This window comes from Bos grunniens, chromosome 8, assembly GCF_055505025.1.
Source record: "Bos grunniens cultivar Pamir isolate PY7600 chromosome 8, Bosgru_T2T1.0, whole genome shotgun sequence".
Lineage (NCBI taxonomy): Eukaryota > Metazoa > Chordata > Mammalia > Artiodactyla > Bovidae > Bos > Bos grunniens.
In genome coordinates, this window is record NC_141172.1 from 84022465 (window position 1) to 84164657 (window position 142193).

The 142193-nt window shown below is 48.4% G+C and overlaps 3 protein-coding genes and 1 long non-coding RNA gene across 28 annotated transcripts in view; 3 read left to right on the forward strand and 1 right to left on the reverse strand.

Moving 5' to 3' along the window:
- Positions 1–10804: 10804 nt before the first annotated feature.
- On the forward strand, positions 10805–76257 carry FGD3 (FYVE, RhoGEF and PH domain containing 3). 19 transcript variants are annotated; one of them, XR_015169238.1, is made up of 19 exons: positions 34672–34713; positions 43275–43455; positions 43595–43685; positions 44274–44787; positions 51120–51209; positions 51891–52027; positions 54236–54392; positions 55614–55752; positions 56304–56362; positions 59323–59469; positions 59755–59905; positions 61100–61179; positions 62414–62444; positions 63365–63472; positions 64838–64900; positions 72527–72649; positions 72964–73104; positions 74889–75035; positions 75307–76257. XR_015169238.1 is itself a non-coding variant. In XM_086414437.1 (19 exons), the coding sequence occupies exons 4-19, from the start codon at positions 44323–44325 to the stop codon at positions 75550–75552; spliced, it is 2223 nt and encodes a 740-aa protein (XP_086270563.1). In that variant the 5' UTR covers positions 34672–34713; positions 43275–43455; positions 43595–43950; positions 44274–44322; the 3' UTR covers positions 75553–76257. The 19 variants fall into 19 exon arrangements, 13 of the variants coding, with proteins under 13 accessions (XP_086270564.1, XP_086270559.1, XP_086270563.1 ...); XR_015169239.1 differs by having other exon boundaries at positions 75310–76257; XR_015169240.1 differs by having other exon boundaries at positions 43595–43663; positions 75310–76257.
- An 8485-nt stretch (positions 76258–84742) lies between these two features.
- LOC147367588 (uncharacterized) lies at positions 84743–101518 on the reverse strand. 2 transcript variants are annotated; one of them, XR_015169243.1, is made up of 3 exons: positions 100913–101518; positions 85953–86079; positions 84743–85649 (listed from the first exon to the last, which is right to left on the reverse strand). It is a non-coding gene; the product is annotated as an uncharacterized LOC147367588 (long non-coding RNA). The 2 variants fall into 2 exon arrangements; XR_015169242.1 differs by lacking the exon at positions 100913–101518 and adding an exon at positions 100266–100438.
- On the forward strand, positions 100467–120167 carry SUSD3 (sushi domain containing 3). Of its 3 annotated transcripts, none has more exons than XM_086414441.1 (5): positions 100467–100585; positions 113070–113258; positions 115003–115150; positions 115821–115973; positions 119508–120167. In XM_086414441.1, exons 1-5 carry the CDS (start codon positions 100498–100500, stop codon positions 119698–119700), a joined length of 771 nt encoding a protein of 256 aa, XP_086270567.1. In that variant the 5' UTR covers positions 100467–100497; the 3' UTR covers positions 119701–120167. The 3 variants fall into 3 exon arrangements, with proteins under 3 accessions (XP_086270567.1, XP_086270569.1, XP_086270568.1); XM_086414442.1 differs by lacking the exon at positions 100467–100585 and adding an exon at positions 101378–101644; XM_086414443.1 differs by lacking the exon at positions 113070–113258.
- A 17521-nt stretch (positions 120168–137688) lies between these two features.
- Positions 137689–142193, forward strand: part of CARD19 (caspase recruitment domain family member 19) — a 15338-nt gene continuing 10833 nt past the window's right edge. For all 4 annotated transcript variants that reach the window (XR_015169244.1, XM_086414450.1, XM_086414448.1 and 1 more), the window contains exon 1: positions 137689–137819. Coding sequence is in view for 3 of the 4 variants with exons in the window: in XM_086414450.1 (XP_086270576.1) it covers positions 137813–137819 (7 nt within the window). In the remaining variant the exon portion in view is untranslated. The remainder of the gene's footprint in view (positions 137820–142193) is intronic.

Below are 142193 nucleotides of genomic sequence, written 5' to 3' on the forward strand. Positions count from 1 at the left end.
GAGGAAGAAACGTTTGATAGATGAAAATTTGGAGGACAATTGGAATGTTTGAGTAGATTTTATGTGAAGTGGATGCATCTCTTTTACCTAAATGCATTAATCAATGGATATTATGTCTGACTAGAAGTCATTTCTCCTACCTAGTATTGTAAAGCAGAAGGCATAAAATTGTGTTAATGGGAAATACAGAAGGCTCAATTCTATCTGAGCCCATCAGTTCAGTCATTCAGTCGTGTCCGATTCTTTGCAACCCCATGAACTGCAGCACGCCAGGCCTCCCTGTCCATCACTAACTCCCGGAGTCCACCCAAACCACGTCCATCGAGTTGGTGATGCCATCCAACCATCTCATCCTCTGTCGTCCCCTTCTCCTCCTGCCCTCAATCTTTCCCAGCATCAGGGTCTTTTCCAATGAGTCAGCTCTTCGCATCAGGTGGCCAAAGTATTGGAGTTTCAGCTTCAACATCAGTCCTTCCAATGAACACCCAGGATTGATCTCCTTTAGGACGTACTGGTTGGATCTCCTTGCAGTCCAAGGGACTCTCAAGAGTCTTCTCTAACACCACAATTCAAAAGCATCAATTCTTCGGGGCTCAGCTTTCTTTATAGTCCAGCTTTCTTTATAGTCAAACTCTCACATCCATACATGACCACAGGAAAATCCATAGCCTTGACTAGACAGACCTTTGTCTCAGCAAAGTAATGTCTCTGCTTTTTAATATGCTGTCTAGGTTGGTCATAACTTTCCTTCCAAGGAGTAAGCGTCTTTTAATTTCATGGCTGCAATCACCATCTGCAGTGATTTTGGAGGCCAGAAAAATAAAGTCAGCCACTGTTTCCACTATTTCCCCATCTATCTGCCGTGAAGTGATGGGACCGGATGCCATGATCTTAGTTTTTTGAATCTGAGCCCATACAGGTTGTTAATTTGAGACAGTATTGGATATCTGGTAGTCAAAGAGATGACCAGACTCTTTTATGACATATTAGGAGTTAGAGTTCTGGCACCTACAAATTCTCTGTACAATAGCTCTATGTGGCCCATGGAAAAGGAGAATGGCTTGCATGCCCATGAATATTTGCACAGACTGGAGTTCATGGCAAAAGCCCATGAGTGCCACCCAGTGGTGACCGCTGGGATTTTGGACTGGAAATTTTCTAGCCATGGTAGTACCGTGTATCCTGTGTGAGACACAATTACTAGCTTTTGATTGAGTATTGATCGAAACTGACCCTATGAGTGAAGGTATAAAATGATTTTGAAACCTGAAATACCCATAATATGTTGGGTTAAATCAGAGACACATTCTGATATAAGGAAGTCAGTGCCAAGAAGATTTCCATAGTAATACGGAAATAGTTTTTCCAGGAACATGCTATTGGGGAATGGAAGGAAGTACTCATCATATTCATGTGTAGATGGCCTTCTTTCCTGTAAGGCAGCTTTGAGGATCTGCTGAATCCACAACTCTTTATTGACTAAATGACTCTTTCCTGCTCAAAGATACTACAATTCTCTTGCACTGAGATTATCTCAAGGCACCAGTATAAAGTTGACTTTCCCTCATTGCATGATCTGTTTATTCATTCCTAGGAAAGAGTCATTTCATTTACAAATGGCAGTGCCTAGGTAGACAGACAACATCTTGGCTGGAAGGTCAGTGCACTATGATTGACTGATGGAAAATCTCTAGTTGAAGAACAAGTCAGCTCAGTGGGCTGGGTTGCATACTGTTCTCTCGCTGTAATGAAATAATTAAAAAACAAATGATACGAGGCCTTCTATGTCGATTTTTACTGACTCATGGACAGTGGCAATAACTTACCATACAGTCAGGCAGAAGGGCCATGGAAAACCAGACTATTAAGGGGATGTTCATGTAGGGCATGCATATGTGTGTGCTCAGTCACTCAACCAGGTCCAACTCCTTGAGACCCCATGGACTGTAACCCACCAGGCTCCTCTGTCCATGGAATTTTCCAGGCAAGAATACTGGAATGGATTGCCATTTCCTTCTCCAGGGGATCTTCCTGACTCAGGGATCAAACCCAGGTCTCCTGCCTTGCAGTCAGATTATTTAACATCTGATCCACCAGGGAGAGCTGAAAGGAATGAATAAACAGATCATGCAATGAGGGAAAGTCCACTTTACACTGGTGCCTTGAGATAATCTCAGTACAAGAGAATTGTAGTATCTTTGAGCACAATTACACCAGACATCCAGAAGGGTAAACTCATATGTTTGCTCTAGGAACATGAAAAGATCACACGGCAGTCTGCAAACGTAGTTGACGTCACTATGGGAGACACTTTAGTCATAGGAATAGCACTGATTCTTGACAGCCCAGTGAAATTCTAGTGATGTGCCAGTATCGTAACTCCTATTTCTCAGATTATATCTACTACAGAAGATATCACTGAGGAAGGAATTTTTGGAGTCTACTACCTACCAGGCCTTCAGACTGTGTGACGTACAGCTCCCAGTAGACTGATTACTGTATAACTACAAACCTTAGTAGCTAAATCTTAGAAAGGTCCCTGGTTATCATGGACAAATTATAGCAGTGACACACTGCTGCCTGTAACCCAGCCCTGCAAAATAGCAGCCAGCAGCCTCTGCACAAGGCAAGGCCTAGCAACCAACTAGACCAAGGGCCAATCAAGCCTACCAAACTGCCCATAGTAGTCAGCCCGCAACAAAAGGACCCACGCAGTCCACATAAAGGACACCTCTAGAGCATATGGCTCTGGTGATGAGGTGAGCATACTGCTGGGATACATAGGATGTCCCCTACAAGAGGCTACTTCTGCAAAGTTGGGAAACATAACCAACCTTCCAGATATATAGAATTAAAAATAAGCTGACAAGGATATATGTTCCAAACAAAGCAGCAAGATAAAAATCTCAGAAGAAGAACTAAGTGAATTGGATATAGGCAGTCTACCCAAGAAAGAGTTCAGGGTAATGATCACAAAGATGGTCAAAGAACTCAGGAGAATGGATACACAGAGCAAGAAGTTAGAAGTTTTAAACAACTAGTCAGAAAATATGAAGAACAACCAAATGGAAATAAAGAGTACAATAACAGAAGTGAAAAATACAATGGATAGAGTTAACAGTAGATTAAATGATATAGAGGAACAAAGAGGTGAGCTGGAAGACAGAGTAGTGAAAACCATTGCTGCTGAACAGAAAAAAAAAGAAATGAGAACAGTTTATATGACCAAAAATCTCCCCCAAAACAAAAGCCCAGAGCCAGATGGCTTCACAGGGGAATTCAATCAAACATTTAGAGAAGAGCTAATGCCTATCCTTCTGAAACTCTTCCCAAAGATTGCAGAGGAAGGAACACTTCCAAACTCATTCTATGCGGGTACAATCACCCTGATACCAAAATTAGACAAAGATATCGCAAAAAAAGAAAATTACAGACCAATATTACTGATGAACATATATGCAAAAATCCTTAACAAAATTCTAGCAAACAGAATTCAACACCACACCATGATCAAGTCGTGTTTATCCCAGGGATGCAAGGATTCTTCAGTATACACAAATCAATCAATGTGATGCACCAAATTAACAAATTGAAAGAGTAAAACCAAATGATAATCTCAATAGATGCAGAAAAAGCTTTTAACAAAATTTAGAACCCATTTGTGATAAAAAAAAAAATTCTTCAAAAAATGGGCATAAATCCCTATCAAGCTACCCACAGTATTTTTCAGAGAACTAGAACAAATAATTTCACAATTTGTATGGAAATACAAAAAAAACCTCGAATAGCCAAGGCAATCTTGAGAAAGAAGAATGGAACTGGAGGAATCAACCTGTCTGACTTCAGACTATACTACAAAGCAACAGTCATCAAGACAGTATGGTACTGGCACAAAGACAGAAATATAGATCAATGGAACAAAATAGAAAGCCCAGAGATAGATCCATGTACCTATGGATACCTTATCTTTGACAAAGGAGGCAAGAATATGCAATGGAGAAAAGACAATCTCTTCAACAAGTAGTGCTGGGAAAACTGATCAACCACTTGCAAAAGAATGAAAGTCAAAAACTTTATAACCCCTACACAAAAATAAATTCAAAATGGATTAAAGATCTAAACGTAAGACCAGAAACTATAAAACTCCTAGAGGAAAACAGGCATAACGCTCTCTGACATAAATCACAGCAGGATCCTCTATGATCCACCTTCCAAAATAATGGAAATAAAAGCAAAAATAAACAAATGGGACCTAATTAAAATTAAAAGCTTTTTCACAATGAAGAAAACTATCAGATCAGATCAGTTGCTCAGTCGTGTCTGACTCTTTGTGACCCCATGAATCGCAGCACGCCAGGCCTCCCTGTCCATCACCAACTCCCGGAGTTCACTCAGACTCACATCCATTGAGTCAGTGATGCCATCCAGCCATCTCATCCTCTGTCGTCCCCTTCTCCTCTTGCCCCCAATCCCTCCCAGCATCAGAGTCTTTTCCAATGAGTCAACTCTTCGCATCAGGTGGCCAAAGTACTGGAGTTTCAGCTTTAGCACCATTCCTTCCAAAGAAATCCCAGGGCTGATCTCCTTTAGAATAGACTGGTTGGATCTCCTTGCAGTCCAAGGGACTCTCAAGAGTCTTCTCCAACACCACAGTTCAAAAGCATCAATTCTTCAGCGCTCAGCCTTCTTCACAGTCCAACTCTCACATCCATACATGACCACAGGAAAAACCATAGCCTTGACTAAACGGACCTTTGTTGGCAAAGTAATGTCTCTGCTTTTGAATATGCTGTCTAGGTTGGTCATAGCTTTCCTTCCAAGGAGTAAGCGTCTTTTAATTTCATGGCTGCAGTCACCATCTGTAGTGATTTTGGAGCTCAGAAAAATAAAGTCTGACACTGTTTCCACTGTTTCCCCATCTATTTCCCATGAAGTGGTGGGACCAGATGCCATGATCTTCGTTTTCTGAATGTTGAGCTTTAAGCCAACTTTTTCACTCTCCACTTTCACTTTCATCAAGAGGCTTTTGAGTTCCTCTTCACTTTCTGCCATAAGGGTGGTGTCATCTACATATCTGAGGTTATTGATATTCCTCCTGGAAATCTTGATTCCAGCTTGTGCTTCTTCCAGCCCAGCGTTTCTCATGATGTACTCTGCATATAAGTTAAATAAGCAGGGCGACAATATATAGCCTTGACGAACTCCTTTTCCTATTTGGAACCAGTCTGTTGTTCCATGTCCAGTTCTGACTGTTGCTTCCTGACCTGCATACAAATTTCTCAAGAGGCAGATCAGGTGGCCTGGTATTCCCATCTCTTTCAGAATTTCCCACAGTTTATTGTGATCCACACAAGTCAAAGGCTTTGGCATAGTCATTAAAGTGGAAATAGATGTTTTTCTGGAACTCTCTTCCTTTTTCCATGATCCAGCAGATGTTGGCAATTTGATCTCTGGTTCCTCTGCCTTTTCTAAAACCAGCTTGAACATCAGGAAGTTCACGGTTCACATATTGCTGAAGCCTGGCTTGGAGAATTTTAAGCATTACTTTACTAGAGTGTGAGATGAGTGCAATTGTGTGGTAGTTTGAGCATTCTTTGGCATTGCCTTTCTTTGGGATTGGAATGAAAACTGACCTTTTCCAGTCCTGTGTCCACTGCTGAGTTTTCCAAATTTGCTGTCATATTGAGTGCAGCACTTTCACAGCATCATCTTTCAGGATTTGGAATAGCTCAACTGGAATTCTATCACCTCCACTAGCTTTGTTCGTAGTGATGCTTTCTAAGGCCCACTTGACTTCACATTCCAGGATGTCTGGCTCTAGGTCAGTGATCACACCATCGTGATTATCTGGGAAAATATAAGCAAGGTGAAAAGACAGCCTTCAGAATGGGAGAAAATAATAGCAAATGAAGCAACTGACAAAGAATTAATCTCAAAAATATACAACCAGCTCCTGCAGCTCAATTCCAGAAAAATAAATGACCCAATCAAAAAATGGGCCAAAGAACTAAACAGACGTTTCTCCAAAGAAGACATACAGATGGCTAACAAACACATGAAAAGATGCTCAACATCACTCATTATCAGAGAAAGGCAGATCTAAACCATAATAACCATCTCATGCTGGTCAGAATGGCTGCTATCAAAAAGTCTACAAACAATAAATGCTGGAGAGGGTGTGGAGAAAAGGGAATCCTCCTACACTGTTGGTGGGAATGCAAACTAGTACAGCCACTATGGAGAACAGTGTGGAGATTCCTTAAAAAACTGGAAATAGAACTGCCATATGACCCAGCAATCCCACTGCTGGGCATACACACCAAGGAAACCAGAATTGAAAGAGACATGTGTACCCCAATGTTCATTGCAGCACTGTCTACAATAGCCAGGACATGGAAGCAACCTAGATGTCCATCGGCAGATGAATGGATAAGAAAGCTATGGTACATATACACAATGGAATATTACTCAGCCATTAAAAATAATATATTTGAATCAGTTCTAATGAGGTGGATGAAACTAGAGCCTATTATACAGAGTGAAGTAAGCCAGAAAGAAAAACACCAATACAGTATACTAACGCATATATGTGGAATTTAGAAAGATGGTAATGATGACCTTATGTGTGAGACAGCAAAAGAGACACAGATGTAAATAACAGTCTTTTGGACTCTGTGGGAAAAGGCAAGGGTGGGATGATTTGAGAGAATAGCATTGAAACATGTACATTATCTTATGTGAAACAGATCGCCAGTTAAGGTTTGATGCGTGAGACAGGGTGCTCAGAGCTGGTGCAATGGGATGACCCTAAGGGATGGGATGGGGAGGGAGGTGGGAGAGGGGTTCAGGATGGGGAACACGTGTACACCCATGGCCGATTCATGTCAATGTATGGCAAAAACTACTACAATATTGTAAAGTAATTAGCCTCCAAGTAAAATAAATTAATTAATTTAAAAGAAAAAAATGGGCATAGAAGGAACCTATCTTAACATAATAAAGGCCATATGCAACAAACCCACAGCAAACATTATTCTCAATGGTGAGAAACTGAAAACATTCCCTCTAACATCAGGAACAAGACAAGGATGTCCACTCTTGCCATTTGTATTCAACATAGTTCTGGAAGTCCTAGCTATGGTAATCAGAGAAGAGAAAGAAATAAAAGGAATCTAGATTGGAAAGGAAGAAGTAAAACTCTCACTATTTGTAGATGACATGATACTGTACATAGAAAACCCTAAAGATACCATCAGAAAATCACTAGAACTAATCGGTGAATTTAGTATAGGCACAGGATACAAAATCAATACACAGAAATCACTTGCATTCCTATATACTGACAACGAGAAATCAGAGAAATAAAGAAATCAATTCTATTTACCATTGCAACTAAAAGAATAAAATACCTAGGAATAAACCTGCCTAAGGAGACAAGTCCATTCTAAAGATCAGCCCTGAGTGTTCTTTGGAAGGAATGATGCTAAAGCTGAAACTCCAGTACTTTGGCCACCTGATGTGAAGAGTTGACTCATTGGAAAAGACTCTGATGCTGGGAGGGATTGAGGGCAGGAGGAAAAGGGGATGACAGAGGATGAGATGGCTGGATGGCATCACCGACTCGATGGACATGAGTTTGAGTGAACTCCAGGAGTTGGTGATGGACAGGGAGGCCTGGCGTGCTGCAATTCATGGGGTTGCAAAGAGTCGGACACGACTGAGTGACTGGACTGAACTGAACTGAAGGAGACAAAAGAGCTATATGCAGAAAACTATAAGACACTAATGAAAGAAATCAAAGATGACATAAACAGATTGAGGGATATTCCATGCTCCTGGGTTGGAAGAATCAATATTGTGAAAATGACTATACTACCAAAAGCAATATACAGATTCAATGCAATCCCTATCAAATTACCAATGGCATTTTTCACAGAATTGAAGCAAAAAAATTCACAATTCAAATGGAAACACAAAAGCAATCTTGGGAAAGAAGGATGGAGCTGGAGGAATCAACTCACCTGATTTCAATACTACAAAGCTACAGTCATCAAGACAGTATGGTACTGTCACAAAAATAGAGGTATAGACCAATAGAACAGGATAGAGTCTGGAGATAAACCCACACACATATGGGTGCCTTATCTTTGACAAAGGAGGCAAGAATACACAACGGGAAAAAAAATTGTCTCTTCAATAAGTTGTGCTGGAAGAACTGGACAACTAAGTGCAAAAGAATGAAATTAGAGCAGCTCCTAACACTATCCAGAAAGATAAAATTAAGATGGATTAAAGATCTAAATGTCATTTATTTTGTTGCTCAAATTATTCCGGCTGTGGCAAGTAGGAGCTCCTTCACGTCAAGTCCTGATTTCTGTTGACAATCTATTTTGTTCGTTTGAGCATTTCCTTTCTTTCTGGTGCCATAACTTCAGGCACATTTTGTATTTTCAGGACAAGGAAGGTATGCTCAGGGGTCTGTGCTGGGTTGAGCTGCCCTGGGCTGCAGGGGTAAAAGGCTGGCAGCTGGAAATCAGGTGGAATTGGCAGCCCTCAGGTTCAAGTCCCCAGGCCCTCTGCAGGTACAGATGAAATCTGGAGCTTGGGGACATCAGGGCAGGGTCTAAGTTGGATTCTTTGTCCATAGATGCTCTTCTTGGCTAAGTGAAGGAAGTGTTCAAAATTGAAATTTGTAATCTGTTTTTTCCAAGAAAGAGTTGTTCTAGGTTTTAAACATCATATTCTCAGAGGATTGAATTTCAGTAGCTGAAGCTGAAATCGCACTTGTCATCATTTAAGTTCATAATGAAAACATGTCACCAGAACTCTTCCAAATTTTGCCAAACTTCTCACTAATGCTTTTTCCCTTTTTGGGATCCCGCACTTCTTTTGTTATTTCTCCTGAATCTCCCCTGGATTGTCATGATGTCTGGGTCTTTCCTTGACTTTCTGATCTAGATTAAAGTATATCTCTCTGGATAAGATAAAGCAGTACACTGAGTCCCTTGGACTTCAAGGAGAACAAACAAGTCAATCATAATATATATTCATTGGAAGGACTGATGCTGAAGCTGAAGTTCCAATACTTTGGTCACCTAATACAAAGAGCCAGCTCATTAGAAAAGACCCTGGTGCTTGGAAAGATTGAAGGCAGGAGAAGAAAGGGATGACAGAGGACAAGACTGTTGGATGGCATCACTGACTCAATGGACAAGAGTTTGAGCAAGCTCAGGAGATGGTGAAGGATAGGGAAACCTGGTGTGCTGCAGTCCATGGGGTTGCAAAGAGTTGGATGTGACTGAGCGACTGAACAACATACCAAATCACTGTAGTAAGTATACTCTATGAATTACCTTATTAAAGTGATGTAACATTTTAATTTTAAAATTCTAATATTTACAACATACTAAAAAATTATTCTTTGCCTCTCCTTGAACTTCCAATGAGGAATTATGAATCAACCTAAAAACTTTCATTATCAATAACTAAACCTTTTCTTTTTTTTTTCTCAGTATCATTCTATTGGTGATGACAATTGAACAATACACATAAAACATAACTGTTCTTGAGTAACTAATAATTGTCAAAGATTATAATTGTACAATATTGAGAACTTTAGCACAAAATATAATTATTGGAGGACAATTCCTCTACGATATTTGTGGCCTCTGCCACACATTATCATGAGTCTGCCACAGGTATACATATGTCCCCTCCTTCCTGAACACCCTAAGGAACATATTAGCACATTCTCTTTGCAAGTTGTTTTGATGCTACCACAAGTGTACATGTATAGATAAATTCATAGAGTGAAAAGTGAAGACTTTGAGGTTTCAAACCCACTGTGTCCTCCCAGGCCCCTCACCAAGGGGACTTCAGTGGGCATTTGTAGGCCTGCAGACATTGAATTATGAAGATGTTAATGAGATCCTGGGCAGGGGAGTGAAGGACACTCAGGTCCGGTGGGAAGCTGAGACACCACTTCTCAAGGTGTTGGCGAACTGGGCCAGGAAAGATGGCTGGCCTCGCAGTTTTCTGCTTCACACCCGTGCCCTAGGTCTGCTCAGTGCTGGCCAGTTGTGGTTTTGGCACTTTCAAAAGTATATGACACACCATTCAGTCCAGGCTTATCACTTACAGAGGAAATGACCTCAGCAAGGCATGTATCTCCTTGGTGATCTTGGCAGAAAACTCCATGATGACTGTATTCACCTTACTCACCTTACAGGTGCACAGCTGGAAACAAACAAGTAAGTCTGTGTCACATTCACGGACAGGGCTCAGGGGAGCTGACACACCCTGAGGATCCAGGCTTCAGTTAGCATTCTCCAAATGAGGGGTGCAGGCAGGTATGAGCGTAAAATGTGAGTGTGGAGGCAAGCCTGAATGTGAGAGGCACACACACCCCCTACACCCATAGTCTCCAAACAAAGGACTCTTTAAGCAGATGAGTATTCCTTGTAGGCATGTGTTAAATGTCCGCACACTACATCATTGTGGTGATGAAGCATTTTAAATGCCCTGTTGCCACAGAATCTTCTAAAAAAGTCTGCAAGAGAGAAGGTGGGTGGCAGAGGTGTTCAGAACAAGAAACAAGGCCCCTCACAGCCTGCCAGGGCCTCCTCCTTTGCCCATGGTTGTAGAGACTCCCTGGCCCTACAGGTCCCACCAGCTCCTCGCCCACCCTCCCCCACCCTTCCTGTTACCATGGTGACAGTCGGCATCCCAGGCTGCGGGCTGCGGGCTGCACTCCCCTCACCCCTCCTGCTGGCTCTGGAGGAGCAGGCGGGCTTTGTCAGGGCTCAGCGTCTCCCTGCAGCTGTGAGATTAGACAGAGAAGAAAAGAGGCTGCCGTGGGTGCCACTGGGGCCCCTTGAGGCCTGGAACAGGGAGGCAGGGCCACTCCAGACCACCAGCCCCGAGCTCGTGGGGTTCCTGCCAGCCTCACCCTGGACTAACTGCCCACAGCACAGCGTGCCCAGAAGGAGGAGGCCCGCGGCACCCCAGCGTGGGAGACTGGGGTGACATCCTGCTCCTTGGTGACCTGCTTGGGGTCTCAGGCAGCAAGCTGTCCCAGGCAGGAGTGGCCAATGGGGCTGCCCAGGCCTGTGGGTACCCCCTGGCTCTGCTTGTTTGTGAGTTTCATGGGTTTGCTCGCCAAGGGAAGGCGGTGAGTAGACCAATGTCTGAAAAGGGGAGAGTTTTTCTCGTTTCGGGTGGTGTTGAAGTCCTGGGTGTCACTTCCCTGGGCTCCTTGGGTGCTGTATTCTCCGGGGTTGTCGGGCTGGGTTGGAGCGCTCCTGCTGTGTGACTTGAGGAGGGGTCTGCCTCCATTTGACCGCACCAGGGTCTAGGCTGACAGCCTGGGCTGGCTTTGCTGAGGGGTCCCTGGCTCTTGAACAAAATTGTCCAGAGTATTTTTTGAACAAATGCAGAATGTTGGGTTCTGTGATGGGACCTGGTTTAATTCTGAATTTCCCTCACCCTCACCCCACTCTTTCTTTTTTCCCCCTTTTTAAATGGATGGGAAGGGAATAGACTGGGTGCTTTAGAAATACCCCTGCATGAGGTTGCCATGATAACAGGGATTTCATATGTCAGGATTGTCTTTTTTTTTTTAAGTAGACTTGTTATTTTAGTTTTAGGTTCACAGCAAAACTGAGGGGCAGGTACAGAGATTTCTCATATAACTCCCAGCTGCTTCTCCCTACCTCCCCCATTATCAGCCTCCCTCACCAGGATGGTGCGTCTGTTACAACTGATGAACCTACTTCAACACATCATGATCACCCAGAGTCCACGTTTTACATTAGGGTTCACTCTAGGTGTGAACGTTCGGTGGGCTTGGACAAATAGCAGGTATCCACCTTTATAGTATTGCACAGTGTAGTTTCACTGCCCTAAAAATCCTTTGTACTCCACCTAGTCATCCCTCCTCCCTTAAACCCCGGCAAGTCCTAACTCCAGTAATTTTTCCAGAATGTCACACTGTTGGACTCATACAGTATGTTACCTTTTCAGATTGGCTTCTGTCACTTAGTAACCTTCATTTTAGGTTCCAGAGTTGTCTTATTATTTCTTTCTCTTTCTCACTTACTTTCTTCTAGATTAGGAAAACCAGCCCTTCAGATAAATGTGGATAAGGGGATTTTTTTCTTTAAAGAGAGTGTAAAGTGCTTATTCCCAGGTTCTTGGTGACCCCAGGCTGTCCCTGGCTCTTTGATGGTGTGTTCCCTGTCTACATCTATGAATCAGGACAGTGAGAAGGTCTAAGCTGTCATTGTGGGTTTCTAGGGTGACTGGGGGATGCAGCATCACAGCTTGAATTAGCTTGAAGTAAAAAGAGTGAGTCGGTGAGGGGGGTCTGTGCGCACATGTGCTCAGACTCAATTCAAATGACAGCAGCTCACCTCAACCCCAGATAGGCTGTTCACGAGAGGTGATATTGTGCAGGCTTATTTTGTGGCTTTTCCTTCCGTGTCTAGCCAGTTGGTCAGCTGAAGGCCAGCTGTCTTTGGATGCAGGGCCTGCTCTGTGTAGACAAGAGGGTGACGGGCAAGCCAGGTTGGGCTGGATCCCACTGGCACAGAGAACCCATCAGGCAGAGCTTGGGTTGGGCGTGTTTCCTCATCTGCACTTTGGGGGATCTTGACAGCTCATCCTCCGGCCCTTAGTGGCTCGCTCGGTGACCTCAGTTAGGGCTGTGGGGGGCCTGGCCCTGCCCTAGGCACCAGGAACAGACCAGCTCACACAGGTCTGGGGGGCTCAGAGCAGGACACATCTGCCTGCCGTGTGGGCGGGGGGAGCACACACCACCAGTGCTTCAGTTCTCCCAGGTGTCCAGTGGTGCTTAGTATGTATGAAAGGAGCTGAGGGGTGCACTCTGCGGCAGATGCAGCCTGTCTGACTGAAGCATCTGCCCGGACTGAGGGGACACCCTACCCAAGCTCTTGGGCACCAGTTCTGCCTCACTCCTATAGCTTCAGGCTAGCTTTGGGGGCATCCACCTTCTCCGGGACATCCGGACATCCGGGACACCCACAGCTCAGCATTCCCAGCCCACCCGAGGCCACCAGGTGTCTATGTGGTCCAACTGTGTCCAGTGAGAGGTGAGGCACCTGTGTTTGCAGCAGTCTGTCTGGGAAGAACCGAGAAGCCATGCCTTCTGGGCCAGAACCCGCCCCCTGTGTACACTGCTGCACCCGTGCCCTCCACATGCTGCCAAGGAACGTGGTCCTCCTGTCCTCACTCCATGCTCACTGAGAGGCTGTCAGCCATCTGCTGCCCCGGGGCCACAGGCAAGATCCCTGTTAGAGCTCGACTAACTGACTAGCCAGTCACTGTGTGCATGTGTGTATGCTCAGTCGCTCAGTCGTGTCTGACTCTGTGTGACCCTGTGGACTGCAGCCCGCCAGGCTCCTCTGTCCATGGGATTCTCCAGGCAAGAATACTGGAGTGGGTTGCCATGCCCTCCTCCAGGGGATCGTCCCAACCCAGGGATCGAACCCAGATCTCTTATGTCTCCTGCATTGGTGGGCAGGTTCTATACCACTAGCAGCACCTGGGAAGCCCCCAGTCAGTCACTACCCAACTACGAACCAACTAGTTGACTTCCCTCCTTCTCTGTTCTCTCCCTTTCCCTCCTTTTCCTCCTTCCTCCTTTCCCTCTCTCCTTCTCTCCCACCTTTCATAAGAGCTGGATGTATTTGCAGACAGAACTCGTGAGTGTGTCGAAGGGTGGAGTGTGAAGCCGCATGATCGAGTTGTATAGGAGTTCTGGACTTGGGCCCACCCTTGCAAGAACCTGGGTGTTGAAAGAAGGTAGGGGAGAGCGGAGGGCTCTGCACCAGTGAGCTCAATTTGGCCAGTTTAGTCCAAGTCCTCGCCCTACTTCCAGGTCAGATTCTTATGACTTATTAGAACCTGTGAGCATTCTTTAGTCTAAAGAGTGGAACCCAGAAACACACCCAAGGAGCCCACTCAGAGGGGGTCTGAGGAGTGGGAGCCCTTAAATGACCACCCACCCTCCTGGCTGCCCCTCCCAGCTTTCTGCCCCCTGCAGGAACAAGGGAGAGGGGACAGCATGGGAGCAGATGGCTCACTCCACCTTGGCCTGGCTCTGGGGTGAGAGCTCTGTCGAGTGTGTTTTGAGAGAATTCCAATGGACTTGCTAGAGATCCAATTGGGGATTTTAAAAATGAGAAGTTACTAGTGATATATGCTTGAATAGATGAACAGGGAAGGCCTGTGTTCTCCTGGTACATTATTTTATATCTCAGAATATTCCAGGAGGACTGTGCTGGATGAGGCCAGAATTTTTTGTTGAATGCATCTTATGCTGAATTTAGAGTCTCCTAAAATAAACTGGCATCCCATGCAGATGTGGGGTTATAGCTGTCTACTCCCATGTTCTTAACATCATGTCTAAAGGACCCCTCATAGCTGCTGCTCTGACTGCAAATTGGATAAAACTGCAGGCCTCTAAATATAAGCTTGGGGCCTCCTGATCAGCAGGCTGTGACTTTTCAGCAGCCTGTGCTGCTTCTCCAAAAATGGGTGCAGGAGAGCATGGCTGTTACTGTTTTGTCCTAGATGATTGGTCAAGGAACCCTGGTGTGGATGGGGTCTAGCCAGTGTCCTCCTGTGGGGATACATCACGTGCAGGGAGTATCCTCGGGAACAGCTGAAATGGTAGCCTTTCTTCCTAAAGTCAGGACCTGCTGCTGAGAAGCTCCTCCCTCGCTTCCCCACTCCCTACATATATGAGGAGCCTAAGAGCTTCTGTGGCAAAGTGGGCAACTGCTGTCTCTTCTCCCCATCATCCTCTGTCTTAAACCAAGCTTCAAAAAATTTTGTCTGCAAAATAAACTATGCTGCCTAAAAAATAATCAATTGCAGGAGTAGGCAGATGCTCCCAGCCCGATATTGCCTCCTGAGACTGTCCCTCAGCTTCGTGCTGTGCTTAGTCACTCAGTGGTGTCCAACCCCATGAACTGTAGCCCACCAGGCTCCTCTGTCAATGGGGATCTCCAGGCAAGAATACTGGAGTGGGTTTCCATGCCCTCCTCCAGAGAATCTTCCCAACCCAGAAACGGAACCCAGATCTCTCGCATTGCAGGCAGATTCTTCACCATCTGAGCCATCAGGGAAGGCCTGTCCCTCCGCTTCAGAGCCCTGCTAAGGGACACTTAGGTCCTCTCCCCTTTCCCTCCCCTCATTCTTCCCTCCCTTCACTCGTTTTTTTTTTTTTTTTTTTACTAGGACAGTGGTGCTGTGAGTAGATTCCAGTTCTCTCTAGCTATCTTCTCCCAGAGCTGCCAGCATATCAGTGCCCTGAAAGGAAGCCCTCTAAATAAGCAGAGCTGTTGCGTTCTGAACTGCCTTTGGTTGATCAGGAGCAAAGATGAAGGAACTGAACAGGAAAGAAAGAGTCCAAGTGACTGTGCAAATGCCACCAGGCCAACTCTGATGTGGGTGGAGCCTGAGCATGCAGAGGAGACCCTAATCTCCCTGGGCTCAGCCATGTTCTGCTTGAGGCTGTGCAGTTGCCAGAACAATGTTGGAATCACTCTGTATCCAGACACCTGGACCTGAAGAGTGGGGCAAGGCCACTCTTATTTCCTTACTCCTTCATGTAGCTCTTTATTTACACAATGACATTTTTTTTTCTTACAGGGTTAAAAAAAAAAAAAGCGTCCCAGACACAGCACTTTCCTTTCAGTGTCGATCATCAGAGCTCTTTGTTAAAGATAAGAGGTTGCTTCCACTTCAGGCTTGAATGTCACTGCAGCCTATGCCAGGGCCTCTCTGTAATTATCCTGTCCTGTCTGGAAAGCTCTTAAATGCCACTTCATCTAAGGGCTTGAGGCCGAGATTGCTTCTCCAGTGCGATGCCAAAGGCTCCTCTTGGCTGAGATGACTAAACTGTCAAATATTTTTAGAGCAAGTCTTCTTTTAAAAAATAAATAAGAAAAGTAAAGTGAGTGATGATTAATCAGCTCCTCACTGCCTCCACCTTGGCATCTGACATACAATTTTCCCAGGGAGTCCCTGTAGCCTCGCGTTGGGGTGAAGGGGCTCCCCCACTGTCATCTGGCCAGGATGTGGCCTCTCAGGACCTGTGTTCACCCTCCTAGCTGCCTGATTGATGGTGCAAATGGGTGAAGTTCCTCAAGTTTAGGAAAAATTTTCTGCCTTTGAACAAAACATACTTTCAGTTTAGAGCAATCTAGAAAGCTTTTTGCAAAAACATGTTCTCGGAAAGCAGAATTACATTCAGAGTCCTTTCTTTTGGAATTGCTTGACCACATTTTTCCTCAGAGAGATTTAGGACAGCTAAGTAGAAATTAAAATTTCCATACGTAAACAGACATGGAGACAGCTGGCTCTGACTCTGTAATGACTGGAAGTTTTGAATCTTGAAAGAGCATGGAGATTTTATTAGCTTATTTTTAAATAGGTTGGCTTTTCTCCCAATTGCAAATATAATACATGTTCTTCATAGAAATTTAGATATTACTGAGAAGCGTTGAGAAGAGGAAACCCAGAAGCTCACCACCTGAAAGTGGCAAGATTTATGTGGGCCTGGAAAGATTTCCCTCTTCCTTTCCTGGGTCTTGTCTACTGATAAGTGGAATATTCATCAGAATTTGTCATTGGGGCCTGAAAGCTGACAAAGTTGCCCCCCCTATCCAAAGCTTCTTGGATTCTCATCCCAGCCTCCCGTCCAGCTGTTTTGGTGATGTTGCCCAGCTTGTTGAAGGAAGTACAGTGTTGGACACTGTGTCCCATCCTTGGGGCCTGGCAGTGCCCCCAGTGCCTGCTGCTGTGTGTCCCATGGGACCGGTGAGTGGAAGAGGCACAGGCACAGGACCCACTTGTGCCAGTGTTTCTCTCCTTCCAAATGATTTCACTTAGCATAATACTCTGAAAGTCTAAACGTGTTATTGGAAATGGTAAGGTTTCATCTTTTTTATGGCTGAGTAACATTTCATTCATGGTGACTGGAGCCATGAAATTAAAAGATGTTTGCTCCTTGGAGGAATAGCTATGACAAACCTAGACAGCGTATCAAAAAGCAGAGACATCACTCTGCCAACAAAGGTCAGTATAGTCAAAGCTATGGTTTTTCCAGTAGTCGTGTATGGATGTGAGAGTTGGACCATAAAAGAACGCTGAACACTGAAGAACTGATGCTTTTGAATTGTGGTGCTGGAGAAGATGTTTGAGAGTTCCTTGGACAGCAAGGAGTTCACACCAGTCAATTCTAAAAGAAATCAACCCTGGATATTCATTGGAAAGACTGATGCTATAGCTGAAGCTCCAATGCTTTGGCCACCTGATGTAAAGGGCCAACTAATTGAAAAAGACCCTGATGATGGTAAAGATCGAAGGCAAAAGGAGAATAGGGTGGCGATGGTTAGATAACATCACCAACTCAAAGACATGAATTTGAACAGACTCTAGGAGATAGTAAAGGACAGGGAAGCCTGGTGAGATGCAGTCCACGGAGCAGACATGACTTAGTGATTGAAAAAAGTTTTCATTTTGTGTGTGTATATGTATATATATATATATATATATTCCATTGTGTATATATCTCTATCTGATTGAAAAAATTTTTCATTTTGTATGTGTGTGTGTGTATATATATATATTCCATTGTGTATATATCTCTATCTGTGTATATATCTCTATCTGTCTGTCTCTATCATATCTTCTTTATCCATTCATCTATCATGGAATATTTAGTTTGCTTCCATATCTTGGCCATTATAAATAATGCTGCAGTTTATATGCAGCAATGCTCCTATGTTTATAGGAGTGTCCAAATTAGTGTTTTTGTTTTTCTCAGAAAAATGCCCAGGAGTAGAATTGCTGGATGATATGGTAGTTCTGTATTTAATTTTTTGAGTTCTATATTTAATTCTTTTACTGTTTTTCATAGTGGCTGCACAAGTTTACTTTCTCACCAACAGAGCATGAGGGTTCCCTTTTCTCCACATCCTTCCTAAAACACTTGTTATTTGTTATCTTTTTGATAACAGCCATTCTGACAGATGTGAGGTAATATCTCTTTATGGTTTTTACTTGCATTTCCCTGATGATTAGTAATGTTGACCATCTTTTCATGTGTCTGTTGACCATCTGTATGTCTTTGGAGAAAAAAATTCTATTCAAGTCTTCTTCCCATTTTTTTAATCAGGGTGATGTTGAGTTTTGAGTTTTTTTGTATCTTTTGGATATTAACCCCTTATCAGATATATGGTTTGTAAATATCTCCTCCCATTCAGTAGGCAAGATTTTCATTTTGTGGATAGCTTCCTTCACTGTGCAAAAGCTTTTTAATTTGATGCAACTTCCTGTGCTTATTTTTGCTTTTGTTTCTCTTGCTTGAGGAGACATATCCAATAAATATTTCTAAGACTGATGTCAAAGAGGATACTGTCTATGTTTTCTTCTAAGAATTTTATGGTTTCAGGTCTTACATTTAAACCTTTAGACCGTTTTGCATTTATTTTACTATATGGTGTAACATAGTTCACTTTGGTTCTTTTGCACTTAGCTGTCCAGTTTTCCTAACGTCATTTATTGGGCTATCTTTTACCTATTGTATATTCTTGCTTCCTTTGCCATAGAGTAATTGATCATTTAAGTGTGGGTTCATTTCTGGGCTCTCTATTCTGTTCTATTGATCTTTGTGGCTGTTTTTGTGCCTGTACCATACAGCTTTGATTACTGTAGCTTTGTAGTATAGTCTGAAGTCAGGGAACCTGATAATTTCAACTATGTTCTCTCTCAAGATTGTTTTTGCTATTCAGGGTCTTTTGTGTTTCCGTACAAACTTTAGAATTATTTGTTCTTTTTCTGTGAAAAATAACAATGATATTTTCATAGAGATTGCAGTGAATGTGTAGATTGCCCTGGGTAGAATGATTATTTTAACAATATTAATTCTTCTAGTCCAGGAGCACAGTATATCTTTCCATTTGTGTTGCCTTAAATTTCTTTCATCATGTTTAGAGTTTTTTGAGTATGGATCTTTTACCTCCTTATTTAGATTTATTCTTGGGTGCTTTTGTTCTTTTTAATGAAATTATAAATGGGTTTGTTTTCTTAAGTTCTCTTTCTGATAGTTCATTGTGACCATATAGGAATCCAACCAATTCCTGTATATTAATTCCATATCCAGCAACGTTACTGAATTCATTTACTAGTTCCCATAGCTTTTTGGTGGTATCTTTAGGATTTTTTATAAAGTAAGTTTCCTACATACAAACAAACTCCATTCTGAGAGTATGTTCATAAGTCCAATTTGTTCATAAGTCCAACAAAGTTAGCCTCAGTGCAGTTCAGACGTTCACTCGTGTCCAACTCTTTGTGACCTCATGAACTGCAGCACGCCAGGCTTCCCTGTCCATCACCAACTCCCGGAGCTTGCTCAAACTCATGTCTGTTGAGTCAGTGATGTCATCCAACCATCTCATCCTCTGTCGTCCCCTTCTCCTCCTACCTTCAATCTTTCCCAGCATCAGGGTCTTTTCCAATGAGTCAGTTCTTCCCATCACATGGCCAAAATACTGAAGTTTCAGCTTCAACATCAGTCCTTCCAATGAATATTCAGGACTGATTTCCTTTAGGATGGACTGGTTGGATCTCCTTGCAGTCCAAAGGACTCTCAAGAGTCTTCTCCAACACCATAGTTCAAAAGCATCAATTCTTTGGCACTCAGTTTTCTTTATAGTCCAACTCTCACATCCATACATGACTACTGGAAAACCCATAGCCTTGACTAGACAGACCTTTGTTGGCAAAGTAATGTCTCTGCTTTTTAATATGCTGTCTAAGTTGGTCATAACTTTTCTTCCAAGGAGTAAGCGTCTTTTAATTTCATGGCTGCAGTCACCAGCTACAGTGATTTTGGACCTCCCCAAAATAAAGTCTGTCACTGTTTCCATTGTTTCCCCATCTATTTGCTGTGAAGTGATGGGACCAGATGCAATGATCTTAGTTTTCTACATCATACTCAATGGTGAAAAGCTGAAAGCATTTACTCTAAGATCAGGAACAAGACAAGAATGCCCATTCTCACTACTTTTGGGCAACACAGTATTGGAAGTCCTAGCCACAGCAATTAGACAAGAAAGAGAAACAAAATGAATCCAAACTGGAAAGAAAGAAGTAAAGCTGTCACTGTTTAAAGATGACATGATACTATATATAGTAAATCCCCTACATACAAATAGTCAAGCTGCAAACTTTCAAAGATATGAATGTGCATTCCCTCAACATCAGGGGCGAATTAAAGTGAAACTTGCCCTCCATCTCCTATTGCTGGTGATCCTTCAGCCCTACCATCTCTCACCTCCTCTACCTCCTCCAGTTAATGATTCTTCTTGTCTGTTCACTCGATGCCAGACCCAGTATGCTAGCTGTTGTATGTACTTTTCAGTTACTGTGAAGTTAAAAATGTTTTCTTTATTTTGTGTGTTTATTTTAGTTGAGTACCCAACTAACACAATGGGCCATATAGTTCAGTTCAGTCGCTCAGTCGTGTCCGACTCTTTGCGGCCCCATGAATCGCAGCACGCCAGGCCTCCTTGTCCATCACCAACACCCGGAGTTCACTCAGACTCACGTCCATTGAGTCGGTGATGCCATACAGTCATCTCATCCTCTGTCATCCACTTCTCCTCCTGCCCCCAATCCCTCCCAGCATCAGAGTCTTTTCCAATGAGTCAACTCTTTGCATGAGGTGGCCAAAGTACTGGAGTTTCAGCTTTAGCATCAGTCCTTCCAAAGAAATCCCAGGGCTGATTTCCTTCAGAATGGACTGGTTGGATCTCCTTGCAGTCCAAGGGACTCTCAAGAGTCTTCTCCAACACCACAGTTCAAAAGCATCAATTCTTTGGCACTCAGCCTTCTTCACAGTCCAACTCTCACATCCATACATGACCACAGGAAAAACCATAGCCTTGACTAGATGGACCTTTGTTGGCAAAGTAATGTCTCTGCTTTTCAATATGCTATCTAGGTTGGTCATAACTTTCCTTCCAAGGAGTAAGTGTCTTTTAATTTCCTTGCTGCAGTCACCATCTGCAGTGATTTTGGAGCCCAAAAAAATAAAGTCTGACACTGTTTCCACTGTTTCCCCATTTATTTCCCATGAAGTGATGGGACCGGATGCCATGATCTTCGTTTTCTGAATGTTGAGCTTTAAGCCAACTTTTTCACTCTCCACTTTCACTTTCATCAAGAGGCTTTTTAGTTCTTCTTCACTTTCTGCCATAAGGGTGGTGTCATATGCATATCTGAGGTTATTGATATTTCTCCCGGCAATCTTGATTCCAGCTTGTGTTTCTTCCAGCCTAGCATTTCTCATGATGTTCTCTGCATATAAGTTAAATAAGGAGGGTGACAATATACAGCCTTGACATACTCCTTTTCCTATTTGGAACCAGTCTGTTGTTCCATGTCCAGTTCTAACTGTTGCTTCCTGACCTGCATAGATTTCTCAAGAGGCAGGTCAGGTGGTCTGGTATTCTCATCTCTTTCAGAATTTCCCACAGTTTATTGTGATCCACACAGTCAAAGGCTTTGGCATAGTCAATAAAGCAGAAATAGATGTTTTTCTGGAACTCTCTTGCTTTTTCCATGATCCAGCGGATGTTGGCAATTTGATCTCTGGTTCCTCTGCCTTTTCTAAAACCAGCTTGAGCATCAGGAAGTTCATGGTTCACGTATTGCTGAAGCCTGGCTTGGAGAATTTTGAGCATTACTTTACTAGCATGTGAGATGAGTGCAATTGTGTGGCTATATAGTACTGTACTGTAATAAGTTTATAATACTTTTCACATAAATGATACATGAAAATAAACACACAAAATAAAACATTTTTAAATCTTACAGTAACTGAAAAGTACAGTACAACAGCTAGCATACTGGGTCTGGCATCGAGTGAACAGACAAGAAGAATCATTAACTGGAGGAGGTAGAGGAGGTGAGAGATGGTAGGGCTGAAGGATCACCAGCAATAGGAGATGGAGGGCAAGTTTCACTTTAATTCGCCCCTGATGTTGAGGGAATGCACATTCATATCTTTGAAAGTTTGCAGCTTGACTATTTGTATGTAGGGGATTTACTATATATAGTATCATGTCATCTTTAAACAGTGACAGCTTTACTTCTTTCTTTCCAGTTTGGATTCATTTTGTTTCTCTTTCTTGTCTAATTGCTGTGGCTAGGACTTCCAATACTGTGTTGCCCAAAAGTAGTGAGAATGGGCATTCTTGTCTTGTTCCTGATCTTAGAGTAAATGCTTTCAGCTTTTCACCATTGAGTATGATGTAGATTCTTGAAATTTTCTTTGTAGACAATCATGTCATCTGTAAATATGGACATTTTTATTTCTCCCATTCTGTTATGGATACATTTTAGTTCCTTGCCTTTATTGAGCTAGCTAAGGAATCTACCACTCTGATGAATAAGAATGCAGATATCCTTGCCTCATTCTCATTCTTAAGGAGAACTATGGGCTGTATTGTGTCCCACAAAATTTACATGTTAAAATCCTAATCTTCAGTACCTCAGAATGTTACTGTATTTGGCGATTGAGCCTTTATAGAGGTATAATTAAATTAAAATGAGGTCTTGCAAGTGGTAACCCTAATCCAATATGACTGGTGTCTTTATAAGAAGAAGAGATTAGGATATAGACACACACAAATAGATGAAACGCCATGTAAGGATGCAGAGAGAAGACTGTCATCTCCAAGCCATGGAAAAGGCCTCAGGAGAAACCAGCCCTACTGACACATGAATCTCAGACTTTAACCTCCGAAACTATGAGATAATAAATTTTTGTTATTGTTTCTATGGTATTTCGTCATGGCAGCTCAAGCAAACTAATACCCACCCTCTCAACCCAGAGCCCCAGAGATTATCACTACTTCAACTTCATAGACTAGTACTGCCTGTTCTTGAACTTCATCAAAACCAGCCTTTTCTGCTTGGCTTATTTTGAGATACATCCATATCATCGGTTATGTCAGTAATTCATTCCTTTTTGCTTCATATTATGGCTATACCACCCTTCATTTATTCATTCTCCTGTGGCCACTTGGGTCTTTTTCCAGTTTTGAACTATTATGAACAGGGCTTCTATAGACTTTTGTGACAAAAATGGAGGTCTTTGTGTGGACAAATGTTTTCTCTTGGGTAGACCCCCTAGGAGTGCCATTGTTGGGTCTTAGGGCAAATGTATGTTTAACTTCATAAGAAAATTCCAAGCAGTTTTCCAAAGCAGTTGTAAAATTTTATGCTTCCACCAACACTATATGAGATTTGTTTGCTCAGCATTCTTGTCAACACTTAGTATTCTCAGTCTTTTACATTGTAGCCCTTCTGGTGGGGCATGGTGATATCTCATTGTGAAATTAATTTGCATTTCCCTGATGGCAGGTGATGTTGAGCACTTTCCTGTGTGCTTTTTGTCTATTTAAATAACTTAGTTGAGTACTTACTTTAGTCTTTCCTCAAAAAATTGTTTTCATTAGATCACTTGCCTTTTTTTCTTATTTGATTTGTAGGAATCTTTTTTTTTCTTTTAACTTACCGTTAGCTGAAGGAAAATTGCTTCACAATATTGTGTTGACCTCTGCCATACATTAACACGAGTCAGTCATAGATATACATGTGACCCCTCCCTCTTTAACCTCCTTCCCACCTCCACCCCCCATCCCACTCCTCTAGGTTGTTACAGAGCTCCAGTTTGAGTTCCCTGAGTCATACAGTAAATTCCCATTAGTTATCTGTTTTACACATGGTAGTATATATGCTTCCATGTTACTCTCTCCATTTGTCCCAACCTGTCCTTCCTCCCCCACTGCCGACCTGTGTCCATAAGTCTGTTCTCTATGTCTGTCTCTATTGTTGTCCTATAAATAGGTTCATCTGTACCATCTTTCTAGATTCCATATATGTGTGTTACTTCATGGGAAATAGATGGGGAAACAGTGGAAACAGTGTCAGACTTTATTTTTGGGGGCTCCAAAATCACTGCAGATGGTGATTGCAGCCATGAAATTAAAAGACATTTACTCCTTGAAGGGAAAGTTATGACCAACCTAGATAGCATATTGAAAAGCAGAGACATTTCTTTGCCAATAAAGGTCTGTCTAGTCAAGGCTATGGTTTTTCCAGTGGTCACATATGGTTATGAGACTGTGAAGAAAGCTGAGTGCCAAAGAATTGATGCTTTTTTTTTTTTTTTTTTTTTTCTCTTTTTACTTGCAATGCTAGTGATAGAACCAAAGGCTGCTATCTATATCAAACAAGAGAAATGTAAAGAATTGATGCTTTTGAACTGTGGTGTTGGAGAAGACTCTTGAGAGTCCCTTGGACTGCAAGGAGGTCTAACCAGTCCATTCTAAAGGAGATCAGTCCTGGGTGTTCTTTGGAAGGAATGATGCTAAAGTTGAAACTCCAATACTTTGGCCACCTCATGCGAAGAGTTGACTCATTGGAAAAGACTCTGATGCTGGGAGGGATTGGGAGCAGGAGGAAAAGGGGACGACAGAGGATGAGACGGCTGGATGGCATCACTGACTCGATGGACATGAGTTTGAGTAGACTCTGGGAGTTGGTGACGGACAGGGAGCCCTGGCGTGCTGTGATTCATGGGGTTGCAAAGAGTCGGACACAACTGAGTGATTGAACTAAACTAATACAATATTTGTTTTTCTCTTTCTGACTTACTTCACTCTGTATAATAGGCTCTAGGTTCATCCACCTTATCAGAACTGACTCAAATGCATTCCTTTTTATGGCTGAGTAATATTCCATTGTATATATGTACCACAGCTTCTTTATCCATTCATCTGATGATGGACATCTAGGTTGCTTCCATATCCTAGCTATTGTAAATGGTGCTGCAGCGAACATTGGGGTACATGTGCCTTTTTCAATTTTGGTTTCCTCAGGATATATGCTAAGTAGTGGGATTGCTGGGTCATATGGTAGTTCTACTCTCAGTTTTTTGAGGAATCTCCATACTGTCTTTGTAGGAATTCTTTAAATAGTCTGGATACAAGTCATTTGTCAGGTAGATATATTACAAATGTTTTCTTTGTGTTTATGACTTGCCTTTTCATTTTCTTTTTTTTTTAATTTTCAATATCATCCATATTACTTTTTTATTTTTTTATTTTTAATTTTATTTTATTTTTAAACTTTACATAATTGTATTAGTTTTGCCAAATATCAAAATGAATCCACCACAGGTATACATGTGTTCCCCATCCTGAACCCTCCTCCCTCCTCCCTCCCCATACCATCCCTCTGGGTCGTCCCAGTGCACTAGCCCCAAGCATCCAGTATCGTGTATCGAACCTGGACTGGCAACTCGTTTCTTACATGATATTTTACATGTTTCAATGTCATTCTCCCAAATCTTCCCACCCTCTCCCTCTCCCACAGAGTCCATAAGACTGTTCTATACATCAGTGTCTCTTTTGCTGTCTCGTACACCAGGTTATTGTTACCATCTTCCTAAATTCCATATATATGTGTTAGTATACTGTATTTATGTTTTTCCTTCTGGCTTACTTCACTCTGTATAATAGGCTCCAGTTTTATCCACCTCATTAGAACTGATTCAAATGTATTCTTTTTAATGGCTGAGTAATACTCCATTGTGTATATGTACCACAGCTTTCTTATCCATTCATCTGCTGATGGACATCTAGGTTGCTTCCATGTCCTGGCTATTATAAACAGTGCTGTGATGAACATTGGGGTACACGTGTCTCTTTCCCTTCTGGTTAGGGAGCCTTTTGATGAGCACAGGTTGTTCATGTTGATGAAGTTCATTTGTCAAGTTTTTATTGTATGGCTAGTGTCTTTTCTAGCCTAAGACATTGTTGCTTATTTCGAATGCATGTATGTTTTCTCCTATTCAGTTTTAGTTTTGGTGTTTGCAGTTAAGACTGTGATTCACTTCTAGTTATTTTCACATGTGTGGTGTGAGTGGTGAGTTAAGGTTCATTTTTCCATATAGATAACCAATTAGTCCAGCTTGTTGAGAAGGTTTTCCTTTCTCATTGACAGCTGTTGGCACTTTCACTGAAAATCAGCTGACCAAGTGAATGTGAGTCCATTTCTGGACTCTATTCTGTTCCATTGACCTACTTCTCTATCTGTATGCCAATATGCTGGGAGAGAGTGAAGGACAGAGAAGCCCAGCGTGCTGTAGTCCATGGGGTCGCAAAGAGTCAAACAACTCTTTTGTTGTTGACTGAATGACAACAATGCCAATATCATCACAGTGTCTTGATTTTGAATTTAATATTATTATAGTGATCATTTTACTTAATAAATTAAATCATTTTATATTTTATAGTAAGACCTGTGCTGTGGTAATCTATTGAACTAGTTCTCTGTTGGTGGACATCCAGAACACCTCCAATTTTCACCTATTACAATTATGACTGTACTGCATGTCCTTTCTCATCTGTGTGAGCATGAAGGATTGACACCTGGAGTGGGCACGGCTGGGTGGGAGGAGGTATAAGCTGTGTGTTGCCATCCTTGTTTTGGTCGAGGCTCCAGACTGCTTTCCCCAAGATGGTGCGGAGCAGGGGAATGGTGCACCCCAGGCCCTATACTGCCCCTTTCCAAGTCGACCTCCAGTGTTTGGTGCCTCTGGAGTGCTATCTCATGTCTTGCTTCTGTGCTTTGTCATGGAGACGAACCATATGAGGAAGTAGAATTCGTTTGTTTGTTTTAATTATCTTATTCTAAGAAAGTGATTAAATGAAAAAATGGCTACAATGATTATATGGCTAGAAAAATAAAATGATACAAGAGAAATCTCACTCCTACCCCATCTTCATCCATCCCTTTCCTCTTGTTCTGTATAGACAGCCCATTTTAAACTGCTTTTAGACATTTTCAAATTTACAGAAAAATTATAAGAATTGATTCAGCAAGTGTCAACATTTTCCCATATTTAATCCCTCTTTCTCTCTGTATATATAGGCAGACTTTTTTCGGTCAGAACCATCTTCAAAAAAAAAAAAAAAACAACTTTCAGAGCTCACAGATGGAACATTTTGTGGCTAGAGACTTCCTCTTGTGTCACTCAGGCTCTGGTCATTCCATTTTAGTGACTAGCTGCATCGTCCTTTAAGGCAGTTTTGCCAGATCCCCCTCATTGTGCAAATTCCCCTCTGCAGTTGGCAGGTGGCCACGTGGTTTACCAGCAGGTCCCTCCTAGGTGGGTCTTGGTTGTTTCCAGCCTTCCTCTTAGCAGCCTGACGCAGGCTGCTGTACTTGTGCAGGTGTGTCTGCAGAACTGTGCTGCAGAATGCCCGCATTCATCAGAGAGGTGAATGCCAGGTCAAAGGGCAGATGTGCCGTTTCACTCTCCCACCAGCCAGGTGGAAAGAGCCTCCTCCCAGGCCTCACTTCCCTCCTCCCTCAGTCTTTGCCCGTCTAACTGGGAAGAAAGTTATCACAGTTGTAGCTGTAATCTGTAGTTCCCTCATTACATGTGAGGTGGAGCCACTTCTCCTTTTCTGTGATTATCTGTTCCTAACCTTTGCCCAGAGCTATTGGGTTCTGAATCATTTCACAGCATCCTCATCTGGCCCAAATGATAGTGGCTCATCTGATGGCAGATCAGATCAGCCATCTGAATCTTAAAAAAATTAAAAAATTGAACCATCTTGCAATAAACCAAATTTAGGTTGAGTCAAATTAACAGTAAATACATTTTTTTACATTTGGTAGCTGTTTTTTTTATCATCCTTTTGTCTTTCCTGCTGCCTCACTGACACATGAACCAGATAGTTATTTAGAATGCGAAATGTCATAAGAGACAAGATTTTGAGAGAAAGCTAACTTTCTCATGGCCTTACAACAGGATTGTTCCATCTCATTAAAATATTCAGTACTGAATTTATAATCCCTAGATTATGGAATAGTTTTAGATGTACAGACAAGCTGAAAAGATAATATAAATTCCTATACCCTTCACCCAGCTTGCCACAACATGGGCATCTACAAAACCAGGTTCCATTTGTCAAGAAATTGGCATTGGTAGAATACTACAAACTACAGTTTGTAGTCAGATTTCACCAGCATTCAATCTGGGGTATCATATTTTATTTACTATATTGGATTTTTAAATTTAAAAAAATTTTAGACTGGTTTTACTTTCACAGCACTGTTAAGAGGGAAAAGGGATATTCCAATATATTCCCCACCCCTGAACATACATAGCTTTCTCATCAACAAGGTAGTGGTGCATAGCTTTCCATTAACAACCTCTCCCACCAGAGTGGTACATTTGTTACAACAGAGCAATTGTAACAGATTGAGCAATTGAAGAGAGAATTAGTTTCTCTTTTTATAAGTTTTTTTTTTAACAATGTAACTTTTTATATGAAGAAATAAAGCACCTTAATTCTTAATGTTTTTAATGGCATGGGATTGTGAAGAGTCAGACTCCACTGAGGGACTTCCCTTTCACTTTTCACTTTCATGCATTGGAGAAGGAAATGGCAACCCACTCCAGTGTTCTTGCCTGGAGAATCCCAGAGACGGGGGAGCCTAGTGGGCTGCCATCTATGGGGTCGCACAGAGTCGGACACGACTGAAGTGACTTAGCAGCAGCAGCACAACATAATGAATAAATGTTGGTTTTACTATTTTTCATCTTTCTATATTTATAGCAACAGTGAGAGATTTTCAGTGTTCTGACAAAATTTCTAAATGTGCTGGAACAATGGTACTTTCCCCTGTTGGTCAGACTTTGCAGGCCCTTTTCTTGGTTTTGCACTGCTGTGCAGTAGGAGCTGCCTGCTGCCTGGCTCGTTAGAAGGGATTTGCTGATGCCCGCTCTGGGTCACTGTGATGGCAGAGGATACCTCATCAGGGACGCTGAAGTGGTATTGACTGTGTGGTTCTGATCCCCAAGGACACAGGGGGACTGTGGGGAGGAGGTGAGGGGGCACATACAGGGGGCCAGTAGCAATGCTGAGAGTAGGGTCTCTGATGGGAGAACAGTGGAGCTGACAGCTCTTGGACCATCCAGAAGAGTGGCTGCCCCGGGTGTATTCCAAGTTTCCCGGTACCAAAGCAGTGATTGTTCAATGCCCATGGTCCAGAATGGACATCTGATAGCTCACAAGAGTGTCCCAGGAGAGGCTGCTTACACCTACAGTACTGCAGGACAGCAAGAGCTAGTTCAGCTCTGATCAGTACAGGCGAGAGGATGGAGCTACTCCCAGCCCTGCCGCTTCCTGGTGACAAGGAAACTGGAGCCTCTGTTCTCTACCCTGCTATGGTCAGAGGATTTGAGATCTTTGAGTGCCCACTCAGAATGTATGTGGGTGGGCTAGGCCTCCCCTTTTCTAGCAGGCGCTTTTCCATTGCTGGTAACCGTGAGTAAAATCTGAATTTGTTCCCACGGAAAAGCGTCTTAAACATCTTCAGAATCTCATATGGGCTCAGTTATGATCTCAAAGCTCAGTGCCACATACAGTACAGGTGAGAGGTGATTTTTGCCTGGAGCTAGTGCTTTTGTTGTCCCCTGTCTGCAGGAAAACCTCAGTGAAGCTTGACCACATGTTTGATTCTGCATGTGCTGGGGCCATCAGATGTCCACAGCCAGTGAAACTTCTGCATGATCAGAGGACCCTGGCAGTTGATCTGATTCTGAGCAGCATTTGGGGTGGGCCAATGGGTGCCAAGTTTCTCACAAATCCAGTCCAGGCGGAATCTGGCTCAGGTATGTGCTTAGTAAATACCAGCTAGGAGAGAAGGGTCTGCTGGCAGGGGTACCAGCAGACAAGAACCATGAAGGGGCACTGGTGATTATTTGGGAGATGTAGAGCTGGACAGAGAGCAGAGAGGACTGGGATGAACTGGAATCTTCTAGGGCTCTTGTTTGGGTCTCTCTCATCTAATCACAGTGACCTTCAGAAAGGGAGGCATTGCTTCACTTTCATCTCCCAGATATTGTGCAAATTTCCCCTGTGACCATCCCTAACTCACGTCCCCACAGAGAAGGAGTTATGGGAGACACAGTCCAGCTTAGCTCGTCGACAGTCTGGAGTCCAGTCCCCTTCATCTGATGGCTACTGGCCCAACTTCTGTGCATTTGCCTGGCATACGGGGAAGAGCAAACTGGAAGATTTTGAGAACAGTTTTTGAGAGGCCAAGCCTGAAGGGAGCATGTCATTCCCATTGCCCAGGGCTGGCAACACAGCCCACCATCCACAGGGGAGGTTGGGAGTAATAAGATGTGGTCACTTCACTCTCAGTACTGCTCCATATTCCTCACGCTCAAATAAGTGCGGATAAGACACAACTATATGTGGCTGTTTTATGTTTAATATCCTATACTATAAAAATACCCGTTTTGGATGACCTCTGTGTCCCTTGAGCTGGGACACAACAGGTGTATACACTCCTGGAGTAAACAGTGAATCATGGAGTTCAGGTTTGAGCAGGAAACTAATATACAGAGAGATAAACAAATATATGGAGAGACTCCATAAACCCTAAATTTTACCACCCAAGATCTCTTTCTTCACTCTTTCCACTGTTCTTTGTGCAGACCTGTTTGTTGAGGGCACAGCAGTAAGGCCAGGTAACAATCACAGGATTGGAGGCACACAAAATGCAACCAACACTCACCTCACAAGTCACTCAGCTTATTGCACACCATCAGGTTACAAAACAGTTTAGTCAAAGTAGGGAGAAAATAGGAAAGGGGGTAACAAATAACTCCAGGAGAAAGTCCCGGAAGGAGGTATCTCAGCATGAGCATCAGTCTCTGGGCCAGCAGTGGGTCCCTTGACCAAGCGTGAGTGGGAAGTGGCTTTCCTCCTGCAGAGCCTCTGGCAGGGCCATCTGGAACAGCACTCAGCAGTGTGGACTTGGGTCCTCCAGCAAAGAGGCATTAAGTCATTTGGCTTAGTGGTCTGAGCTTTTAAGAAGTCAGTCAGTAGGTGTAACAGTTACTCCGGGGGTCTTGTCTCTATCAAACAAATATATGGAGTCAAAGTATATGGAGTCAAATATATGGAGTCAAAGTCACCCCTTCTGTTCCCAGTCTTTCCTAGGATGCTACCAAACAAGTGCCTTATCTCTGTTGACACTCTCAATGTATTACACTTAGACACTCAGAGTCCTATGTTGTACATTCAAAACAACTAATACGGAAATTCACATTTGCCACTGTGACTGCATCTTGAGTTATTTAATGTAGCTTAAATTCTATGAGTTTCACACAAGATGAGTAGGAATCATAACACAGAAGAAGTCAAATCATGAGATCTTCCAGGGTTCCTCTCTGACCAGTCCCTTATTCCAAGAGACTGTCATATCCTCCTCTGTGTGGGCTTGGGCGCTAACCAGCAGCCCCACATCAGGATATGGGCTGGGCCCCATTCACCGTCCCCCAGACCAGTTTCTCTTGGCTGGCTTGGGGCTCTCTCCCTTTGGATCACCTCTTGAGTGAAATGAATGGATACTTCCCTGGTAGAAAGGTCTCTGCTCACCTACTCTCCCCAGGCTTTGATTACACAAGTTCCCTTTTAGTGACAGCTTTCAGGGTTCCTCTGCCTTCCTTGGATGGGCTGTCCCTCAGTCTTTGCCAGCTGTTGTGCTAGGTGGGGCTGGGAGTTTCTGGGGTAAAGCAGGGACCATGTGGGAGAGCCCTCATGATCAGCGCTGCTTCCTGTGTGGCAAGCAGCTTGGGGGAGGATGGATGGGCAGAGGGATGCTGTTTGGGGAACCTGGCCTTCCGCTGAAGAGCCTCTGACTCATGAAGCTATTCAGGGTCATGGAGAGTGAATGGCAGAGCCTTCACCATTGTTACCAGGGAACCCTTCAGGGATGAGGACACAGTTTGAACCACCAGGTCATTAATGGAATAATTGGATAGAGAAATAGGACAGTGTGCCGTTAATACCCTGCAGTCATCTCTCCACTTTGGGCTGATGCCCCCTGACCATAAGTCACCCTTCGTGCATTTCCTGATGACCATTTCATATCATTGCATAACGGATCTATCTATTGCCTAATGAAATGTCCAAAACTGAGTGACATAAGACAACACTTACCAACTCAGTTTTGGTGAGTCAGGAATTTTGGTACAGTTTGTCTCTGGCTTGGAGACTTTAGTGAGGTCGTAGTCTTACCCAAAGACTTGACTGGGGCCAGAGGTGCCCTTCCAGGTGATTCACGACCTCATGGCAAGTTGGTGCTGGCTGCTGGCTGAGGGCCCAGCTCCTCCCCACATGGGGCTCTCCGCAGAGCAGCTTGAGCATCATCATGATATGGTGGCTGGCTCCCCCAGAGTAAGTACCCCAAGAGAGAAAGGCAGAAGCTGCAGTGTGATGACTGACCTGGCCTCAGAAGTTACCCTTGATATTTCTGCAGTGTCCTATTGACTGCATTACTGCATCAACCCTATTCAAAGTGGGCACAGCTGCAGCAGAGCGGGGTCACCAAGATCCCTCTTGGGGCATGGCTGCCACAAACATGCTTCTTGTTGGAGGGGGTCACCCACATCCCAGTGGAGAATCTCCTCCCCCACCCAGGATGAGAGGGCACTTTACCCCCGTTCTTCTTTTCAGCATATTCCACCACCACATGACCCATGGATCATTACACTTGGTCTGCTGCTGTGCTGCCAGGCTTCATCTCTGCCTTCTTGGGCCATTTCTGTACAGCAGAGATCTGGGCTTGGGTCTCCAGGTCCTGATGAGGTCCCCTTGCCAGTCTTCTGCCTTAGGGATGTCAACAAGGGGAAGGGCTGTGCTGGGCGATGGTGGCAGGCACTGTCCTTGCCAGCCTGGACTGGAAGCACTTGGATAATTGATCTACCCCAGGCCAGGCTCTCTTTCCTCACAAAACTCCAACCATGCATCCTGTATTATCTCCATTTTATGAGAAGAATTGGGGCTCCAAGGGGCTTAGTGATGTATGGAGGTGACACACCCCATCAGCCAGGATATGAAACCAGGTACCTCTGAGACATAGGCTGCCCTCTTTTCCATCACCTGCTGACTGAGCTGCTCTGAGTCCACAGTAATGGCTGGGGGCCAGGTGGAACTTATCTTAACGTTGGTCTTCAGATTCCTGGAGAAGATGCACTCATGTATTCTGGAGCTGGACCTGGGTCCAAGGTGGTCCTATCCGTAGGGCCTGGCACATGGTGGATTTCACTGCAATGAGTCATGGAGGTGAGCAAGAGCTTATCAGTGTCTTAGTCGTAGAATTCTTCAAGTCTTTGGTTGAAAGGAAGACTATCTGGAGGTGAAAGTGGGTAGCATCTCTCAGACTACCCCCTTCCAAACAACTGGTAAATATTTAGAAGAACAGAGGGTGGAAGCAAATCCCCTCTCCAGCTGGTGTGGGCATCCCTTGGAAACCCATGGAGAAACATGGCTGTGTGATCTGCCAAGGGGGGTCAGTGTGGACTGGAGAAATTATCTCATTAACTGGCCCCTTCAATGGTCTCATTCGTTATACTCACATGATCCCTGTGTGTGAGGTACTGCCTCTGAGGGGGCTCTATTGTGACCCCCATACAACATGGAAACCAAGGTCCAGAGAAATCTCTTTGCTTTTTAAAAAACATATAAGGCTGGATGAAGAATCCGTCATTTAAACTGGACCAGAATTTGTGGTCTAAGCCTTGTAGCAATCTTGTATCTTCATATATTTACTTTTCACTCTAAAAGTCATGGAGCCCTCTCTGTAGGTGCTAGGAAGGGCTGGATCTGGCTGGAGCAGCCAGATCATCAAATATGGAACAGGTCTCCTCAGGAAATTGGGGTGGAGGTGGCGACTGGCTTCACCCCTGGGAGCACCTTGAAACAATCCACTTTCAATTTTCCAACAGTTTATGGCCATTTTCATTGTTCCCATCCAAGAAAATTCAAGAAAGCCTCTGGTGGCCCATTGGGCCTTTTCTTTGATCTAGGAGCCACAGCCTGTATGGTCTGGAGCCAACCCCACTACTCAGGCACTGCTGCTGCTGCTGCTGCTGCTAAGGCACTTCAATTGTGTCCAACTCTGTGCGACCCCATAGACGGCAGCCCACCTGGCTCCCTCATCCCTGGGATTCTCCAGGCAAGAACACTGGAGTGGGTTGCCATTTCCTCCACCAATGCATGAAAGTGAAAAGTGAAAGTGAAGTCGCTCAGTCGTGTCCGACCCTTAGCGACCCCATGGACTGCAGCCTACCATGCTCCTCCATCCATGGGACTTTCCAGGCAAGAGTACTGGAGTGGGGTGCCATTGCCTTCTCCAACTCAGGCACTGAACCCACTAGATACCCACTGAGTGCCCCCTCTCTGAAGGTTTGAGAGACGGGCACCTGGAAGTCTGCTTAGAAAAACAGATAGAGGCAGAGGCAGGACGGCTGTAGCCTCCACACCCGGAACCACTTGGGGCACGCAGAGCAGTCTGTTAAACTTTAAACCACCTTGCGGCCAGCATCGCCTGGTCCTCGGACAGCATTCCAGCCGGTTGGGGCTGTATCTTTTTGTATGTGAGGCAAGGGAAGAACCAGTGCGGAAATGCAAATGCACTATCGTTTAGTGACCCATATTGCGAAAACCAGCAAAAGGAAGTTGTGTTTTGCTGCTGCCTGAAGTCAGTCCTGGAGAGAAGTACGTGCGCCACAGAAGACAGGTGAGTGGTGCTGGCTCTGGGGTCTTTGCCAGCCCAGAGAGCCTCTGCTGGTCCCGTAAGGGGCACTTCTGGGGTCAGGGAAAGTTGAGAGCAGTAGTCATTTGGGGTCGGATGTCTGTAAGGCAGGAAGCTGCCGTGGTGGCGCCGAGCGGTGTCTTGTGTCCCTTTTGTCTTCCTGTGGTGCCTCTGGCATGATTTGTAGCAAGTCGTTGAGCAGTGAGTGAGCACACTGCTGAGTGTCCTGTGGCAGTTTAGACTCTAGCAAAGATGAACTTGAGGGCCGGGGTCCCCGAATAGACTGGACCTATGGAGGAAGGATAAGTGGTCCCAAACACAGTCCCTAGAGACTGTGGGGCTTCAGAAGATTCCGCTGCAATCTGCATTTTAGGTCCTGACAGGGCCTGTCTATGATGGGCTGCTAGGAGGGAAGACTGAGCCTGTCAGGGCCTCTTCCGAACCTCATACTGTGCCCAGAGAGTGCAGGGTGGTGGCCAGGCCACCTTGACCTCCGGGAGGTGGCCAGGCCACCTTGACATCGGGGAGGGTGATGGGGAGCCATGGGGTACCAGAGGCAGCTGTGTTTGTGCTGGTTGTACTGAGGGGGCATGTTCTAGGGCACGACTGTACCCAGAGCACTAGGCTCCCAGGACCCTGTGGCGTTTGCAGTGTGGGAGTCCCTCTGATTGCAGACCATCAGCCCGTTTACAGTTTCTCGGGGTCAGTGAGGTGCTGTGGATTCCCCTTGGGAGGTGGAAAGATGGGTCTGGGGTTTTCACTGGAGGAGGGAACCGAGGAGTATGTGGCAGCAGGTAGCTGGTATCCTGGTGATGTTCATGGCCCACGGGGACATTTGGCTTGCAGTCCCTCCCCCAGCTCTGTGACTATGGGCCACTGATTCTACCACCCAACTTTCCCATATGTGAAGTGGGATCTGAGTGGTACCAGGCTCCAGAGGTGAGCACAGCCCTGGGAGGCTGGGTGTGCTCAGGGAAGCTCTGCTGTTACTCACACTAGTCCTCAGACAAATCCCACGGTGACTTTGCTCCACCACTCTTTTAGGAGAGGAAGCTGAGGGCCACAGAGAAACTGAGGCCCATCACTTGCCCCAGACCATGGACTGTAAGCTGACAACCTGGGCCCAAACTCAAACCTTTGGAGCCTGAAAATTTGATTGGCAAGTGGCCCTGGGGCTGGGTGGGGCTGGGTGCTGAGGGGAGGAAGTGGTTTGTCTTCGGCTGGGTAGTTGCAGGAGGCCAAGGCCCTGGTTCCGCAACTTGCGCTGACGTCTGTTTCCACACAAAACCAGCACCTCTGAATATGCAGTGGCCCCCAAAGCTGGACAGGACTCTATGCTCTGCACACACAGAAGCCTAGACTGCAGTAGGTCTGTTGAGGTTAGAGCTGAGATGAGGTGTTGAGCAAGGCCCCAGAGGAAAGGTGAGGCCTTTCTGCCCTGAGCCCCTTGAGAGCCTAGGGTGGGGGTTGTTGCTGGACTCAGAACAATGATCACAGAAGAGTCTCCAGGAGCACACCAGGATCACGGTCAAGTGCCAGGAGCACTTGTCTTGCTGCATCTTTGCCATCTGCTCCAGGTGGGCTCTGATGACCCCACTGACAGATGAGGAAACAGGTCCATGGAAAAGGGGATGAGCCTGGGAGTAAAAATGTAACCTTCAAGCAGTATTGACCATAGCACAGATGTGAAACCCAAACCTGAATGGGGTGTCACTCACCTGCATGACCCCTGGCTGCCTACAGCTATGAGATCCATCCTGGCTCCAACCCCCAAATCCTGTCCCCTCCCCTCTGGGCTCACACACCTAGGCACACTGCCACCTCTTCAGATGGCATGACTCACTCTTGTTTGCTTTGTGCCCTTCCCTCTGTCTGGGACACTGGTCCCTCTGCCTGTGATACTGCTCTCTCTGTCTGAGATATTGTTCCCTCTACTTAGGATGCTGTTTCCTCTGTCTGGGTTCCTGTCCCCTGTCTGAGCCCCTGTGTGTGGTGGTGATGACTGGTTGCCTAGGTTCCCAGTGAAGTGGATGGTAACCTACCTTGTACATCAGTTCTACGGGGTTTTGTGGGGGCTACTTGGAGCCCCTTGGTGCCCAGGACACAGAGCTCTTGCTGGTACAGCCATGCGGCTTTGGGGAGGTGAATCCACCATCTAGGCCTCCGTTTCACTGTAATTACCTGACAGGGTCACTGTGCAGTTAGATGAGATGATGTGGGGCTGTCAAGTGACGGACGGTAGGAGATGGAGTTTAACCTTCTGTAATCTTGATTTGCATTTTGTATTTTCAAAAATTTGGACTTGACTAAAGCATATTTTTGTAGGGCTATGTAAAAGTACATATTAGAAGGAAATAAAACTGACGTGCTGATTCAAATTCATCTATTCACTTACTCACTGAACATGCTTACTGAGCCCTGCTATTTGCCAGGTGGCAGACCACACGAAGGAGGTAAGATTTCCACCTGTGTGGTCTGCAGCCGGCGGGGAGTGGAGTGGGGAGGTGTGGGTGAGCCTGGCAGGTGGGAGCTATGGAGGAGGGGGTTCTCTTCTGAGGAAGGCCTATCACAGAGCAGGGAATGAGCGCGGGGAGCTGGGCTAGGCTGTTCCTCCAGAGGGAGGGCCTTGAAAGCCCCCCAAAGTGGCTCAGTGTGGAGGGAGAGGCAGAGTCATGTCTGTGTTAGGGTTTTCAGTATCAACTGGAAGCTGTTGGAAAGTTCTTATCCATTTTGATTCATTGCTTTTTTAAATAAAAATTTTAAACACAATCAAAAGTAGAGTGGAATATTTGTGAGCCCAGGGTGCCCCATGGGAGAGGTCAGAATGGAACAAGGAGCCCCTGTTGCCTCATCCTGAGTGTGGGCCTAGGGATCTTGGATGCTGTGGGGATAAACTCTTTTCCCAAAAAACTTTATTATAAAACATTTTAAAAATACAGCAAAGCTCCAATAATTTTGCAGTGCTCACTCCTGGGATTCTACTTGCTTTATCATACATCTAGCTGCCTATGCAAGAAAGGATTTTACTTTTTATTTCCAAGGTTGTGATTTTATTTCTGTAGTTGCTTTTGATGTATGGCAATGCATAGTGTCTGTAGTATTTATATTTGTTCTCCTTCTAGATAAAAGTAAAAACAGAAACAAAATATGAATCAGAAATAAACATAAAAATTTAAAAATAGAAAAAAAAAGGAAATAAAGAAGAATAGGAAATATACACATAAGCAAAAAGATTAAGTTGAAGCAGTACAGGGACTTCCCTGGCAGTCCAGTGGTTAAGACTCCACGCTTTCACTGCAGGGGGCATGGTTTGGAGCCTGGGTTGGTGAACTGAAATCCCTCATGCCATGCAGCACGGCCAAAGAAGAGAGAAAGAAACATCACAGTGATCTGTTTCCCAGACACACCTGCCTGCATACAGCGCAGCTCTGCACGTGGGCCTTCTAGTCACAGCTCCTTACACTGTACCCAGTGCGTTCTCGGGCTTGCTTTCGCTGAACTTCTGTTAACTCAGCTCTGGGCACATGTTATCACTACTGGGCTCATTGTGTGATTTTGCCAACTCCTACTGTAGCTGAATAGGCCCTGTGATGGGGAACTAGGAGCTTCAGGTGATGCTAATGGCTGGAGGTCATCAGCCTGGTGAGGTGTCCTGCCCATCTTTGTCTGTTAGGATCACTAAAAAGCGATGATATAGCCAGTTGGAGGTAGAGTGTTGTGTGCTGCCTCGGGCTTTAAGAACCTTTGTGGGACTGTTGTTGGGTCCAGTGCTGTTGACCAGTCTCCTTTCCTCCTCGCTCTGCTAGCCCCATCCTGCCTTGAAGTCCCATTGACCCCCACTGAATTTTGAAGCATATGGCACCCCAGTGTCTGTGTCCATGTCTGGGTTCTCAGCACACAGGATGGAGACCACAGACTGTACCAGCCAGAGCATTTCCTAGGCTGAGGCCCCAAGACAAGTATTGTGCTTCTGGATCCTAACTCTGGAGTGCAGGCACCTCTGGGTCATGGAGCAGCTTTGCAGACATGCCATCGATTGTTGCATCTGGCAGGGCCTGCACAACCAGACCTTTGTCACTGCTGATAGAGCCTTGTAGGTTTCTGCAGCCTTATCCCCCAGCCTGCAACCTGCATGTAGGTGTGTGCAGCATAGCAGTTTCTTGTATTGCCCCATGGTGCTCTCAGTACTATTTGGATTACCTCCTTCACGTAACCAACCACCCCACTGAGCACTATCATCTCTCACGATTCTGGGACTGGTGGGATGCATTCCAGTGGCCCTCATTCAGGGTTTCTCTGGGACTGTAGCCAGTCAGGGCTAGAACTGTTTCAAAGGCTTCCTCTCAGGCTCATACGTCTGATGGCTGCTGATAGCTGTCATCTGGGGCCCCATGTTCCGGGGCTACTAAGCCATGTCAGTGACAAAGCTGTGGAGATGCCTGCCCACCTGGGGCCTCCAAGGTACCAGGTGACAGGCAGCAAGTGAGATGGGCATAGTGTTGATTTTAGTGGGAGCTCCTGCACTGTATCCGTAGTGGGGACGTCCAGCGTCAGGTGGAGCGGAATTGTGGCCCATATGCAGGACTATCCCTGCCTGTCTCAGGCAGCTGCCAAGCAGTTTGGGGACTCCAGGGCAGGGACCACACCCCTCCTGCCACCCTATCCATTGGCTGCACAATGCACTCGGTAGTGGGGCACATTTAATTTCTCTGTACTTCTCCAGTCCCCACACCTCTCCTGGTCCCAGGTTTGGGGCCTTTGATACTGGCTGGTGGCAGCCTTGGGTGTCAGGGGCACTGGGCCCTGGGCTGAGTTCAGTAGCTGGGCTCTCTCAGCTCAGAGAGCTCGGGGCTTCGAAGAGAGAGGTGAGTGGCTGGGAAGACAGAAATGACAAATGCTCCTTGGCTCCTGCATGGTTTTACATCTTTGGCCTTGGGCATGTCAGAATGAGCCTGGAACCCAGTCCAGGGGGTTCAGAGCAGCATGTCTGGTAGACTCAGCTCCTGGGTGCTGATTCCCCTAGGCCACATGGTCAGGATCAGCTTTGGCATCCTTGTCTGAGACATGGAATGTCACCCACCTTGGTGACTACAACTGAGCAAGCATACAAAAGCGCTCAGCATGTCCCCAGGCACATGGAGTATGTGTGTGTGTGTAATTGGATGTATGTTTATGTGTGTCTGTGTGTGCATGTGCATGTGTGTAAGTGTGTGTGTTTACATGTGTGTGTGTGGTGGGCACCCTTGCACGTGTGTGTCCTCGACCCTAACCCTCCCTCAGCCCTCCGCTCCTCTGAGCTGTGAGGAGGGGAGGCTATAACTGGACTGGCCTGTCCTGCGCTCACCTTGGCCTTAGAAAGGGAGACCAGCTGAGGCTGCGGGCTGTACCCTGCAGCTTCCTAGTCAGATTAGAGGGTGGTCTCAGCTCTTCTGCAACCAGAACCGCCCTCCACCAGGTACTCTGCTCCCTGGAGGGCATCTTTATGCCGAGCCCTGGGTTTCCCAGTCTGGCCAAGCCTTGATCAGCTGCCCTTGCACAAAAACCCTTGGAAGGTAAGATGGCCACACCTGAAGGACCTCCAGAGAAAGGGTACAATTCCTCTCCTTGACGGGGATCCAGGGAAGCCAGGCTGCTGCAGCCTCCCCAGGCTCTGGGCCTGCCACACTCCTTACCACTGTTCTTTGCATAGTTCATTGTCCCTTCTGTAACAAGGAAAATGACACTGGTGAATGTTAGCAACTCACCAAGTCTGTGTAACTCAGAGGTATCACCTTCCCTGAAGTATAGTCAGCATACAATTAACTGCATATTTAAGACGTATGATTGGATGTTCCAACATATACACACGTACACACACACATGTGATGAGCACATCTGTCAACTCTGCAAGGCTTCCTTGTGTTCCATTGTAACCCCCACACCGCACCTACCCCTCCATCCAGGCAACATCCTGGTCTGCTTTCTGGCATCACATGTTAGGGTACATTTCCTAGAATTCTATGTAAATGGAAAAAAAAGTAGGCACCTTTTTCTTTGTCTTTTTTTCACTTGAAATAATTTTTTCTAGATTCATCCTTATTATTGAGAAGTATTCCCTTTTCCCCTCAGTGATCCAAGGGCTTGTGTAGAATTGATATCAACTTTGGTCATTTTTTTTTCTCAAGTATTTTTCAAGCTCACTCCTTTTTTAACACTCCACATATGTATTCTGGTTACACACATATTATGCTGTTCATAGTTTTTCTGCATCTCACAATTCATTCTCTCTCTTTCATTTTAGAAAGCTTCTATAGTCTCTCCAAACTCACTAATTTTTCTTCTTTAATATCTAATCTGCCATCAGTCCCTTCCAGGGGGTTTTGATCTCACATCTTGTGGTTTCCATCTTTAGAAATTGGATATGCATCTTTTTTTATTTTCCATGTCTCTGCTGACCTTTTGAATATACAGCAGGTACTGCTGCTGTCTTAAAGACCTTGTCTGCTAATTCTAGCATCTGTATCAGATATGGGTCAATTTCAATTCATTGACTTTTCCTCCTCACTGTGGGTTGTGTATATCTGCCCTCTATGTCTGGTAATTTTTGGTTGGATTCCAGACACTGTAGATTTCACCTTATTAGATTCTGAATATGTCTGTGCTTCCATAATTGCTCTGGAGCATTGTTTAGCGATGCTATTAAGTTGCTTGTTAACAGAGGGACTTGCCTGTTAAAATTCGTCAGTGTTTGTTAGGTGGGACCTGAGTAGAGCTCACTGTGGGGCTAATTATGCACCCACACTGAGGCAAGACCCTTCCAAGTTAGCTAAGTCCCTGTGGGTACTGGGGTTTTCAATCTGGCTGGTGGAAACAGGTTTACTCCCTGCCTTGTGTGAGCCTGAGTTGGCGTTCCCTCTGATCCTCTCTGGTAGTTCTCTCTCAAGTCTTGTAGTTCCCTTGCACACGCACTGAGCTATCCCGAGGGCCCCCGTCAGTCTCCGTGTTCCCTCACTGCAGATCTCTCTCTAGCCCTCTACCCTGTGACGTCCAGCTGCTTTGGTGTTCCTGGATGCCCAGGTCTGTCTCCTCACTCAGGGGTCGACCTGGGATCCCCTTCTCCAGGCAGAAAGTTGGGGTGACGGAGGGCTCACTGCACATGTTTCCACCTTCAGAAGCACTGCCCTTTGCTGCCTGCTGTAAGGTGTCTCTCAAACTGCTGTTTTGTGTGCTTTATCCATGATTTAGTTGTTTCAGGTGAGAGAGTAGCTCCAGTTTATTCAATCTTGACCAGAACCAGGAGGCCCTGAGGTGTGATTGCAGCAGGCTCAACCTGGCACCGGATGGCGGCATTAGACATGCCAAAGCTGAGTGTGTGGCCTGAATTCCATCTGGCATATTTTTACTGCTGTGTCATGTCTGATTTCTGGAAACTGGAGATTATCTTCTGTGCTATGAGAAGAATGCAGCAAAGCATGCATTTTCTGTTTAGAAATATTGATATTCCTCCCCATTAAGTTCTTGAGGAATGTGGCAGTAGCAATACTAAATGTGCACCCTGCACTGATTTTGGAGTCACTTGACTCAGAAGAAATCTGATTACACTGGGAGACAAGAGGGCAGGAGACCCACAGGGGCTGGATCTTTGCTTGGCTTCTGGGGCCTCACCAGCCCTCAAGGCCATGTGCGTGCAGAGGTGGGTCACACTTCTCTTCTGAGCACACTCTGCCAGGAGGCCCTTCTGTTGCATGGGTGACCAAGGGTCAGGCTTCAGGACACCTTTTTGATTGTGTGTCTGGAGGGGAGGGGGACCTGTGCCTCCACTGATGGTTCTTTATTTTGTTTAGTGAGGGAGGAAGACCATGTGTGAAGAAGCCACTGACAGCAGTTGATTGCTTGTGACTGTGAGCACAAGGAGTGCATGTGTCTGGGAGGGCCTGCTGGGTCCCCTGAGTCATGATGGCACTGCACACTTGAAGGGACCCTTTCTCCCTGAGTCATGGCATGGCTGGGGACAAGCTCAATTCTGGCCCCAGTTTTAAGCCAGCCCTAGAGGCAATGGCAAGCCACTCCAGTACTCTTGCCTGGAAAATCTCATGGATGGAGGATCCTGGTAGGCTGCAGTCCATGGGGTCGCTACTAGTCGGACACAACTGAGCGACCTCACTTTCACTTTTCACTTTCATGCATTGGAGAAGGAAATGGCAACCCACTCCAGTGTTCTTGCCTGGAGAATCCCAGGGATGGGGGAGCCTGGTGGGCTGCCGTCTATGGGGTCGCACAGAGTCGGACACGACTGAAGCGACTTAGCAGTCGTAGCAGCAGCAGTAGAAGCTGCTACATGCCACGGCCGTTGTCGTACATGTTTCCCTGGGCTGGGGGCCAGGGAATCAGCCGTGCTCCATCTACCCATAGGCCTCTACGACCTGCTCAGGGGTCCCCTGCACTGAGCGGTGGCCTGAAGCTGCCCTTTCATCTTCTCCCTGGAGAACTAGGTCTGTCACCCAGGTTGCTCTAAGTGCCAGTGGAGGACGTGGTTAACGTTCTCTTTTCACCTTTTTTTTTTTTAGAACCTCGTGAACTGCTCCACTTCAAAACTGCTGGGCAAGAAAAAGATTTTCAGCAAATCCTGCCCCCCCTCAGTCTCGTGCAAGGCCTCGGCTGGCCAACCCAAAGGACCCAGAAAGCAGCTGGCAGGGAGCCTGGCACCTGCCCTTCACCTCAGTGCCCTGTGGAGTCTGCCAGCCTCAGGTAACCCACCTGTTGCCCAGGAATAAGTGGCTGCTGTTCCTGGTCCCTGACTCCTCTGCAGCTCCACTCTTCAAGTAGAAGATTTGGGGGGATCTCAGTCTCCTGCAGTCTAGTCTCACCTTTGACCCTCTCTGTGCAGGTCTGACACTTGACTGACTGACACTCGAAGGGGCGTTTCCTCCACAAGGTTTTCCAGAAGAGGCACCATGTGAGAGCATGAAACAGCCCCAGTGCGTAAACGCAGCAGCAGGAGGAATTTGGGAGCAAGATCCAGGCTCCTCAGCCCCTGGGTCTCTGGAAAGTGTCAGGTCACCTGTCAGACAGAATATCTACAGTGATATTGAGGGAGGGTCCTGATGGGGATCCTGCCTCACCTCAGAGCTACCTTGAGGATAGTGTCACGGATGCCAGAGCAGGGTGCAGACCAGATCCACTGTGCCCAAGATGGCTACTGCTATTATTTTATGCGTTTATTTCTAATTCATCGAGGAGCAGGTAGCTTCATGATACAGGATTCATTCCTCCCTCTCCTGTCTTTTTCTTTCACCCTCTTTTTTCTTTCCTTTCTTCCTCCTTCCTTCCTTCGTCTCTTTCTTTCTCCCTCTCTCCCTCCCTCCATCCCTCTCTCTCTTCCTTCTTTCTTTATAAAGAAATTAACTTTTAAAACAAAATGCTTTGTGTTTGCCATTGCCCGAAAACCAGCTGAGGCTGACAGGGGTGCTCAAGTGCAGCTGCATGTTGACTTTCTCCAGAGGGCCCTCCCTGGGGGCTGGTCCACAGCCCAGCTGGCATTGACTGCACTCATTTCTCCCTGACAGGAAGCCCCCAGCCAGCTCCTCACAGAGATCAGAGAACTCAGCTTTGAGGATGGAGCCAGGAAGGGGGTCCTCAACACCCCCGGCCCCCAGTGCCACCATGGAGGAGCCAGATGCTGGGCCTAATAACTCCTCCCTGGAGCAACCAAGCACAGACCCAGGGAAGCTCCCAGCGCTCCCTGTCGGGCCTGGAACTCACCACGGGGAGCTTGCCTCTGGGAGCCCTGGCAGCCAGGCCTCTGCTGGGGACATGAGCTCAGTGGGTGAGGCCAGCAGCTCTAAGATCCCTAACCGGGACAGCGGGATAGACAGCCCATCCTGCAGCGTGGTCAGCGAGCACTTCTGTGAGGACAGCGGCGAGGCGGGCCCAGGTACCATCATCAAAGGGCCACACCCGGGAACAGCCCTGGGCAGCAAGTCTCCACAGGAGGAGGCTGATAGCGATGCAGGCGAGGGGAGCAGTGAGGAGCCAGACCCTGAGAACAACCCTTCTAAGGTTGACATGGATCCAGCCAAGGTAGGTCACCTTCCTGTACCAGGTGTCAGGGGCTGCAGGGCCCTCCTCTGAGGGTATTGGAGGTCCATAGGGCCATCACTTACTTACATCACTTACTGGTGCCAGTAGCAGGGTGCACACTCAAACACCACTCTCAAAGAAGCCCCCACAATGGGTTGGTGGGCAGGCCCGAGGGCAGGACCATGCAAGCAGGGGTCTCCCCAACACATCAGGCAATGATGTCTCTCCTAAGCCTCAGTTCCATGGCCACACAGTGTCCCAGTCTTAATGCAAACAGCGCTGCCACCAGCTCTGTTCACCAATGCTTGCTGCCTGCCTTGCAGAGCCCCCATGAAGAAGGCAGCATGGTTATCATGTTGTTTTATGAATGGGAAAACACTAGTGTTGCACATGGGGTGTACAGAGGCAGGAAGGGAGCCCAGGCATGGGAGTAGAGCCCCATGCAGATGGCCCAGGGAAGCAGGTATGCTCATGCATGTGGCTCAGTGTTAGAGAAAGCTCATCTGTGTCCCTTTAGCATTTGGGGCTCTGGGCTCTGCACTGGGACTCATGGGGACATGGGAGTAAAGCTGATAGCCCTGGCTTAGAGGGACTGCATGTGCATGGGAGGAGAACAGCATAGGTAAGCTGCAAGTGACTAGGTCTCAAGAGAAGCACAGGCGGCCTTTGGTTGGAGATGGTATTGACAAACATGGCTGCATCAAGAGGCAGGTTTGTGGGCAAACGGCAGCCACAGGCCTATGCTGTTGTAAGCCAAAGTCTCAGCAAGTGGGCTGGGGGCATATTTTAATCTAGGTTTTATTATTATTCAGAAATGACAAAGCCAACAAATCAGGAAATGACTTATGTGTAAAGACAGTTTATTACTCATAGCTCATGAAAAGAGGGGGTACATGATACCAAGGAGAACCAGAGAGAAACTCACCAGGGTGGGTCAGGAGACAGAGGGGTTGGAAATTGTGAGCAAGAATCTTTTTTAATCACTTAATGATTTTTTTTTAATTGAAGTATAGTTGATGTACAAGTACTATTTAAGTTACAGTAGAGTCTTGATTGTGATTTCTGATGAGATGGATGGGTGAGACAGAGTAAGCAGGCTTAAGATTGGCCAGTCTGAATAATTTCAGTGGGCTCTGTGTACAGGGGCTGTCCCTGGATACCTCACACCTGGTCCTGTGTGATTCAGAAAAGATGGTTGGATGTGGGCTCTGGATGGGTTGGTTTGCACTTGAAAGACACTTTTTGTCTTGCTGGTGAATTCTTTATATCTCTAGGAATTAGTGTATCCTGGGAGGGACAGTATCTCCAGGGTCAGCAAGGCCCCAAAACTTTGGTATTAAGATAATATTGGTCTTGTAGAATGAGTTAGGCAGTGTTCCTCATTCTTTGAATTTTTTGGAAAAATTTGAGAACAATTGGTGTTAATTTCCCAGTGAAACCATCTGGTCCTGGGCTTTTCTTTGTTGGGAAGTTTCTTTATTGTTTATTTAACCTCCTTATTTGTTATTGGTCTGTGCATATTTTCTATTTCTTCATGATTCAGTCTTGGTAGATTGTGTTTCTAGGAATTTATCTATGTCTTCTTCTAGTTTATTCAACTGTTGGCATTTAATTGTCCGTCTCTATGATTGTATTCTGTGGTATCGGTTGTAATGTTTCCTCTTTCATTTTATTTATTTGATTTCTATCTCATTTTTTTGGTTTGTCAATTTTGTTCATCTTTTCAAAAAACAATTCTTAGTTTTTTTTTTTTTTTTTTTTAGTGTATTTCTACTCTCTGTTCCGTTTATCTCTGCTCTAATCTTTTAGTTACTTCCTTCTGACTCCCTTGAGTTTAGTGTGTTATTTTTCTAATCTTGAGGTACAAAGTTAGGTTGTTGATTTGAGATCTTTCCTCCTTATACATGCATGCATTTACAGCTATAAATGCCCCTCTTAGCGCTGCTTTTCCCACATTCCATAAGCTTTGATATGTTGTGTTTTCATTTTCATTTGTCTCAAGCTATTTTCTAATTTCCTTTGCAACTTCTTTGACTGTTGTTTAAGAGTGTACTATCTAATTTCCAGAAATCTGTGGATTTTCCAGGTTTTCCTGTGCTATTGGTTTCTAGTTTCATTCTGGTGTGATTGGAAAAGATAAATCATATGATTTCAATCTTCTTCAATTTGTTAATATTTGTTTTGTGGCCTAACACATGGTCTGATCTTGAGGGTTTCCATGTGCACTTGAGAAGAATGTATGTTCTGCCATTATTAGATGGAGCGCTCTACATATGTCTGTTAGGTTCATTCGGACACTGTTGTTCAAATCCTTTGCTTCTTTATTGATATTTTGCATGTCCTATCCAGTATTGAAAGTACTGAAGTCTCCTCCTACTGCTATTTTGTTGTAATCAGCTTCTTTCTTCTAATCTGTCGAAGTTTGCTTCATATATTTAGGTGTTATGAGGTAAAGAACCTGCCTACAATGCAGGAGACCCAGGTTGGATTCCTGGTTTGGGAAGATCCCCTGGAGGAGGAAATGGCAACCCACTCCAGTATTCTTGCCTGGAGAATCCCATGGACAGAGGAGCCTGGTAGCCTACAGTCTACGGGGTTACAAGAGTCGGACATGACTCAGCAAGTAAACCACCCCCACCATGAGGTTTAATGCATATTTATAATTTTTCTATCTTCTTGGTGAATTGATCCTTTTATCGTTATATAATGTCTTTGTATTGTGTAAGGTTTTTTATTTAAAGTCCATTTTGTCTGATGTAAGTAGGCCACTCCTGATCTATTTGTTGACCATTTCCATGAAATATCTTTTTACATCTTTCAGCCTATGTATATCCTTAAGTCTAAAGTGAGTTTCTTCTGTGTGTTTAGTCACTCAGTTATGTTTGATTCTTTGTGACTCCATGGACTGTAGCCTGCCAGGTTCCTCTGTCCATGGAATTTTCCAGGCAAGAATATTGGAGTGGGTTGCCATTTCCTCCTCCAGATCTTCCCAACCCAGGGATCAAGCTCTCCTCTCCTGCATCTGCTGCTTTGGCAGGTTGATTCTTTACTACTGAGCCACCTTGGAAGCCCGAGTTTCTTGTGGGTAGCATATAACTGAATGCTATTTTTTTTTAAATCTGTTCAACCAATCCATATGTCTCGATTGGGGAGTTTAAATTATTTTACATTTAAAGAAATTACTGATATGGAAGAACTCACTATTGCCTTTTTCATTGTTTTCTATATGGTTTGTAACTTTTTTGTCCGTCTCTTACTGCTTTCCTCTTTTAAGTTTAACTGACTTTTTTGTAATAATATGCCTTGATTCCTTTCTCATTGCCCCTTGTGTATATTCTATATATTTTTTCTATTGCAATTACATAAAATATTTAAAGTTATAGCATTGTATTTTAAGCTGGTAAAAACTTACTTCAATGGTAAACAAAAACTCTGCTTTACAGCTGTCCTTACCAGATGATCTATGTGTTATCACAAATGACATGTTTATATGTCCAGTATGCCCTTTCACATAGATTTAGAGTTTTTAAAAGTTTTTGTCCTTTTTGTGTTATTTTGTACGAAAAATTATGATAGTGTAGGTTATTATATCATATTTGTTCATGCATTTATTTTTATTGAAGAACTTTATATTCTTGTATAACTTCATGTTGCTATCTACCATCTTTTCACAACTTAAAGGACTTCCTTCAGCATTTCTTGTATAGCAAGTCTAGTGATAATGAACTCTTTATCTTTTGCTTATTTGGGAAAGTCTTTATTCTTCACTTTTGAAGAACCACTTTGTTGAATAAGGTATTCTTGCTTCACAGTTTTGTGTTTTTTTTTCATCTTTAGCACTTTAAATATGATATCCCACTGCCCCCCTCCCCCACCTTTTTTGATAATAGGTCCCACTGTGGTTCTTTGGGTTTGTCCTAGTTGGAGTTCCATGAGATTCTTGAATTTGTATCCATTTCATTTGGGAGACATTTTCAGCCAAAAATTCATCAAGTAAACTCTCTGCTCTTTTTACTCTCTTCTTCTGGGACTCCCATAATGCATATATGGTCAATTTGATAGTATTCCATAAACTTCTTAGGCTCTCTTTGCTTTTCTTCATTGTTTTTCTTTTTGTTTCTCTGACTTTCAAATGACCTAGATTGAATTTTTTAGTCTAGTTATTGAAATGTTCAGCTCTAGAATTTCTGTTTGCGTCTTTTTTATAGTTTCTATCTCTTTAATGATATTTTCATTTAGTTCATGCATCACTTTCCCAATTTCACTTAGTTGTCTATTTGTGTTCCTTTTTTTTTTTTTAGCTCATTGAGCATCTATATGACAGGTATTTAATATTTTTTTATAGGCAGCTCATAGATCTATGCTTCTTTAGGGTTGGTTTCTGGGATTTTATTTTGTTCCTTTAATCACACCACGTTTCCCTATTTCTTTGTAATATTTTGCTGGAATTTGGGCATCTGAAAAACAACCACCTCTCCAGTCTTCACATGCTGGCTTTGTGCAGAGAAAAATCTTAGCCAGTCAGGCTAGAAGTTCTAAAACTTAGTAAACTTTGTCTGATCTCTTGCTCCTCTGGCATCTGCCTGCAGACCATCAGCTCTAACATGCTTCTTGCCTCAGTTTTCAGTGTCTTTGAAACTCTGGCACTGGTCATGATAGCATTCCAAGTCTGGCAAGACAAAAACCATCCCTCAGGAAACTTCCAGAAGAGACAGAACACTGGGTGTACAGCTCACTCCTTTGTTTTCATCCTGAGGGAGGAGCATCATGGGGAGGGGGAGTTCCTCCCAGTTGTGCCATCCTATTTTGCTTGGGGGAGGAACGTAAAAGGGTGTTCCAAACACCAGTTTTCATTCGCTGCTTGATAGAATCTCTTCTTAGTTTTAAAATGGCTTGGAAGCCATAGTTTCTCAGCTGTCCTGAGATTTCACAGAGGTATTCTTGTTTGCATGTTGTTAACTCCATGTCTATGTAGGAGAAGGAGGGCGTGGAGCTTTCTTTTTTGTAAATTTATTTTCTTGAAGCATAGCTGATTTTCAATGTTATGTTAATTTTTACTGTATAGTAAAGTCATTCAGTTATGCATTTATATATAAGTATATATATACACACACACATTCTTTTTAATATGTTTTCCATTATGGTTTATCACAGGCTATTGGATATAGTTCCCTACACACCAGAACCTTGTTGTTTATCCATTCTATATATAGTAGTTTGCATTTGCTAATCCCAAACTCCCAGTTCATCGCTCCTACACCTCACTCTTCTCCTTGGCAATCACAAGGCTGTTCACTAATTCTGTGAGTCTGTTTTGTTTCATAGATAAGTTCATTTGTGTCGTATTTTATATTCCACATATAAGCGATATCCCTGGAGGAGGGCATGGCAACCCACTCCGGTGTTCTTGCCTGGAGAATCCTCATGGACAGTGGCCCTGGTGGGCCATAAGGCTGCAAAGACTGAGCAACTAAGCACATAAGTGATATCGCATAGCCTTTCTCTGTCCGACTTACTTCACTTAGTATGATAATATCTAGCCCATGTTGCTGCAAATGGCATTATGTCACTCTTTTTAATGGCTGAGCAGTATTCCCTTGTATATATGCGCCACATCTTCTTTATTCATTTATCTGTTGATGAACATTTAGGTTGTTTCTGTGTCTTGGCTATTTCAAACAGTGCTGCAATAAACACTGGGGTACATGTACCTTTTTTAATTATAGTTTTCTCTGGGCATATGCCCAGGAGTGGGATTATAAGATCATATGGCAACTCTATTTTAGTTTTTTGAGAAATCTCCATATTGGCTACATCAATTTATATCCCCACCAATAGTATAGGAGAGTTCCCTTTTCTCCACACCCTCTCTAATATTCTTATTTGTAGACTTTTTAATGACTGATGACCACTCTGACCAGTGTGAGGTGATACCCTCATTATAGTTTTGATTTGTTTTTCTGTAACAATTAATGATGTTGAGCATCTTTTCATGTGTCTATTGGGTGGGCTTGTAGCTTTGATTTGCCATCTTGATGATGTCATTCCACAGTATATTTTGATGTGGCTATTGTAGCTGTTCTGCAGTCAAAGCCCTGGGAGGATAGAGTTTTCTCTTGGCTGCAGAAGATTTGAGGGGATTGGTAAAAATTATTCTGTCTCCCCCAGAAACCTCCCTGGAAATTCCATCTGTGAGAACTGAGCCTCACATCCCAGTTCCAGCAGCTTCCTCTGATCTTTGGGGGCCTGTGGTCATCCCTGGTATGCAGTGTCAGATGCTGCCTCCCCCAAACTCACCGTCCCTAGGTGAGTTATAGCTCTTCTCTTCACAGTGCTCTGAGCCTCAGAAGTTGCTCCACATCGCCCAGGAGCTCCTGCACACGGAGGAGACCTATGTGAAGCGGCTGTACCTGCTAGACCAGGTAACCCTCCTGGCTTGGAGCCTGCCTTTGTCTACTTCCAGAGTTTCAGTGGGCAGTTTCAGAGGCAAGCTTTCTATCTTAGCATTGGCTAGGCCTTGCAGTTGGAATATGACTGACACGAATACTAAAACTTGGATATATTTAAGTCTCCTCCAGAAATTTTTAGTTTTTGCTTTCACAACTTGTGGCTCTGGGGCAAAGGTCTTGTCTAGTCACCTTGGGGGTTTTTCTTCATGGCAGTTAAATTATCTGAGCATGTAAAGCCCTATGACAGTGAGTGGCACTCTCCCTCTTTACCTGGCAACATGGGGTTTATGAGCATAGGAAGTAAAACTCCAATAGAAACCAGGTTTTGACAGGTGCTGCTTCTGTTTGTAGCTCACAAAGCAGAGAAAGGAAATCAGGATCATCCATTTCCCATGAAAGGCAGATGGGAGAAAGATGGTCTGTCTCAGTCTAGAGGGGACTGTCGCTGCCTCACTCCTAATTCTTGGCCATCAGTAAGCTTCCTTTAAGACCATAAGGTTCTTTAAGGCAGTTTGATGAAGCAGAAGTTTTATTAAGAAAACATAAGGCAATGGCAGCCTCTCCTGAGCTCCCATGTTTGTAGCAGAAGCATGATTGTAACCATTTGCAGTGACCCACATTTAGTGACCACTGCAAGGGTTTCTCCATGCCTAGGTTTTCTGCACCGGGCTGACAGAAGCAGGGATCCCTTCAGAAGTCACCACAGGCATCTTCTCTAACATCTCCTCCATCTATTGCTTCCACGGGCAGTTCCTCCTGCCTGAGCTGCAGGCGCGGATCACAAATGAGTGGTAAGTGCAACTCAGGGTGCCTGGGAAAGTGGAGGGGCCGACATTTCCCTGGGAGTTTGATTCCTATGCCTTTGGAGATTGAAGGTCATGGTGATCCTGTTGCAGTGTTTTGTTGTATATTCCCTGCCAAGCAGCCTTTAAATCTGGGGTTTGCATGTCCCCAAACCAGGGGCTACCTGGGAAACCTGTCTCCTAGGGTCCTAGGCTCTCTTTTGCAAGGTCCTGGGCCAACCCTGACCCCATGGCCTCTCAGTGTCTTAGCTTCTTCATCTGCAAATTGGTGGTGGTGGTTTAGTCGCTGAGTCATGTCCAACTTGCGACCCCATGGACTGTAGCCCACCAGGCTCCTCTGTCCAGGGATTTTTCAGGCAAGAATACTGGAGTGGATTGCCATTTCCTTCTCCAGGGGATCTTCCCAACCCAGGAATCGAACCCAGGTCTCCTGCATTGCAGGCAGATTTTTTAACCAACTGAGCTATGAAAGAGACTTTAATACCTGCTCAGGGCTTTGTTAGTTGCTCAGTTGTGTCCAGCTGTTTGCAAACCCATGGACTGTAGCCCACCAGGCTTCTCTGTCCATGGAATTCCCCAGGCAAGAATACTGGAGTGGGTTGCCATTTCCTTCAGGACTTCCCTGATTGCTCAACTGTAAAGAATTTGCCTGCAATGCAGGCGGCCTGGGTTCAATCCCTGGGTCGGGAAGATCCCCTGGAGAAGGGGTTGGCTACCCACTCCAGTATACTTGCCTTGAGAATTCCATGGACAGGGGAGCGTGGCAGGCTAGAGTCCACAGGGTCGCAAAAGAGTCAGATGTGACCGAGCACCTTGAGCAGGTGCTACTGTAAATAGAATTGTTTGGGCTTCCCTGGTGGCTCAGTCAGTGAAAAATCTGCCTGCAATTCAGGAGACTGCAGTGCATGAGATGTGGATTTGACTGATAGTTCAGAAAGAGCCCCTGGAGAAGGAACTGGCAAAACACTCCAGGATTCTTGTCTGGGAAATCCCATGGACAGAGAAGCCTGGTGGGCTACAGTCCATGGGGTCGCAAGAGTCAGACATGACTTAACAACTAAAACCACCAAACCAGAGCTTTGCAGAATTTAAATGAGGTTTGACGTCTGCAAACACCAGTGAATAGACCATGCTTATGGGTTTATTTTCCTTCCTAGTATATACTGCACCTCTACTTTAAAAACTGAGATGTTTTTCTCTCTCGTGAGTGTCCCCAGAGGGCTGTCCCTCTGTCCCTCTGCTGCTTCCATTTATTTGTAGGAGAGGGACAGCTCAGCTGCAAGGCCTGTGGTGTCCCCAAGAGTCCACTCTCTAAGCTAGAGCCAGGCCAGAGAGAACACAGAGGCCAAGGGCCAGGGGCTTGATTGGGGGGTGTCCCTGCACCTGCAAGGCTCAGCAAGCATCCAGGTCAATTTGTAAATATTTAGAAGGACACGCTCCACTTGCAGAGCAGGTTATACTGTGTGCAAGGCCATGAGGTTAAAGCTCAGGGCTGGATTGCCTTTCTGGCTAATGCAGCGCACACCTGCTAGAAATGACTTTGCCCCTCAAGGCCCTGAAAAGACTGTCAGTACACAGACACTCCTTGTGTAATAATGGTGCAGGAGTCCAGGGGCTTCCCCTCTGCCTTTGAAAGCCCATTCCTAGTAATGCTGCAGAGGATGACTTTTTGCCTGTGCCTTTTTTTCTTCTTTTGGATTATTTCTTTAGGATAAATCCCCCACAGTTCTAAAGTCTAATATATTCATGTATTTTTGGTTCCTTTAAATTTATTTCTAAATCCCTGTCCAAACCACTCATTATTACACAGTGCTGCTTTCCCATGATATTGCCAGAATTAGATCATCCTATTGTTCCTAATTGTTGCTCATATAGAAGTATAATGGACTTTTCTTGGTTCTCTTCGATAACTGTGGCTCATCAGGTGGTTCCATTATTACTAACAGCTCCTGGTTTTGAGCAATGGTTCTGTGACTGCACTGTTGAAGTACTTCACATGATCCTCTAGGCAATACACTATTTTCCATCCCATGTGATACAGGAGAGGAAAATAAGGCTTAGAGAGGGTGACCAGTTTGCCCACCATCACACAGACTTGGGAGTCAGGCCATTGTCCCATGGCTCCCTGTGAAGTCCCTGTCCCACCCTGGCCCTTCACTGGAACTATGTGTGTGATGATCTCATTTCCTGGTGAAGGGATGTGAACCCTCGACTTGGAGACATCCTGCAGAAGTTGGCCCCGTTCCTCAAGATGTATGGTGAATATGTCAAGAACTTTGACCGGGCTATGGAGCTGGTGAGCACCTGGACCCAGCGCTCACCTGTATTTAAAGACACTGTCCAAAGCATCCAGGTAGGTGGCCCCACCTCTGCTTCATGGGCACAGTGATGGGTTTGTGTTTCAACATGGAGGAAATCAGTAAAATTGTGGGATGTGTCCAGACGCTCTATTAATGCTTTGATCTTTAAAATAACTCCAAGAGACAAATCATCATTTTCATTTCATGGAAGAGGAAACTGTGGCTCAAAAAGTTTGTGCGATCGTGTCATCACAAACTATTATTCAATAGGACCAGGATCCAAATGCCAGTCTCCCTCCAGAGCATCCTTCTGTGGCTGGTGCAAACACTTAGGAAAATGTTGCATCCATTTTTTTTTCTCTTTTTTTGCAAACAGACTGTTTACAACTCTGGTTACTGTTGTCTACTGCCCTGTTGGTCTTTTTCTTACTAATTCATGCAGATTTTACATGTTAAGAGTGTCAGCTGTTAACTCTCAAATGTGTTGCAAATTATTTTTCCCCATTGATGTTTTATTTTTTAACTTTATTTAAGATTTTGTTTTCCATACAAAATTTGAGGGTTTTAATTGGCCACATTCACCAATTTAAATAAAGTAATTCTTTTAAAAATATTTTAAGTATGAGCCACCTGCACCCACATGCATATATGTACATATGTAACACATGTGCACATGTGTACACACACATGTTCACACATGCATACGTGCACCTACATTCCTCACTGTACCCTGGAGAGTTAATGGGCACTGAGCCCTCTGTGCCAAGGCTTTGAAGGACAGGTTCAGATTTGGGGTGGCCCCTTGATAACTTTCTGGGTTGTCCTCAGATCCCACTGTAATCACATCACTCATGATTTCTTAGTATAGAGTCCTGGATCTGCCTGCATCTCTCAGCATCCCCATCTCTCCCCAGAGAGGATATCTCTGATTCTGAGTGCTTCTTTCTCCCCTTTTACCTGCCACCCCTACACCCTCACCCGCTCACTTGCAGCTGGGCCCTCCCAGCTGTCCGCACAGAACAGTCTCCAACGAAGATGTATATAAAAGTGCCAGCACTGGGTCTAGAGCAGGCCTGCCTGGGGTGCAGCTCCTCACTCCATTGTTCAATCTCTCCAAGCCTCAGTTTCCTCTGTGTAAGATGTGGCCTGCAGTCAGTCAATTGTGGGTTCTCCAGGCAGCCTTCTGGGGGCTGCAGAAGCTGAAAGTGTGGAGTGTGCCTGGGAGCCGCATGCCTGCCCATGGGTGCCCCACACCTCCTCTGTCTACCCCACAGAAGCAGGAGCTGTGCGGAAACCTGACCCTGCAGCACCACATGCTGGAGCCCGTGCAGAGGGTCCCCCGCTATGAGCTGCTGCTCAAGGACTATCTGAAGAGGCTCCCAGAGGATGCCCCAGACTGGAAGGATGCAGAGAGTGAGCTGGCCTGGGTGGTGGGAGTTGGGGCTCCTGCTGAAAACCCACATCGAGAGAGACAAACAGACAGAAAGATAGAGACAAAGAGGCAGAGATAGAGAGACAGAGACAGAGACAGAAGGAAAGAGTTCCAACTGACCCCTAAGCAGGAAGCGACTGAGTGAGTGCAAGGGAAAACCTCCCCTGCCCCACTGCAGTGTGAGGAGAGGATGATGTTCCTGTGGAGGGAACTGCTAAGTGCTGGCAGAGCTTAGGGCTCATGGAGGACCTTGTGGGGCTGGCAAGGCTGTACCTGGTGCACAGGCAGCAGCTGATCGGCAGCATGGGGCAGGATCTGCACAGGGGAATGGGACGCCAGCCTTGGCAGACCCCCAGCAAATGGGACACGTCTGCCAGCTTGCACTGCCCCACCCTGGGCCAGTTCTAATGAGCACCTGGTACAGCCATGGGAAAGGACAGGCACAGGGCAGAGCCTGGCACTCAGCCTCATGGGGGAAAGACCTGCGGCGCCATCAGGTGCCCTGTAGCTAGATTCTGTCATCTTTCTGCAGGGTCCTTGGAGCTCATCTCCACAGCTGCCAACCACTCCAACGCTGCCATTCGGAAAATGGTGAGTGTGGGCATTCCCAGAAGATGCCTGAGGAACCAGCAGTTTAGGGCAGGGCAAGCACAGGGTGGGCCAAGCATCATCAGTATGCACACTTACCCACCTGCCCCCAGGAAGACAGAGGCTCTGCTGAGAGCTATACAGGCCTGCCCCTTACTAGCTTGATGATTGCTAGTAAGCTATACAGGACCCTGTGCCTCAGTTTCCCCATCTGCAAAATGAGATCACTGACAATACTTGTCTCCTTGGGGATCATGGGGATCAAATCACTCTACATAAAGTGCTCAAAACAAGACCTGGTACAGTTCAGTGTTAGCTCTCAGTGTCAGCATCGCTCATTTGATTGTTCATTCATTCATTCAAGCTCTGTCAGCTGGGGCTGCTATAACAAAGTATTGTAGACTAGACATCTTAAACAGCAGACATTTACTCTAACCATCTGGAGGCTCGAAGTCCAAGATCAAGGTGTTGATAGATTTGATTCCTGGCTTGTAGACAGCCACCTTCTCGCTGTCCTCACTTGGCAAAAAGAAAGAGCAAGTTCTCTGATGTCTCTCTTATTAGGGCTGTAATCTCATCATGATCCCCTCTCCCACCCCATGACCATGACCTCATCTAAACTTAATCATCTACCAAAGGCCCCATCTCCAAATACAGCCTGAAGGTGTCCTCTTGTTGATCTAACACCTCTGAGCAATGGGGTCTGCAGATGGGGAGGCCTCCTAGCTCCTACCAACACCTTTTGACCCAGCTGGCATTGTTTCATCACAGCCCTTGTTTGTCCTGCACACTGCCTGGACATAGTGTAAGAATTTCTAATTCCTTACCCGGAATTTTAGATCAGGGCATTTCACAGGAGAATCCAAATTCTTGGCTTTACTGGAAAACCCTGAAAACCCTGAAAACCCCAGGGCCACACTTCAACCTAGGATGAGAGGAGGTTATCTTCTGAGTGAGCTGGCTCTCCAGGCTGCCACAGTCTCTATCCAGCCCTGGTTCCCTCAGTCCTGGGACCTATTTACTTTCACATGGGCACTGCTGTTTTTTGAGAGGAGAAAGAAAGGGAAATATTTCTTTGACCCCCACATCTCTCAACAGTGAGAAATGAGAGATGGGCAGCCTGTTTTGGGGAAGCTCTTGTTATGTGTGATCCATGTCCTATGTCCTCCTACCTGACTTTCCCCAGGATTGGGTCTGCTTTGGGGGTACCCACAGCAACCAAAACAGGCAACATTTCACTCTAGATCCTTTTTAATCTAATTTCCCATCTTTTTGTCCTTAATACTAAATCTAATGGAGGAGAAAGAGCTGCTTCATGGAACTCCATGGTCATGAGGTCACATAGAGGCCATGGACCTTTGGAGGAGCTGCTGTGGGCCTACATCTCGGAGGGGCATGGGATGGACTCCCATCACACTATACCATATTCACCATGTGGCAGTTCTCACTCCAAGTCTGGTGAGGCCTCTGTGACAGTCTGGGGGCTCTTATCAGGTGCAGGGGACGGTTTATCAGTGTGTGCTCACAGGAGCCTCTTCACGCTTCCACCTATCTATCTGTAATCTCCTCATCTTGGACCACCGCTGCAGCCTCCCCACCTCCAGTCTCCCCAGACTCTGATCCACCTTTCTCTGCTCAGAGCCTTCTATGGGTTGCTTATTTTGTCACTCCCTGTTCAGAGCCCTCCTGACCTGCCATCGCCTCCCAGGTACACACACAAGCTCTCCAACGTGCTGTCTGCATGCCTAGCCTCCAGGACACACAGGCCCTTTGGCCCTGCCTTGTCTGCTCCTCCTTAATCTCTATGCTGGGGTCCCCTTTCTGCTCCCACGCCCATTTCTACCACTTGTTTCCATACCAGAGACAGAAGGGCCAACTAAACCAGCCTGTTTCCAGGGCGTGCTGATTTAGACTGGTCAGATCCAAGGGCAGTGGCTGCTGTAGCATAGTGGATCTACTCTTTTTGTTGCTGGGTTAAGGTTCCTTAGGCTCAGCTCTGCCTTTTGCTGTGTTCATTCCTTCATTCCTGGCTTAGGTGCCTCTCAGCCCAGAGCTGTAACAATGAATTGCCTATCCTCTCCCCTCATACCCCAGGGGAGCTGGTTGACCATATGACCACAACCAGTCTTGAGGCCGGAGGGAGATGACCTGAGGCTCGGCAGAGGTCTGGTCTTATCATGGCCCTGGGCCATCTGAGGGTGGAGCAGGAAACCGGTAAGGCTAAAACACAAGAGGGGCCCAGCGTATCTCCTCTGACCCAAGGCCTTCACTGCCTCCCCATAGAAGGCACTGGCATGCAGTGTGGAGGCCAAGAGAGCCAGTCCCGGTTCTCTAGCTGAAGCACCTCCAGCAAGTTACTCAATTTCTCTGTGTCTCAGTTTCTCTGTCTATGAAGTGTGTAGTTGCTCAGTCGTGTCTGACTCTTTGCGACCCCACAGACTGTAGCCTACCAGACTTCTCTGTCCATGGGATTTTCCAGGCAATAATACTGAAGTGGATTGCCATTTCCTTCTCCAGGGGATCTTCCCAACCCAGGGCTCAAACCTGGGTCTCCCGCATTGTAGACAGACGCTTTACCGTCTGAGCCACCAGGGAAGTCTTTCTCTGTCTATAGGTTGAGGATAATCATGGGATCTGCCTCATAGAACCTGTGCTAGAATTAGGTTAAATACACTATGTGTATTAAGTATACTATGTGTAGAACAGGGCAGGGCACATGGTGCTAGCTGCTGTTACAACTGAATAGTTATTATTAACATGCGAGGTGAACTTCTGTTCTTCAGTGCCCAACTTGAGTGTCACCCATGTTTCCCCTCACATCTGGTTGTACACAGGCTCATGGTCCCATCTTGGTTCTGGTCCACACTTGGAGGGCAGGGTTCCATTCATCTCTGGGTCCCCAGCCCTGGCAGGCCTCCAGTCCCTGTGGTTGTGGAGCTGCCTGAGCCCCGTGTCTCTCTTAGGAGAAAATGCATAAGCTTTTGGAGGTGTACGAGAGACTGGGTGGGGAGGAGGACATCGTCAACCCTGCGAACGAGCTGATCAAGGAGGGCCACATCCAGAAGCTGTCGGCCAAGAATGGCACCACCCAGGACCGCCACCTCTTCCTGGTGAGCCCCCATCCAATCACACCAGCCCTGCCCACTCCTGCCCAACCCAGCTGCAGAGCCACAACCCTGCCGGGCCTCACCCAGCCCAGACGCAGAGTCCTGGCCCACCGGGTCACTCAGCCACACCCTCACCCAGCCCAGACCCAACCAGCGGCAAAGCCACGCCCAGCGGCTAAGCCACACCCTCAGCCCACCCCCTAGCATGCCCTCGCCACGCCCACATTCAGCCCAGCCCCACCTAGCCCTGTCCACCACCGCCAGGGGCACGCCCCACCTCCTCCCTAGGGTGCTCCTCTCTGGGGTCAGACACCCCTCATCGCGTGCCTGCCCGTCCCTATCGCAGTTCAACAGCATGATCCTTTACTGTGTGCCCAAACTGCGGCTTATGGGCCAGAAGTTCAGTGTCCGGGAGAAGATGGACATTTCCGGCCTCCAGGTGGGTGAGCCCCTCCCACGCAATCTGTTCCCCTGGGAAAGCACAGAGCAGGTGGAGGGACACAGGGCACTCACTGCTGTGCGACTGGTCATCTGCCTGCTTCTCTGAGCCTTGCTTCTGTCCTGATCCAGGCGTGCAGGAACATCTCTGAGTCCTGGCATCCTGGACTGAGTGGGCAGGATCCCTGCCCCTCAGCTTGGCCTACCTTCCAGCACGTGTAGGCTTCATGTTGGCAGGCTGCCATGGCAGGGCCATGGCAGGACCAAGCTGTCTCCTGTACCCAGCACTCAGGGTTCCCTTTACAGACTCTAAGGGAAGCTTGAGGTGAATACAGATGGGGTGCCCATGCTTGGGCACTTTGCTCTTTGGGCGTCCTTGTTCTTTGGTCCTTGGTCCTATGCTCCCTCCACTCCTGCACCAATCTGGAACCCGGATGAGGTTCTGCTGACATCTGTACCCCAAATCCAGACGGCTTGTTGTTCTTGCCGTCCCTCTTCCTTGAGTCCATCGATGTCTTATGCTGTGCGGCTACTGGAGCTGGAATCAGTGCCCCTTCTCCTGTGGGGGAGTACTTTGAATTAACAGGCACTCCAAAAATGCTGGCTAAATCAAAGTACTTAGTTATTCTGAAAAGTAGAGATTTGCTAGTGATACAAAAAAAAAAATCCCTTCTGATAGTGGCCTGCCTGTGGGCCACGTCCAGCTGAGGGAATGAGGAGTGTAGGGGATGAAGGATGGCTCCTTGTTGCAGATGCCCCTGATCCAAGGCACCAGCCCATGGGGCCTCAGAAACTCCTGCAGAGAAGTGGGGATCCTCCTGGCTTTTCTCAGATTTTCATCCTGTGTGTCAGGAGTGTCTGGGGGGTACCTTGTGGGGAAAGGCACTGGCACTGACTTCCTGGGAAACTCCAAGAACAGACACATTTGGCTGGCACAGTTCTAAGAACAGTGGATGAGTGGTCTTAGCCTTGCGTGGGCAGGTCAGTGGTCCACCCTCCCCCCATGGACTGACTCATACAGTCGCCCGCAGCAACCATGACCCTAAGCTGGACACCTTCCCTGCAGACCCTCTGGGCCCCCTCTGCCCCATTCTCAGGGAAAACCCTCCAAGTCTGAGTGACAGTGTGAGTCCAGAGTCCAGGCCCTGCTGAGTGACACACTGTTTTCATTTTGTCCTTGGCTGTGTGCCTTTAGGTGCAGGATATCGTCAAGTCAGGGGCAGCCCACACATTCATCATAACTGGAAAGAAAAGATCCCTGGAGCTACAAACTCGGTAGGGTCAGCTGCCTCAGTGTCTGCTGCTGTGTGAGTGTGTTTGACCTGAAATTTTAGCAGATGGCTTCCTTTTCTAAACTGGATAACCTTTTGATGTATTTTTTATTTATTCATTTAACTGGCTTATTTGTGGTTTAAAATGTTAACAGTACTAAGGGGAAGTCAGTGAAAATTAGGCCTCTACCCACTTCCTGTTTCTCACCCCCAGCAGACATTTTTAACCATCTCTGAAGCATCCTTCTGGAATTTTTGTCCCCATACATACATGTATCTATTTTTTTTAATCACAGATGACCATTTTCTGTCTAGTTTGTTCTGCATCTTGCTTTTTTCACTTAATTTATTAGAAATCATCCCATATATGATTTCTAAAGTACGATAATTTTCCACTATGGTCATTGGCTGGTTCCCACTGATGGGCATCTAGGCTCCTCTGGGGTCTTGTTGTTGCAAATGGTGCTGCAAGCAGTGTCCATGAACCAAGCTTTGTACAGATGTGTTGTTATGTACATCTGACAGATTCTTGAAGAGGAATTGCTGGCCAAAGAGTAGCACGTCCACTTTAAATTTTGGTGGCTATTATCACACTACCTTGTAAGGTGGTGCCAGGCTCTCTCTGACTTGCAGCAGTACGTGGGAGAGCCCATCTATGACCCACTGTGGCCCAGGGTGGTGTTGATTTACATCCACTGCAGAGGGCTCTGCATACCAAGCTTAACCACATACAGTCACACCTGACTTCGTCTGGGCACACCTGAACCGTCCTGAACCCACATGGCCATATCTAACTCCACTTGGTCACACTCAACCCGGCTGCACTTGGTGATACTGGCCTCATTGTCCCACAGCCTGTGGGGCCACTCTTCCAAGCCTTGAATTGTACTTCCAGGCAGTGAGCAGCTCAGGCGTTTGCTGCAGAGCTGAGAGGAGTCAATGGTTTATAGTATCTAAGACAAAATTAGGTATCTAAGACAAAATTAGGGCTTCCCTGGTGGCTCAGCTGGTAAAGCGTCTGCCTACAATGTGGGAGACCTGGGTTCGATCCCTGGATCAGGAAGCTCCCCTGGAGAAGGAAATGGCAACCCACTCCAGTATTCTTGCCTGGAAAATCCCATGGATGGAGGAGCCTGGTAGGCTACAGCCTATGGGGTTGCAAAGAGTTCGACAAGACTGAGTGACTTCACTTTCACTTTCAAGACAAAATTAATAAAATACTGTTTTGGCTTTTATAGGACGGAAGAGGAGAAGAAAGAATGGATTCAGGTAAAGCTCCTAAAGTTTTAAAGTCACCAAATGACCAAAGTCTTGAGCAGCATAGTCATTTCATTCTGGAGCAAGGGATGGGATGGCCCTGTGGCCCTTCAGGTGTTGCCCATCCATCTATCCACCTTGAAGTGGTGGATTGACCAAGCTTCTAAGTACCTTCAGAATCCAAAGTTTGAATCCATTCTCTTATTTGGGGCTCCTCTTCAGTAAACAAATAAATGTAAAGGCCTGGAAGTGGGAATACAGGGAGGTGCCTTCACCCTGGGGAGAATCCCTACTGGCTGGAAGTTTGAAGGCGGGTCCTTGTCACCTTTCTCTCCATGGCTGGCAGGAGCGATGCATTGTGTGGAAAGAGCAGTTTGACTTCCAGGATGGAGTCTGCACTTCCAGTGACAGGCCAGGCAGCATCATGGGGCAGCCAGAACAGGCTCAGCTCAGAGCTGGCCATGGCGGGGATATCGGTCAGGAGGGCCAAGGCAGTGTGAAGACCAAGGCAGTGAGCAGGGTGGGCAGACCACCACCAGGCCAAATGCTAACCATTAGTGAAGTGTGGTTCACAAAATCCATAGAAGAGAAATCTGAGTGAGAGGAGAAAAAGGAAATTCAAACAGATACTAGATGGTAATGCAGTTGCAGGAAATGAAAACACGGCCTCAAATCCATATAAAAGGTTCCCAGAGAGTGTCTGCTTTGGGCTTGGAGCACTGCATGTGGGGTGGCATTGGGATCCATGGGAACTGGAGTGGGGACCTTGTCAGTCACTGGTCACATCCCTGAGCCTTGTTTCCTCACCTTATGGGGGGGCTATTGCCGAAATGTGAAGCTGTTGGTCAGGGGGAAAGGCAATGACCATAGGACCCTGTCCTGACCTTCCTGAAATGCTTTCTGAGGGCCCTTGTTCTCTGTGGTTGTTTCAGGTCATTCAAGCCACCATTGAGAAGCACAAGCAGAACAGCCAGACTTTCAAGGCCTTCAGTGGCTCCTTCAGCCAGGATGAGAATTCCCCCCTCACCCCAGAACCCCCTGTGAGAGCCAGTACCTGTTGGGTGACCTAGGCCCTTTCCGCAAGGACTGGTATCTGGGAGGGAAGTTGGTCCCCACACTCTCCTTGTGCCCACCTTTACTGAGCATCCATGTGGGGACCCCTGCTCCCTGCAGGTGTGGTCGGCGCTCAGAATGGAGGGAGGGAAAGACAGGGCTGGATGAAGCTGCTACGTGATCTGCTGTCCTCTCACGTGCACTAGGGGCTGTGATCATATCAGCAGGGGTGGCTTCCTCCCAATGGGGAGTCGCCCCCAGGCCTGGGGAGAGCAGGGAAGCAGGATCCCCACCCACGGCCAGATAGGTGGCCCTAGGCCCTGGCCATCCCCTCTGTGTTCAGTTCAGTTCAGTTGCTCAGTCATGTCTGACTCTTTGAGATCCCATGAATCGCAGCATGGCAGGCCTCCCTGTCCATCACCAACTCCCGGAGTTCACTCAAACTCATGTCCATCGAGTTGGTGATGCCATCTCATCTTCTGTCGTCCCCATCTCCTCCTGCCCCCAATCCCTCCCAGCATCAGAGTCTTTTCCAATGAGTCAACTCTTCGCATGAGGTGGCCAAAGTACTGGAGTTTCGGCTTTAGCATCAGTTCTTCCAAAGAAATCCCAGGGCTGATCTCCTTCAGAATAGACTGATTGGATCTCCTTGCAGTCCAAGGGACTCTCTGTGTGGGCACAACCAAACGTGACTTCATGGTGAGAGGCCTCAGAGACATCCCTGATGCCCAGCCCAGACTGGCTCAACAGTTCAGTGTCCCAGACACCAGGCCTGGTTGGTCCTCCCTGTGGCCCACAGGCCACCTCGTTATCCACTTAATATTTGCATTAAATCTCCATTTTGTCTGCTTTCTGGACTATTTTGGAAGAAAACTTTGTGTCATCCCCAGGCAGGAAAAGCTCTGTCTCCTAGCTTGAACAGAGGTGACCTGAAAACAGAATCCCCCTGCCCCACCCCATACCTGCTATTAAAGTCGATGCAGAGGCAGAGCCTGACCATAGAAGGCAGGGCACTGAGCTCTCCATGAATGCCAGAGGAAGGAGCTAGAACCCAGGGCCACCTCACGTGGTGTGATGTAGCCAGCCAGGCCCAAGGGACCTTGAGAAGCTTCATACCTGCCCACCTTCCCCCACCCCCAGCTGGGAAATGATAACTCTCCTGGGATGCCTTCAGTCCTCAGCCAGGCCAGGGAGGGGCTGATTGTCAGAATTATAGCAAATGCTAGGCCCCAACCGTCTTTCTCCTGACCCTGTGATCAGACAGAAGAAATGGTGGTGTTCCAACATTACACTGGATGTCAGCATGTGGTCATGGAACCTCTGCTCATGCCAGCTGTCTCTGTCCCTTCCAGATGATGAGCCCCAGCTCCGAGGTGCCTGCAGTGCCAGCCAACAGTGGAGGGGGAGTTTCAGGGGTGAGTTACCCCCTCAGCTGCTGGCATGGGTGGGAGGTAGAAGTTGGGGTCAGATCAGGGTGACCTGAGGGTGAGTCCTTAGGGGTAAGCCTTCCCCCTACTCCATGAGACCTGCGTCCTTACAGTGATGGCCTCTGGGGCCTGTCGGGAGAGGGCTGGAGTAAGCCTGCTGGGACCCAAATGTCCATTTTTTGGGGTGGGTGGAGGTTACACAGCTAAGATCTTCTGAAGACTTGTGCTCTTTACCATGAATAGAATAGCCCTGGATCAATGTGCATCAAGGTGGTGCCTGGCCCTCAGGATGCTCAGTCAGTGTGGGCAAAGATGGTGTGTCCAGGGACGGCCTGTGTCCTGTCCCCACTCTGACAGGGCCAGGCCATGGGACTATGCCTGAGCCCCGCCCACTCTGTTGGTTGGGAGATGAAGCAGGAGGGCAAATGTGCTTGCCTTGCATGCAGGGAGTATGCAGTACAGGGGAGCGTCGTTATTAACCACGGGGCCTAATCATCATGAAGTCTGATGACAGTTATAACCCTAGACTCCCAGGGAGGTGCTGTGCCCCGCATCCTGAGAGGGGATTCTCCTGGGCACCCCTGCTTTGCCCTTGTGTGTGCACGCTCAGTCATGTCCAACTCTTTGTGACCCTATGGACTGTAGCCCTCCAGGCTCCTCTGTCCATAGGATTTTCCAGGCAAGAATACTGGAGGGGGGGCCGTTTCCTTCTCCAGGGGATCTTCCCAACCCAGGGATCGAACTAGCATCTCCAGGCAGATTCTTTACCACGAGCCCTACCTGGCCCTGTTCCTCAGTTTTCCAGGCTCGAAAGAACGAGTGGGGGCCTGAGGCCCAGCCTGACACCCAACAGGGTATTTGCTCCTAGAAAGGAACATCTCCTGTGGGTGGGTCAGTACTGTCCCCACCTTCTCTCCTCCATGCCTGCCTCTCCTTCCCTCCCCCACTTCTCTTTCTCACACCCTTATCAAGACCATTCCCCTCGGGGCAGGTGCACCCCAGTCGGACAGCAAAGTCTGCCTGAATTTAGTACCAGTTCTAGAGCTCCTTCTTTTCTGGCTACAAGTGCCACCCTGCTGGTCATTACCGCCATCCTGGGTTGGCGGTTGTGAAGGACAACTCATTTTAGGAAGCGGAAATGGGCTTGACAGGTGAGGAGACCTAGCCTTCGACCCCAGACTTTGTGGTGTGACTGGACTTTCCTGGGACAGCAGCAGAGGGAGGGACAGCTGCCTAGCTTGTTATGGGGAGTAAGTGTTCCTGTCCTGACTTAGATTTTTAGTAAGAAAACTAATCTCCTCCCACAACATCCATGCATTGATAGCACTGAGCCCCTGCTGAGGCCCCAGAACAGATGCACCAGTGTCCCCCCGGCTCTGTTACAAGAGCAGAGGCTTTGCGAGGTCACACATGACCCCTGACCTGACATGTCTTGGATTGCAGGCACTGGGAAACCCTTGAGAAGTTCTTGGGCTCTGAGGGAAAGATACAGCTTTTCTAGAGCATGGTGGGGTTCAGGGACCAATTGAGAGGAAGGAGCCCCCTTATTTGAGTGATACTTCTGCCACACAGTATGCTGGGGGGTCAGAAGCAGCCTGCGCTAATTTGTTTGAACTCAAAGTCAGGAAATCTAAAAGCCGCGTGGTCAGTAGGGGAGAGATGGTCTTATCACAGCCCTTCAAACTCCCTGAGGGGCTTCCCACATCGTGACCCTGTCTCGCATTGCCTTCTTTCCAGCCCACCCTCCCCGACCACGCCCTGGTCCCCCTCACTTAGCCATGTCCCAGGGCCTGTGTACCTGCTGCCCCCTCTGTGCAGAATGCCTCATCTGTGAGGCCTTCACAGCTGACCCCAGGATCACTGGCAAGTGTTTCCCTCATGAAGCAGCCCATTATAAGCTTTATGAATCACAAAACTGTACACATAAGGCTTGCACTGTGCTACTGGGCTCCTTTCGGGAACGTCTAGGAATGTCATGAAAAGAATCCGCACGTTCAGGCTTCCTCTGTGTAACTGACCAGAGAGAAATGACAGATGGGGCCTCTGCAGTTTTCCAATTGGCCCCTGGGTCCCTTGGCCAGGGGTCTCTGCCAGCCTCCATGCTGGCCCTTCGCATAAAGCACTGCCTCTCCCTGCCTCCACAGGGGAGCTGAGCTGGACCCCATGCAGGGCCCTCTGCTATCTGACCCTCGGCCTGGGGTGGGCTACAAGGCATCAAGAGCCATGAGCAACCCCCATTCTTTGTTGGGTGAGTCCATAGCAGGCCTCAGCCCTGGGATGCAAGGAGAAGTGGAATGGCTGCAGGCTGCATGGTTAGGGAGGAGGCACCGAGGAGGATCCAGTGCCAAGGCAGGGAGAGAGAAGCAGGAGGTGTGGCTGGCACACAAGGGCAGGCAGTGCCCACTGGAGAATCTTCTAGCTGGAAGGACCTGAAAGCCACATGTTTAATGTTTTAACCTGTGACTGGGTCCTGACATGAGGCCTTGGGCAATTCCTCACCCTCCACCCCTACCTTCTCCTGGATAGGAGGAAGAGAGAGAGAAACTATGTCAGATGCCTGTTGGCCACTTGGGTGCCCCTCCAGTTGGTCGCCCAACTCCTTTTATAGGTGAAAAGGTAACTGAGAGCCCCTGAGGGTCAGGGCCTCAGCCCAGCCCAGGGGTCTGTCCAGGCCAGGCTGCAGCCTGCGGGGCAGTGACAGCGACACTCAGTCAGTGGATGAGCAGGCCGCCCCTCTTTCTCCCACCTGGGGCTCAGTCTTCTCAGGGCTCTGCAGCGTCTCTGACTCGCAGATGCTTGAGATCACAGTTCAAGTTCAGGCCTCCTTGTCCCAGTTCCTTTACCCACCCCAAGCCAGGCCAGGGCCCTACAATAGACAGACATCTGTTAGCAACAGACTCGTAGCTCTGGCCCCGGCACATGTGGCCTGGCCATGGTTCTTCTCATTTGTGTCTCTGGTGAGCACAGATTTTAGTGGACCCAGGGCAACTCAGTGAAGCTCCCGCTGTATAAGGCGAGTCCAAGACGTACTCAGTGGATATTTGTGGAAAGTACCCAAAAGTGGGTTTTAATTCTGACACTAGAAAGAGTGATCTTTGCTACAACATGCCAGATGTAAGCTTTTGGAGAGGAAATGTAACTTCACTCTTGGTGTGCTGGTTTGATTTCCTGGTGCTGTCCTCAGACACACAATTTCCACAAGCCGTCTTTCCTAAGAGAAGCTAAACCAGGAAGTTTTGCAAGGGGGCCTTGCAGAAGCCAAAGACTTCCCTGTTCTGTAAAAGTTACATCTCTCTTCTCAGAAGCACAGAAATGTCAGAGTCCCTGACCCACCGTGACCACACATGGACCCCTGCATGATGCCGAGGAAGGCCCCACCCCTGCCACCGTCTCCTCAGCATGCACAAATTTAGTACAACCCACCCTCCAGGGCCCTGGGACAGAGCTGCCCACAAGAGGAAGAGGGGCTGGGCCTCACTGGGCAGGGCCTGAGACGTAGGCCAATGTCCACACCCTTCAGGACGGATGATAACTGTGTGGCTCTGTCTTCCGGGGCCGGTTGTCAGGACCACTGTTTGGGACCCACTTCTTAACCTGAATTTTCCTCCTGCTTCCCTGCTTTGTAAGTGAATCTGCTGAAGAGAAAACGCTTCATGAAACAGGCCTTGGCACATATGTCCTCCCAGGCCCACACTTGTGTGTTTGGAGCACTGCGGGTGGAGTCACTTGGCTGTTAGTGGAGAAAGCCACGGTTCCACACCTCCCCGGTTAGACTTGGCCCAGCCTTTCCAATGTCTCCACACCCAGAGAGAAAATCTAAGCCTCTCCCTTTTGTTGGCCTATTCTGTATCCTCATCCAAACAGGAAGTATGGTTGGCCAAGACCTGTCCCCAGCAACACAGGTGGGCTCACCCCAGCCACCTGGTCACCAGCTTTTGGTGGGGTAGTGCATCAGTGGTGGGCCACAGTGGCTTATAGTCCTCAGCATGCAGGGAGCTGGTACCTAGCCTGAACTCTATCTGAGCACTGAGCTGCTGCCTGACAAAGGAAGCCAGGAGGGTTGCTCTGCTGAGCCCCAGCCCCAAGATGCCCTGCTCTGGGAACTGCCCTCTGTCCCTTTGGCCAGGGCAGGGTCCCTGCTGTCCTGGTGACCTTCACAGGTCAAGCTCATGGCCACACACCTCTGGCCCACTACAGCCTCTCCTCCATCTTGTGGGCCAGCCCTGCCCCTCCAGCCCCCTGCCTACCCCCTGGCCCTCAGGGATACCCCAGAAGCCCCTTTGGTCCCCTGGTGTTCTCTGCAATTGTGCAGTGCTGTTTTCAGGGTCTGGAGAGCTGAGGTTCTGTGGCATACGTCAGGGCTTGAAGGCAAGCCAGTGGATCCAGCCACCCTACCTCTGACCACGCCCATCCCACGTGCCCTTGGTGTCCTCACCTGGAAAATGGGAATGACAGGGTCACCTTGAAGGTTGGTGGAGGGCTGGGGCTGCTGCAGCTGCTGCAGACCGGTGGATGGCCCCTCCCTTCCCTCCTCTTGTCTGAGCCCTAGCAGTTCTGGAGATGGTCTCCAAAGAAGGAACCCTGAGTGGGGCAGACAAATGTGTCTCAGGGCTACAGTGTGGCTGGTGGCCCGTGTCGGATGGCAGGGTGGCCTTGGGTGAGACGTGCGGCTGTGGGGAGCATCAGCGTTGCTTGTTGGGTCTGTGCCGCCCGTTCTCCACCCACAGAGCTCTGAGGTCCTGAGCTGCATGGAATAAACAGAGGGGGACATCTTAAGCCCAGTGTCCATGGGGCCAGGGGTCATGAGATGGAGGAGAAGGTGGCGGGGGTGGGGGCGGTCTTGGGCGGAATAAGTGTTCCTGTCACCCTCAGAGGCACCAGCTGTCTCACGGCTCCTAGTACCAGGTGGCTGGAGCTGGCCTCACAGTGGTGGGGCCCACAGTGGGGACTATGAGCAGAGGCAGCAGAGCTGGGGAGCATAGGCCTGTGTTCAGGCTGCTTAACAAAGCACCACAGACACTTATTCGCTCACAGTTCTGAAGGCTGCAAATCCAGGATCAAGGTGTTGGCAGGGCTGGTTTCTCCGGAGGCCTGTTGACTTAAAGAAAAACATACAACTTAAGAGTTGAATTTAAGTTTTATTCACGGTCTTACTGAAGACTGTAGCCCAGCAGACAGCTCTGAGAAACTGATTCTAAGAGAGGAGGGGAGGAGCCAGGATATGAATGGATTTATTTTGGCTAGGACATACATGTAGACAGACATCTATCTTAGTAAAAGATGACTGCTAATCATAAAGAACACATATCTCAAGTGAACACTTTTGGTGTTTTTCTGTACATGGGAAGATACAAGAATCTGAGGTCTTTGAAATTCTTTCTGAGATGTGCATCTATCTCGGGGCCTGTTTCTCCAACGCACAGAATGTCTCCTCTTGCTTTTTCATTCTGGCCACACTGTCATGACTGCAGAGGTTGTGCCTGAACCTTATATAACTGGATGATGAGTAACACTCTTTGTTCTTTTCTTGTTTACAGCATCTCTCTTTGGCATATAGATAGCCATCTTCTCCCTGTGTCTTCACGTAGTCTTGCCTCTGAGCGTGTCCATGTCCTAATCTCCTCTTATAAGGACACCAGTTATGTTGGATTAAGGCCCACCCAAGTGACCTCATTTTACTTTAATCACCTCTTTTAAGGCCCTCTCTCCAATTACAGTCACGTTCCAAGGTGCTGGGGGTTAGAACTGCAAACTATGACTTTTGGGGGACACAATTCAGCACAAGCCCCTCCTTTCTGTCTCCTCACCCCTGACCAGTGCATCTCTTTCTCCTTAAGTTTGCAGAGTTTATATTAAACATATTTCTAGTTTATTTTGTTCAGATTTTTATTATAGAAGTTTTGGACACACCGAAGTAGAAATAACGGGCAGCGAGCCCCGCCTCATCTGTCTGGAGCAACTTCAGCTTTGTGCTTTGTCCCTTACTCCACTTTACAGATGAGGAACCAGGCTTGGAGAGGAAAAGTGACTCATGCAGGGTCTCACGGCTGATGAGGGGCAGGGCAGGGGCCTGGGAGTTATCCCCTAACTTGCACTATTGCTAATCAGATGGAGAAACCTAATCAGACAACACTTCTGAGCCCCCATCCCAGCCTCAGTGCATGGGCAGTGCCCACTCCCACCCTCACTCCTGCCTGCCTCCCACTCACCTCCCAAGCCGTTGCATCAGATGGGGCTGGGGTCCTAGACACAGTTGATGTCACTATGGCCAGGGTGTAGGTGGCCAGAGCAGACCACACCAGCTCTCAAACTTCTGTTCATAGCGCAGAGGGGACACAGTCCTCAATGGGAGTGTGAGGTGGGGGGTGGGGGTTTGGGGGTGCTGGTCAGTGAGTGACTGATTTGCTTTCTATATGTTTTTTGGTTTTCTTCTCCTTTCACAAGCCGTTCTGGTGAACAATTGAGACAATCCAGATAAGAGAGTCAGATAAGAGTAACTCTACCCCAAACAGCCAATAGGATCATCAGGGTGTGCTTCCTTCCAGTCTTTTTTTCATGCATGTACCCTTTTCGGTATAAACATCATATGCTACTGTCTGTTATTTTGCTATTTGCTTGTTTCCCTTAGCTATAGAACTCAACACCTTTAATTTTCCGATACGTCGCCTTGACATCTACCTCCCATGCATGATTTATGCACCTGTTCCTTTATTTTAAACTGCATCAGATTTTTTAAAAATTTGTAAATGTATGCTTACCATAAAAGGAATGAATACTTTTAAGAAAAAAGTACAGTGATAGAAGAAAATGAAAACCTCTCTCCCATTGCTGCCTGCCACTCCCAATTCCTCTTGGCTCCAAGGACTTTGATGTGGTTCTTATAAATCTTTTTGAGAAACCTTACACAAAACAGCTTGTTTATACGTTAAAGAAAGCAAAACAAAAGTAAAAGAATTTTGTAGTGTGTTCTTGTGACTTGTCTCAAAGGTCTTTTAACCTCTCTGAACACACACCACATTATGTTTCATGACTTCCTGTTGTTTCTCTTCTCTTGCTGAAAAGACTCATCAGTGCCCTCCTTTGTGGGAAATTCAGGCAGCATCAGAGGAGACAGAGAGGGGAGTCCAGCCCCCTGACCCTACTCCTCCACCCCAGGAGAGCACTCTCACACGTGTTGGGTGGGCAACTGCAGGCACCACGCTCTGGGGCCCAGTGCAGGATAAGAGTGTGGAAGCAAGGGCCACCTGGCCGGATGCTGGGTGCAGACACCCGGTCCTCGGCGTCTGGACTTTGCTGCAGAGCAGCCACCATTTCCCCTGGTGTGGGTTCCGGTTGTTATCTCTGCAGACACGGCAGGGTTACGTCACTGACCTTTGTGGAGGGCCAGGTCATTCTAAGCATAGAATTCCTGATCCCCTTGGAATTTCACTCTGTGTGATAGCAGGGCAGCTTCTGGGGAGCGGGGCTGAACAGGGGGCCATGGCCAACGTGGCTCCTGCTCAATTCCCTTCTGCACGTCCAGCTTTCTTGCCCCGCATGTGCGTTGCCTGTGTGTCACACGGCTGCCACTCCACACGTGCTGGGAAGCTGACTGCAGCGGTTTGCCTCCAACAGTCTGAGCCCAGGAGAGGGTCCTCTAAGACCAGACGTGACAAGGAGAAGCAGGGCTGCAGCAGCTGTGGTGAGACCTTCAACTCCATCACCAAAAGGAAACACCACTGCAAGCTATGTGGAGCGGTAAGTCCAGATGGGAGGAGGCCAACTGTTGGGACCTCCATGTGCTTTATTCCTCCTCCCAATCTTCTTTCCATGCACACAGACCCCCTGGATTCTGGACCCTCCGAGCAAGAAGGCAGGGCCTGGAGGCCCAAAGGGGTCCAGCCTCGGGGTCTCTGCCTGCTGGACAAGGCTCCTGATCCCCCTGGCTCATGGGCAAGCTCTTCCCCTCCACATGATGTCACATCTCTCTTGGTCACTGTGGCCCTTCCAGCCTCCTTCTGGACAGTCTTCTGTCCCTGGGTGGTAGGGTCACAGGTGCCCTTGTCTTGCAGGTCATCTGTGGGAAGTGCTCTGAATTCAAGGCTGAGAACGGCAGGCAGAGCCGTGTCTGCAAAGAGTGTTTCCTGACCCAGCCAGTGGCCCACTTGAACCTCAGCCTTGAGGAGCCCCTGGAGCCCAAGCAGAGCACAGAGGTAGGTGGGCTGGGTCTGGTGAGCCTTCCAGACACAAGGCCTCAGAAGCCTTGATAGATGGTGCTCCCAGAGCTGTTGGCTTTCCTGGGCCAGGACTGATGAGGCTCAGTTGGATCTGTAGGCCACTGCAGGCAGCTAGCAACTGAATGCCAAATATCTCCTGTGTGCATGTTGGGCTTCATAGGATCTAGTCATGGTTGAGAGCTTGGGAATCATTTGCACCCTGGAGTTAGATGGTGCTTTAGTCAGCTCAGGCTGAATAATAAATACCACAGGCTGGGCAGCTTAAACAACAGAAACTTATTTCATCATAGTCCTTAAGGCTGGAATTCTGAAATCAAGGGATCAGCAAGCTGGTTTCAACTGAGGTCTCTCTCCTTGGTTTGTCGATGGGCTTAATCTCCCTTTGTCTTCACATGGTACTCTCTCTATGGATATCCTAATCTCTACTTATGAGGAAACTGATCATATTGGATTGGAGCCCATACATATAACCTCATTTTAACTTAATTACCTCCTTAGAGGCCTCATCTCCAAACACAGTCTCACTGTGTGTGTGTGTGTGTGGCGGGGGGGGGGGGGGGGGGTGGGGGGTGGGGGGGTGCCGGGCTGGCACTTAGGGCTTCAACGTATGGGTTTAAGGGCAGACAGTTCAGCCCACAGCAGATGGGAACACATTTCATCTTCACTCACGGTCACCCTCATTGAAGGCCTGGAGGCCCTGCTGAAGTGAGATGTTGCTCCCACCTTGACCAAGCCATCAGGGCGGTGGGGGCAGTGAGGACACCTGCCTCCTTCTCACCTCCTGTTCTCTGGAGATGGTTGCTGCCCTCCAGGCCTTCCTTGAAGGGCACTGTCCCTATTTGATGAGGTAACAGGAAAGCTGGAAAAAAAGAGAATATGGCTTTCCAAAAAAGTGCATTTTTGCATTCTCTCCACATAACATAGTCCATGATTCTCAAGGCCAGCTGCACATTGGGATATTCTGGGAAGCTATTTATAATGTTTATAACATTTCCCTTCCCAAAGGCTCTACGGAAGGTTATCCAGGTGGGTCAGGACTCTGATTAGAGCCCCAGTTAGAGTCTCTGTATGTCTTAGAGGTTAAGTGCATCGGTGTATTAGAACTGAGTGTAGAATTATCTTGACAGAGGAGAGAGGGGTCCCTTGCACAGCTCCCTTGGCCTTCTCATCCATGCATTTTAAATGCTGTATCTGGGAGACCCGTGTCCCAGGTCCAAGCAGGAACCAGTTTTATCAGGTGTGTCTGAGGGATTTTCTGATGACCTAGGGGTTGTGTCCATGACTGCTCTAAACACATCAGAAGAGAGAGAAGGGCGTGTGTGATGTATGATGTATATGTGAATGAATGTGTGTGTGTGGTGTGTGAGGTGTGTGTGGGTGTTGGGGGGTGGTATGGGTGTGTGTGTGTGTGTGCATGTGTGTGGTATGTGTGTGGTGTTATGTGTGAGGGGTGTTTACCTATGTGTGTGTGTGTACAGATAAATCACAAAAGCCACCACATTCTGGTTTCCTGCAGTTCCAGTGTTTCCTACTGCCTTTATTTCTGTCTTTGACCTTTCTTGTGGTCTCACTCCCTAGAGAGTCCAGCCCAACCCCAAGTGGCTTTGCAGTGACCCTGGGCAAAGTCAGTTAGGCCTAGGCCTTTGTCCAGTCTGTCTTCCCCTCCTGCCTCTCTCCCCCCAGAGCCTTGGCCCTGATGCTTCCCCAGGAGAGTAGCTCTTACAAGTGAGACTCACCTGACTTGTCCTCTGCGTTCCCAGAAGCCAGTCGCTGCGGAGCCCCCACCCAGCCTGCTCTGCGGCCCCCTGCAGGTGTCAGATGGCGGCACAGCATGGAGCAAGGCGTGGGCTGCCATCTCTGAGTCAGACTCCCTGGAGTTGGTGCTACACCTCCACGAAGGCAGCCAGGTGTGTGCTCTGTCCACTGGGCCACGTTGGGGGTGGGGGTTCACCCTGCTCCGGCAACCAGAACCTCAGGCCCGTGGCCTCAGGCCTGTGCCCATATAGGCCTGGGCCATGCTGCCTGGGACCAGCTTCACTTGGAGGGTGGCTCACGTGACCCTAGGGCCTGTTTCCCCGACTGTCCAGAATCACCCTTCTGCTACCCACTTGTGGGAGGTAGTATTTAGTGATGCCAGGACTCCAGAGGCTAGGGTGCTGACGTTTCTCTACTTTTCAGCAGGATGGGCAGCTGCTCCATGCCATCCCCCTCTCCGGCTGCAGGGTGAGTGTGCTGGACCCTGCAGAGAGACTGGATGCCAGGCACGTGTGGCAGCTGCAGCAGGCCCAGCAGTCTTTGTACCTGAGCGCCCCGTCTGCCGAGCTGCAGCAGCAGTGGCTGGAGGCTCTCAGCTCAGCAGCCCATAGGCATTCATCCCAGGCCAGCCTGGGGGCCCAGCAGCCCCAGGCCCCAGCTGCCCCATGAGCTGAGTCTCTGCCATGTCTCCTAACTGTACAGCCACCACAGCAGGGCCTATGCTCTTCTGAGAGGTGATGTCAAGGCTCCACATGGGCATGAAGAGATCCTGGACCTCTGAGGGGCCGACAGGCCACACAGCACTTGGCTCTGGAGGGTTCCTCCATGTCAGAGAGGAGAAAAATGAGGCCCAGAGAAGGGCAGCCAACTGCTTAGGTCATCCAGCATGTCTCAAAGAGCTGGGCTTCTGCCTGCAGGCCCAGTCGTGTGGCCCAGAGTTGGGCGTAGGGTGACTGTCAAGTGAAGTCTGTCTGAGTGGGCCATGAGCAGTCACCTGTGCCGGAAGACAGAAGGAGCTCATGGGCGGTGCCCAGGGACACCTAGTGGATGTCTGCAGTCATGCCATCCCTCCCAGTGATTGCCCACCATCCACACCATCTACATGCATGCGAGCTGAACCAGACCTGGCCCCTGGACTCCACCTCTCTTCCCTTTCCTCTCCCGGCGACTGGGCACAGCATTGTGCTGCCTTGTAGTTTGACACTCCATTTGGAGTTGCCCAAGGGGGCGAGTGGTATGTTCCTAAATAACCATGCTGCAAAACTACAGGGGGACCACACAGGCATTGTGTGGGGCCTCAAGATTTGTGCCTGCCTCCCCTGGCGGGTGGCGGACAGTGCTTATCTGCATAAATAAATAAATACTGGCAGCCAACAGGTGGACATAGCCTTGGGGCAGGGTCTCCGCACAGTGGGCCTGCTGGTGGTTGGATGGAAAATGAGGGTAACGGGGCACAGCCAGTAATCGGGGCCTGGACCCCCATACAGGCCTGCAGGGTGCAAGTCACACCCCTGTGGGTGCCCCAGGATGCAGCGGCATCAGATGGCGAGGCCTCAGACAAGGTGCCATGCCTGGACAATTGCTGTGTCCCTAAGCATGCTATTGGGGTAGATAGGACTGTTTGCCCCTGTAGCAAGTAGAGCCAGACTTAGCTACGGGATCGTGGGGTGCTGGGCACTCACAAAGTCAACAGGAAGGTCTATTTGGACCAGAGCCCTGAGGGCCTTGGGAGAGAGCTGAGGGACTTAGGGAGTGATGACTGAGGGGTATCCAGTCCCTTGGGACCCCCATCTCTCCAACATCCACAAGATACCCTGCAGGGATGTCTGTCACTGCTCAGGTGTAGGCAGACTTGCAGGGCACCTACCTGGAGGCTGAGAGGGCCATTGTGAGAGCCAGAAATGGATGACTGGTCGTGGGTGAGGTGGGGGTTGGGCTCTGTGAGGAATAACAGGGCCAGGTGAGGTGAGTAGAGTCCAAGTGAGGTGGTGGGGCATAGGTAAGGTAGGCAGGGTCAGTGAGGTACAGGCGAGGTAGGAGAGAGCACAGGTGGAGACATAGGTGAGGCGGGCAGGGCACTGGTGAGCTTATGCACGAGTCAGCGCCATGCCCTGTGTGCCCACCCTGCGATGCCTGGATGTTGCAGCAGCTGTATACCTGGGCCTCAGTCCTGCATCTGTGACAGCCCACCCACCCTGCAGTGGGTGTTCTGACGCTACTTGATACCAGCAACCTGCCCACTGGGAAGGGGAGGCCAGGCCCTTCCAACTGTGCTCTTATTCAAGGAAACACAGCAAAGTCCTACCCAGGGAGCCAAGGTAGGTGTCAGAGGCAGTGAAGGGATCAGCCAGCCCCTCCCCACCGGTCCTGCCCCTTCTCCCTCGGAGCTCTGCTCTCTCTGCCTCATGCGCTGACTGAGGGGGCCTAGTGGGGCTCCTTCTCAGGGTCAACTCTGTAACACTCCCATCTTACCTGAATCCCAGGATGTTCCCACTTGACAGCTGAGGAAACTGAGTCACAGAAAGGACACCTCCAAGAGTCCCACAGCTCCAGACCAAGTGCACAGCCAGAATTGACCAACTGGACATGGTGCCACTCTGCCAGTCTGAGGGGTCAAGACTGGGCCCCCAATTCAGGGTCCTCACCCAGGGCTGCCACTGTGGGTTCTGCCATTATGACCAGTTCCCCAGTGAGCTCTTGGGCACCAGGGCAGGCCTGAGCCCTATCCTCTCTGACCCAACAGCTTGGGGGGGCTGGCATACAGGTGTCCACGGTAATTTCATGAGGGTCCTGTCTCACTCAGCACATGGGAAGGCTGGTGAGGTGGCCATTCTGTCCCTAGCAGCTCGGAGTCCGCCAGGACATTACTTTCCATCACAGTCCATCGGAGAGTGTCCTGGGGCCAACTGCAAGGGTGAAAGCAGGAGGCATTCCATCGGCTGTGGCTGCAGCAGGACTGGGAAAAATGTCCTCACTGTCCAGTTTGGACAGCTGGGCCCTGAGGATCCAGAGGAAAGGAAATTCCTATTTGGAGTGGCTATTCCCGTTGAGACACTGAGAAGAAAGCGTGCAGCCATGGAAGAGAGAAGCAGGGTGTGTGTGGGGGGGTGGGTGGTGGGGGTGGGGTGGCAGGAGGTACCCAGAAGCCTCACTCCTGACCAGGACATGCTGGGGGAGGGGTTACAGAGAGGGTGCCTAAGTTAAGGGCAGGGCCACCAAGATCTGGAGGAGCCAGTGAGGAGAAGGAGGATCTGGAGGAGCACAGCGAGGAGAAGGAGCCTGAGGGAGACAAGGCCTGGTCATGGGGTCTCCACAGGGTCTTTTTTGGTGATGCTCCAGGAGGCGAGAGCCATGGGGCAGGCTTGGGGGTCTTAATAGATCCAGTTGGCTGCAATAGGGATGGCCAGGGTAGAGACAGAGATAGGGCCAGGTATCTCAACACAAACCCCCATGAGGGGCACACCAGCAGTCATGGTGATATAGGGGCACTTCTGCCAACTGTGCTCACACAGGCATGGACCTATGTGGCCAGAGCTTCAGCTTTTCAGGAGATGAAAGAAACTTGAATGTTCTTATAATACATCCCGATAAATGTTAACTATTATAGAGTTTGAAGTCATGGGGTGGGTGACCAGTGGATGGCTCCAGGGATCCCTTCGGCTAGGGGCATCTGGCCTGCCCTGAGCCCTCTGGATGCCCCAGTAAGGACTGTGAAAAGCAGGATGCCTGCCTGGAGTCTCCACAGCATATGTCTGGGTGACTTTGAGACTGGGCTTCTTCCCACGCACACATTGCCAACATCTGTCCACCCTCATCTTGTCCCCATAACCCAGGGCCTGCCCACACCACACTGCCCACCCACAGAGCGGGGAGGTGGATGCACACTGGCTTTTAGCTTCTCCACTGTCCTTCTTTTCAATCATCTCCTCCTCCCCAAGTCCAGCTCCCAACCCTGCAGGACAGGAGACCATCCCCTGTCCTAAAGAATGCCAGTCAGGGCAGGAAAAGGTCTGAGGTACCCAGCTGCCACAGGAGTCAAAGGCCTGAGCTAAGAGTCTTCTGTGCCTCCAGGGGCTGCTGCCTGCAGTGTGAGGAAAACATGTCCCCACTAAGGCCACGGGGGATGTTGGCTGTGTCCCTCATAGTCGTGGGAAGAGGAAGGAGCCACCATACTCAAAGGCCTGCTGCAGCCAGGCACCCAGCCCAGCCATTTGCTGAAAAGAATTATAACTCGGGTAGTGTCTTAGTAGTAATGAAACAAAGACCCAGAGAGGGAAATATACTTGCCCAAGGTCACACAGTGCATCAGGGACCCAGCTGGGTCACTCTTTCACTCCCTGTCCATTTCTTCATCACTGACGGCATGCCTGTGTGCTGGGCACTAGGGTGCCAGCCACTCAGATTTCTGGGACTCAGGAGTTGAATAATGCCCTGTAGCCTCTGACCCTGCCACATTTCCAGCCTCATTTTCTCCTGCCCTCCCTTGCTCCCCTGCTGCTTCATCCTGACCTCAGATTACCAGTCTCGTCACTGGGTCTTTAGAACATACTAGTCTCCCTCCCATCTCAGGAAATTTGCACATGCTGTTCATCTGCTTGGGGGTTCTTCCTTCATGACTTTGCAGGAGTCTGCTCCATGAACTTCAGCAGAGCCCTTGCCCTAATCTCTCTACTTTTTGTTTGGGTATTTGCCTCCTTGTTTAATCTCTGTCTCCTCATCTAGGACAGAAGCTCCGAGGGCAGAATGAAGCACCTATGATAGCACCTGGCAGAGAATAAGTGCTCAGTTAATATCTGCCAACAGCATTAGTGAAAGTTCAGGGATTTTGCTCTTGCCATGCAGCCCCAGAGCACTTTGGGTCTGGAATCCTCTTTTAACAGACCTTCTCTAGTGGCTCAGATGGTAAAACATCTGTCTAAAATGCAGGAGACCCGGGTTTGATCCCTGGGTCAGGAAGATCCCCTGGAGAAGGAAATGGCAACCCACTCCAGTATTCTTGCCTGGAAAATCCCATGGATGGATGAGCCTGGTAGGTTACAGTCTATGGGGTCGCAAAGATTCAGACACGACTGAGCGACTTCACTTCACTCACTTTAACAGATCAGGAAACAGAGCCAATGGCTGCCTGGGGTGATAAAGGCCCAGTGGCTCTCCTGCCCTCTCTGAGTCCCTAGGTATCCGGGACGTAGCCAGGTTCTCCTCGGACATCTGGTCCCATTGCAGAGAATAGCACATGAGACCCAGACAGCTGCCACGCCCCCAGAAAATCAGCAGAGGGGCATTGGGACCCAAATGGGTCTGACTTACACCTGTGCCCATCCCTCAGTGCCCTCCCAGGGGACAGAAGACCCCTGTACACATGGGGGTGGTAGGATCAGCCCCTGAAGCCCCAGCTGACACTCCCAGGCCTCGGGGGGCTCTAATCCTCATCCCCTAGACGCTCACAGTGCCTTCCCACCTCTTGAGGTCTGACAGGGCCCTGGAATCCAAGCCCTTCTGAGCTTGGTCCAGGTGCTGGGCATCCAGGAAGGAGGGCAGGCTTACCTCCTCAGGACCCACTGCAACGTGTCTGTAGACAAGGTCTCTCTGAACCACCCTTCTGGGAGCCCAGCTGGCAACTGAGAGTGGCTGTTCTGTGGATCCCCATTACCCATTCCTACTAGTCACCTCCCCCTCCTGGTGGGGTTCCCAGGGGGCCGTGGATGGTCCCAGAGGACTTCAGGTGGTCACAGGGGCTTCAAGTGGTCCTGAGGGGCTCCAGGTGTTTCTGAGGGCCCAAGATGGGTCTCTAGTTTGTCTCGGGGGACCCCAGGTGGTCCTCAGGGCCTCCAAATGGTCCCTGTGAGGCTCCAGGTCTCCCCAGGGAGCTCAGGTATTCCTAAGTACTCCAAGTGATCCGAGGAGCTCCAGGCGGTCCCAAGGCAGCCAGTTGTGACAGGGGGCCTGGCTGCTCCCTAGTCACATACCCTCCTACATCCACCCTGCCCCCCAATTATAAGAGAGAAAACGGAGGGCCAGAGAGGTGGGCAGGACTAGGGCAAGCCACGAGGAGCAGCCAGGAACCCACCCCAGCAGGATGGCAAGTACCAGGTGGTGCCAAGGAGAAGAGCTGGTGGCTCAGGTGGGCCATCTCGCCCCAAGACCCTAGAAAAGGAAGGTGTGCAGGAGAAGGCCTCCATCGGGGCCCCGATACCACAGGCTCACTGGCCAGCTCTCCGCTCCCTCTGCCGGGGTTGGTCCAAGATGGCCGTGTGACCCAAGACAGTCCCCCTTTGAGGGTGGAGGGGGACCATCCTGGAACGAGATGGGAGGGCCTCCCAGGGAGCCCAGACTAGGATAGGAGAAAAGAGGGGAAGAAAACCATCTCTGACTTCGCCTGAAGCAGCAGCAGCGAGCAAATGAAGTTCATCTGGAGCCTTATTTCTTCTATGGCCCTGTGCCACCCCACAGCACCCACAGACAGGGACCAGCCTGCATTCTCCAAAATGTCCTGCCTTGACCCTATATTCCCAACAGAATCCAGGCTGGCAGTATCCCTGAGAGGGACAAAACCCTCCCCTTTCCTGCCAGGGCCAGGCCTGCCCCTGGGGGGCCTGGCCATCAGCACTCCAGTTCTGCCTGCTGAAACTGTGCATGCCACATCTCATGAATCTATCTGCATCTTGGAGGGCCACTTCCCTGTGCTTTATCCAGACGCAGAGAGCAAATTATAGCCCCCCAGAATATCTGACCCCAAGGGGCACTGGAAAACTGACACCAGAGCAGCCCATCTCCAAAGAAAAATACTGGAGTAATTCCCAAAGCATCCCCACTTCCCAGAGGCAGGGCGTGGCCATTCTGTGTGTGTGGTCCTAAGCCCAGAGCCCTCCAGCATGCCCTCCTTCCTCCCAAAACCTCAGAGGAAGGGGACATTATCTTCACTCCATTCACAGAGGGGGACACTGCAGCTCAGCACTGAGAATCATGTCCTAAGTAGGTTCCCAGTAGCTCACAGAGGAGGGGGGCATGTCTTAGGTGGGTCCCCACTGGCTCCCAGCAGGGGGCCTATGTCTTATGTAACTTTCTTTCAGTAGCAGATCCTGCTACACAGATAGAATGCAAGGACTTTATTTGGGAGGCAATCCAGGAAGAATAGTAGGGGAATGGAGAATGAGGCAGAAAAGGGAAGAAAGCCAACACAAGTTGGCTTCCTGAGTTGAATAGTGTCCCTCATCCCAAATCCACGTTCACCTGAAACCTCAGAATGTGATTTTACCTGAAAGTATATTTTTCACAGATGGAGTTAGTTAAAATGAGGATCGAGTGGGCCCTAAACCCAGTGACTGGTGTCCTTATAAGAAGAGGACAGGACACACAAGGAAGGCCTTGTGATGACGGAGGCAGAGACTGGCATGTCGCAACTATGAGCCAAGGAACAGCAAAGTTCACCCGGAGTGACCAGCAGCTCACTCTGGTGTGTGTGGCATAGAAGGATCCTTTCCTAGAGCTTCCAGAGTGTACACAGCCCTGACAATATCTTGATTTCAGACTACTGGCCTCCAGAACTTTGAAAGGATAAATTTCTGTTGTTTTAAGCCACTAAATTTGTACAACAGCTCTAGCAAACTGATACAGATTTTGTACCAGGAAGGGGGATGCTGCTATAACAGATGTCTAAAAATGCAGCTGCGGAACTGGGTAATGTGTAGATGCTGGAAAAGTTTTGAGGCACATGATAGAAAATGCCTAGATTTCCTTGAAGACATTGTTGGTAGAGATACGGACAAAGGTGATTCTGGTGAGACCGAGGTCAGAAAGAAGTGAGGACTCTTGGGCATATACCTGAAGAAAACCATAATTCAAAAAGATACACACACCTCAGTGTTTATTGCAGCACTGTTTACAATAGCAAAGACATGGAAGCAATCTAAATGTCCATTGACAGATAAATGGATAAAGTAGGCATGATAGCAGCAACATGGATAGGCCTAGAGATATCACACACTAAGTGAAATAAGCCAGACAGAAAAAGACAAACATCATGATGTTGCTTATATGTGGAATCAAAAAGCAAACAAACAAAAAAGATACAAATGAACCCATATACAAAACAGAAATAAATGCACAGACATAGAAAACAAATTTTTGGTTACAAAAGGGGAAAGTGGGAGAGAGGAATACATTAGGAGTTTGGGATTAACATATACACACTGTATATAAAACAGATAACTGACAAGGACCTACTGTATAGAACAGAGAGCTATACTATATATATGTATGTATGTATAACTGAACCACTTTTCTGTACTGGTGTATGACATTGTAAATTTTTACTTCAATTAAAAAAAAGAAAAACCTTCAAAAAGGAAAAGAAAAGAAAGAAGTAAGGAGAATGTAGAGAAAGTTTCTATTGTCTCAGAGAATACATATATGATCATGAACATATTTTTGACATAAGTATGAACGTGAGAGGTTCTTCCAGTGAGATCTCAGATGGAAGTGAAGAACCAGTTATTGGAAAAGCCATAAAGTAGCAGAAACTTGGCTGAATTATGTTCTAATATTGAGTGGAAAGTAGAAATTGTAAGGAATGAACTTGACTATTTAGCTGAGGAAATTTCCAAGTAAAATGTGGATGGTATGGCCTGGTTTCTCCTTGCTGTTTATAGTAAAAGCTGAGAGGAAAGAAAGAAATTGGGGAAAGGAACTGATAAGCAAAAGGAATCAGTACTTGATGATTTGGGAAGTCCTCAGACAGTAATCTGCCTGCAATATGAGAGACCTAGTTTGATCCCTAGGTCGAGAAGATCCCCTGGGGAAGGAAATGGCTACCCACTCCAGTATTCTTGCCTGGAGAATCCCATGGACAGAGGAGCCTCGCGGGCTACAGCCCATGAGGTTGCAGAAAGTCAGACACAACTGAGCGACTTTCACTTCAGTTCACTTCAGTTTGTTAAATTTAGGAAATTTACTGTTCAGAAAGTGTGGTCTAAAGAGAGCACCAAAGGTGTGGGAGAGCCTGCTGCTGAAGAGATTAGGCACATGACTTGCAGGCCTACTCCACCATCTCAGGGGAATGAAGGAACAGAGATGGGGTTATTCAGGAAAGATCTGTGGAGCCTCTTATCTGATGGTGTGGCTCCCTGTGAATTACCGAGAAGACCGACAAGGTTTTTGAGACTGTTACATCAGTTACATCTGCCAGTCTAGATTGAGAGGCCCAGGGATGGAATGAAGTGAAGAAAGAACGGCTTGGAGGGCAGAGCCATGAAGGCAGAAGCAGAGAAAAGAGAAGGTGGGGCTACAGCTGCTGCCAAAGCCACAGAAAGCAGGGCCACCATCACGCACCCAGAGCATCAAGCCACAAAGGGTTATTTACAGGCCTTGAAATCTACTGGAACTGGCACTGCTGGGCTTCTGACTTGCACTGGACCAGTGGCTCCTTTGCGCCTTCCTTTTTCTCCCTCTAGGACTGATTTACGACTTTGGGAGATGTTGGGATGGGGTGCGTGTATTTTGTACGTGGGGAACCAAAGTGACTTTTGAGGGGGTCAGAAGGCAGATGATGATGTGTTAAATAGTGTCCTCCACTAAAATTCATGTCCACTTGGAATATCAGAATGTGACATTGTTTGGAAGTAAAGTCTTTGCGGATGTAACTAGTTAAGATGAGGTGTCGGGGTCCAACCCCGGTGGATCCAGGGAATTCGAAGCGGGGATGGCGTCGGCGAGGATCAGGAAACAATTGCTTAATTAAACGTTAATTAAGGGTATAAAGAGTGGTTAAATAAGGATAGCTCAGTGAGGAAATTCAGTGGAGAAAAGAGGCTGAATAATTCAGCCAGAAGGTGAGAGAAAGAACGACATGGGGAGACCAAGATTCGGTGAACAAGTCTTGCACTTTATTTTCCAAAGTAGTTTTTATACCGTAAGTTATGCATAGAGGATGATGGGGGAAGGGGTAGAGTCATGCAGTAAGCCAGGCTTTCTTCCTGCAAACTTATCATATGCAAAAGCTTTGGTGATTTGCATCATCTTCTGGCCAAGAGGCCTGTTAACATTTTAAGACCCTTTCTTCAGAAAACTTATTTTTCTCTAAAGGTGATTAGTCAGGCGCCACCCTCCAAAAGCATTAGATAAAGTTGCATTCCTACAGAGCAAAGGTGTGGTGGGCTATAACAAGAAAAAGAATTAACTCAAGGGTCCAAGGTTACAAACATTAAAGCTACTACTTATACCAATTATATTAATCAATACACTACCAGGGACACAGCAGGTAAGGGATATGGAGACTTAGCAGCAAACATTGGCCCAACAAGTGAAAAACCCTTCACCAATACAATTTCTAATCAATCTTTTAACTGCTCAAAGGAATCTGTATTTAGACAGTTTAGAACATCTCATGCCTCTCACAGTTGGGAGGCTCTAAACAATCACATGTGGCCGGAAAAACCTATTCAGGCAGGCTAGAGGACTTCCAAAGGAGTTTGTAAGTTGAAACACTATCACACCCAGGAACTTTATTAACTGGAGCTGTAAGTTAACTCTTTTTTCAGAGAGAGGTAGTGGGGGACAGCCCCTCATGAAGTCAGAGGTGTAGGTGAGAGCACAAAGCAGAAAGTAGGCAGACTCTGGTTTTGGGGGTAGATGCTCGAGAATTTCCAGAGGGACTCCTGAGGCTCGATCTCGCCTTTGCGTATGCCGAGCCTCCTTCCTCATGACCTTTGCCATGGGTGGAGCTCCTCACGCTGGCTCCCGGCATCGAGGTCCATCCAGTCACTGGTGTCCTTATAAAAAGAGGGAGAGAACACACAGAGACGTGATGGTGGGGGCAGACTGCAGTGGTGCACCTACAGGCCAAGGCACACCAAGGATTCATCTGTTGTTTTAAGCTTCCTGATTTGTGGTACTTCCTTGTAGTAGCCCCAGGACACTGATACACAGAGTCTATTAGCAGGCAACTGAGGTCTGGAGTTAGAGTTAGACAAGGCTGTGGTCCTAGTGTGATTAGATTCACTAGTTTTCTGTGAGTATGGTTTCAGTGTGTCTGCCCTCTGATGCCCTCTTGCAACACCTACCATCTTACTTACCATGGGGTTATCTCTTCACGGCTGCTCCAGCAAAGCGCAGCCAATGCTCCTTATCTTGGATGAGGGGGTCTTTGCAGCCAAAGATGGAGAAGCTCTATCAGTCAGTCGCTCAGTCGTGTCCAAAGCTCTATACAGTAAACAAAAACAAGACCAGGAGCTGACTGTGGCTGAGATCATGAACTCCTTATTGCCAAATTCAGACTTAAATGGAAGAAAGTAGGGAAAACCACTAGACCATTCAGGTATGACCTAAATCAAATCCCTTATGATTATACAGTGGGAGTGAGAAGTAGATTTAAGGGACTAGATCTGATAGAGTGCCCGATGAACTATGGACGGAGGTTCGTGATATTGCACAGGAGACAGGGATCAAGACCATCCCCATGGAAAAGAAATGAAAAAAAGCTAAATGGCTGTCTGGGGAGGCCTTACAAATAGCTGTGAAAAGAAGAGAAGCGAAAAGCAAAGGAGAAAAGGAAAGATATAAGCATCTGAATGCAGAGTTCCAAAGAAAAGCAAGAAGAGATAAGAAAGCCTTCCTCAGCGATCAATGCAAAGAAATAGAGGAAAACAACAGAATAGGAAAGACTGGAGATCCCAACCAGTAATGCTGAAGAAGCTGAAGTTGAACGGTTCTATGAAGACCTACAAGACCTTTCAGAACTAACACCCAAAAAAGATGTCCTTTTCATTATAGGGGACTGGAATGCAAAAGTAGGAAGTCAACAAACACCTGGAGTAATAAGCAAATTTGGCCTTAGAATACGGAATGAAGCAGGGAAAAGACTAATACAGTTTTGCCAAGAAAATGCACTGATCATAACAAACACCCTCTTCCAACAACACAAGAGAAGACTCTACACATGGACATCACCAGATGGTCAACACCAAAATCAGACTGATTATATTCTTTGCAGCCAAAGATGGAGAAGCTCTATACAGTCAGCAAAAACAAGACCAGGAGCCGACTGTGGCTCAGATCATGAACTCCTTATTGCCAAATTCAGACTTAAATTGAAGAAAGTAGGGAAAACCACTAGACCATACAGGTATGACCTAAATCAAATCCCTTATGATTATACAGTGGGAGTGAGAAATAGATTTAAGGGACTAGATCTGATAGAGTGCCTGATGAACTATGGAATGAGGTTCGTGACATTGTACAGGAGACAGGGATCAAGACCATCCCCATGGAAAAGAAATGCAAAAAAGCAAAATGGCTGTCTGGGGAGGCCTTACAAATACCTGTGAAAAGAAGAGAAGCGAAAAGCAAAGGAGAAAAGGAAAGATATTCCCATCTGAATGCAGAGTTCCAAAGAATAGCAAGAAGAGATAAGAAAGCCTTCCTCAGCGATCAGTGCAAAGAAATAGAGGAAGACAACAGAATGGGAAAGACTAGAGATCTCTTCAAGAAAATTAGAGATACCAAGGGAACATTTCATGCAAAGATAGGCACAATAAAGGACAGAAATGGTATGGACCTAACAGAAGCAGAAGATATTAATAACAGATGGCAAGAATACAAGAAATGTACAAAAAAGATCTGCATGACCCAGATAATCATGATGGTGTGATCACTGACCTAGAGCCAGATATCCTGGAATGTGAAGTCAAGTGGGCCTTAGAAAGCATCACTATGAACAAAGCTAGTGGAGGTGATGGAATTCCAGTTGAGCTATTCCAAATCCTGAAAGATGATGCTGTGAAAGTGCTGCACTCAATATGCCAGTAAATTTGGAAAACTCAGCAGTGACCACAGGACTGGAAAAGGTCAGTTTTCATTCCAATCCCAAAGAAAGGCAATGCCAAAGAATGCTCAAACTACCGCACAATTGCACTCATTTCACACACTAGTAAAGTAATTCTCAAAATTCTCCAAGCCAGGCTTCAGCAATATGTGAACTGTGAACTTCCTGATGTTCAAGCTGGTTTTAGAAAAGGCAGAGGAACCAGAGATCAAATTGCCAATATCCTCTGGATCATGGGAAAAGCAAGAGAGTTCCAGAAAAACATCTATTTCTGCTTTATTGACTATGCCAAAGCCTTGGACTGTGTGCATCACAATAAACTGTGGGAAATTCTGAAAGAGATGGGAATACCAGACCACCTGACCTGCCTCTTGAGAAATTTGTATGCAGGTCAGGAAGCAACAGTTAGAACTGGACATGGAACAACAGACTGGTTCCAAATACGAAAAGGAGTACGTCAAGGCTGTATATTGTCACCCTGCTTATTTAACTTATATGCAGAGTACATCATGAGAAACTTTGGCCTGGAAGAAGCACAAGGTGGAATCAAGATTGCCGGGAGAAATATCAATAACCTCAGATATGCAGATGACACCACCGTTATGGCAGGAAGTGAAGAGGAACTAAAAAGCTTCTTGATGAAGGTGAAAGAAGAGAGTGAAAAAGTTGGCTTAAAACTCAGCATTCAGAAAACGAAGATATGGCATCTGGTCCCATCACTTCATGGGAAATAAAAGGGGAAACAGTGGAAACAGTGTCAGACTTTATTTCTGGGGGCTCCAAAATCACTGCAGATGGTGATTGCAGCCGTGAAATTAAAAGACACTTACTCCTTAGAAGAAAAGTTGTGACCAACCTAGATAGCATATTAAAAAGCAGAGACATTACTTTGCCAACAAAGGTTCGTCTAGTCAAGGCTATGGTTTTTCCTGTGGTCATGTATGGATGTGAGAGTTGAACTGTGAAGAAGGCTGAGCGCGGAAGAATTGATGCTTTTGCACTGTGGTGTTGGAGAAGACTCTTGAGAGTCCCTTGGACTGCAAGGAGATCCAACCAGTCCATTCTGAAGGAGATCAGCCCTGGGATTTCTTTGGAAGGAATGATGCTAAAGCTGAAACTCCAGTACTTTGGCCACCTCATGCGAAGAGTTGACTCATTGGAAAAGACTCTGATGCTGGGAGGGATTGGGGGCAGGAGGAGAAGGGGACGACAGAGGATGAGATGGCTGGATGGCATCACTGACTCGATGGACGTGAGTCTGAGTGAACTCCAGGAGTTGGTGATGGACAGGGAGGCCTGGTGTGCTGCAATTCATGGGGTCGCAAAGAGTAGGACATGACTGAGCGACTGATCTGAACTGAGGTCTGGAGCAACTGAAGCCTGGCTGCAGGGGAAGCCTGTGTGCCAGTCACCCCATTCCTCCCTGCAGAGACCCCCAGGACAACGTTGGGGTTTTTAGATCTCCCACAGTGAGATGAGATGAAGTGCTCGCAATGGGAACGTGTGAGCCATCTCAGTACAATGTTAGGGAGGGCCTGAGTAGGGTTTGGACTCATGTGAGGCAATCTTGATAAGGGTTCAAGGAGGCAGAGCTGGGTTGGATGCTGTTAGGAAGTGGGACTTGTTCTATGCTTGAGTATCAATACATTTTATTGGAAAGTGTGAGGAATGAAGGGAAGCAAAAGCTGTGGCTGGTAACAAAGCAGCGGTCACTTATATCACCAGGATGGGGATGGTTAGTTATGTCTCTATCCTGGTGATATATGGTGTTGCCTGTCTCACAGAGTGACCTTGTCTCATGTTGATGTTCTGTGACAGTTTCTGTTCATCAGGACAGCCCCAGCTTTCTCATAGTGCAGAACCATTGCCTCGGAGCTAACCTGCCCATGGGGCTGGGGGCTGGGGGCTGGCAGCACACTGCATCATGCAGGGCCACACAAGGAAGCACCATTGTTGCTCAGGAAGCAGAGGGAGAGGGGGACCTGTGGCGAGAACCTTTACCATGGTTTCTACAGGAACCACTCTGCAAATAAATACTTCAGTAGGCTCTCCAAGCAGAGAAGGCAATGGCACCTCACTCCAGTACTCTTGCCTGGAAAATCCCATGGCTGGAGGAGCCTGGTAGGCTGCAGTCCATGGGGTCGCGAAGAGTCGGACATGACTGAGCGACTTCACTTTCACTTTTCACTTTCATGCATTGGAGAAGGAAATGGCAACCCACTCCAGTGTTCTTGCCTAGAGAATCCCAGGGATGGGGGAGCCTAGTGGACTGCCGTCTATGGGGTTGCACAGAGTTGGACACGACTGAAGCGACTTAGCAGCAGCAGCAGCTACAGGAAGGAATGAGTGAGCAGGCTTTACTCCGGGCCCTGGAAACCGAAGAGATCACAGAAGCTGGCAGCATGGGGCACAGAGTCAGGTAGGAGCAGGTATTTAACAACTGGATTGAATAAAATAGGGAGTCAAGGAAGAGCTGGGCAGGGACCTTTTAACTAATCACACTGTGAGTCCGGTTTTGAGAGGTGGTGGCCATCAACAAGGCAAGGCAGGACCTGTGCACCCCCCAGTCCTCTGAAGGCTGAAGGAGCATGTTCTCCACCGAGGATCACCATGTTCTGTCCACATGTTGTCTCTGCACAGGGGCCCCAGTGAGCACAGAGATACAAAGACATTTAGCCCGTGCACTACCCTCGGGGATCTTGGCCTTCACCAAACAGGCTGGCCTCAGCCTCCCCTGACCCTCCTTGAGCCTCTCAGAGGAGCTGAAAACAAGGCAGTTTCCAGGAGGACTGAGGCCATGAGGGGACAGGGGAGAAACGTGTATAGCAATATGCATGATTCACATGAGCTTGGACCCACCTGGGCTGAGCTGGGCCTTGACGGGAAGGAAGACTGGAGGGCACCATCACTGGGACTCCACAAGTGGGTATGTGAGAGATGACCTTGTCTCTGGTTATGGTCTCTGCCCACCTGCCCTCAGATAGCATCTTTACAGCCCAAGGCCAGATGAATAAAGTGTACATTCCCCTGAACTGTTCAGAAAATGTGGACAAACATCAAAAACGTAGACATTACTCATATTTCCTATCAGCACTTAACGCCATGTTCTCCAGCCCTCCTGTGTCTGCATCTCCTTGTGCATGTTTTATCAGAACTCAGATTACACCTACGCTTAGGGTCTGAGTTTGATCCTAGGTCTCTAATATGGAGTGGCCTGCTACTGTGCAGGTGTCCATCAGATACCCAAGAGAAGTCTGGCCTACTGCTTGTGCTCCCACGGTGGCCCTCAGATTTGCTGAAGGTGAGGTCTGTCTCCTCCCCTTGAACCTGAGTTCCATGGCAGCTTGATAAACAGAATACAATGGAAGTGACATTCCAGGCTAAGGCATGGATAAACACGCAGTTTCCTGTCTTCAGGAATGCTTGCTCCTAGAAGACAGCGCCATGTCATAAGGAAGCTCAAGCAGCCTGTGGAGAGGTGATCATGCCCTGGGATGAGCCCTCTCTAGTGGAGTCTCACTGTGGAGCAGAGCCAAGGTGCTGAGCCCTGCCTGGACTGCAGATTTATGAGCAGAAATGACTGTTGCTGTAATAAACAGTATCTGTTATAAACACTATCTGTGGTTATGCAGTCACAGGTTCCCAGAACCCTGGTCCATCAAGTGACTCTACCTGACACAGCTCTTTGTCCAGGGATGAACACATGGTCCAGCCCACCTCTGGGATGAGGTGTTGGGATGCTGAAAGAGTTGCTCCCCTGCTCTGGGATTCTTAGCCTGAAGGGCTTCCCTCAAAACTTTGAAACTGCCAACAGCTTTCTCTTCTGGGTTGATATTGGGTTTCTATTCCTTGAAGATGACTAATGCAGCTACTTAGCAAATGTATGACTCACAGGCCTGAGCCTCAGTTTCTCACTTGTAAAATGGGGACAGCAAAGCGCTCATGATGATTACCGGAAAATCAGTAATCATCAGACTGAATGATAGAAAAGCAGCTGTCAGCACAGGGAGTGAGGAGGTGAGTAGGTATGCAGGCTGCAGGGCTCAGAACAGCCCCTTCCTGCTCTCGGCTGTCCCAACCTTCCTCTACTGGCCCTGATGGGGCTCGCATCCTGAGCACACTTGGTCTTGCAATGTACAACTTGTCCTTCCTTTGGCCCATCTCAGGGAAACTGAGAGGCAGAGAGAACCAGAAAGTCAGGCCCCAGAGGCTGGGCCTTGGGGGTGAGCTCTGTTGCTATGGCGGATCCTTCCCCCAGGCCTCAGATTCCCCATCTGTGAAATGGGAGCCCTCCAAGCACTTGTTCCACGCAGGTCTCTCCAATGTGTTCATTTGGATGGCCTTGGCCAGCCTTCCAGACCTTATGAAAGACCACTCCGTAGGAGGCCCAGGAAGTGCCTTCCCACAAGGTGTGTGCCAGGCCACAAGCCTGGGCCTCAGTGCCCCTGAGCCACAGCCTCAGTAGATGTGGCTTGGGAGAGGTGGGGAGGAGACAGGAGCCCAGAGACAGGGCAGAGCTTACCCAAAGTCGACCAGCAGGGTACAGAAGTAGTTAAAATGCCCTGTGAGGGGATGATGAGGGCCAAGAGGTCACAGGGGCTGTGTTAGGCAGGGGGAAGCAGGCAGGGAGCATGGGGAGACAGGCTCTCATACCTCTCCTGTCACTGGGGACTCGGGCTCCTGCCATGCTGGCTGTGCAGGTATATGGTCTCAAAGAAGCTTAACTGGCTCAAAACCACCAACCCTCTGGATTACCCTAGACTCACCAACGCACATTTTACCCCAGGCTTACCTAGGAAAAACTTCTGTCTGTGAAAACATCCCCCTTCCCCGTGGCAGAGCACACCCAAACCCTGTGAGTGAGCCCTCAGACCACAGTAATGCGGCATCATTCGAGCAGGCAAATGGCCACAGGTGGGATCATTCTACCTCCCTGAGTCCAGCTTCCCCATCTGTAAATGAGGGGCCAGTCCATATCTTTTCTGACAGGTAGAATTCAGAACTGTCCAGTGACTGTGTGTAATCATTTACATGTGTTCCACCTTTAAAATCTTTATTAGTCTCCTGTTTTCTGAAAAGAAATAGATTCATGCCTATTGCAAAAAAAATCAGAAAACACAGAGAAGCGTCAAGAGGCAGGAGAAAATGAGCCACAATCTGGCCACCCAGAGGTGAAGGAGGAGCCCCCAAAGCAACCCATCAGGCTTTGTCCCTCCTGGGCACCCTGTGTCCTGGCTCCCAAGTGGGCCTGGCATTCAGGAGGGGCTGGTCCTCTCTTTTCTATGACTCCGTCATCTGCTTTTGCCCCCCCAGGAAAGCACAGAGCCCATAGGCCTGCTTCCTCCCAGCTGCCTTGCTACATATCTCCAAGCCATCACTGTGAACCTGTGGGTGGTGGCTCAGATGTCACCGGGGGTAACTCACCTTTCTCCCTCCTGAAAGTCAAGGAATGCCTCACTTGTGCAGACTCAGGGCCAGGGAAGACAACCCAGCAGTCAGAGCCCTGATGGGAAGTGGGCTCCGGGCAGGCATTCCCTACAGAAAAGGACCAGCTCTGGCCTGCCTTTGGAGCAGCCAGAGGACTAGTGTGTGTGGAGGATGACAAACAGCCTGGCAGAAAATATTTTGGGGAGAATTCTTCTCTCCCCAGGTACCCAGCTCATTGGAGCTACAAGTTTAGATTACTTTTTAAAATAATTGCTCTTAATTTAAAAATGTAATTTTTTAAAAGAGGCAAAGCCCATGAGTGCTTAGTCACTTTGCTCATTTAGGTCTGACTCTCTGCAGCCCCATGGACTATACCCCGCTAGGTTCCTCTGTGCATAGGATTTTCCAGGCAAGAATACTGGAGTAGGTTGCCAATTCCTACTTCAGGGGATCTCCCTGACCCAGGGATAGAACCCACATCTCTCATGTCTCCTGCATTGGCAGGCGGGTTCTTTACCACAAGTGCCACCTGGGAAGCCCTTAAGCCCATGAGACCACCCAAGGCAGCTGGGAGGAGGCAGGCCCTGACTCTTACTTTGGGATGGAATTTTCTAGCCTTGGTCCATTATGAGAAGTTTTTAAGATAAAAATCTTATTTTTATACTGAGAAAAAAAATGAATATTTAAAGAAAAACAAAAAGCATTTTACATTTCCAAGGTTATTATACAAACACACACAAAATGACCACCCCCTGGGGTACCATGGCCTATGGATGCTGTGTCAGGGGAATCAGGTTAAGGTAGGCTCTCTGGGACAGGCAACACTCCAGCTAAGTCTTGAGGGAAGGAGATGCCCAGACAAGATCTTCAGCATCCCCTCAAAATCTCTGGTAGCATGTGTGTAAGCCCATTTTACAGAGCAGAATATTGAGACCCAGAGCTTCCAGAACCCTCCCCTTTCACCAGTCTCCCTGGTTCCTTCCTGCCAGTTCATTTATTCAACAAGTGTTTGTCTGGGCATACTCTGTGCTCCCAGATGCCAATGAAGATGGGGAAGAGGTAATGGGGTGGGGGCTGGATCCCCAAATGCAGAGAGGCCAAGGCTTGGGTCAGCTTCTTAAGAGCCTCTGCTGGCTTTTTCTTGCCTCTTTGCCAGCTGCCCACATGCTGCCTTCAGCAGGGGAGCCATATGTCTTGTCTGCTTCATAGAACTTGGGGTCATGCAGCACGGAACAGCTTTGTCTGGGAAGGGCATCAGGGAGGGCTCCCTTAAGGAGGTGGCTAAGGCCTGAGGGCCTGGGGACACCAGCCTGGCATAGCACAAGCACTGTTCCCCATCTGGGCCAGGTCTTGGAGAGGTGGGGGGAAGGTAGGGTTGGCCTAGCTTTCAGACGATGGTCTATCCCTGATCATGTCACAGTTTCCCTTCCCTTGGGAGGGTGGCAGGATCTTTTCTATCCCTTAGATTAGACTTTCAAGGCTCAGGCATTGGGTGCCTGTCAGAACTATGATCCCTGACATGAATGGGGCAGGGGGTGAGGTGGTGGCCCAAGCAGTCTGAGTCTGTGGTGAGCTACTGCCTCAGTTTCCCTCCCTACCCATGGTAGGTGTTGCTGGTGTTCCAGGAGCATGCCTTTCCAAGAAGCCCCAGAAAAGATGGATGGGGTCTAGACTGAGTTCATATTGGCCGAGAACCCACTGTCTCCCACTGCTCCTGAAGATGTCTTTGACACAAGTGGGTGTTCTGAGGCATAACAAGATGGATGGTTTCTTGTACAGAAGTCTCAGGCCACTCCCAGTTCCTTAACAGGACAAATGGAGGCCAGCACCACATGCTTGAATACCCAGAACATGTAAGTGTGCCACAGATGGCCAAGAAAACATGTTGTCTCACTCCTGACATGTTATAGGCTGTTACAGGTTGAACTATGTCCTTGTCAAAATTCAAGTGATTGAGACTTAACCCTGAGCACCTCAGAACATGACCTTATTTTGAAATATGGTCTTTATAGAAGCAATCAAGTTAAAACAAGGTCATTAGGGTGGCCCTATTCCAATAGAACTGGGACCCCTATAAAAAGGGGAAATTTGGACACAGAGACAGACACGCACAAAGGGACAGAACAACTGTGTAAAAACTGGAATGATGCTGCCACAGCCAAGGAATTATCTGAAGAGAAATGCAGGAGAGGCGTGGAAAAGACCACTTCTAGTGCCTTCACGGGGAGCACAGCCCTGCCAGCACCTTCACCTCAGACTTCTGGCCTCCAGAACCCTGAGATTACACACTTCTGGAGTCCTAAGCTCCCCAGTCAGTGGGACCTTGTTACAGCAGCCCTGGGAAGCATATACATTCTAAACAACCAGGCCCTGGCCCAGCCTGTGGTAGTGCAGGCAGCCCGCAGGCAGCTCCTACCAGCTCTATCCTTTGATTTCAAGGGCCACACCAGACCTCCCCTTCCAACCCTGCTAATGCATCTTCAGACAGCTGTCCTGGGTACAGTGTTGTGCACAAAACATCAGAGCCAACGAGAAGGCCACAAGACCCCAGAGGTGGGCATGGGGCCATCTGTAGGGAATTCTGGGGTCCCCTGTCCCTGAGGGCTTCCCTTTGGGGCTCAAAGGAAGACACGACTTGTGGTTCAGTTGGTAAAGAATCTGCCTGCAATGCAGGAGACCTGGGGTCGATCCCTGGGTTGGGAAGGTCACCTGGAGAAGGGAAAGGTTATGCACTCCAGTATTCTGGCCTGGAGAATACCATGGAGTGTATAGTCATGGGCTTGCAAAGAGTCAGACATGACTGAGCCACTGTCATATGTCCCTGAGTGTGGTCTGGAGGCGGCAGATCACAGTGGGCCCTGCAGATGCCCCTGGATTCTCAGTGTGACAGATGGGACGAACATGCTTGGTTCATATCAAGGGAAATGAAGAAAGTCATTATGTGTGACCCACAGGTCTAAATATTATGGGGAGAAACAACTCTGACTCAGGAAAGAGGAGGGCCCTTATATATTACACTGAACATGAGTGTCTACTAGACTAAGAAAGCAAAGGCAGGGAGGGGCTGGCCTGCTGGGACCCTGCCCTACTGTCCCACAAGATACCAATCTCTTTGCTGCTACCTGCCAGGCACCACAGAGCCAGTTCTGTCCACCTGGGCCATCTCAGAGACTTCCAGGGGTGGCCACACTGAACTTCTGGTTGTACCTGGAGCTTCCAAAGAATTAAAATCGCAACGCCTTTGCGTCAGCTGTTCTGTCTTATGGTGGTTCTCTGGATTTATCTTGGTATTTCAGTTCAGGTCAGTTTAGTTCAGTCGCTCAGTCGTGTCCGACTCTTTGCGACCCCATGAGTCGCAGCACGCCAGGCCTCCCTGTACATCATCAACTCCCGGAGTTCACTCAGACTCACGTCCATCGAGTCAGTGATGCCATCCAGCCATCTCATCCTCTGTCGTCCCCTTCTCTTCCTGCCCCTAATCCCTCCCAGCATCAGAGTCTTTTCCAATGAGTCAACTCTTCGCATGAGGTGGCCAGAGTACTGGAGTTTCAGCTTTAGCATCATTCCTTCCAAAGAACACCCAGGGCTGATTTCCTTCAGAATGGACTGGTTGGATTTCCTTGCAGTCCAAGGGACTCTCAAGAGTCTTCTCCAACACCACAGTGCAAAAGCATCAATTCTTCGGTGTTCAGCTTTCTTCACAGTCCAACTTTCACATCCATACATGACCACTAGAAAAACCATAGCCTTGACTAGACGGACCTTTGTTGGCAAAGTAATGTCTCTGCTTTTCAATATGCTATCTAGGTTGGTCATAACTTTTCTTCCAAGGAGTGTCTTTTAATTTCATGTGGATCCCTGGGTCTGTCTTGGTTTGCACTCCTGGTCTAACGGTGGATCCTATGTCTGTTTTGCTCTCCATTGCTTAGTTCAGTGTTGGGTCCTGGATCTATCTGGGTCTAATGGAGGTCCCTGTGTCTACCTGGGTCTCCATTCCTCCATTCCTGGGGCATTCCTGGATATGTCTTAGCCTGCACTCCTAATCTAATGGGGGATCCCTGTATTTGTCTGTATTTGTGGATCCCTGTATTTGTCTGGTGGAGAAGAAAAAGGCAGCCCACTCCAGGATTATTGCCTGGAGAATCCTATGGGTGGAGGGGCCTGGTGGGCTGCTGTCCATAGAGTCACACAGAGTTGGACATGACTGAGGCAACTTAGCATGCATGCATGCATTGGAGAAGGAAATGGCAACCCACTCCAGGATTATTGCCTGGAGAATCCCAGGGACAGAGGATCCTGGTGGGCTGCCATCTATGGGGCTGCACGGAGTCGGACACGACTGAAGTGACTTAGCAGCAGCAGCAGCAGCAGCAGTATTTGTCTGGTGTTTGTATTTGTCTCCACTACTTAGTAATAGAGGATTCCAAGGTCTAAAGGTGGACCCCTGAATCTACCATGGTCTCCACTACCTAGTCTAATGGAAGATCCCTGTGTCTATCATTGTCTGTACTGCTACCCTAATATTGGATCCATGTGAAAAGAAGAGAAGCGAAAAGCAAAGGAGAAAAGGAAAGATATTCCCATCTGAATGCAGAGTTCCAAAGAATAGCAAGGAGAGATAAAAAAGCCTTCCTCAGCGATCAATGCAAAGAAATAGAGGAAGACAACAGAATGGGAAAGACTAGAGATCTCTTCAAGAAAATTAGAGATACCAAGGGAACATTTCATGCAAAGATGGGCTTGATAAAGGACAGAAATGGTATGGACCTAACAGAAGCAGAAGATATTAAGAAGAGGTGGCAAGGATACACAGAAGAACTGTACACAAAAGATCTTCACGACCAAGATAATCACGATGGTGTGATCACTCACCTAGAGCCAGATATCCTGAAACGTGAAGTCAAGTGGGCCTTAGAAAGCATCACTACGAACAAAGCTAGTGGAGGTGATGGAATTCCAGTTGAGCTATTTCAAATCCTGAAAGATGATGCTGTGAAAGTGCTGCACTCAATATGCCAGCAAATTTGGAAAACTCAACAAGCAGTGGCCACAGGACTGGAAAAGGTCAGTTTTCATTCCAATCCCTAAGAAAGGCAATGCCAAAGAATGCTCGAACTACCACACAATTGCACTCATCTCACATACTAGTAAAGTAATGCTGAAAATTCTCCAAGCTAGGCTTCAGCAATACGTGAACCGCGAACTTCCAGATGTTCAAGTTGGTTTTAGAAAAGGCAGAGGAACCAGAGATCAAATAGCCAACATCTGCTGGATCATCGAAAAAGCCAAAGAGTTCCAGAAAAACATCTATTTCTGCTTTATTGACTATGCCAAAGCCTTTGACTGTGTGGATCACAATAAACTGTGGAAAATTCTGAAAGAGATGGGAATACCAGACCACCTGACCTGCCTCTTGAGAAACCTGTATGCAGGTGAGCAAGCAACAGTTAGAACTGGACATGGAACATAGACTGGTTCCAAATAGGAAAAGGAGTACGTCAAGGCTGTATATTGTCACCCTGCTTATTTAACTTTTATGCAGAGTACATCATGAGAAACTCTGGACTGGAAGAAACACAAGGTGGAATCAAGATTGCGGGGAGAAATATCAATAACCTCAGATATGCAGATGACACCACCCTTATGGCAGAAAGTGAAGAACTAAAAAGCCTCTTGATGAAAGTGAAGGAGAGTGAAAAAGTTGGCTTAAAGCTCAACATTCAGAAAACGAAGATCATGGCATCTGGTCCCATCACTTCATGGCAAATAGATGGGGAAACAGTGGAAACAGTGTCAGACTTTATTTCTGGGGGCTCCAAAATCACTGCAGATGGTGATTGCAGCCATGAAATTAAAAGACGCTTACTCCTTGGAAGGAAAGTTATGACCAACCTAGATAGCATATTGAAAAGCAGAGACATTACTTTGCCAACAAAGGTCCATCTAGTCAAGGCTATGGTTTTTCTAGTGGTCATGTATGGATGTGAGAGTTGGACTGTGAAGAAAGCTGAGCGCCAAAGAATTGATGCTTTTGAACTGTGGCGTTGGAGAAGACTCTCGAGAGTCTCTTGGACTGCAAGGAGATCCAACCAGTACATTCTAAAGGAGATCAGTCCTGGGTGTTCTTTGGAAGGACTGATGCTAAAGCTGAAACTCCAATACTTTGGCCACCTCATGTGAAGAGTTGACTCATTGGAAAAGACTCTGATGCTGGGAGGGATTAGGGGCAGGAAGAGAAGGGGACGACAGAGGATGAGATGGTTGGATGGCATCACCGACTCGATGGACATGAGTTTGAGTAAACTCCAGGAGGTGGTGATGGGCAGGGAGGCCTGGCCTGCTTCGATTCATGGGGTCGCAAAGAGTCGGACACGACTGAGCGACTGCATTGAACTGCATTCCTAGTCTAAAGGATGGATCTGTATGTCTATTTTGATCACTGCTACGTAGTCTGCTGCTGCTGCTGCTAAGTCACTTCAGTCGTGTCCGACTCTGTGCGACCCCATAGACGGCAGCCCACCAGGCTCCGCCGTCCCTGGGATTCTCCAGGCAAGAACACTGGAGTGGGTTGCCATTTCCTTCTCCAATGCATGAAAGTGAAAAGTGACGGTGAAGTCGCTCAGTCGTGTCTGACTCTTCGTGACCCCATGGACTACAGCCTACCAGTCTCCTCCGTCCATGTAGTCTAATGTTGGATAAACTTAGTGATCCACCATTAAACTAGGAGTGTGGACCAAGACAGACCCAGAATCTTCCACACACCTTCCCCTAGCTCTGCAGGACGGGTCACCAGGAGTTGCCTTGGGAAGACCCCGCTGAGGACTCGGTAATCTTAGTGCTTCCTCAGCATTTCCTGGGCCTGGGCAGGGTGCTGCGCCTGGGCTGGGCGGGGTCCTACAGAAAGGAAGGGGCGGGCCGCAGCTCTGAGCCTAGCTAGGGGCCCCCTCTAAGGGGGCTGGGTAGGAGGAGTCAGGAGCCGGCAGGCGCCCCCAGTGTGGTGTGTAAGCCTAGGGCCAGACCCTGGAGGTCTGAATCTTGCCCCGGCGACCCGGGGTCCTCACTGAAGAAGTACCACATGGACACCCACCACAGATGGCCTGACCCAGTGACACAGATGGGGTTCACATGTGCTACTCACCGAGAACACCTGGTCTGGGGAGGACCCTGGCGGTCGGAGGGGCAGGGACTGAGAGCAACGCCTGCGCAACGCCCTGGAGCGAGACTTTCCGCTCCGCGACTTTCGCCCCCTCGGGGCCGAGGGCTCCTGCGAGGTCGGCCCCGCCCTCTGCCCTGCGAGGGCGCGTCCTGGCCGCCCCGCCCACGCTGGCCCCTGCGCGGCAGTCCGGCCAAGCGCCGCGGAGGGCGCGGGGATGCGCGGGGCGGCGGCGACCCTCCGCCGCAGGGCGAGGCCCGGGGGGCGCAAGGGGAACGCCATGCCCACCCCCGGGAACGGCACAGGTAAGCGCCTCGGGTGAGGTTCTGCGCCCATTAAACAGACGGGAAAAGTGAGGGGCTGCGTGCACAGCCTTGGGCGGGAGCGGGGGGCGGTGGGTTGCACTCTGCCGCTGGGAGGTGCACACCCGGCGGTTAACACCCTCCGGCCCTCCCCGCCGCCCAGCGGGCGCCCCAGCGGAGCTGAAGCCGGGCAGCGAGTGCCCAGAAGCTAGGCGGCTGCGTTTAGCCGCGCACCAGCCCAGGTGTGCGCCCTTTCCCAGTGGGGGCAGCCTCGGGGTGATGTGGGGGATGGCTGCGCGACGGACGTGGGGAAACCAAAACCGGCCTTACCTCGGGGAGATGCTCCTGTTCCTCGGCTAGCTCCTCAGCCCCACTTTACAGGTGCGGGGAAACTGAGCTTGAGAGAGGAGAACGACAGCTGGGCCTGGTGTGTGGCTCCGGGGTCTCCGGCAGGCTGACTGTTATCGTAAATGTTTGATTTCTGGATTGTTCTGTAGGAGATTCGTCTTTCGCCCGCCTTCGGTGTGGGGAAAGCGTCCGAAGCCCGGGGTTCGAATGTCCGCTTTACGCCATGAATGCGTCTGAAATTTAATCCTTTTAGAAACACAGATAAACCCAGACGTTGAGCCCCAGATGTTCCTGGAGGCTCACTTGAGGGCACACAGTCCGCTCCCCCTTAAGCCTGAGGGTGTGTGCACACCGTGCCCCATGCCAGGCGCTGAATTGTACGGGTGGAAGCCGGGCCTGGAGGAGCAGCCTGGCACAGGACACACCCCATTGGGCATGCAGCCAGTCAAGCTTAAAACAGTGACACCTGCCACCTTGGGAGGAATGACGGCTCTGTCTCAGATGGGAAAACAGGCCCAGAGAAGTCAGTCTCTGAGCAGAGACTGTGTGGCTTGGTGGTGTGAAAGCCAAGACCTGAGACCTGCCCCTGGCCTGGTGGGGTAGGTTTTTCTTTAACTCCCTCTGGCAGCCTGATGCCCCGTCCCGAATTTAGTGTTTCAGTGTGTGTGAAGAGAGGATAATGTGTGTGCGAGTTGTGCAGCACCGCCTGGGGAGGTGAGTGTCCACTGTGAGGCACAGGGACTTGCCCAAGATCAGCCAAGGAGAGCGAGGGGGAGACCCTGGCTACATACAAAAGACTGTTTTCAGAGAACTGTCCTGGGAGAAAAGGGGTCTCAGAGTCCAGTTCTTGCCCTCTATCTAGCCTGCCAGGCCTGGCCCCAGCCCTGCTACCCTGGGGGTCCCAGCCTGTGAATCTTTCCCAGGAATTTGGGGGTGGAGCCCCCCCAACTTGGGGTACATCTGGTCTCACTATCTGTGTGCCTCAGTTTCTCCATATGCTAAGTGGTAGGCCCACTGTTGTCCGGACTCCTCCACATGCTCTGTGGGCGTCCCCTTGGCTTCACTCTGCAGGCCAGCCCCACAGCCACCATGGGCCCGTTTCACGAAAAGACCAAAACCTGGAGGGAGTGGGTGGGCGTTGGTCTCTAAACAGGGCCTCTGTGCCCCTGAGGCCTGGCTCTGGTCTCCCATCAGGGTACAGACAGAGCTGCTGGATGAAAGAGGCTCTCTGGAGCTCAGTGTTCTCCCCTGAGAGATTCAGAGTGGAGGGAATGGGGGCACGGGGCTTGTGCTCTTACTGGGTTGGAATTAACCTGGTCATGTGCTGGAGGAGGATGTACATTTCTCACGTGTGAGCTGACCTGCTGTCAGCAGACTGCCTGGGAGACCCAGGTCTGGACTGGAGTCAAGGACCAGAACTGCAGTAGTTTTGAACCCTGTGCCTGCTTCAGTACACTCAGCCAGGGCGTGGGCCTCCTGCATGTGGCTGTCCCCGATGCTGGGGTCTTGTGGGTGGGAGTGGGGGGAGGTTGACTCTCCATAGAGTACCTGTGCACCGGTACCCGTCACCCATTTTGATTTCTCTTTGAGAAATCCCTCCTGTGGGTTCCTCTTTCCACTTGAGGATACTGAGACTCAGAACAAGGAAGTGACTTTCCATTCCCACAGTGACCCAGGCCCACAGTGGGCGAGTCCAGGAGCCTGCTTCCCCCATCTCCCCATTGTCCCTGTTGTCCGCAGCCATGGCCAGCATAAAAGGTTAACTTATTTACCTCCCAGCGGATGAGGTCAGGGTTTGAGGGCTGTGTTGGCTCCAGGAAGGAGGATAAGAGGGATGGTCCCATGTCCAAGGTTCCAGATAAAAGATTAACAAGCAAGGATTGTTCTTATCCCCACTGGCCAGGCAGGCTGGGGGAGGCTTGGGCTGGAAGGACAGGGTGTGCAGGCCAGGCCATACACCCACTGTGTGTTAGAGGGTGGGAGAGAGCATTGCCTGGCGCTGGGGAGTGAGTCGGGGGAGTTGGATGCACACCGGATGGGCAGATCTGCCTCTCCACTGTCCAGTGAGTTTATAGGGTTTGCTTTTGTTTTGTATCTTGCGTGCATCAAATCCATTCCTTTTGTTTTTTTCTGTTGTTTTTCCTCTCCTTTGAGATTTATTTGTACATAGAGAAAAAAAGATGAGTTCATAAAGGGTGCGGGGAAAAAAATGCACCAAAGATTGAGGGGTGCAGGGGTCCAGCCAGAGGAGGGCTGGGGGAATGCAGCATCCAGTGTGTGAGTCGGCCGCAAGTGGGCAGGGCCAGGCGCCAGGGCTGAGTGGGGCTGGAAGGGAAGGACAGCTGGGAGTTGGGGATGGGGTGGAGACCAGGTCTAGGAAGGTATACAGGGGCAGCTGGGTGTCGGTGAGGATTTTCAGCAGGGGATGGAGGCAGCGGGATTTGCCTCTTAAACACCATGTTGTAGGGAGGGACTGTTGGGGGGCCCAGCTAGAGCGTCTGGGGGTCTCCAGGCTGTGGAGGGTGTAGTGAGGAATGTGAGAAGAGGCTGGGTTTGCAGTGGTTAGGGGATGTCTCTGGAATGTCTCTGGAGCCAGCTGGTGGTTTCTTGGCATATCCTTAGAAGATGGGTAGACTGAAGCCCTCATCATCCTCTGACGCTGTGCCACCTTCCTGCCCCATCTGGCCTGTGTGTCACAAGTTGGGTAGAAAGGTCTTGTGGGGGGCACTGCCAGTGTGTACCTGGGGCCTTCAACAGGTTTGTGGACCTCAGTTTCCTCATCTGGAAAATGGGCCCAGCCCAAAGTGTTTGCCAGCCTTCCAGGCCCAGAGAAGGGATGCAGGACATTCTGTTGGAGTAAGGGGATGGCAGATATAGGTGTCTTGGCAGAGTGTCGTGGTCTTGGGGAAGACTTGGGTCTGAGTCTGGGGGTAGCAGGTGTAGGTATCCTGGATACTGTGGACTTGGGATGGGGCATAGAGTGAGGTATTAAGCCTCCTCCTGGGGGCATTCCTGAGCTCCCAGGCACAGGTTTAAAGTCTCCACCAGGTAGTCCCACTCTTCCTATCACTGACCTGAAGAGCAGGTCACCCTATTTTGCAGGTTGGGAAATTAAATCTGACCAAGTCTAGGACCTAAGCCTAGAGGTGGTGGAGCAGGGTCAGACCTGGTGGAGAGGGTCTGGGGCTGAGAGGGTGGTCCTAGCAGACCAGGCCCACTTGGCTTCTCTGCCTTTGCCTCTCTGCTTGATTGGTCTCTCAGATTACTGGAGTTGAGCTCCTTGCCTCTCAGGTAGGGGAAGGTTCCATGATGTACTCACTGCAGGGAGGGGCCTTGGGCAAGGCTCATCTTCCCCGTGCTCTTTCTTATCAGAGTTATTTCCTCAGACCTTTCATTTTCATTTTTAAAAGAGGACCTGTTTGAACAGTACACTTGTGCTTGAAGCAGGGGCTCCCCGCCTCTGATGGGCGTGAGACACCTGTATTGGCTGGCCACAAATGCAGAGTGTGAAGCCACAGGTCTGGGGAGAGAGGCCATGACTCCTTTTAAAGCCCCCACTCTGGGTCTCTCAGTGGCCCTCCTGCCCCCAGCTGCTCAACATGCATTGTAATGGGCAGTGGCATTTTCACTGGGCCTGGGCTGCGAATTCTCTTGAACCTTTCCCTTGAGTCTTCAGTTTGACACACACCCTGGAGGCATCCACACGTCAGGCCTGTTCCCTTTCTATGGCATCACCCCTCACCCTCCCACCTTGGTGAAATTCCAGGAGGCAGGACAGGCTTTGGGCCTCTTGTGGGGAGGGCTTACTTCTGTCATTGAAGCTATGTGAGCCCCTTGGGTGATGAAATAGCGGCAGTGCTTGTCTCAGGATTGGCATGTCACCATAGCGGAACCCAGCAGCTGTACAGGATGTGGCTGTTGACAGCCGGGCCCTTTTCCCCACGACAGTGGTGGTTTCCTTGCTGGGTTGGGGCTGCATGTCATCTCAGTCAGGCCCCGCCCAGTCTTGCCCACTGCAGCCTTTACGGGTGAGTTGAGGACTGAATTGGTAACCTGGTCACCCCGCAGGTTAAGTGTGGTTTATACCCAGATGTGTGTGTCTGTAGAACCAGCCTGCTGCCTCAGTGTCTGAAACTTTTTCTTCTGTCTGTGACTCCCCATGCCAGGGCCATCTGAGCTGATAGTGCAGGATGTGGATTGCGCTCTGGGTAGAGAGATGGGCAGCCACCCACCCTGGGGGATTTGAGGCAGTCAGATAAATTCAACAGTGATGCCTAAGGCTTTCTCCCCACATTAAAAAAAATTTTTAAACATACCACAGAGGAAAGAATTTATATCCACATATCCGCCAGCTCTATCCTACCCTTAACTTTTCACCAGGTCTGCTTCATCTCGTCTCTTGCCATCTCTTTGTCCCTCCCTCAGAGCATCTTATTTTTTTGATAAAGTTCTAGTTGCATCTTTAAAGGATAAAACACAAGTTTATCCCTTCCTCCTTTTATTCGCCAGGTGCTGGGAAGACAAGTGCCCACGAAGCTCCTACCCCTGCTGATCCCTTCCAAAGGGCCCTCCCTTCTCTGAGGGCCTCATGGGGCTGGGGAGAAAGAAGGTGCTTAGCCACAGAAGAATGGAGAAGTGGCAGCTCTAAATTGGGGAATGGGAAGTGTTGGTTTCCGGTGACCCTGGGGAAGGGGCCATGTGGCTGGCCTGTGGCTGCCCTGCCATGTCTGCCCAGTTCCAAAACCCCAGTCCACTTCCCTGGCTGGAAGGACAACACATGCCCAAGTCCACAGATCCTGAAAAAGAAAAGAGATTTCTCCTGGAGGAGTGCTGATCACAGCTTCCAGCTGTTAGGTTGTCTGTTCACTCATTTGTACATTCATTCGTTCATTCATTTCTCCTTCGGCACCTGTGGAAACACAGTGTGATGATTAATTAAGGGCCTATACTTTGGAATCAAGAGTACTACTGTACTACTCTGTACAGTACTGAGTACTCTGTAGTACTGAACCTCTGTACTACTGGGTACTGGGTGACCCAAGGCCAGTGAGGGTAATCGGGAAATGTCTGACTGGGGGCTCGAAGCCGGTGCTGTGTCCTCCTTGCCCTGCCTCCCTGGGACTCCCAGTTGGGCTGCTTACCCCTTCCTGCCTGCAAGCACCTGCCTGCCCTGCTGCGGGGAGGACTGCCTCTTAGGTCTTCCGGGCTGTGCCCTCTGCCCCACCCCTTTTCCCACAGCCTCACTAAGCTGGTGGGCTGGTGTTTTTGAACTAGACCAGCCAAAAGTAATAACTTAGATTTCAAATTCACACTTCTTTCATTGAGATAAATATTTCCCCTGAATTTTTCTAACAGGCTTTATTGAGGTATTATTCATGTGCCGTACGATTCGCACATTTGAATTATACACTTAAAGTGTACAACTTGATGGCTTTTAATCCATTCGGATATGTACAACTATCACCACAGTCAATTTTAGGACATTTTCATCACCCCAAAAGGAAGCCCTGCATACCTTAGACTTCACCTCCCAACTTCCCCTCTCCTTTGCCCCAGACAACCACTGATCTGCTTTCTGTCTCTGTAGATTTGCCTGTTGTAGACATTTCATATGAATGGAATTATACAATATGTGGGTTTTTTGTGACTGGCTAGTTTGGAAGGTTCATCCATGTTGTAGCACGTCAGTTCTTCAGATAATCTTCCATTGTAAGGGTGGACCCTGTTTTAGCTCACCGTTTACCAGTTGATGACCATTTAGGTGGGTTCTACTTTTGGGCTATTATGAATAATGCTGCTAATGAACATTTGTGTTCAAGTCTTTATGTAGATGTGTTTTCCTCTCCCTTGGGTATATTGCTGGGAGGAGCAGCGCTGCGTCATTTGGAAGTGAACTGTTAGAGAAACTGTCAAGTGGTGCCCCATTGACTCTCCCAGCTGCAGTTTGTGAGGGCTCCGGTTTTTTATGTTCTTGGTACACCTGCTATTTTTTTCGTGTGTCTTCTTCATGGTATACATGAAAAAGTACCTCCCTGTGGATTTGGTTTGCATTTCCCTGAAGCTAGTGATGTTGAGCATCTTTTCATGTGCTTGTTGGTGGCCACTGGTATATCTTTATAGAGAAATGTCTGTTCATATCTTTTGCCCATTTATAAATTAGGTTATCTTTTTAGAATTCAGTATAATAATTTATACACTCTAAATGCAATCCCTTTTCAGACAGATGCTTTTGTAAATATTTTCTCCTACTCTGAGGGTTGTCTTTTCACTTTCTTGGTAGTATCCTATAAAGCACAAATTTTTTCATTTTAGTGAAGTCCAATTTATCTATTTGTTTTGTTGTTTGTCTTTAGGTAATCATTGAGAAACCATTGCCATTGGAAAGTCAGGAAGATTTACCCTTATGTTTTCTTCTAAGAGTTTTTATGGTTTTTATCTGTTGTATTGAGATCTTTGATTCATTTTAAATTAATTTTTTATATGATATAAGGAGAGGTCCAACTTTCTCCTTTTGCATGTATATATTGTTTTCGTGGCACCAAATTGTTGAAAAACTATTCTCTTCCCGTTTAATTGTCTTGGCATCCATGTTGAAAATCAGCTGATTGTAAATAGGAGTTTATGTCTTGAGTTTAAACTCTTGCATTGGCCTGTGTGTCTGTCTGTATAGCAGTGTCCTCTGTTTTCATCACCATAGCTTTGTGATAAAATTTGAACTAAGGAAATATGAATCCTCCAACTTTGTTCTCCTTTTTCAAGATTGTTCTGTTTGTGCTACTCTAGGTCTTTTTGCCTTTCCTTATGAATTGTGGAACAGTTTGTCAGTTTCTGTGAAGGTAGCAGCTAGGACTCTGATAAGGGTTATGCTGAATTGGGGTTATGCTGAATAAGGGTTAAGCTGTTAAGTGAGCAGAGGAGCATTGCCATCTTAAACCATACTAAGTCTTCTGACCCCCTAGTATGTCATGTATTTCTATTTTTTTAGGTCTTATTTAATTTCTCTAAACATGCTTTGTAATTTTTTAGTCTCAGTTTTACCTGAACTTCTTTTGTTAAATTTTGTTCCTAAGTAGTTTATTCTTTTTGATGCTTTTGTAAATGGAATTGTTTTCCTAATTGCATTTTTAGTTTGCTCATTGCCACTGTACTGAAATACAATGGATTTTTGTGTGTTGATCTTGTATACTGTAATCCTAATGGACTCATTTATTAGTTCCTGTAGATTTTTTTAGCAGAAGGAAATGGCAACCCACTCCAGTGTTCTTGCCTGGAGAATCCCAGGGATGGGGAAGCCTGGTGGGCTGCCGTCTATGGGGGTGCATAGAGTCGGACACAACTGAAGCGACTTAGCAGCAGCAGCAGCAGCAGCAGCGGGGATTTTCTAGATATAGGATCATGCCATCTAATAGAGAAGCTTTGCTTCTTCCTTCCTAATGTGGATGCTATTTAATTTTCTTAATTAATTGCTGCTCACTAGTTTGGGACCATTTCCATTTTTTTCTTTGTAATGTAACCATTTTTTCTGTTGTGACTTTTGTCTTGCGTAAGTGCTGTTTATGTAAGAAAGATGCTCCCTTACATGTATGTTGCAAATGCCCACACTCCTTTGTTCTGCTGTTGATTCGGAATCTTAAGCTGTGTGTCAATCCTGTCTGTGGGTTCCCTCTCAATCTATGGGTGCTGGGCGGGTCAGCCACCTCTCTAAGCTTGGTTGCTCATGTTAAAATGATATAATGACTGTTGTTCTCTGCAGATAGTTGAGTGCCATATGAGGGCCAGAATTGGGGTCCTTCTTGACCAGATGTTTCTATCAGCTATTGTTAGTGTGACACCAACGGTGGACATCTCAGACAGGGAAGCCCAGATCCTCCCAGACGTGTGGTTTACATGACAGCCATGGCCTAGCACCCTTCCACCCCATCCCCCTCAGCATGTCATCCAGCCTTGCTGTGCTTCAGTTTCCCCATCTGTGAGGTGGGTGGTCTTCTCATATGGCTCAAATACAGTGAACCATCCATTAGATGTCCAGTGTTGTTTGTACTGTTCCAGTGGTCAGTCCCCACTCCCACAAGGACCCCCCAGCACAGACTCCTCCCTCCAGCCTTTTAGCCTGATGAGGCACCCGCCAGGTTCTTGGGAGGGTGGGGCTAGTGGGTGGACTAAATGCAGCTTGGCCAACCTCTCCCAAATGACGTCTCTGAGTGCTGCTGCCCCACACCAAGGGTCTTGGGCAGCCTTGGCCTCCTTGAGGGCAGAACGCAGGCCTGAGGCTGAAGCCTGGCTCTGTCACTGCCCTGTTAACACCCTCACCCTAAGTAGGGCAGGGCCAGCAGGTTCATGCAAGAGGTGGCTTGACCTTCTTGAGCCTCGATTTCCCTTCTGGACAGGGCTGGTTGTGTGCAGACATGTGAGGTGCTATCACGAGGCATATGAGTGCATGTTTGTGACCCCTCTGAGTGACAGCCATGGCCCTTTGGGCAGTCGCAGGCATGCTCTGTCCCCACAACCTGTATGACACAGTGTCCCATGCGTTTCACAGTGGACCCCCTGTGGGGCTGCTTCCACGTGGGTGTGGATTTTGGAGGACTCTCCAGCCTACTACATATGTCCTGGGTATGTATTTTGAAAACAGAACTCACAGAGTTTGCTGGTGAATTGGTTGTGGACTGAGAAAAGGAAGTCCAGGTAGGTTCTAAATGTGAGGGCTAGAGCAAGTAAAGGATAGAGGAACTGGTGGCTGACATCATAGTTAGAATAGGGGAGCCAAGTGATGAGCAGGTTGGCCAGGGCAGGAGCTTGACTGGGTGTGGCAGGCTGAGTGGGCTTTAGGACATCTATGCCTGGTGCCCAGCACACGGTCCTAGCTGGAGGCATCCAATGGAGGTCAGGTGCAGCGTTGTCTTAGGTTGGTGTGGAATAACAGGGTCCTCAGCCTGGGCAGTGCTAACCCCTGTCCCAGTCCCCACCCTTGCTCCCACCTAGCAAGGGAGTTGAACATGGATGTTGCCTCTGGTCAGTGTTGCCACAGACACAGGCCAGACAACCAGCTCAACCAGTCTCCCTTTTGTCTGAGGCTAACCACTTTATACACCAGAAGTACAATCAGAAAGTTCCAGAAAAGCAGAAGGAAGAGCCTCTTGCACTCGGGAAGGAGGAGGCATGCTCCAGAACATCGGTAGCCGCTTCGTTCCATCTTCTTGAAGGCCAGAAGCAACACACACATCCATCTGTCAGCAGGACAGGGAAGCACGCAGGGCATCCACACAGAGGGGCTCTGCTGCTGCTGCTGCTAAGTCGCTTCAGTCGTGTCCAACTCTGCGCAACCCCATAGACGGCAGCCCACCAGGCTCCCCCGTCCCTGGGATTCTCCAGGCAAGAACACTGGAGTGGGTTGCCATTTCCTTCTCCAATGCATGAAAGTGAAGTCGCTCAGTCGTGTCCGACTCTAGTGACCCCATGGACTGCAGCCCACCAGGCTCCTCCGTCCATAGGATTTGCCAGGCAAGAGTACTGGAGTGGGGTACCATCGCCTTCTCCACAGTGGGGCTCTGCTCCACCGTGAATACGGACAGCTTGGCAACACACGCAGCACGCCGCCTCTCGTGCTAAGCGAGGGAAGCCAGCACAAAGGACCCGTGATGTGTCTGTCACACGTGTATATTGAGAGGGTGCCCAGAGCCTCCTTGTGTGCTTCAGAATCTCTGCCTACAGCATACGAGCTGTGCTACTTCAGGAAATGGTTAAACCGCTCTGTGCCTCGGTTTGCTCCCCTGTCAAATGGGGAGGTATTTTGTGGATTGATGAGTTAATACATGTAAAGCATTTAGAACAGCGCAGAGTAAATTCTGTATATGTCCTTATATAAGGACATCATTGTAACACTTGAGGATATCATTGCTGGCACTCATGTCAGATATACTCTGATTAACTGCACTAATGCCCACAGTTGGAGATGTGGGTGCAGACAAATATCTTGTTATAGAAATCCTGGCAGCATATCATAAGTACTTACTTTGGCTAAATTCTCAGATTTATATACAAGCATAACGGTCTTAATACGCTTTACCAGACTCTGTCCAGAAAGATTTGGGTCTGCACCGCCATCAGCAAGTCAGAGAGGAGTTGTTCCCAGGCCCTTGCTAAGTTCACATGTGGTTTTTGTTTGTTTGTTTTTACGTTTTGCAGGTGGAGGAGTGACAGATTAGCTCTCATTTGAGTTAGTGTTTCTTCAGTTACTCTGAGGGCTTCCCAGGTGGTGCTAGTGGCAAAGAACCCGCCAATGCAGGAGACACAAGGGACTTGGGTTCTATCCCTGGGTCAGGAAGCCCCGCTGGAGAAGGGCATGGCAACCCACTCCAGTATTCTTGCCTGGAGGATCCCATGGACAAAGAAGCCTAGCGGGCTACAGTCCGTAGGGTCACAAAGAGTCGGATGCCACGGAAGTGACTTAGCACGCACAGTTACTATGAAGGCAAGCATTTTCTCATGTCTGTGAGCTACTTGTTTCTTTGAGTAGCTTGTTCACACATCAGCTCATTCTGTTTTACTTGGATGTTCAGCTTTTACTGATGTGTTAAGATCTCTTTGTAAATTACGGGTGTTGAACTTTCGTCCTGTGTTTTCCAAATATCTTTTCCTAATTTCTTCATCTGAATTTGCTTTTCAGTTATTGTTGCTGTTCAGTTGCTAAGTCGTGTTCAGTGCTTTGTGACCCCGTGGACTGCAGCACATTAGGCTCCCCTGTCCTTCTCCCAGAGTTTGCTCAAATTCTTGTCTATTGAATCAGTGATGGCATCTAACCATCTGATCCATCTCCTTTTCCTTTTGCCTTCAGCAATTCCAAACATCAGAGTCTTTGCCAACGAGTTGACTCTCTGCGTCAGGTGGCCAATTATTGGAGCTTCAGCATCAGTCCTTCTGATGAATATTCAGGGTTGATTTCCTTTAGGACTGAGTGGTTTGATCTCCTTGCAAACCAAGGGACTCTCAAGAGTCTTCTCCAGCACCACAATTCAGAAGCATCAATTCTTCAGTGATCAGCTATGCAATATTGTTCTTTACAGCATTGGACTTTCACCACCAGATGTATCCACAGCTGAGCAGCATTTCTGCTTTGGCCCAGCCTCTTCATTCTTTCTGGAGTTTTTAGTAATTATCCTCCGCTTTTCCCCGGTAGCATATTGGTCGCCTTCTAGCCTTGGGGGCTCATCCTCTGGTGTCATACCTTTTTGCCTTTTCATACTGTTCTTGGGGTTCTTGTGGCAAGACTACCCGAGTGGTTTGCCATTTCCTCCTCCAGTTCAGTTTCAGTTCAGTCGCTCAGTCGTGTCCGACTCTTTGCGACCCCATGAATCGCAGCACGCCAGACCGCCCTGTCCATCACCAACTCCCAGAGTTCACCCAGACTCACGTCCATCGAGTCAGTGATGCCATCCAGCCATCTCATCCTCTGTGTTCCTATCCCCTACCGCTAGGGGGTCCCTATCCTACCCCTAGCCCTAGCCCCTACCTCCTAACCCTAACCCTATGCTCCTGACCCTGCCTGAGATTCAAACTCCTGACCTACGGACCTGCCTGCCTACCTCCCTGCCTGCCTGACTCTACCCGCTATGCTACTGCGGCTTGCTTTTTCCTCCTCTAGTGAACCACTTTTGTCAGAACCCTTCACTATGACCTGTCTGTCTGAGGTAGGCCTGCACGGCCTGGCTCATAGCTTCACTGAGTTATGCAAGCCCCTTCTCCACAACAAGGTTGTGATCCATGAAGGGGTTTTCAGTTATTAGGGAAGGACAAAAGTTTGTGTTTTTTACTTTTCATGAAATCACATCTGTCAGTCTCTCTCCTTCCTTTTTCCCCCCCTTAATTCTGCCTTTTGAGCTGCACTTGCATAACAGTTGTCCTTTTGCTTTTATTGTCTTTAGATGTGTGTTTCTTTTATCAACACCATGGTCTTCAGCACCTCTAGATTCCACTTAATGTAGGGATTACACTTTGGCCACGTGGATGCCACTGTCCCTTGTCTGGGTGACTGTGTGACCTTCTCCAAAGCATGTATGGTCGTTGGGTCAGGTGAAGTCTCCCACCACGCCCCTGCCCCAAGGGTGGGGTCTCACGTTGTCTCCCCTCTCTTCTCTCCTAGGCATGTGTGTGCAAGTGCAGCAGCCCCTGCAGGGCACCTTCCAAGTACTTCGTGGGGACGGCACTTCTGTGGGGACTGTCATCATGTTCCACTGCCCCTCAGGCCACCAGATGGTGGGGTCTGGCCTCCTCACCTGTGCCTGGAAGGGGAACATCGCTGAGTGGTCTTCAGGGACCCCCATGTGCAAGAGTGAGGCCCATTCTGCCTGAGCTGCCCCCAACTCAGCAGTGCCCCCTGGGGGGAGTGCTGATTTTGTCACATGGGTGGCATGGGTGTCCACAGAGAAGGTTCCATGGGTGTCTGTGTAAGGTCCTGTTCCCAAGGCTGGTGGTCCCTTGGGGCTCCATGTCTGCAGTGTAGACTCAAGTTCTAGTAGCTGCTTCAGATTCTAGCGCTGCCACTGACTTAGCCTGTCATTTCCAAGAGGTGACTCATGCATCTGAGCTAGCACTTTATCTGTTAAGCAGAAAACTGCATTCATTCATGTGTTATTTCATGCACAGATACAGGAAACCTTAATAGGATATTCCATGTGCCAAGAATTCTAGGACTGGGGAATGGGATTGCCTGGCCGTAGGGCTCAATCTGGAGGAGGAGATGGTTTTCTGTATTTGCTATACAGGGTGTTGAGGAATAATAGCTAGCACAGCATTTTCCAAAGTGAGGCTACATATGTTGTGTTAATTGTGTTGTGCATTGAAAAGGGCTCTGTAGTCAATATAATTCAGAAAAGACTGGGTTAACAGGCAGCAGGACTTCTCAGAGCCTTTAAAATACTCATGTGGTGGTGGAATCTCTGAGAAGGAGAGTGTCTCTTAGGATTAGACTCCAACAAGAGATAGAAAACCCAAGATAATGAGGGTTACCAAAGTAATGGGGGATTATGAGAGGTTTTTCTTGCCTCTGGTCCTCAGGTGGGCAGTCCAAGGCTTGTATGGTGCCCCATGGTGGGGACCCAGGCCCTTCCCATACTGTGGCTCTGTTGGGCATGACTTCAACTGCGTGATCCATGTAGTTGTTACAGGATTAGTTGCAGGGCAAGAAAGGCTCTTAGAAGTTGTCCCACACCCCTGCCCCACTGTTCACCACTGTCCAGAATGGGTCATGTGAAGGGAAGCTGTGAAATGTAGTCTTCGGTCAGGACGGTCAGTGTCCAGTTAGGGCAGAGGGACTAGGAAATGGAAAGTGTGGTCTATATCTACTACATGGGAAAATATGCAGTGTTGTTCAAATTAGGATTCTGGGCCTCAATTTCGAGAACATCCTTTAGAACCTGATAGAACTAGTACTTGGCACATAGCTGATAACATGCCAAAGGCCCTTTGACCCCAAACACTGAAAGTGAAGTCGCTCAGTCGTGTCCAACTCTTTGTGACCCCATGGACTGTAGCCTACCAGGCTCCTCTGTCCATGGGATTTTCCAGGCAAGAGTACTGGAGTGGGTTGCCATTTCCTTCTCCAGAGGATCTTCCAAACCCAGGGATTGAACCTGCGTCTCCCACATTGTAGGCAGACGCTTTACCATCTGAGCCACCATTGGTGTTTTCCTTTTTTCCACACCTTCCTAGAAAGTGACCTAAGAAGGCACATAGGCCCCCAAAGGGTTTTCCCAGCTTGAGGCATTGTGAAAATAGACCATGTGTTGTATACTGTTCTCTGGTCTCAGGAGTCCAGTCTACAGGGGATGGAGCCAAAGAGACCATCACTGAATTCCCTGTCAGAGCTTCCCCCAGCATGCCACCAAAAACTTACACACTCACCGAAACCTTGCTCAAATGCCCGCTTCTCGGGGGCAGTCTTACCTGGTAGCCCTACCCCTACAACAGTGTTCACAGACCTTCACCTCATCTGTCAGTACCTCCCTGGCTTCCCCATGGAACAGGGCTCCCTGAGGGCAGGCTGGGCCCAAGAGCTGGTCTTGTCTCCCTCACAGCTGTGCCCCCCTACGAAACCTTTGGCTTCAAGGTGGCCGTGATCTCCTCAATCATCAGCTGCGCCATCATCATGCTCATGTCCATGGCCTTCCTCACCTGCTGCTTCGTGAAGTGTTTGAAGAGGAGTGAGCAGCGGCGATCTGACAGGTACAGTGACCTGTCACTGCTGCGGGCACTTGCTAGTCACGGCGGGACCCCTGGGGTGTCAGGGAGTGGGGCTGCTGGGATCCTGGCGTCTTGCCGCTCACAGAACATCTAGGCTGTGCAGGGCGCATGGCTCACTTGTTTGGTCTTTTGTAAGACAGGTGACAGGTACACGCGGGATTTTCTCCTTCTGCAGACTGTGCACACGCCCAGCGTGTGCTCTGCTGTGTGTGGACGTGCAGGGCTGACCACACGATGGTTAACTAGGGCCTGCAGGTGGAGTCTGGCTCACCTCTACTTTTCTTCACAGAAATTTATCCTGTTTTTGTGTGTGTGTGTGGCGGGTGGGGGCGGGTATTTTTTTTTTAAACAGTGGTAAAATATTTACAACATAATAAAAGTTACCATGCGAGCCATCTTTCAGTGCACAATTCGGGGGCATTAGTTATATTCACAGTGTTGTGCCATCACTGGCTTGATTCTTTGCAAGAACTTTCCACCACCTGTCTTTGTAAGTAGTTTCTCTGGCACTTACTCATCATCCACGACTGCCTTCTCCCTACAGCAGCAGAACGGTACAGCCCTAAAATACTCACTCTTGGTCTTGCAGAGGCTTGCAGGTAGTGTCCTGGACACGCTCACACCTGACTGTCTTTCCCCCATCTCTCCCCAGGGCAAACCAACTGTGGCTCCAGCTGAGAAGCGAGGATTTGGAGACGGTACAGGCTCCCTACCTCGGCCTTAAGGGCCTCAACAGTGACAGCAGCATCAGTGGAGTGTCCAGGATCCAGCCTGTCCAAGTGCACGACAATCACAGCTTCACCACGTGGGCACGGGCAGGGCAAGGAGGGCGGTGGGGCAGTGATAAGGGCAGGGGAGTGCCTGGCTTGGCCAGCGAACCTGGACACCAAGGGCACTCACGGTCTGCGCATGCTGTGAGTCCAGGCCCACCAAGGCCCCAGCTCCCATCTGTAGGACAAGCTGATGGTCCTTCTGCAACCTGTGCCTGACCCTGTACCCTAGGACCTGGAGCTGCCCTCCACTCCATGTCTTGTCACCCCTTGTCCAGAGAAGGAAGCTTCTGGAAATGAGTATTACCCTTCACCAGGACCCACAGTGCCCTGTCAGTTTGCTCTGTCCTCCCGTCTCTCTCCCTGCTCCTCTGTCTCTCCGTTTCTGTCTCTCCTTGTCTCCCTTTCAAAACACACACTCACTTTTTATGAACCAGTACAAGGACATTTTTTACATGCTTTTTTTTGACTCAAGGAGTCTAATCTTGGCTGAACATGGACTGCAGATAGAACATCTCCCATTGTTGTTACCAGCTTTGAGTGAGCACCCTCTGTCCCAGGGCTTCCTGGTCTCTGGGCTCCTTAAATCAGGCAGGATATTTGTCTTCGGTGGTGTTTCCCTTGGCACACTCAAGGCCAGCGGTCTCCTACAGACTGTATTCTGGACTGTCTTGGCGTTCCTGCGTGACTCACTTGGGAAGCATTTCTGGTGCAGGTGCCCCATGGGTGGTGCTGGTGTGAATCACGGATGTAGGCTGGGCTATCGCCCTGCAGGCATGAGGTCTGGGCCGTCTTGGCTGAGATGAGCCCGTTGTCAAGTGACAAAGAGGATTCTGTTAAGGGTCACTCTGCTGCCCCATGACCCCTGACCTGTGGCCTTAGCATCCAGGGATGATCCAGCCAGAATCAGTTTTGGCCCTGGGGGTTATGGAATAATGATTTTAATTCCATTGTGATTCTGTTATTCCCTCTATGAGGAATGAAATGGATTTTGTCTTATCCTTCCTTTCCTTTTCATTTTGTTTTGTTATTTTTGTTATCACTCTGAACTCATAGGTATTCTTTTCTCAAACTTTAAAAAAAAAATTTATTAATGGCTGTGCTGGGTCTTCGTTGCTGCGCGGGAGCTTTCTCTAGTTGTAGCAAGTAGGGCTACTCTTTGTTGCAGTATGCAGGCTTCTCTTTGTGATGGCCTCTCTTACTGTGGAGCGTGGGCTCTAGGCTTGCTGGCTTCGGTAGCTGCAGCACCTCCTCTCTCACACAGGATGTTCTGGCCCACTGAGTGCTTTCTCTGCCCTGCCCTGGCATTGCAAGGTCAGCTTCTGCTCATTTCCTCAGTCCATCCCCACAGGAACCTCCCAGGGAGCCAATTGCTTGAGCCTGACACCTGTCTGTGTGACAACTGCTCATGCCTCATTTTCCACCCTTGTACAGTGAGGATTATGGTGGGCCTCACTTCTTGGCCCTGTTGAGGTGATATGAGTCAGTGGGCTCGACTGGGCCCAGAGTACAGTTTCAGTGAGTGCCAGCCATTGTTGTTAATTCTCTTGTCCCTGGTACGCATATGAGGAAACTGAGGTGGTAGAGGTGGTGGCCTGTGCAGGAGTAGCAAGGGCCTGTCTGATCCCATGTCCACACTCAAAGCGCTGGGGCTGGCTGACTCCTGGAGTGGTAAGGCCTCTGGGAAGGAATTGACTTCCTAACTCCTTCCCTTGAACTTCGGACACACATTAGGCCTACATCATGGTGGCCATGGCAGGAATGCCACCTTGCAGCCTTTCCACCTGACCTGACACGTTGTGTTGCCATGGCGGTCTGAGGCCCCTGGAGCTTTACTCCAAATACTTCAAGTGCTGTCCTCAGGTTTAGGTAAATGCCTGTACTTAGAGCTGTTTTTCTTTGAGATGGCATTTTAGGGCGATCCTAGGAACAGATTGTTTAGGTCAAATAAGTCTGAATATTTTTATTACCAAATTCTTTCTCCAGGAACCCAGTGCCAGTTGAGCCATTTTTACAGCTAACCATTGCCAAACATTAATGATTTGTTTTCCATCACTTCCTTAGCACGTGTGAGTTACATCGGTGGTTTTCATCAGCATTTATTTGATTAACATTGAGAAAGAGCATTTTCTCCTGCCTTTGCTTACCAGTTGCATTGCTGGTTTTAGTCATTTTTGGTTTGCTCTGCTGAATTGCCTGATGTTTTTTCTCATCAATACTGGAAGCTTCGTGTACATTGTAGAAGAGATCCTTACCCATCAGCCAGCTGCAAGTACTTTCCTTTTTATTTTAGTTATTTTCAGATTATGTGCAGGATATGTTGGTAGTGCATACCCTTTTCATACAGTCATATTTCCTTGGCAGGTTTTGGAGCTTCTCCATTGCCCCCTGCCCTGTGACACCCTCTCCCCATTATAGACCTGTGACACACTTTCTGGTGTCTCAGTTGGGAAGAGCCCCAGTGGGATAGGGGAGGGAATTGCTGCATTTCAGGATGTACCATCCTAGGCAAGATGCCCCAGTTCTCCCACTGATTGGTGGTGAAATTGTCTTTAGTAAGGTGAGGTTTGCCCCTCGACCTTACTTTTCTTTCATAAATGCTTCCCAGCACTCACATTGTGCCAGGCACTGTTCTGAGCTTTTCCAAACATTACTTGTTCTAACCATAGGAGTAGGAACTATTTTTCTATCCCATTTTGAGAAACGTGTCCAGAAAAACACAACTGCTAAGCATGAAGCTAGGTTTGAAGTCAGCTCCAAAGTCAATGAACTTGCTTACTAAGCTGATATTCCTTTCTGCTAATTAATTAATTTATTCACTCACGTATTCATTGAACCAACAGATAATGTAATTCCTAGTACTTCCTAGAGCTTTCCTGAGGACTAGATGTGGGTGGGAACAGAAATCTGGGAAAGTTTCCTGGAAGAAGTGCTGCCTGAGGTGAATAGATGGGGAGAGACTGTATTGGAGAGAAGGAAAGAGAGAGCATCTTAAGGGGAAGAAGTAGCCAGGCAGCCTCAGGCAGTAGAATCCAGTATAAGTGGGTAGGAGCAGGACCAGGTGGACAAAGGTGGGGGCCAGGGTTTGCTCAGCTTGGAAAATGGGTGGGTTTGTGGCTTGGGGGCTAGAGGAGGCCACAAGGGAACTGAAGATCTAGAAGGTAGGAGATCTGGCCCCAGAGTGCCAGAGGAGAGCCTGGCAAGAGCAAGGGTGTCCTCCAGAATGTTCCTGGGGCCCCAGTGTCCCTTCTCTGCCTAGGGCATGCTGTTTCCACATAGTTTACACTCACTCTGAATAAGCTTTCTTCTTCTAGAAAGCCCCAGGAAGGTGGGTGTGCTGCTCCTTGAATCATCCTTCTTGTATGAAGGAGGGACTTGAGGCTCAGGGAGAGGCACCTATGGAGGGGCTTCCCTGGGTGCAAGGCAAGAGGAAACGGGCCCTCGCCTTGGGGCAGCAATCTCTCCCAGACCCATTGCAGACCAGGGCCCGGGTACCCAGCATGGGGGCAAAGTTGGAGTTAAATGGAGTCCTCACTCTTCCCCCAAGCTCACACTTTCTCTTCCTGCAGAGACCTTGGCGAGGGTACCAGAGAGCTAGCCAGCATGGCCCGAGGCATGGACAAGGACTTCTGGACTGCTAGCGGCCCCACCAGCTCACCCTGCTCCCAGGTGATGGTGCATACAGCAAACCCAGGGCAGATTCTGCCTCCCTCCAGGCCAACTGTGATGCTCAGACAGCCTGCAGCCTATGTCCCAGGGTGACCAAAGCGGAGGCCAGAGCCTGCCCTCCACAGTGGGAAGGCCAGGACGACCCTACCAGCTGACACCTGCATCTCGACATGTGTCCAGCTCAAGATTGGTCAGTGAAATCAGCTTCCGGGCTTAGAGATCCCTCAGGGCATTGAGTTGGGGACCCTTTCACGGGGTGACCTGTCCCAGGGGAGCCCAGCCATAGTTGTTTTTATAGACAGGGCTCCTTAAAACCACCACTGAGGTTCACAAAACCAGCTGCAGCCTCCATCTAGTGAGGCCCCTTTGAAGAGACTGGAGGACATTTTAGGCACGTCTAGTTTTGCATAGCAGAGTGGAGGAGATGGCAGCAGACTCCTCAACAGTTACAGCTGGCTGCCTTGTACCTACAAGCAGAGACCCAGCTGGGATGCTGCATCCATTATCTGTAAAGTTGTGGCAAGGGGTATGAAATAAACAATTCTTTGAAAAACAATAAAGGTAAGAATTACTGTCTCAGTTTTCAATCCCTGTGTAACAGAGCCTCAAGTGTAGCAGCATAAAACCGTAGTTTCTCATTATTACAGCTTGGGATTCCAGGACTGCTGGGCTGGGCTGGCCAGTGCTCACAGCGCCTCCTCCATGTGCTTGTGGTCAGCTGGGTTGCTGCCAGGAGTCAGCAGAGACCCGTGAAGTGGTGACCACCTCGAGTGGCCAGGCCTCCTCACATCATGGCAGCTGGTTTCCACAATGCGAGTCCCAAGTGCAAACCTTACCTTTCAGGGCCTCCGAAATCATCCTCGGTCACTTCTGTGTTTCATTCAATGACGGGAGGTACTTGGACTCCACTTCTCTCCTGAACCAGTTGAAATCTGACTTCCAGCCTTCTGAGATTTGGGGTGTGATCTGTCTGGCCATTGAGGAACCTCATTGGTGTTTGCTCTCTGAACTTTCCTGCTTCCTGGAGGCCCTGCAGTCACTCTTAGGCTGTAAGGAGAAGAGCCTGACGAAGAGCTGGTGGTCCTGAAAGAGCCTGTGCTACCCTGAAGCCACGTTTGTCATGGTTTCCGTCACTAACAAATACATCTTGATACAGGTTACACGGGGCAGTCCATCTGTCCTGATTCATGTGGAAAGCCTCCAGCAGGGGCAGTTGGGTGGTTCCACATTTTCAGCTGCTACATTGGTGCCAACATCCTTTCTGGTCTGGGATGCTATTCCATCCAGTGGGTTCCAATGAAGAATTCTGAGGCCTGAAGGTGTGTGTGGTTCTCCAGTGAGGGAAAGGTCATGCAGGGGCCACTGGGGGGCAAGCCCAGACCCAGCCCTCAACCAGATAGTGCAGCATTCATGCTGTGGGGGTCCCTGGTAGACTCAGGCCCTCTCCAGCTTTTCTGGGAGGGGCAAGTAGCCGCCCTCGGCTGTGTGCCTCCAAGGGTCCTGTGGGCTCAACTTTGTGGGGCCAGGCAGTGGTGGAGGGTCCACCCTGATCCTGCGGAGTGCGTGTCAGGGCATATGGATGCTGTCTGAAACCACAGGCCCCTCATGGAGGGCTTCAGCAGCTCTGTGCAAGGCTCCGAGTTCGGTCACAAATGCTAACTCCACCAGGCCCTCTCCATGTCCGTATCAGAGTGAGGTGGTGAGAAGCTGCCATGAGGGTTTGAGGGAGTGCCTTCAACAGGAAGTGGGTGCTTTGTCCCTGAACCCTGGGCTACTGGAGCAGAGGACAGGAGGGATGAGGTGAAGTGGAGCCAAGAGGATGGCGCCACCCTGCTCCAGCACCCAACAGCTGAGAGTTACAGGAACAGGTATCCAGATGGCCACAGGGTACTGCAGGGGTGGGAGGGAAGCAACGTGGTGCCCAGCTGGAGAGAGTGCTGGCTGGACATCAGAGTCATTGCTCAGGAGAGCTAGAGGGGCATGAGGCCTTAGTGGTGCAGCTCGCTGGGCCCTGACCCGTCTACCCTGTGGCCAGCGGTCTCAGCTGGATTGGGAGACGAGCTTGCCAAGGAGCAGGAAGAGAGCAACATTCTTTCACAGGCATTTTAGAGCAGAGCGCTTCACTCAGCACCAGAGGAGAAGCGGAAGGGGGAGCCAGCTCCAAATCTCCCCTAAAAGGAAGAAAGGAGTGAGAACACCTTTTCTTGCTTACCAGGCTTACCCTCCATGGACAGGCCTTAGTACCTGCTGTCCCCTCTGCCTGCAACACTGCCCTTACATGCCACATGGCCACACTTGCCTTCTTGGCTCAAGAAACAGCCACTTTTTATATCAGGATGGGCGAGACTATGGTGCTGAAACTGACAGCCCCTGATTCAGTCAGCTCAGGCAGCTCTAACAATTACCAGAGAATGGGCAATTTAAAAAATAGAGATTTATATCACATGGTCTTGGAGGTGAGAACTAAGTGCTGGCTGATTTGTTTTCTGTTGAGGGCTCTCTCAGTGGCTTGCAGGTGGCCCCATTCTTGCTATGTCCTCACGTAGCCTTGGAGTGTGTCCAGAGAGAGGGAGAGAGTACTTTCTGATGTCTCTTCTTAGAACACTCATCCTATGGGGTCAGAACCACACCGTTCCGACCCTGTTTTACCCTAAGTGCCTCCTTCAAGGCCCACCTGTGATACATAGCCACAGTGGGAATTAGGGCTTCAGTATATGGATTGAAGGGAAAAAACACTCAGTTCATAACAACCCCCTAAGTCTCAGGGGCTCAAACAACATCACTTACTCCTTGCTCAGATTGTGTGTCCAGGTCAATCAGCAGGGGCTGTGCTCAGTGGAGTTGTAGGGCCCTCACCTCGTGGAGCACCCCTTTCCGACTGTCACCTCCACAATCTGCAGGAACGAGAAGGGATGGTAGAGCCTCTTTCACCAGCACTGGAGGGGACACGCCCCACTTCTGTGTAGGACACGTCGACCAGACTGACCTCGGGCCAGCAGGGTGACTCTCCTGGGTGTGCAGAAGGAGAGGGAAGAGGTACAGCAAGAGTCCCACCAGGGCTACCGTGTCATCCTGCATCAGCTCTTTAACATTTGGTGCCAAGATCCATGGTTTTCAGTTGCTGTGACAGGAACTTTATCAGAGAAACACCAGCCAGCCCTAAATACTGGAGCAGTACCATTCTTGTCACCAGAAGTAGCTGTGAAGAATCAGACTATGATGACCCAAGGGAGACTTCATTCCCCAGCAGTTGGGGCACAGCAGTTGGGGAAAAAACAAAACTGTGCCTCATGTTGATTCCTCAACAATTTGGTTAGCTGTGTGTCACATTTATGCACTGCTGGGTAGTGAGTCATCCCCAAACTCGGTGGCTGTAGACCGCAGCCGCTGACTTGTCATCTGTCCTAGCACTGTGGGTTCTTGCTGGCGTGCCTCCCCCACTGCTGCAGGTAGCAGAGTCCAGGGCTGAGATCTCCTGAAGGTGATCACTCACAGTTTAGTTGACACTAGTTGTCAGGGACCTCAGCTGGGACTCTGGGAGGAAACACCACACATGGCCTGAGTATTCTTTAGGGGTGGGGGCTGGGATTCAAGGGTAGATGTCCCAGAAGTGGGAAGTGGGGGCTGTTGGTTTCCTACGGCCTGGGCCCAGACTATTGCCAGGCAGTCCTGAGGCAAGAGGTAGATGCGCTCCAGGATAGGTATTTATAACTGGCCTCCTATTCACACCTCCTGGGGTGAGAATAAGATGAGTTCCAGGTAGAATATTCATAACCAGCCCCCTGTTTACATTTGCTAAAGCAAGAGACGAATGGGCTCCAGGACAACATATTTATGACTGGGTTCCTGCCTATATTTTGAGATTTATACCTCAATATAAAAACCAGCACAGGAATAGAGTAAATAACCAGACACTGGGCATTTTTATGGCAGGGACAGTGGGACTAAACCCTCTTAAAAGATGAGGACATCATGTATTTCCCATCCTTGGGGCAAAGGAGACATTTCACATGCAGAAAGGCTCCTTGGGGTCAAAAGGAGGGGCATCACCCCATAATATGTGATGCTAATATGTGGATCACATAGACCGCTGGGCTGGAACCCATCTTGGAAAAAAAGTTGCACATACATCTTGGGGAGGGTCCTAGGATTGGTCAGGTGTGGAAAAAGAAACCAGATAATTGGTAAACAAAATGCTGGAAGAACCGTCCTATATAAATGACTTAACCACCTCTTCTCTGTGCTCCTCCTCACTAGGGGGAATGCCCACACACTTTCTCTCACTTGCTTCTATTTTAACTAAACAGTATCTCTACGTGCTCTCCCACTTGTTGTTGTGCTATGTCTCTAAATAAACTTTTTATCTGCATTTACAATTCTTGCTTCAGTGAGAAATGCAGTTTTCACTGGGGGCAAAGATCCAAGGAAAAATAGCTTCTAGCCTCTAGCCCTAGCTGGTCTGCTGGCTAGGATTCCTGGTTTTCATCCAGACTCAGTTCAGTTGAGTTCAATCGCTCAGTCGTGTCCGACTCTTTGTGACCCCATGAACCGCAGCACACCAGGCCTCCCTGTCCATCACCACCTTCCGGAGTTCACCCAAACCCATGTCCATTGTGTCGGTTGGATGCCATCCAACCATCCCATCCTCTGTCATTCCCTTCTCCTCCTGCCCTCAATCTTTCCCAGCATCAGGGTCTTTTCCAATGAGTCAGCTCTCCGCATCAGATCCCAAAGTATTGGAGTTTCAGCTTCAACATCAGTTTCCAGTGGACACCCAGGACTGATCTCCTTTAGGATGGACTGGTTGGATCTCCTTGCAGTCCAAGGGACTCTCAAGAGTCTTCTCCAACACCACAGTTCAAAAGCATCAATTCTTTGGTGCTCAGCTTTCTTTACAGTCCAACTCTCACATCCATACATGACCACTGGAAAAAACCATAGCCTTGACTAGACAGACCTTACTACTTGGAAGGAAAGTTATGACCAACCTAGACAGCATATTAAAAAGCAGAGACATTACTTTGCCAACAAAGGTCCGTCTAGTCAAGGCTATGGTTTTTCCAGTGGTCATCCAGACTACCCAGGTTCAATTCCTGGGCATGGAACTCAGATCTCACTTCGAGCCACCGTTCACTGCTACATGGCCGAGATCATCCTGACATTTAGATATGCTCACACTTCTTGAACTCAGTGCGCCAAGGAACTGTCCCTTCTACCTCTCTCCATCCCCTTCCCCAGGCCAAAAACCCTGGCCCCACTTTCTCTCAGACCCCATATCCAATCCTACAGCAGTCCTTTTGCTTCAACCTCAAATTTTGACTGGAACATACCCCATCTCCCTACCTCCACACCCACTACCCTGGCTCCAGCCTCCTCCCCTCTCACCTGGACCATCACAGTAGCACCCTCCTGGTCACCGCTTGGTCTCCCTTCCTCCATTCAAGCCCCATCGCCCGCCCCCAGGGTCAGTTCCCATAACCGGAGGGTTACTTTGCTTTTTAAAATTTTAATTGTGGTAAACGCTACATCACATAAAATTCACTGTCTAAACCATTTCTAAGTGTAAAGTTCAGTAGCATTAAGCACATTCACGTTGTGCTGCTGTCAACACCATCCATACCCAGAACTCTTTGTCTTCCCAAGCAGAAACTCTGTCCCTGTTAAACACTGACTCCCCCTTCACCTCCCTCAACCTCTGGCACCCACAATTCTCCTCTATGTCTTTATGAATTTGACTACTCTCAGTTCAGTTCAGTTCAGTCACTCAGTCGTGTCCGACTCTTTGCGAACCCATGAACCGTAGCACACCAGGCCTCCCTGTCCATCACCACCTCCCAGGGTCCACCCAAACCCATGTCCATTGTGTCGGTGATGCCATCCAACTTCTCATCCTCTGTCATCCCCTTCTCCTCCTGCCCTCAATCTTTCCCAGCATCAGGGTCTTTTCCAATGAGTCAACTCTCCACATCAGGTCCCAAAGTATTGGAGTTTCAGCTTCAACATCAGTCCCTCCAGTGCACACCCAGGACTGATTTCCTTTAGGATGGACTGGTTGGATCTCCTTGCAGTCCAAGGGACTCTCAAGAGTCTTCCCCAACACCACAGTTCAAAAGCATCAATTCTTCAGTGCTCAGCTTTCTTTATAGTCCAACTCTCACATCCATACATGACTACTGGAAAAACCATAGTCTTGACTAGATGGACCTTTGTTGGCAAAGTAATGTCTCTGCTTTAGGGACGCCACATAAGTTTAATCACACATTATTTATCCTTTTGTGACTAGCTTATTTTGAAGTAGGAGATAGATGGGTCTCCGGGCTGAGCAGCTGGAGTTTGTCAAATGGAACAAATTAGAGCTTTGTTTGCCCTAGAAACTCTAGTGAAAGTGTTAGTAGCCCAGTCATGACTGACTGTTTGCAACCCCATGGACTGTAGCCTGCCAAGCTCCTTGGTCTATGGAATTCTCCAGGCAAGAATACACGGAGTGGGTTGCTTTCCCTTCTCCAGAAGACAAAGTTAATGGCAAGAGCTGGGCTCTGCTAAAAGATAAGATGACCACATAAGGTCAAGGAAACCTCCCTGAATGAATGTGCACATGGAAGGTCCTTGGGAGTTAAAGGAAAAGGGGCATTATCCCACAGTAGGTGTTGTCAAACGTTCCTTTAGCCTTTGCGCTAGAATCCATCTTGGCAAAAAGATGTGCGTGCATAACAGGGAGGGTTCTAAGAAAGGTCAGATATGGTAAAAGAGGTGAAATAATTGGCCAGAGGAGAACAAAGCCTAGGAAGGACTGTCCTATATATTGATTTAACCATCTCTAACAACAGCCTTTGATTGTGTGGATCACAACAAACTGTGGAGAATTCTTCAAAAGATAAGAATACCAGACCACCTTACCTGCCTCCTGAGAAACCTGTATGCAGGTCAAGAGGCAACAGTTAGAACCAGACATGGAACAATGGGCTGGTTCAGAATTGGGAAAGGAGTACATCAAGGCTGTATATTGTCACCCTGGCTTATTTAACTTCTATGCAGAGTACATCATGTGAAATGCTGGGCTGGATGAATCACAAGCTGGAATCAAGATTGGTGGGAGAAATATCAACAATCTCAGATACGCAGATGATATCACCCTAATGGCAGAAAGTGAGGAGGAACTAAAGAACTTCTTGATGAAGGTGAAAGAAGAGAAGTGAGAAAGCTGGCTTGAAACTCAACATTCAAAAAACTAAGATCATGGCATCTGGTCCTATCACTTCATGGCAAATAAATGGGGGGGGGGGGAATGAAAACAGTAGCAGATTTTATTTTCTTGGGCTCCAAAATTACTGTGGATGGTGACTGCAGTCATGAAATTAAAAGATGCTTGCTCCCTGGAAGAAAAGCTATGACAAACCTAGACAGCATATTAAAAAGCAGAAATATCACTTTGCTGACAAAGGTCTGTATTGGTGGTTTAGTTGCTAAATCATGTCCAACTCTTGCAACCCCATGGACTGTAGCCCATCAGACTCCTCTGTCCATGGGATTTTCCAGGCAAGAATATTGGAGTGGGTTACTATTTTCTTCTCCAGGGGATCTTCCCTAGCTAGGGATTGAACTCGGGTCTCCTGCACTGCAGGCAGATTCTTTATCCACTGAGCTACCAAAGCTATAGTTTTTCTAGTAGTCCTGTTAGAGTTGGACCATAAACAAGGCTGAATGCTGAAGAATCGATGCTTTTGAACTGTGGTGCTGGAGAAGTCTCTTGAGAGTCCCTAGGACAGCAAGGCGATCAAACCAGTCAATCTGAAAGGAAATCAACCCGGAATATTCATTGTAAGGACTGATGCCGAAGCTCCAAAAGTTTGGCCACCTTATGGGATGAGCTGACTCATTGGAAAAGACACTGATGCTGGGAAAGACTGAAGGCAGGAGGAGGGGACAGCAGAGGATGAGATGGTTGGGTGGCATCACTGACTCAGTGGACATGAGTTTGAACAAATTCTGGGAGATAGTGAAGGACAGGGAAGCCTGGAGTGCTGCAGTCCATGGGATCTCCAAGAGTTGGATATTACTTAGTGACTCAACAACAACAGTTACAACGTTGGTCCCCCTGGCAACCAACCTCCATCCTTCAGTGACCTAGGGGCTTTCCAGAAGTTACCTAAATATAACAATATAAAATATAAAAATATAATAAAAAGGTTTCTGTTACTGAAACCAAGTAGGACCCTGTGGGGCTCCTGGGCACATAAATCTTTCTGTATCCCTCATTTCTTGCTTACAAGAAAATGGGCTTCATTCAGCCTCCATGACCTTCCCTGCATTCCAAAGGGCAGATTCAAAGAATTGCTAATCAGGGAAGGGAAGGATTGTGGAGACAAAGGAGGACCAGTCAAAAACCAATGATCTTGGTTCCCCCTCAATGGATATACACAATATGTTTGAGCTGCTTTGCAGATACTGAAACCCCCACCAAGTGGGAGACGTTAACTCTATACTGCCCAAAAGCACATAGACTTGTGGTTAAACCAGTTAGCATCAGAAGGTTAATAATGCTGACTTCCAGTTGCATCACTACCAACCAATCAGAAGAATGTCCATGAACTGATCCTGCCCTCCTCTTTGAACCATTACTGTAAGACTCTCTGTCCCCTCCAGGTTGAGGCACAGTTTTGAGGGCATTAGCTTGCTGTGGCCCCTTTTGCCTGGCAAAGTAACAAAGCTCTTCTTTTCTACTTCACCCAAAACTCTGTTTCTGATATTCAATTCAGTACCAGGATACAGAGGCTGAATTTTGGCTACCTAACCACTTGGGAAATTTCAAAGGTTTTTAGAAAATCTGTGCGGGGAATCAGGATGAAAATCAAATATATATATTTCTCATTATAAATTGTAATATCACTCTTAGCATAATGTCTTTAAGGTTCATCTATGCTGTAGCATGTGTCAGAATCTCCTCCTTTTTAAGGCTGGATAGTACTCCCATCTTAGGTATATGCCATATTTGCTACTTGGGTTGCTTCCACCTTTTGGCTACAGTAAATAATGCTGCTTTGAACAGCGTTCAAAGTGTGCAAACGTCTCTTTGAGACTCTTCTTTCAATACTTTTGTGTGTTGTTGTTAAGTCACTAAGTCCAGTCCGACTCTGCAACCCCATGAACTGCAGTGTGCCAGTCTTCCCTGTCCTTCACCATCTCCCAGAGTTTGCTCAAACTCACGCCTACTGAGTCAGTAGCCATCTCATCCTCTATCGCCCCCTTCTCCTCCTGCCTTCAATCTTTCCCATCATTGGGGTCTTTTCCAATGAGTTGGCTTTTGTGTGTGCAGGGGGTTATTTTTAAAACTTATAAATCAGAGCAGATCTCCATTCTCCCTGCCCTAGCTCATAACCCTCATACTGCCAGCTCTCGGCTACCTGGCCTGCCTGACCCTATGTGATCTGCCTGTCACCACCTGACCTTCCCCTTCTGCTCAAAACAATAATCATCACTTAGTATCTTTCACAGTTTCAGGTGAGGCTTGGCAGGGTGGCTCTGTCTCTGGATCTCTGTCTCTTTTTCTTTCTTTTTTTTTAAAAAAATATTTGTTTCACTGGGCCAGGTCTTAGTTGCAGCACATGGGGTCTTCCATCTTTGTTGTGACATTCAAACTTTTAGTAGTGGCGTGTGGGATCTAGTTCCCTGACCAGGGATCAAACCTGGGCCCCCAGCATTGGGAGCATGGAGTCAAGACATTGAACCACCAGGGAAGTCCTTGTGGGTCTCTCTTGAGGCTGCAGTCAGATGTTAGCCAGGCCTTCACCTGAAGTCTTCACCTGAAGACTTCACCTGAAGTCTTAACTGGAGCCAGGGACTTCTTCATGGTGAGGCAGGAGATAGAAGGGCTCCAGGTTAGACATTTACAACTGGCCTCCTTTGCATTTCATGGGGCTTGACGAGGTGGTCTTCAGGCTGGATACGTAAAACTGTTAGCATTTCCTGAGACAAGAGATAGATGGGCTCCAGTTAAGACATTAACAATCAGCCTCCTGTTGCCCCTCCGAAGTGGAAGTAACAATATAAACAAGGTAAATAGCCAGTCTTTGTTTCTTGTAAACCCTTTAAGGTAATAGTCATAGCAAGGACAAAGAGGGGCAAAATCCTGTTTGAGATCTCTGCTCCCCCTTTTTGGGACAAGGGAGACACTACACATGCACAGAAAGGCTCCTTGGGGGTCAAAAGTCAGGGGATAAGGCCAGGCCATAATGAGTCTTGCTCCTTCCAGAAGCCAGATCCATCTTGGCTTAGAGGTGTGTGTTCACCCAGGGAGGGTTCCAGCGTAGGTCAGGTAATTGACCTGAAGGAAGGTAAAAACCTGGAAGAACTGACCTATATAAATGACATCTGCCTCTTTACTGTGCTCCTCCTCACTAGGGAGGGGACCCACACCCTTTCTCTCTGGGTGTGCATCTCTGCCTTGCTTCTATCTTAACTAAACAGTTTCTTTGTGTGCTCTCCCACTTGTTTTGTGTCTCAAATAATTAACTTTGTACCTATACTTACAGTTTTTGCCTCTGTGATAAAAGTATTTTTTTTCACCCGGTTCAAAGATCCAAGGAAAAATAGCTTCTAACTTCTAGCCCTTGCTGGTCTGATGGCTAGAATTCCTGATTTTCATTCAGACTGCTGCTGCTACTGCTAAGTTGCTTCAGTCGTGTCCGACTCTGTGCGACCCCATAGATGGAAGCCCACGAGGCTCCCCTGTCCCTGGGATTCTCCAGGCAAGAACACTGGAGTGGGTTGCCATTTCCTTCAGACTACCTCAGTTCAATTCCCAGGCAGGGAATTAAGATCTTGCTTCACACCACCACTCACTGCTGCCTTGCTGAGATCAATGGCAAGCTGATGCTGGCTGTTGTCTGGGGGTCCAACTCCTCAGCACACTCCTCAGCACTGCTTGCTCATCCTCATGACATGGCAGTTGTCTCCCCCAGAGAGAGTGATCCAAGACAGAAAGGCAGAAACCACAATCCCCTTTATGATCCAAGCCCCAGAAGTCATCATCACTTCTGCCGTGTTTCACCAGTCAAAAAGATTGGCCTGATTTGCTGTGGAGGAGACCGCACAGGAATGTGACCCGGGATGGTGCAACAGCTCTTTCGCCCCGTGTGTTTCCATTTGTTCATCCCTGTTTTCCTCAGACCTTAACCATAAGCATGAGATCGCCAGACAACATTTAAGCTAGTTCCTGATGTTTGCTTTACTGGATGTACACAATGTTTTGCCTAACCTGTTGATTCCTTTCCTTAATTAAAAGGAGTAAGAGTGAAGCATTAATACTTAAAGAATGACTGACTTTACCTTATCTTGCCCTTGGTACATTTGCAGGCAGACCACGGCCAAGAGAACATCCAATTGCAGGGGGACCATGTGAGCAAGACAGCGTCCAAATGAAGATCGGAAATCAGCAGATCTGCACTCAATGGAAAGATGACAAAGAATCTGATTTCCTACATTAATGATTAACTGAGATCGTTTCCCCTTTTTCCCTTTAAAGATTGTCACGGCTGAGCAGAATCTGTGGACTTGGTCTCAGACAAGAGTTCCCTTTCTCCCCAGATTGTCAGTTTTTCTGAATAAAATACCTTTCCTTTGTACTGACTCTTGGTCCTCAATTATTGACTTTTGAGCAGTAAGCAGGTGATCCTGAGTTCAGTAGCAATATGAGGGGCCAATTTGGAGGCTGGCAGGCTCCCAAAGGCAGCCTCTGTCTAGTTTCTTGCTCTTCACAACACTCAGCACCTGCACTCAGATGTGTTTTGTTGCTATTGGTGGAAGTTCCACGTAAGCAGGGCTCCTCTGCTCTCCCAGAAATAGTATACCTCTTTTTTGGGCTTATCACAGGTGTTTAGGAGACATTTATCAAATAAATTAATGAGTAAATGAATGAATTGTGACCTTTGGCCATATGTGAATGTGGAGGAAAATGTCCTTGCTCCTCCGCAGTGGTCAGGCCCTTCATCACCCACCGTACTCCTTCAGTCAGCTCTAGCCAGGCAGGCTGCCCCTCGGTCCATGGGCACACTTCATTCCTCTTGCCTCAACCTGTGCTTGACTCTTTTTTCAACTCATCTTTTTAGGCTTTAAGTGCATTTACAGAGCACCTGCTGTATGTCTGGCACTGTGACCAAGGTAGATGTGGCCCTGTCCTTGGGAACTGACATTCTAGTTGGGAGATGGGTAGCAGAAAGTGCTTGGGGGGCAGAATGGGGAGCCTATGGTGGTGCCCTGTGGTGAAGCATTCCATGACCTGGACCACAAGTCTGATCAGGAACTTGAATTTGTGCCAGTTGTATGTGTGGAACACAATGTTATTATGAATGAAATTGAGCAGCTCCTTAGGTGTTTCCTGTTTCTCTAATGATAGGAGTATTGATCTCTAGGGTTGATTTCTAGGAGTCCTTTATTAATTAGGGAGATGAGCCTTCTGTGAGACAAGCGGCCGATATCTCCCCATTTCTAGTCTGTTTTTTGACTTTGTAGACATGTTGGAGGGAAGGGCAGCCCTGAGGAGATCAGGTGAGTGGCAAGTGCAGACACCATGTGGGGTGAACTCTCCCTGCCTGATTTAAACTTGTATTTACTTTCTGATCAGATAAAGCATACCAGGATTACAAAATTCTAAGACAGCAGAAGTCAGAAGTGAAAGCCATGGGGGTTGGGAGTGAGGGGCAGGGCCAGTGCATCCTGGACATTTAGGGACAGCTGGGGAGCAATGTCAGTTTGCACCAGTAAGTCCACACAGGGTGATCTGTTTCCATCTGCATATAAGACCCCCCAGTGTTCAGCAGATGGAGGAAGGTCCCCAGGAGTCCTGCCCTCCCATCTTGGATGGCCCAACCTCCTACCCAAGTGCTCACTTTTCAAGTGTTTCTGCATTCTCTTTATTACTCTGACAGTTCACACTACATGCAGCTATAATTTGTCATTATTCCATATTATACTGTTCTTTATCAATTTACCTTTTTTAGGAGAGGGTCATCAGAGGTTCTACTATATATCACAGTAACATCTAGCAAAACTTACATATTAAGCAATGGAAGTTAACATTGGTTGAATGCCTTAACAATGACCAAATCTGATTTTTTCCCATGGAAAAACTGTCTTGTTTATTTGATTAAACAAAAATTAAAATAAGCTCCAAGTGCTCACTTTTGACTTGCAACATGCACATCTCAGTGGGGGCAATGGGCAAGGAGGGAGACACTGCACCTGACCCCCGACTGGGCAGGGGAGTGCCCAGGGTCCACCCTTTGAGTGTCCACCTGCCACTCACAGGGTGGAGATCTGCTGCCCTTGCTTGCCTGTAGCACACATCCCAAGGGGCACAGGATCCATCTGCCAGGGAGTGGAGGCCCCATAGCAAATCCTGCACTTGGGAGACCCTGTCCTTGTTGTACAGGGGCAAGGTCCAGAAATCTGCTGCTCTTGATCTCGGAGGGAAAGCAGTGAGCAGTCCTGAAGAGAGATCTTAGTTCCTTGTCCAGGGATTGAACCTGGCTAACCTGGGTGAAAACCAGGAACCCCAGCAGTTTGACCACCAGGGGCTAGAGACTAGAAGCAAAGTGGCCCTGGTTCTTTCCCCTGTTTGAAAGCAAGCATGTTTCAAGGAGGCAAAAACTAAAAAATACATACAAAGTATATTATTAGAGAGGCAGTACAATGTATGGGAGAGCACACAGGTAAACAGTTTAAGTCAGAAGCAGGGCAGAGATACACGAAGCCAAAGAGAAAAGGTATGAATGTCCTTTCGGTGAGTCAGAGACTAGGCAGAGAGAGAGGGCATGGGTATCCTGAAGGCGGAAGAGTGCAGTAAAGAGGGGATGTAAGTCACTTACACAGAACAGTCCTTCTGGGTCTCTGTGCATGTATGCTCAGTCGCTTCAGTCATGTCCAACTCTGCAATCTCATGGACTGTAGCCCGCCAGGCTCCTCTGTCCATGAGATTCTACAGGCAAGAATGCTGGAGTGGGTTGCCATCTCCTTCTTCAAGGGATCTTCCCGACCCAGGGACTGAACCCATGTCTTTTATGTCTCCTGCATTGGCAGGTGAGTTCTTTACAACTAGCACGACCTGGGAATGTTAATCACTTATATAGGACAATCCTGCTGCTGCTGCTGCTGCTGCTAAGTCGCTTCAGTCGTGTCCGACTCTGTGTGACCCCATAGACGGCAGCCCACCAGGCTCCCCCGTCCTACCTTTGGCCAATTATCTTGTTCCTTTCTTTACACCTAACTGGGACTTGGATCCTCCCCAAGATGCTTGTGCAACTTTTTTCTAAACTGGATCCCACTGCAGAGGTTTATGGGTGCATGTCCACACTTATAATGGGGTGGAGCCCCTCCCTTTTCAACTGCCAAGAACCCTTTCTGCACATGTGCAGAAAAGTCTTCCTTGACCTCAGGCGAGGGTGCCTTATCTCTCTACTTCGACAGAGCTCAGCTTTCACCACTAGTTTTATCCTTGGAATGTCTGAGTGAGAACAAAGCTTGAATTTTACTTCACTTGACAAGTACCAGGTGTCCAGCCCAGAGGTCCATCTATCTCCTACCTCATTCTGAGCCTCAGTTTCTGCATCTGTCCCCCTTCCCCACTGTGTCCCCCGTCCATCTAGACCCCAGGCTTATGGCACTGACATTACTTCTGAAACTGAGCAGCGTCCTGTGAGGCTCCTGGGTCCACAGGGAGCCTTTTGGTCCGCCATTTCTTTTTTTTTTTTTTAATTGGAGGCTAATCACTTTACAATATTGTATTGGTTCTGCCATACATCAAGACAAATCTGCCACGGGTGTACATGTGTTCCCAATCCTGAACCCCCCTCCCACCAGAGTGAAGTAACCCAGAAAGAAAAACACCAATACAGTATACTAATGCATATATATGGAATTTAGAAAGATGGTAACGATAACCCTGTATGCGAGACAGCAAAAGAGACACAGATGTATAGAACAGTCTTTTGGACTCTGCGGGGGTCGGGGGTGGGGTGGCGATGATTTGGGAGAATGGTCTGCCATTTCTTGTAGGCAAGACTCCAGCTTCTATGAGTTCCAAAGGGCAGATCTGAACAGTTGCTAATCAGGGAGGAGCACTTGAGACAAGATTAAAGGGACCAGAGAAGCTCATCATGATTAGGAGGCCAGACCACCTGAGAGCCTGCCCACATTATAATCTTGTCAGCAACTTAACCCTTTGAAACTTTGCAGAAGAAAGAATGCATGACTGTTACTACCTTGATCCTACTACAATCATGTATCTCTGCCTGACTATAAGAGCTCTCCCCATCCCCCAGGGAGGGCGGCACAGTTCTTGAGGCACTAGCCTACTGTGTTCCCTCTTTGCAAAGAAATAAAGCCACTCTTTCTCCTCCATAACTCTGTCTCCGTATTTCTGTTCAGCATGGGTACACAGGGAGTCAAGATTTTACATCACTCTTAGAAAGGAACTGAGAGAAGTAAACGCTAGGAGCCATTGACTTTTGAAAAACCACAGGACTAACCTGGTGGTCGAATCTGCCTGCCAATGTAGGGGACATGGGTTCCATCCCTGGTCCAAGAAGATTCCACATGCCAAGGGGCAACTAAGTCCATGCTCCACAACTACTGAGCCTGTGCTCTAGAGCCCAAGAGCTGCAAATTCTGAGCCCGCGTGCCACAACCACGGAAACCTGCAAGCCCTAGAACCAGTGCTCTGGCATAAGAGAAGCCACCACAATGAGAAGCCTGTGTACCGCAACTAAAGAGTAGCCCCTGCTCACCACAACTAGAGAAAGCCCTCTCGCAGCCAAAAATAAATAAACAAATAAATAAAAACATACAGTCTTAAAGTTCCCAGTTATGCTTTATTCAGAGACCTTAGTGAAGACTAGGCTCTCAGCTCTGAGAAATTGTTCTGTGAATGAATAATGTTGCCTGCCATATCAGTAAACATAAAAAGATGCTGTAGCCATCAGTCATTACCACTGCCCCTTACGGTGAGAACTGGGAACTCAGGATGCAGACAAATGGGCTGCCCCTCCCCCAAGCCCTCAGCAACTGCAGCCACTCCCATCAATACACCGTAAGGGGACTCAGAATGGGAAAGAGAAGGATCATGGCCATAGATAGCTAAGGTGCATATAAAAGGGATGATTTCAATGAACCCAAACTCTTGCATCTTCCCATACAAAGAAAAGTGATAAATTCATCAACTTGAGATATCTGGTTTTCTTTATTAAACAGGAAACTTTTGATGCTTCAACTATCTAGTCTTCCTTGTAAAACTTCTATATATCCTGGCTCTTCCCTTACCTCTTTGGAGCAGTCCCTCAGAGCTATCTGAGAGGCTACCTCCCAGTATTGAAGTCCTTAGAAAAAGTCTGGCAGATAAAATAAAGCTCAGCTTTCAGGTGACTGTTTCAAAATTAAGAAGGAACCAGGATACACAGGAATTTTGCTAAAAGAAAAAAACAAAACAAAAAACCCACAAAGAAACTAAAAAACCCATGCAGTTGAACATCGGAAGATTACTAATTACAAAAACAGACACTTCAAGTTAATGATCTTAGTGCTTTACTATCTTTGGGAAGATGCAAGAACGTGGGTTCATTGAAATTATTCCTTAAATACAAATCTCAACTATCTGAGGCCAGTATCTTGTTTTTCTCCATCCTAAATTCCCCTCAAAGCGAGTGGTACAGAGGCAAAAGGCTTAATAGTGGGTATCATTTACCTTTACTGGGATGGCAGGCAACATTTTTTTGTCCACAGAGTCATGACCCAGCAAGAATGATGCAGAGTAATGCCGGGGTCAGGCCGGTTCCACTGGTGGGCAGGATGCCCCCTCCCTCTGGGAGGACTGCGCCCTAGGACCTGGAGCAGGCCTGGACTTCCTCTATCACCCCCAGGTCATGTTACACAATCTTCCTGTCCAAGGTAGATGCTGTCCCCCTCAGCTTAGGATAGACCCCACCTGGACTGCAAGGAGATCCAACCAGTCAATCCTAAAGGAAATCAGTCCTGAATATTCATCGGAAGGACTCATGCTGAAGCTGAAACTCCAATACTCCGGCCACCTGATGCGAAGAACTGACTTACTAGAAAAGATCCTGATCCTGGGAAAGATTGAAGGCCAGAGGATGAGATGGTTGGATGGCGTCACTGACTTGACGGCCATGAGTTTGAGTAAGCTCTGGGAGTTGGTGATGGACAGGGAAGCCTGGCGTGCTGCAGTCCGTGGGGTGGCAGAGTCCGACACGACTGAGCGACTGAACTGATCTGAACCCCTCCAGTAAGCATCCTCCAGTTCCCTCATGGGAGCGGGGAACGAGGTAGTTGGCGGGGGGGGGGGGGGGGGGGGCGGGAATAGGTGGCGGCGCGGAAAGCAGAAGCACCGCTGACTGCTGCAAAGAGCTCAACCATGTCTACAGTCTGGCTGGCCCGCCAGGCAAAGACAGGGCGGGACCAGGGCAGACCAAGATGGAGCCAGGACTGGGAGAAGTGCGTGGGCTACAAACGAAGTTGAGCCAAAGTTGGAGTGAGGCTCGAGCGAGGAGGGGAGGGGCTCAGGACTGCTCAGCGACGTAGCTAGCGCCGAGGGGGCGGAGCTACAATGGTGGTGTTTAGAGTCAGGATACGGCGGTGATTTAGCCCAGAGCAGCGGGGGCGGAGCTCAGTGAGGGGCGGAGCTGAGGGCACCTCCTGTGGGCGGGAGTCAGGCTCAAGGCTTTCGGAGGCCCGGTAACTAATGAGGACCGAGCGAGGGGCGGGGTTCAGGGTTGTGGTCGCGAACTAGTTAAGGTCTGCAAGGGTGGGGCTCAGTGAGGGCAGGGTTTAGAGCCCTAGCGTTGACAAAGACTAGGCCCTGGATTCCCGGAAGGGCGGATCCAGCGAGGGGCGGGGCTAAGGGCTCAGCGGCGTCCGTAGCCCACGCGTTAGGAAGCTGCACTGCAGGGAAAGCTGAGGGTTTTAGACCCTGCGGCAGCGCCGCCGACCCCATGGGCGGGGCCTAGCGGGAAGGGGCGGGCTCAGTGAGGGCGGGGTTAAAGCTTCGCCGAGAGGATACCAGGGGCGGGGCCCACCGGGAAAAAGCGGGCCGGAGCGGGAGGCGGTCAACCGGACCCACGGGCAACGCGCGGACAACCACACGGGCTGACAGCGGCAGGGGGACGGGTCGGGTCGGCCGAATGCACGGCTTGCCGCCGCCATGACAGGTGAGCGCGGTCCGCGGTCGTGCCTGCCATGCGGAGACAGGCACGCGGCCACGGTGGCGCGTAGGATCCGAGTGTCCCGATGCCACTCCTCGCTGCGACGGCGAGTGACCTTGCCCGTGACTGAGTGCCCTGTCGACAGGGCGACGGCAGAGCGGCGCGCGGCCCAGGGCTGGGTTCTTTGGGAGCGAGGCCAGGCCGGGTCTAGGAGGGTGCTTGGGGGCGGGGGCCATGGACAAGCTCTGGAGAGTTCTGGTGGGCAAAGCCACGTCATGCCCTGGAGGCTTCTGAGCGTTAGGGGCCGAGCCTTAGCGTGTTCTGTGCTGTGAGGCCAGGTCAAGCCATGGAAGGTTCTAGTGGCGGGGACCAGGTCTTGGGTGATTCCAGGAGGGCAGAGGCCAACGTATGTCTGCAGGTGGGGAGCTGCTGGGGTGAGGATCTGTGGCCTGGCACTAGGAGGTGAAAGTAATTGGTGGTAAGGAATACTCTCTGGGGTTCTACTGTGCTTCTATCAGGAGATATAGAAACTCTTGATAGAAGGCTGTGTCTTCTGTTAGGAGTCCCCTGAGAAGTCTGCCCAACGGGTGGTGCCTTCCTGGGCAGTGTGTGGTACCTGTGGGACTCTGGCATCTCCCAGGCTGCACCCCTTGTCCAGGGACAGGCCCGAGGGGATCTTGCACACACACTCTGTCTCCCAAGGCTTTGTGCCCCATCTGGACTGCCCCAGCCCCTCCAGCTTTTTTTTCCCCCCAGAATGCAGTCCCTAGCCCAGCCATCCTCCAAGGGCCTCTCGGAATGGGGACCCACCCACCACCTTCCTGATCCTGAGCAGAGTGATCCTCCTCTGTGGACCTTTCCCTGTAGGAGAAGCTCCATGAGAGTAACAGGCTAGTGAGAGTTCATGCCAGTGTAATCAGGGAGTGTGGTGGCTTCCAGAAGCCATACCTTATTTCAGGGAATGCTTTTGAGGTAAAAGTCACCTAGGGTGACCCACAGGGTCTGGGAGGCCCCTGAAGTCCCTGTTCTCTCTGTAGCTGTCACTGAAGTCCCAGCCTAAGTCCCATATACTAGTAAGATTTGATGGGCAGGAACCTGGTGATTTCCAGGACACCAGTGTACCAGCCTAAGCCAGAAGAGACCCCAGTTACTACTCATTCCCCTGTCGTCTCTCTGAACTGTTTTTAATCTGTGGCTGCTATTTCTGAGTAAAGTTGATCCTCTGACCTAGAGTTTCAAATGTGACAGTTTCAAATACGTGAATTTTTTTCGATGCATACATAACTACTGCCTGACCTGAGGTTGGTTGAATTCTCAGATGCAAAATTATGGATACAGAGGACTGACTGTAAAGTAATGTGTGGATTTTTGGCTCCTCGGGGTCTGTCGCCCAACCCCCTCACTGTTCAAAGGTCTATTGTACCTACTGTGCATCTGGTCCTGCATCAGATGCTTGCTACTCAGGCCTGCTGTATGGGGAAATATGGAATATCTCTGTGTGTGAATGAGGAAACAAAGACTCAGCTTGGGCAGGTGCCCTAGACTGCTGGGGCAGTCAGTGGCGGAGCCAGGACCAGACCTTGACCAGGCCCTCCAGTCCCCATTCTCCCTACAGTCTCTGTGTCCTGGGCTTCTAGAGGCCTCTTCCCTCAGAGTCCTTCATTTTGGGGATGGGGAACTAGGGCCCAGAGAGTGCAGGCCTGGGAGGGCCAAATGAACAGGCCTGCAAGGCTGTAGGTCCCAAGTTCCGGGCTTACTGTCTCCGTGCACCAGTAGCAACCTGTCTCGTTCTGGGGCCTTTATGAAGGGTCGCAGAGTGAGCGTGTGGAGCCTCATGCATCTGTGCAGGGCCACACTGACCAGGTATCACTGTAGCAATTACTGTTGCTGCAGAACCGGCTCCTTCCTTGTGGCGTGCTGGCAAGTGGGCCATTGCAGCTCCATGCCTGAGGCCAGGTTGGACACTGGGACAGGAGGGGATTCTGGGAGATTCATTTTGGGAGGGGAGGTTGAGGCCCAAGCATCTGGACTTTGTTGGGGGTGGTGGTGGGTGGGGAGCTCAGGAAAGTCTCTTGAGGGGAGTTGGCCAGGTGGAAACCATAGGGAGAGGTGTTCTTGTTCCTGGGAATCCGAAGCAGAATGCTGCAGTTGGGTGTTGCTGTGCAGGGTTGGCTCAGGGGCTGGGAGACCTGGTTGGCAAGTGAGGCCAGCTCCCACAGGGCCTCCAGTGCCAGGTCAGGCTAACAGGTTGGCCAGCCCAACTATGCTTGTGGTGCCAGTAGGGCAAGATGATGGGGGAGGGCACTTCCATGGTCACAGGGGACACGGGTTTGATCTTTGGTCTGGGAGGATTCAACATACCATGGAGCTTCTGTGCCCGTGCGCCACAACTACTGAGCCTGTGCTCTGGAGCCCATGAGCCTCAACTACTGAGCCCATGTGCCGCAGCTGCTGAGTCCACCTACCCTAGAGCCCGCACGCTGCAACTACTGAGCCTGTGTGCCTAGAGCCTGTGTTCTGCAACAAGAGAAGACACTACAAAGAAGAGTAGCCCCTGCTTGCTGCAACTAAAGAAAGCCTGCATGCAGCAGTGAAGACCCAGCGCAACCAAAGAAAAAAACAACGATGGGGGAGGTAGGGCTTAGCAAAGGCTGCTGGTGAAGGTCTGGTGAGTTTTTTTGCCAGAGCATTCATTTTCCTCCTTCCTATAAAAACTGTCTGGGACTGTCACTTGGGGCCAAACTGGTTTCCTTTCTTGTGCTTTGTCATGCCTGTGAATGGCCACCTGGGTGTGGTTTGTGTGCACAGCTCACAACGGCCACAGGAAGCACAGGGCACGGCAGAGCCCGGAGCTGTGGTCCCCAGGCTGTGCCATTATGCCAAGTGACTCACAGCTCCAGCCAGTGGTGGCTCCCCTGGCTAGCAGCCTGCAGGGTGGGAGGAGCCACTGCAGAAGTGCTAGTCACTGTCCACTGACAGCCCTTGCCCTGAGCCTTGGACCTATGTCCATTCGTTCCAAAACTCTTCAGTGAGTGCTTAGTGTGTGCCAGCCCTATGCACAGTGCACACACTGGCAGCACACACAAGACGGCCCGTGGCTTGGTCAGAAGCAGACATGATGCAGCTAAATTGCATGATTAATTAGTAGATTGATCAGAGAGGCAGAAATGGGCCCCAACACTGTGCCTGGGTCCTGAAATCAATCCATCACTCTCCAGCTGATTGAGTTCTTAAGCAGGTACCTTATCTATTTATTGTGCCTCAGTTTCTCCTTCTGAAAATGAGGGTAGTGGTCATGCTTGTGTAGCAGAGCTGATAGAAGAATGATGATGCACAGAGCTCCCAGAATGCCCAAGCATGGGTCCCAGTCCATGAACTATGGCCAATATTATTAACTCTTTAATCAGAGAGGCTACAGGTGATGAAGCCAGGTGGCCAGGAGGGTCCTGCCACATGGTGGTGACAGATGTCTCTGCATCCCTGTCCATGGCTTCTTTACCACGTTGGAGCTCTGACAAGTCTGTCTTCAAAATATACTTTCAGAGACTGGGAGAATCAAAAGTTAGAAATTCTTATTCTGGGGGGAATAGACAATCCAGGAGGAGGTAGCATCAGGAGAGAGAGATGAGAAGGTAAATGGTCTATTGAGTTGGGCCCACGGAAGAAATCGGGAGGAGGCCCCACTTGTTCCAACTCAGTGACCCTATTTTTTAAAAATCAACTTTATTGAGGTTTACTTATAAATACACTCATTTTTAGTGAAAAATTCTCTTAAGTTTTGACAAATGTATATACTCATGGAACAACTGGCCCAGGCCAAATCAAGCTAGAACGTTTCTGTCACTCCAGAAAGTCCTTCATGCTCCTTTCCAGTGAACACCACCCAATCCAAGAATTCATCTCCTTTCTGTGACTGTTGTTTTCATCTTTAAAATTCAACAATGGAGGGTTTCCCTGGTTGCTTAGTGGTAAAGAAACTGCTTGTCAATGCAGGAGACATTTATCCCAGATCTGGGAAGATCCCACAAACTGCAGAGCAGCTCAGCCCTTGTGCCACAACTATTGAGCCTGTGCTCTAGAGCCCACGAGCTGCAACAGCTGAGCCCTGTGCACCGCAACTAGAGAGTCGCCCCTGCTCACCACAACTGGAGGAGAGCCCGCACAGCAACGAAGACCTAGCACAGCCAAAAATAAAATAGATAAAATTTTAAAAGAAAAAAAATTCAACAATGGAATTCCCAAATAGTATTTCTTATTAATTACTAGAATTTACTTTTGGAGCATTTTTAGTTTATAGACAATCTAGCAGATAGCACAGAGGGCTCCCCCCACCCCATTTCCTCTATTATTAGTAGTTTGCATTTGTATGGTTGTTAGCCA

What these genes read in the sequence shown, in the direction of transcription:
- FGD3 (XM_086414428.1), top strand. An exon ending in GTGGAGGGGGAGTTTCAGGG is followed by an intron (nt 64,901 to 72,526) that starts GTGAGTTACCCC and finishes TGCCTCCAACAG; the next exon opens with TCTGAGCCCAGGAGAGGGTC. An exon ending in ACCTCCACGAAGGCAGCCAG is followed by an intron (nt 75,036 to 75,306) that starts GTGTGTGCTCTG and finishes TCTACTTTTCAG; the next exon opens with CAGGATGGGCAGCTGCTCCA.
- SUSD3 (XM_086414441.1), top strand. Translation starts at nt 100,498, where the DNA reads ATGCGCGGGGCGGCGGCGACCCTCCGCCGCAGGGCGAGGCCCGGGGGG. An exon ending in GAGCAGCGGCGATCTGACAG is followed by an intron (nt 115,151 to 115,820) that starts GTACAGTGACCT and finishes ATCTCTCCCCAG; the next exon opens with GGCAAACCAACTGTGGCTCC. An exon ending in GACAATCACAGCTTCACCAC is followed by an intron (nt 115,974 to 119,507) that starts GTGGGCACGGGC and finishes CTCTTCCTGCAG; the next exon opens with AGACCTTGGCGAGGGTACCA.